This window comes from Populus trichocarpa, chromosome 1, assembly GCF_000002775.5.
Source record: "Populus trichocarpa isolate Nisqually-1 chromosome 1, P.trichocarpa_v4.1, whole genome shotgun sequence".
Lineage (NCBI taxonomy): Eukaryota > Viridiplantae > Streptophyta > Magnoliopsida > Malpighiales > Salicaceae > Populus > Populus trichocarpa.
Genome location: NC_037285.2, coordinates 48623690 through 48744678, shown reverse-complemented (window position 1 = coordinate 48744678; position 120989 = coordinate 48623690). Strand labels below are relative to the sequence as shown.

At 36.6% G+C, this 120989-nt stretch overlaps 8 protein-coding genes, 3 long non-coding RNA genes and 1 pseudogene across 16 annotated transcripts; 5 read left to right on the top strand and 7 right to left on the bottom strand.

Moving 5' to 3' along the window:
- Window positions 1–5219: 5219 nt before the first annotated feature.
- On the top strand, window positions 5220–6188 carry LOC112326481 (uncharacterized). The gene is made up of 2 exons (XR_002980070.2): window positions 5220–5455; window positions 5804–6188. It is a non-coding gene; the product is annotated as an uncharacterized LOC112326481 (long non-coding RNA).
- Window positions 6189–6506: 318 nt separating this feature from the next.
- LOC127905486 (uncharacterized) lies at window positions 6507–7350 on the bottom strand. 2 transcript variants are annotated; one of them, XR_008059560.1, is made up of 4 exons: window positions 7252–7350; window positions 7069–7159; window positions 6794–6854; window positions 6507–6732 (listed from the first exon to the last, which is right to left on the bottom strand). It is a non-coding gene; the product is annotated as an uncharacterized LOC127905486 (long non-coding RNA). The 2 variants fall into 2 exon arrangements; XR_008059562.1 differs by having other exon boundaries at window positions 7069–7129; window positions 7191–7341.
- Window positions 7351–9793: 2443 nt separating this feature from the next.
- Window positions 9794–19157, bottom strand: LOC112326450 (uncharacterized). The gene is given in 5 exon segments (XM_052449948.1): window positions 9794–10109; window positions 10111–13224; window positions 13463–14949; window positions 15038–16881; window positions 17252–19157. Coding segments are annotated over 5 exon segments (8667 nt in total).
- Window positions 19158–20867: 1710 nt separating this feature from the next.
- Window positions 20868–21836, top strand: LOC112326484 (uncharacterized). The gene is made up of 2 exons (XR_002980076.2): window positions 20868–21103; window positions 21452–21836. It is a non-coding gene; the product is annotated as an uncharacterized LOC112326484 (long non-coding RNA).
- Window positions 21837–22734: 898 nt separating this feature from the next.
- LOC7480394 (tetrahydroberberine oxidase) lies at window positions 22735–24568 on the bottom strand. Its single transcript, XM_052454091.1, has one exon. The coding sequence runs from the start codon at window positions 24543–24545 to the stop codon at window positions 22950–22952; it is 1596 nt and encodes a 531-aa protein (XP_052310051.1). The 5' UTR covers window positions 24546–24568; the 3' UTR covers window positions 22735–22949.
- A 7327-nt stretch (window positions 24569–31895) lies between these two features.
- Window positions 31896–33605, bottom strand: LOC7471680 (tetrahydroberberine oxidase). The gene has a single exon (XM_002298984.4). The coding sequence runs from the start codon at window positions 33594–33596 to the stop codon at window positions 31995–31997; it is 1602 nt and encodes a 533-aa protein (XP_002299020.4). The 5' UTR covers window positions 33597–33605; the 3' UTR covers window positions 31896–31994.
- Window positions 33606–50556: 16951 nt separating this feature from the next.
- Window positions 50557–52419, top strand: LOC7480393 (tetrahydroberberine oxidase-like; annotated as a pseudogene).
- A 6485-nt stretch (window positions 52420–58904) lies between these two features.
- On the bottom strand, window positions 58905–61428 carry LOC7480392 (patellin-4). The gene is made up of 5 exons (XM_002298983.4): window positions 61263–61428; window positions 60082–61165; window positions 59759–59883; window positions 59522–59666; window positions 58905–59384 (listed from the first exon to the last, which is right to left on the bottom strand). Exons 2-5 carry the CDS (start codon window positions 61129–61131, stop codon window positions 59127–59129), a joined length of 1578 nt encoding a protein of 525 aa, XP_002299019.1. The 5' UTR covers window positions 61132–61165; window positions 61263–61428; the 3' UTR covers window positions 58905–59126.
- Window positions 61429–63674: 2246 nt separating this feature from the next.
- LOC7480391 (twinkle homolog protein, chloroplastic/mitochondrial) lies at window positions 63675–74815 on the bottom strand. The gene is made up of 21 exons (XM_024594674.2): window positions 74382–74815; window positions 74048–74172; window positions 72775–72830; window positions 72636–72693; window positions 72432–72542; window positions 72023–72112; window positions 71522–71602; window positions 70932–70997; window positions 70737–70853; window positions 69724–69771; window positions 69559–69644; window positions 69391–69451; window positions 68828–69010; window positions 67638–67769; window positions 67176–67237; window positions 66781–66864; window positions 65861–65992; window positions 64952–65048; window positions 64742–64876; window positions 64443–64510; window positions 63675–63909 (listed from the first exon to the last, which is right to left on the bottom strand). Exons 1-21 carry the CDS (start codon window positions 74659–74661, stop codon window positions 63834–63836), a joined length of 2148 nt encoding a protein of 715 aa, XP_024450442.1. The 5' UTR covers window positions 74662–74815; the 3' UTR covers window positions 63675–63833.
- Window positions 74816–75457: 642 nt separating this feature from the next.
- LOC7490760 (primase homolog protein) lies at window positions 75458–80509 on the bottom strand. Of its 3 annotated transcripts, XM_024600123.2 has the most exons (14): window positions 80242–80508; window positions 79977–80128; window positions 79731–79786; window positions 79569–79620; window positions 79372–79482; window positions 79171–79251; window positions 78298–78378; window positions 78070–78135; window positions 77867–77983; window positions 77512–77559; window positions 77317–77402; window positions 76711–76771; window positions 76243–76332; window positions 75458–75986 (listed from the first exon to the last, which is right to left on the bottom strand). In XM_024600123.2, exons 1-13 carry the CDS (start codon window positions 80402–80404, stop codon window positions 76243–76245), a joined length of 1164 nt encoding a protein of 387 aa, XP_024455891.1. In that variant the 5' UTR covers window positions 80405–80508; the 3' UTR covers window positions 75458–75986. The 3 variants fall into 3 exon arrangements, 2 of the variants coding, with proteins under 2 accessions (XP_024455891.1, XP_024455895.1); XM_024600127.2 differs by lacking the exon at window positions 79171–79251 and having other exon boundaries at window positions 80242–80509; XR_002981567.2 differs by lacking the exons at window positions 75458–75986; window positions 76243–76332 and having other exon boundaries at window positions 77512–77593; window positions 80242–80509.
- Window positions 80510–80977: 468 nt separating this feature from the next.
- LOC7490759 (protein BCCIP homolog) lies at window positions 80978–84019 on the top strand. Of its 3 annotated transcripts, none has more exons than XM_052446277.1 (10): window positions 80978–81149; window positions 81448–81616; window positions 81725–81789; window positions 81881–82105; window positions 82491–82700; window positions 82798–82863; window positions 82960–83049; window positions 83125–83181; window positions 83565–83677; window positions 83783–84019. In XM_052446277.1, exons 2-9 carry the CDS (start codon window positions 81460–81462, stop codon window positions 83661–83663), a joined length of 969 nt encoding a protein of 322 aa, XP_052302237.1. In that variant the 5' UTR covers window positions 80978–81149; window positions 81448–81459; the 3' UTR covers window positions 83664–83677; window positions 83783–84019. The 3 variants fall into 3 exon arrangements, with proteins under 3 accessions (XP_052302237.1, XP_024462666.1, XP_024462662.1); XM_024606898.2 differs by having other exon boundaries at window positions 80979–81149; window positions 81432–81616; window positions 81716–81789; window positions 83565–83672; XM_024606894.2 differs by having other exon boundaries at window positions 80981–81149; window positions 81716–81789.
- Window positions 84020–89577: 5558 nt separating this feature from the next.
- On the top strand, window positions 89578–91346 carry LOC7490758 (transcription factor bHLH52). Its single transcript, XM_024596237.1, has 3 exons — window positions 89578–89710; window positions 90110–90811; window positions 90904–91346. Exons 1-3 carry the CDS (start codon window positions 89708–89710, stop codon window positions 91108–91110), a joined length of 912 nt encoding a protein of 303 aa, XP_024452005.1. The 5' UTR covers window positions 89578–89707; the 3' UTR covers window positions 91111–91346.
- Window positions 91347–120989: the final 29643 nt, after the last annotated feature.

Sequence of the window (120989 nt, the reverse complement as noted above, 5' to 3'; positions counted from 1 at the left end):
CATGGGCAATGACAATCCAGCCATTGAATTTTCAATGAACTATTTTTTGTTTATTCAAACGATTGAAATAATAATCGGATTGATAGCTTGTACGTTCTAGTAATCTTTCTGCTCGTTATGCATGCCTGCAACTAATAGATGATCCTATGCTTCAGTATCCATGTTGATCAAATTTTGTGTTTGGTAGGATCATGATGACGTTGTCATATATTGCACTCCATTAACATAACCTTCTTTCTTTGAGGGAAGTTTTTTATTGGTCAAAATTGTACTTTTTTTTTGGATAATTATCGAGAGAGTCCATAATCAACTGTTAATTTTCAAAGGTTAAACGTTGAATAAACCAAGTTGAAAGGATTGGACGTGGTTGAAAGGATTGGACGTCGTTGGAACAAGTAATTATTTTTTGGATAAACCAAGTTGAGATGAGTTAATAAATAAATTTCCTTGCAAACAATTAATATACCATTAATTAATTCAATCAGATTTCCAGAATTATCGTTGGAAGGATTGGACGTAGTGAATAATCTCAGTATAAGATACACTTTGCGGCACTATATGTTTTTTTTTTTAAATTAATTTTTTATTTTATTTTAAATTAATCTTTTTTATATTTTAAACTTATTTTATGTGTTAATGTAAAAAATAAATTTAAAAAAATATAAAAACATTATTTTAATATATTTTCAAATTAAAAATATTTTAAACAATAAAAACTACAATAACATCAAATTATATCTGAAAATCTAAGGCAGTCTATAGCTAGGTTGATAAGATATATTCAGCAAAAAGTCAAGCCAGCCAATGAGATTTCTAGCACGAGAATTTACACACTTGCATGATTTTTGTGACTTGTTGCATGGATGTCAAGATCATCTTATAAGTTTATGTGGCATTCATAGTTGACCTTTGAACTAGAGGATAAATTATTCTAGTGTATGAATTTTATTAGCGGCGCGCACTTGCCGAACAATTGACTATAACCTTTAATTTATCCATTTTTCTTTATCTTTATTTGATATCATTTTTATCAATTTAATGCTCACGTACTTGCATAGCTTTTAATTGATTTTAGTAACCTTTCAAGAGTACCTTTGGGTAGTTTTTTTATATCGCATTTCAAAAAGAGTCTCATTGATGTACTAGGATAGTAATTTCTCCAGGTCATTTATCATGTGGTTTATCTTAGTAATGCATGTCAATCCTCTAGCATCGATTCTTGGACAGTTTCCCTCAGCTACTCATGTCATTTCAGATTCTTGCCCAAATTCTTGAAAAAATGGATACTTTACGAAAGTCATGATTTCAGTTCAGAACCATGCAATATAGGATTAACATCATCAGGTTTGCCTTGATGCAAATTACAGGTAGCATATACAACTAAGGACAAGTTCTACTTATCAAGTGATCATGGGTAGGTTTTCTATCTGGTCTCAAAAGGGTCTCAGATGTGCCTAGTAATAGTCTTTGTAAAGATAATATGAAGGCGTTGCAAGGAATGATTAAGGCATGTATGCCCACCATTACCAAGCAGACACTTAGATATGTGTTGGGTGTTTTACATATCTGAACCCTGACTAATAGTCATAGGGCAAATTGTTAATCCCCCACCTAACCTAGAAGTTCGTGTGTGCTTTTGAAAATTAAAGCAGGTGATACATGAGACATTAATCCATAATCAATATACAAATGCATGTGCGATATATATTAAAGCATGAAAGGAATGCATGTTGGTAATAAGACATGGATAAAAAACATTAAAAAATAAAGAATAAAATGTACAAAACAAGAAAAATAAAAAACAACAATCCGACAAACAAAACAAAGCTTAATCCATGGGTTCCTAAAACTTAATCATTCTAATGCCAATAAAAATAAATTGTCTTTTCATTTAATACTAGAAATGTTTTTCGTATAAGTTCATAATCCCGCATATTAAAAGAAACAAATTTTTTTTGGTATTTCTAAAATGTAGGCCAAAAGCCTTTGGGTATTTGCAAAATTATTGTAAAATCCATGCAATATTTTTTTAAAAAAAACATGTCAAAGTATTTTAGATTTAAAAAAAAATGCTTAAATGACTCTAGGATTTTTAGCCATATGCAAGAAAGTTGGGTCTGGTATATATATATATATATATATATATATATACACACACACACACATGCATACTAGGTTAACCTGAAATCATTCAAGGATCAAGAATTAAGGGTTCATTCACTTCAATTTTCATTAAATCATCACGATTTAGCCAAAATGGGTTTCGGTTCAAAACGGAAACCCCATGATTAAAAATCATTATAAACATGTTATATGTGCGAATAAACACTAGATTATTGGTTAGTCATGCATAAGAAAGAGTTTTGTGCAAAGAAATAGACCAAACATGGTCTGAATCTAGGAGCTAGGGCAATGTTCTTTCCAAGAACACAATGAACATGCCTAGAAGGCCCAGAAAATTTCCAAAACAGTCTACATGTTCATGAAATATGGATTTAAAATTGGTTTTTTCAACCAATTTTTATTCATAAACAGGCTCAATAAGCTTATCATAAACACCTTTGCATTAACATGCATAACTTAAACTAAACCAAAGCTAAAAAAATATTTATATATCGAAAGAAAAACTTAAACAGAAACTTTAATACATTGAAAACATAAAAACAAACATTAAAATAACTTCATTAAACAGAAATCAAGGCAATAAAGAGATGAATGTAACATTGATTGTTAAGCATTCAAATTTTTTTTATACTTGTAAACATAGACATAAACAAAAACAAATATAAAAAACAACAAAGCAGGTCACAAAGAACCTACTTTTGGGTTTGCAATGTATACCTAGAATAACTATTCTCTCTTAGCTTTTCTTTGAAAAGTTTTGCCTCTCACAAGCTTACGAAGCTTAAGAACACTTGATTTTTTTTTCTTGGATCTGTAGCCTTATATTTTTACTATTATTATACTCCTTTTTCTTATCTTTTCATAAATTTTTCTTTTTTTTTCTTTTCCTCTTTTCTGTTCCAGCCCCTAAGCATGATTTATAGGGTTTTGAAAGTCTAGAATCCATTCCTAACCTCTTGATCTTGAGATGAGTTTTGTGAACCCTTGATATGGACTTATTGAGGAGCCTTTGTGTGTGAACACATGAAAACCAAATCGTTTTTTCTAAGATAGTTGCACTGTCGGGGTTGACTGATTTGTCCACTTTCGATGCTTCGTTAGTGCACTTTTAACGTTATCTTCGGCTAAGACAACCTGAATCTAATAGAGGGGGTGTACACCTTTCATTTGGATCCATCCTTACTTAATTTGAAGGTTTGTAACTCCACATTCATTCATTTAAAGGTGTCAACCTGATCAACCTCAAATCTGAAAATTGAGAGATGAATGATTAAGGACAAGATGTTAGGGACTTTCATGGAAAAATTAGGATGTAAACATCTAATTTCATGAAAATAGGGTTATAAAGAGGATGTTAGCGTTTTTAATTTTTAATTTGGCAAAGTTTTAATTTAGTCCTTGTTCTTTCAATTGTGGCATATGCACCCTTAATTAACACAAAAGCTTTTTAATTGCATGCAATTTAACCCCCGTCAAACTCAAATATCAGCCCTTAAGTTTGCCGCCTTTTTTATTTTGGTCCTTGGTTTTGAATTTGTGCATTTTGACCCTTAATTGACCAACAAACTTCTAATTTCTTCAATTGGACCCTGAATTTGGTCAATTCCAGCTTGCATATTCACGCGTCTTTCCCAGTTTGATCCTTAATTTTGGATTTCTTCATTATTTATCCAATTAAGCCCCTAATTTGATGAAATTAACTTTTAAAAATTGCAATTCAACCTTCAGACTTTAATTTATTCTAATTAAACTTTAAATTGACTTTTAAAAATCAATTTCTCTTGCAATTAAGTCCTTAATAAATTTGATCTTCCTCAACCAGTCTTCGGTAATTTTCTAGGCGTTCTGATATACTCTTCTCACTAATATATCTTTTTATTATTATTTTCTTTCAACAATTTTTTATTTTTTTATTTTCTCTTTTCTTTTTTTTTTCTCTTTTCTGTTTATGTGGGGTTTGTCGCACCCGACATCGCGGCGGCCTTAAAAATCTATTAAATCTTTGAAAAGAACGGATTTCTGGCATCCTGTTCTTTTATGGGGATATTCTTTGTTTAAGGAGTCGCCACCTAGTATTATGGTTACTAGGAACCCTAACTGGTCAACAGAGATTCTATGGTCCGAGACTGGTTACGTAAAAGGGAAGATATTATCACCCCTTAAACGTCCTGCCTAAGGCAGGCTGCATTGCTTACATTTGTCATTAATTGCTAACATTTTTGTTGGTTTATACTATGATTGTTTGCGTGCAATATTCCTGACTCTGGCGCCAGTGAATATTCAGCTACGGATATTTCCAACTCTGGCGTTGGTAAATATTACGTAGGTATGAAAATAAATAAATTTAAATCATCATTTTTTTTTATTCCTGACTCTGGCGTCAGTGAATAAACAAATAAAATCAATTTTTTTTTTTACGCATACGCATTATTTTTATTTTTATGTAGCTAAAAAAACAAAACAAAGTAAAATAAAATAAATTTACTTAGTATCTTTATTCCTGACTCTGGCGTCAGTGAATAAACCAATAAATTTATTTTATTTTATTTTATTTTATTTTTGCATGCATATTTTTTATTTTTAAAGAAAACACAAGGAAATAAATTTGAATCAATAGTTGTATTCTGACTCTGGCGTCAATGAATAAAAATAATAAATTCATATTTATTTTTTTATTTACATACACACATTTTTTATTATGTAGCAAAAAAAACAAAAAACAAAATAAAATAAAATAAATTTGCATTAGTATTTTTTATTCCTGACTCTGGCGTCAGTGAATATACCAAATAAATTTATTTTTTTTTATCTTATGTTATTTTTTTTTTGCATGCACATTTTTTATTTTTATATAACTAAATAATAAAATACAATGAAATTTTTATTCTGACTCTGGCGTCAATGAATAAATAAAAAATGAAATTTATTTACATACACAATTTGTATTATATTTTTTTATTTTTTATCTTTTTATTTTTTATTTTTGGGCTGGGCTGGGCTAAATCCAGCCCAGCATATATATTGGTGGCTGGGCTGAGCTCAGCCCCACAGGGGCTGGGCTAGGCCCAGCCAGCCCGGCCCGGTCACTGGCCCAAGCCAGTGACCAGCTGGGCAAACAGCTGATGCACGCGTGAAGCACTTTCACGCGTGCATCAACAGTGCGAAGGTAATTAAATTACCTTCGCACTGTTCAAATGCAATTTGAACACAGAAGAGCAAAAACAAAGGGAAACGGGCGCACCTGTTTCTGGAGATTGCGAAGAAGGCTGCAACGCTGGTGGGGTTCGACTGCTTTCCGTTTCTGGCGATGGTGAAGAAAGCTGCAACGCCGGTGTGGGTTCACTGCTTTCTGTCAATAACTGATGGTTCGGTGATCAATTGTTTTCTTGCAGGGACGAAAACAGGGCTGATCCGTGACTCCCCTCTGCCTTTCTCTCCTTTTCTGTGTATATATTTTTTGGTTTATGCTCTGTTTTTTTTTTGGTTTTTTTGCTCTGTTTTGGGTTGATGTTTCCGTTCTTGACTCTGTATTTTCTTTGGGTTGTGTTTTGTGTGCTCTGCTTTTCTAGGTTGATTGCTCTGTTTTTTTCTGGGTTTTCTCCTTTTCCTGGTTCTAGGTTTTCTTCTCCCTTTTATAGACTTCCCAGCTGATTGCCTCTAACCAGTCCTGCCTTTGCAGGACTGTTATCTTCCACGAACGAGATCGTGGGCGAGAGACGTGGTCCTCGATTGGATCGAATCCGTTGCAGATTTTCAGCCTGTTGAATCGGGATGGAGAAGACGAACACGGCTGTTCTACCAGCAGCGACGACGTTTCGGCAGGAATGGATTCCACCAGCAACGGCGACGTTTCAAGCAGCAATGGACATTTTCATTTTGACCCCTGAACTTTGGAAATTCGGCAATTGGACCTCTAAGAAATTAAAAATTCCTTTTAATTTTGTCCCTTTGGATTAATTTCAATTAAATCCTTAAATTATAACACTGTTTACAAAACAGTCCTTAATTCCTGGATTGTTCAATTTAACCCTTAATTAAATCTTTAACTTTTAATTCTTTCAAAATTGATCAATTAACTCTCAAATTACATCCTCAAACTTCAAATTTTGTTATCTTAACCCCATTGGCAACTATATTTAATTTTTTTATTATTTGTTCAAAAATTGGGTTATGACAGTTGCCCCCTCTTTATAATATTTACAATACAAAGATATTGAAAATTTTCATTTTTCCTTAGCTTTGTGTAGTAAATTTATAAAGAAAAGTAGATACAAAAAAAAGTCTTGAAAACTTTGAAAACAGTAGATTGACATATGACTTTTACAGAGAGAACAAGTTATTTGGAAGACGACCCATTTTTTGTTGTTGTTGTTGTTTTTTTTTTTTTTTTTTTTTGAAATGGATCAAATTGTTTTGGGCAACCTGCCCAATGATAAAAGAAACGCGAAGAATTTCGCGAGTGGTCTAATTGTTCCAGGCGACCTACCCAATGATTGAAAAATACGAGGATTTTTTTTTTTTTATGATGGTATATTGTAATGGGTTACCGGCCCAGATGGTCACATTGTAATGGGTTACCTGCCCAGATGGTATATTGTAATGGGTTACCTACCCAGTTGGTCACATTGTAATGGGTTACCTGCCCAGTTGGTATATTGTAATGGGTTACCGGCCCAGATGGTCACATTGTAATGGGTTACCTGCCCAGATGGTATATTGTAATGGGTTACCTACCCAGTTGGTCACATTGTAATGGGTTACCTGCCCAGATGGTATATTGTAATGGGTTACCTGCCCAGTTGGTCACATTGTAATGGGTTACCTGCCCAGAAGGTATATTGTAATGGGTTACCTACCCAGATGGTCACATTGTAATGGGTTACCTGCCCAGATGGTATATTGTAATGGGTTACCTACCCAGTTGGTCACATTGTAATGGTTTACCTGCCCAGATGGTATATTGTAATGGGTTACCTACCCAGATGGTCACATTGTAATGGGTTACCTGCCCAGATGGTATATTGTAATGGGTTACCTACCCAGTTGGTCACATTGTAATGGGTTACCTGCCCAGTTGGTATATTGTAATGGGTTACCTACCCAGATGGTCACATTGTAATGGGTTACCTGCCCAGATGGTATATTGTAATGGGTTACCTACCCAGATGGTCACATTGTAATGGGTTACCTGCCCAGATGGTATATTGTAATGGGTTACCTGCCCAGTGGAAAAATATGAATTTTTTTTTTTTTTTTAATAAGACATGATAGGGCTCGAAGGCGCATTATTTAATAGATGGAAGCTCGAAGGAAATGAGGGCTTGAAGGCGCACTCAAAAGAAGGTAGGATAGGAAATGCACTACCTTTGATGGTCGAGGGCTCGAAGGCACGCTCGAAAAGAAATAAGACGAGGGCTCGAAGGCGCGCTTGAATTGAGGTAGGATAGGAAATGCACTACCTTTGATGGTCGAGGGCTCAAAGGCGCGCTCGAAAAGAAATAAGACGAGGGCTCGAAGGTGTGCTCGAAAAGAACTCAAAATGAGGTAGGATAGAAAATGCACTACCTCAGGAGTGGAAACTGAAAGGTGGTGGAAAAATAAAAAGATTTTTCAGGTGGCCTAATTCTCATGGGCGACCTGCCCAGATTGAAGAATTCTCAAAAGTGAAAATTTTTCAAAAGCAATTTCAATGTTCGCCATTTCAAGTTGGCCTTCCGCTTGATGGATTCCGTTAGAATTTTCTCTAATAAAATTTGCAAAACTCATTGTCCAATGTCTCAAAGTTTAAATGATATGCATGCATCTTTACCTGATTTGAAATATAGGCCCCCAATTTCTTCTTAGTCTTCTCGTTGCTTGGTTGGTGAGATCTTGCTATCTGATTTGAGTCATCTTTGTCGCTTGGCTTTTTAGCCCACTCGAGTTAGCCCATATAAGACTTTTTCCAGATTTGTTTGCACAACTCAGCCTTGGTGGTGCCCATCATGACCCACTTGCTTGCTAGAGATTTTCTGTCTCGTCAAATAGTTTGAGGGGATCATTCATTACTCCTCGTCTCACTGATAAAAATATTTGGTGTCACTTGATGAAAGGATCAAACTGTCTTTCGTAAACCATAATGCCCCCTTGTCTTGTTGTAGGAAATGTTCCCTTTTTTTTTTTAGAACATATAGATTTTTCTTAAGCACAATATTGCCCCCTTGTACTGGTCATTGCCCCCAAGTGTGCCCTGTCAGCGACTTAGACAAATAATGGTTTTAAGAGACCATTCTCTCATTTCTCTCCTTTTCAGTTTGGTGAAGAAGTATGGGTCTAGAATGAATCTTGAAATCTTGATCTTGCATTTTGAAAACAAAAATTATTTCGATGCGAGTCTAAAACAATTTGTTTTTGAAATCTTGCAACTCCTTGGTTATTTTCTTTCTTGAAAAAGAGATTATTTGCTCTTGTGTTTGGCAATGAGGTCTTCGGTGAAAATATGTTATGAGATGACCTTTTGTTTCGAAGTGAAGGGCTCGAGAAAAAGCTCGAGGTTTTGTATGAGAAAAAACTTGTCTTTTTTTTTTTGAACATTTATTTTTATCAGCATGAATAATAATGAGTAGTTTATTCTTGATATCATGAATCTTATGAAAAAATATTCTTTGCATTTTGAGAGCATTATTTATTGTTCTAGATTGCTTGCTTGCTTGATTAGAAAGGACTTCTACAGGCACGTAACATAGGCTGTGGTTTTTGGCTATGAAAGAAAAGGATTCATAAGGCTCAAAGAGTGTTTTCAGGGTTTCAAAGACTGAAGATCACAGTCAACAGTTTGACTCTTGACGTCATTCATCTTTTCTTTTGCCGCTCTTATTTTACTTGCCCTTTTTCTGTTTTTCTCTTTCATTGCTTCGCTAGAGCATACTCACTTTATCTTGGTTATCACTTTTTCTTGTGATTTGGTCATGCCCCCTAGCATTTGAGTTTCTTGGGCTCTTTTGCCTTTCGGCTTTCTCACGGCTTTATCATCTTTCTTGATCATTGAAATTTCACTTGCCCCAGTGTAGGGTGTGATCTTAGTCGGGATGTTTTTATGAAAGAAAAATTATTCAGGCTCAAAAAGGGATCGCAAGGGATGTACTTATTTCAGAACGTGAAAGGAATAACAAAGATGGCCTTTCCTCATTTCAAGCGCAAGCAGCTATGATCAATAAACTTTGACCTCATCTAGTATGATGGTTTAGTCTTTGCAAAGATGCATTTCATGAGTTATGAGCAACAAGTTCACTACATACCGTTATTCATACATTTAAAAACACATTATTCAAGAGTCATGGGGTAAGGGTATTTATTCATTTCTTTTTTCTTTTTCTTTTTAGATTTTGGTCACCTCTATGAAGGAGTTGCTTGATTCACTTGTCATTCTACAAGTAGAATGTCAAAAATATCATTTTTGAATAAACATCAAATTATTTTTGAAATCAAAATGCCAGATCAAATTTTTTGAAACTCAAATAGGGAAACTGATTTTGGTAAAAGTAATGAATTGAATCTATGAGATCATGCAAGGCTTCAAGAGTGTATTTACTGATTCTTTGATATCAATAAACATTTATGAGAGATAGAAAAGATATGCAAAGTGAATTTCTTGGCAAAACTTTTATTGATTTGATGAGAACTTATACAATCATGGATAATATTTCTTCACGGCATCGGAATTCACTGGCCTACTCAAATCTTCTCCATCCATTCCTGTCAATATCAATGCTCCTCCAGAGAATGCCTTCTTTACTACATAGGGACCTTCATAATTGGGTGCCCACTTGCTATGATTCTCACTAGGTAGTAATAGGATTTTTCTCAATACAAGATCTCCTTCTTTAAACTCTCTTGGTCGAACTTTTCTGTCATATGCTCTTGCTATCCTGTTTTGATACAGTTGGTGGTGACAAATTGCAGCTAATCTCTTCTCACTGGTCGTATCGGATCTGCCCCTTCTCAGCCCATTTAGCCTCTTCTAGCTCAGATTCCATGAGGACCCTTAGAGAAGGAATCTCTACTTCCAAGGGCATCACTGCCTCCATTCCGTAAACTAATGAATAAGGTGTAGCCCCCGTTGACGTCCTTATTGCTGTTCGATAGGCATGTAGAGCATAAGGAAGCCATTCCTGCCAATCTTTATATGTGACCACCATTTTCTGGACAATCTTCTTTATGTTCTTGTTAGCAGCTTCAACAGCACCATTCATTTTTGGTCTGTAAGGGGATGAATTGGAATGCTTGATTTTCCATTTAGTGCATAATTCCACGATCATCTTCCCATTGAAGTTCTTGGCGTTATCGGTTACTATCCTTTCTGGCAAACCATACCTACAAATTAGATCTCTCTCAATGAATCGCTTGACCACCTTCTGAGTCACATGAGCATATGAGCAGGCCTCTACCCACTTTGTAAAATAATCAATTGCGACCAAGATAAACCGATGACCATTGCTGGCTTTTGGATTAATAGGCCCAATCACATCAATTCCCCACATCGCGAATGGCCAAGGTGACACCATATTGAATAAGGGCACTGGGGGTGCATTGATTTTGTCACTATACACCTGACATTTATGACATTTTCGGACAAATTATATACAATCCTTTTCCATGGTCAACCAAAAATACCCAGCTCTTTGTATTTGTCTTGCCATCATATGCCCATTTGCATGGGTGGTGCAAATTCCTTCATGCACTTCACACAAGGCTTTATTGGCTTCTGATCTGTCCAGACATCTTAATAAAGTCCCATCAAATGACCTTTTGTATAAGATTTCTCCATCTATAAAGTACTCCATTACCATTCTTCTCAGAGTCTTCTTATCTGTTTTTGAAACTTCAGAAGGATATTCTCGATATTGGATGAATCTTTTTATATCTGTATACCAAGGACTGCCATCTACTTCTTCTTCTACTAAACAACAATGAGTAGGAGAACTTCTGATATCAATGCCTATAGGATGTACTCTGATACCACAATCGATTGTGGCCATGGAGGCCAAGGTTGCTAAGGCATCCGCAAACTGATTCTTATCCCTTCCTAAATGATTGAACTCTATCTCTTTAAAGTTTTCAGCCAATTTGGAGAGATATTCTTGATATGGTTTCAATTTCTCATCTTTCGTCTGCCATTCCCCCTTCGTCTGGCAAATTATCAACATAGAGTCTCCATATACCCCTAATTTCCTTATCTTCAGTTCCAATGCAGCTTCTAATCCATGAATGCAAGCCTCATATTCAGCTGTGTTGTTTGTGCAACTAAACTGTAGCTTAATGGAAATGGGATATTGTTTTCCTTCTGGAGAAATTATTACAGCACCAGCTCCATTACCAGACACATTCACCGCACCATCAAAGTACATGGTCCACCAATCACTTTCTATTACCAGCACATCTTCATCAGGGAAGTCAAAATTTAACGGCTCATAGTCTTCAACGGCGTTATCAGCTAAATGATCTGCGATTGCACTTCCTTTCACAGATTTTCTTGTTTTGTAGATGATATCGTATTCAGCCAACAACACTTGCCATCTGGCCAGCCTATTTGACATGTATGGTTTTTCAAAAATATATTTTAGAGGATCTATCTTTGAAATTAACCAAGTGGTATAGTATAACATATACTGTCGGAGCCTTTTTGCACTCCATACCAAACCACAACACAGCTTCTCAATCATACTGTAACGAGATTCACACTCAGTGAATTTCTTACTAAGGTAGTAGATGGCTTGCTCCTTTCTCCCAGACTCATCATGTTGGCCAAGCACATAGCCCATTGCTGATTCAGTCACTGTTAAATACAAAATGAGAGGCTTCCTAGGCACAGGTGGCACCAATAGAGGTGGTTTCTGCAGATATTGTTTGATCTTATCAAAGGCTTCTTGACAGTCTTCATCCCATACTCCAGGGTTTTTCTTTCAAAGTAATCGAAAGATTGGTTCACAAGTGACTGTAAGTTGTGAAATAAATCGAGCAATGTAATTTAAACGCCCCAAAAAGCTTCGAACTTCTTTCTCAGTCTTAGGAGCTGACATAGCTTGTATGGCCTTCACTTTATCAGGGTCTACCTCTATACCATTATTGCTTACCACGAATCCCAATAACTTCCCAGACTTCACTCCAAATGTGCATTTTGCAGGGTTCAACTTTAATTGATATTTTCTCAGCCTTTCAAATAATTTCTTTAGAGCTGGGATATGGTTTCCCTCATCTTTAGACTTAGCGATCATATCATCCACATAGACTTCAATTTCTTTATGCATCATATCATGAAATAGTGTCACCATTGCTCTTTGATAAGTTGCTCCAGCATTTTTGAGTCCGAATGGCATAACTCTATAGCAATACGTTCCCCACGGGGTAACAAATGTTGTTTTCTTCTTGTCTTGCTCGGCCATTTTAATCTGATTATACCCAGAGAAACCATCCATAAAAGAGTAAGTAGAACTCTTAGCAGCATTATCCACCAGTACATCTATGTGGGGTAAAGGAAAATTATCCTTCGGGCTTGCCCTATTCAAATCTCGAAAATCCACACATACCCTGATTTTGTTGTCTTTCTTGGGTACTACTACAATATTGGACACCCATTGAGAATAATCAACTACTTCCAAGAATCCAGCATCCCACTGTTTTGTTATCTCCTCCTTCACTTTGATTAGTATATCTGGCCTTGTCCTCCTCAACTTTTGCTTAATCGGCTTACATCCTTCTATCAAAGGTAGTTTATGTACCACAATATCAGTATCCAGACCAGGCATATCAGCGTATGACCAGGCAAACACATCAACATATTCTCGTAAAAGAGCGACCAATTCACTTCTTACGCCAGCAGAGATTAGCTTCCCTATTTTCAACTCTCTTTTATTATGTTCGGTGCCCATATCTATCAGTTCTAGTTCTTCTTTTGCAGGCTTCCATGTGCGATCAGATTGTTCCCCTAACCTTGTGAACTCATGGATATCTTCCTCCCCAAACTCTTCTTCATCCATGGCAATTATAGTTTCATCAAAGTTAAGCCAATTATCCACAGTGCAATGAGTTTGTGAGGTATACGACGATCCGCTTTCAGATTTCCTGAAAGCGGAAAGTGTTTCGATTGTGAGTGTATGGTTATGGGAAAGTAAATAAATGAACAGAGAAAAAGAAAAACACGATTGAAAGAAAATTTGCATGATCTCATTGAAATTTAAAGGATAGAAGGGCTCAACCACAAAACCTTATTGCCAATCTCTTGAAGCATGATGATTTGGCAAGGCACAATTATTCAAACAATACAAATAATGAAAACAACGAACAAGCAAACAAACATTACTTTTTGAAAACAATTGGGACTTCATGAATTTCCCAATTTGCTAAATCTTCTCCCTCAGCCAGTTTTCTCACGAATTCTGATGAGCCATCTTCCAAAACGCCAATAGTCAGCTGGGGCAATTGTTCATGAGTACTATCCTCTTCCTTTAAATCTTGTTCACCAACTTTTTCAAGATAATTAATAGTAACACTATTGAATTCTTTTCTTAGTCCCCCCTCATAATCCTCAGTTTTTATCACATATGCGGATCTTGGAAATGTTACATGGATTGGTGGGATCTCTATTCGATCTTCATCTGGTTCTCTCCTTTCAATCCGGGCTATTCTTTTTTTTCTTCTAATTTCAGCTGCTCTTTTGAAATCTGCTTTCCCAGGCTTAAACCCTAAGCCAAACCTTTGATCCGCACACTTCATTTTTATCACATTAACCCTCTCAGGCATTCCGGTAGTGTGGTCATATTGAAATGGCAGTTCATGCTTTAAGAAGTATTTAGCAGCCATTTTTGCTGCTTCGGAAATTTCTGGCTTTCTTCGTACCGTATTTTCTGGTACCCATTCAGCATTTACAACTTCGAATGCATGCAGATTTCCATCCTTACTTTCTTCAGTTTCTATGTAAGGGATCGACACATTTTTTATCATTGACAAAGTTTCCTCAGCTCTCACAGTCACCAAATTCCCATTGATGATAAACTTGACCCGTTGATGTAAAGAAGATGCGACAGCTCGGGCTGCATGGATCCAAGGTCTCCCCAGTAAAATGCTATATGATGGATGAATGTCCATTACTTGTAATGTGACTTGGAATGGTTGTGGGCCAATGATTAGTTCAACATCAATACTCCCAATGATTGGTCTAGGTGACCCATCATATGCCCTAGCAGTCATGGTACTTGGCTTCATGTGAGAGGCATCAACTGGCATTTTATCAAGTACATGTCTCGGCAATACATTGAGAGCAGAACCATTATCTATAAGCACCTTAGCAATCACACAATCCTTGCATTTTACCGTGATATGCAATGGTTTATTATGACCGGTCCCTTCATGATCCAGCTCATCATCGGTAAAATAGAGGTAATTGGTGGCTTGTATCCTACCCACCAAATGTTCTATGGAGTCTTGTGTGATATCCTGAGGAACATATGCTTCATTAAGAACCTTCTGAAGTGCGTTCCTATGCAATTCTGAACTCAACATTAATGACAACAAAGAAATCCTAGCGGGTGTTTTCTTTAGCTGATCAACCACACTATATTCGCTATGCTTCATCAATTTCAGGAATTCATTAGCCTCTTCATCACTTACTGGCTTGTTAACCTCATCTGTCTTTGTCAATTCCACCATATCCTTTCCTTTGGCTTTTCTATGGTTTTCCAACTCTTCAGGAGTAAAACATCTCCCACTCCGAGTGAGTCCTCCTATTTCAGCATGGAAAACAGGGGCAGGATTTGTGCTGTGAAAGGAATAACCATAGAGTGAGTCCTCCTATTTCAGCATGGAAAACAGGGGCAGGATTTGTGCTGTGAAAGGAATAACCATAATTATAGGGTTGGGCATTATAGCTTCCGCTAACAGTATTCATAGGCTTGGCTAGGATCATTCTTGGTGGACCCTTTTCGGTTGGTATATATCTACAAACTTCCACTTTCTGGTTACAACCAGTCATTGTTCCTACTAACTCATCTTCTTTGAGTTTCATCAATCTTAACATTCCCAACGTCATTATATTTTCTACCTCCAAATGAAACTCCTCGCACGAGTCAATATCATGCCCAAGCTGCTGATGATATTTACAATATTCATTCGCACTCCTTACAGCTTGTATTTTGACTGGTGTCTTTAGATAATCTGTTTGCCTCAACATCCCATACAATCTATCCATAGTCACCCTTAAAGTTGTTGTACTTCCCCTTCCTATCTCCAAGCTATTAACTCCCCCACCTCCAGAAGCATGATTTGGTAGAGGGTTAGAATTCACATTTGGAGATTCATCAAAAGAAATCCACCCAGCTTTGATGAGCTGAAGGATTTTTCTTTTGAATGCGACACATCCATCAATATGATGACCAACAGCACCAGCATGGTATTCACATTTTTGATCGGGTTTATACCAAAAAGGAAATGGTGGTTGTAAAGGTTCTAAGGGAACAGGTGCTACCTGGCCAATACCAAGCAATCTTTGGTGCATTTCAGTAAGAGACATGGGTAATGGTGGAAGTTGCACTTGATCTATTGGAAAATTTCTTCTTGGGCGGTAGGCATTATTGGTTTGGTTGCTTATCGGGTTATTTTGGGTGTTTGTAGGTGAAGAGAATTTTATATTGGATATAGAGGGGGTAGGTGTAATACTTTTGAAGCTGTAAATGTCTTGGTAAGTGTTCTTCCCTCTACTTTCCCTTTCAACATTGTGAACTTCCGTTTCTTTCCTTTTTCCAATAAAACCTCTTTTTTCAGTAGGATCCACGATCCTACCCGTCCGAACAGCTTGTTCGATCCTTTCAGCTATGACAACCAAATCAGAGAAATTTTGTGCAGCACTACCTACCAAGTATTCAAAGTACGGGGCTTTGAAAGTGTTGGAAAATAAACCAGTCATCTCCCTTTCCGACAATGGAGGATTTACTTGCGCGGCTGATTCGCGCCACCTTTGTGCATATTCTCTTACAGACTCCTTATTGCCTTTTTCCATGGCTTGCAGACTTGATCTATCTGGGGCAATATCCATGTTGAACTTATACTGTCTAATAAAAGCTTTAACCAAATCCTTCCATCCTTTAATCTTGGTATTATCCAAACGCATATACCAAGCAAGAGCCGCATCACTTAAACTGTCTTGAAAAAAATGGATCAATAACTTCTCATCATAGACTACTTCAGCCATCTTATTACAATATGCTTTAAGATGGGTGATTGGGCATTGAGTTCCAGTATATTTAACAAATTCTGGAACTCTGAATTTTCTGGGAATAACCACGTTAGGCACTAGACACATTTCAACGGCCTTCACCGGATCATACAAACTATTCCCTTCTATTGCCTTCATTCTTTCTTCTAAAGCAGCTAGTTTTTCATGACCATTTTCCTCTATTATCTTGTTCCTTTGAGGTTCTTCCTCTATCAACACAGAATGGGGGACCCTCATTGGATGTGCTGATTGAGTAGGTACGAAATGAGCAGCATGCTGAGGTTCAGATGGCGGAATAAATGGAGGCGGAGGCTGAGGTGTAAATGTTTGTTGAGAAGATGTCCCTTCTCCAGCTCTAGGCCTCAAAGCCTGTTCAAGCAGGCTGGTAAGCCTTGCTACATCCTCTTTCAGGCTTTCCAACTCTCTTTGGTGTTGAATTTCTAACTGATTTCTCTCTTCATTTTCCATTTTCTTCCGTGAACGAGTGTTATGGATACGTTTCGGTTGGGGACCTATATTTCACCTGTTATATGCAGAATATGACAATCTATAAGCAAATGTATGAGATGCATGAATGTGAATGCAACATATTGGATATAGATTTGCTCTTTGTTGGTGACATATGGCCGTCATTCTTTAGATATGTGGGTTGAGCTTGAACTTGATATCATTGTTGTGATGCCGAGAAGAGATCTGCTTAGCTTTTTGACATTTGGGCTTTCCGTCATATACATATATTTTTGCATTGAAAAATGTGGGTCTCAAACCCTTTTATTACTCATTCAGAAGCTTACAATGAAAAATTAATCTAATCTATTACAGGAGAAAAAACACTGCCTCTAGTAGCTATTGCTTTTAAAAAAAGATCGGTATTATCCGTACTTCTTCGATATTTCATTATATCTCCTCCCACTTGACGAGCTTCCACTCGTAATAAATGGGCTTCTGCAGCTGCTCGATCAATCTGATCTTGTAGTTCCCTTATCCTCTCAGTATGAATCAAGTTGTTTCTAGACAAAAAGTTATTGGCATCATCCAATGTTTGATTATGTTGCTTTAACATTTTTTGGTTTCCTATAAGTTGTACGGTCTTTAATTTTTCTTTGTCCAGCTTAGATCTCAATGCTTCTGCTTCAGCCTTATGACTGTTCAACTCTGTTTTTCGCTCTTCCTGAATTTTAGTTAAAGCCTCAGCTTTTCCCAATTGGTCTTTAAACTTAACAATGTCCGCCCGACGCATTTTCAATATAGCTTGTGTCTTGATAGCTAACTCTTCCCAATGCTTAGCTTTTGCCATATAATACGTCATGTCCTGATTAATTATTTTTTGTGTTTCCAAGTCAGCCTTTGCCTTTATCAAGTCTTGACCCACAGAGTCCCTTTCTTCTTCAGCTATTTTCCTTACACCCTTTTCTTTGGCTAGCTGCCGCTCTAAAGACACTCTCTGTTCTTCCTTTGCTTTAAGCTCAGCTTGTAACGATTTTACTTGTTTTCTTAATTCTTCTTCACAGTTTACTCTTTTCCTTCGAATGCCCACAGATTCAGAAACTTCTGCCATATAAGAGACTCCTCCATTACGCCATTCGGGATACTTTTCACTAACTGTAGGATTCCTTAATCCGGTCTCCTTTTTCACCAGTACCAAAGATTTCCAATCCTGCCTAATGCTCTCCAACATCTCCATGGTAGCTCCTTTGTATACTCCAATAAATTGAGCTAAATCAACCGTTCTTGGGATGCTTTGTATGCCCCCAAACTGTCTTGCAACTAAAGCAGGCGCATAGCTAATATATCCAGTCACTCCAATCAAAGGTACCCAAGGCTTCTTCCCACAACCCATTAAATACGTTACATTTCTCATCCAAGGAGCTCTCCAATTAAAATTGCTTCGTGGAATTCCTTGTAGTTTTACCCTCCAGTCATCTTCAGAAAAAAAATTCCATTCATTTGATACAAATAACTCGAGTGGCCTTTGATCAAACCACCAAAAATTCCGGAATATTGGTGTCTCGGATTCTATGTGACTTACCATCCAAATGAACAATAATGGAACACAACATCTCATAAAACCTTTCCCGGACTTTTTGCAATGATTGAGGGACAAAAAAGTTTCAGCCAAGATCGCAGCAGAAGGATTAATTTTGGTCTTCTCATACTCAACAAACAAATTGGCCGCCTCTACACTGATAATTCCAGCAGTTGAAGGACACAAAATCAACCCAAATATTCCCAAAGCCAATATTCTGTATACCTCTAATTTAGCACATGGATTAGACTTTTTAGTAATCAACAACTCCTCTAGTCGTTTCCATCTCAAACCCCCAGAATCACTTTTCTCTCTATATAAGCTCATTTGCTGGATTCCCAATAGCTTAGCAAGCTCCTCTATAGTATCCTCAATCCTTTGATGAAAGTACACCTTATGTATATCCTCAGGAAATTCTGTCAAAACACCGTATTCTTCAAGGGTAGGAACCATATCGACATCCCTAAATGTAAAACATCGATAATCCGGATCCCAGAAATGAATCAGGGCTTTTATGGCTAATGGCAGTACTGGAACATTTAGAAGATGCAAAATTCTCCCATATATCTTAGTAAATTCTGTCTCATCAGCCAAGTATTTGGTGAGTGGAAGCAAACGAATGGCATCATTTATTACACATCTCACATCTTTTAGCAGCGGTATCCCACTGTCATCCAGTCTAGGGCAGTCTCCCTCAGTCATATGCAATGATTCAGATTCAAGCCCATACTCAACAGTGGTGACTTCTCGATTAACTGCCATTATGTCACCCAAAAAATAATCCTGTAATGAAAATGATATATGTTAAGCTTGCCTTAGTGAAACTTACATAGGGAACAACCTAAAGGGTAAGTTCTAGTCATTAAATGCTCAGGGTAGGTTGCTAACTAGTCTTTGAAAGGTCTCTCGCATGCTCAGTGATCTTCCTCGAAAGGTTGATGTGAGGCTTACAAGTAGCGTGAAGATAGAGGCCCTGAATGATATCAGTTTAGGCATACCAACCACTATCGAGTAAACAATCAAGCGAAAGTTGGATGGTTTCACGAGTCTTACCCAGGCTAAAGCCATTGGGGTACCGCTACTCTCCCACTTAACATAAAGTCGATATAGCAGATATTTATTATGAAATGCGTGGTGTGTGAAGGCATAAATCCATATCCGATATATGTATGATGACATGAATAAATATGGATGCTAAAGCTGTAACAATAAATAAAATAAAATAATAAAATAATAATAATAAAAAAAAAAACCAAACAACACAACAAGCATTTGTAGCAATTTTAACAAATAAAGACAAAGCTTAGTCTTAGGTCCCCAGTGGAGTCGCCATTCTGTCGCACCCGACATCGCGGCGGCCTTAAAAATCTATTAAATCTTTGAAAAGAACGGATTTCTGGCATCCTGTTCTTTTATGGGGATATTCTTTGTTTAAGGAGTCGCCACCTAGTATTATGGTTACTAGGAACCCTAACTGGTCAACAGAGATTCTATGGTCCGAGACTGGTTACGTAAAAGGGAAGATATTATCACCCCTTAAACGTCCTGCCTAAGGCAGGCTGCATTGCTTACATTTGTCATTAATTGCTAACATTTTTGTTGGTTTATACTATGATTGTTTGCGTGCAATATTCCTGACTCTGGCGCCAGTGAATATTCAGCTACGGATATTTCCAACTCTGGCGTTGGTAAATATTACGTAGGTATGAAAATAAATAAATTTAAATCATCATTTTTTTTTATTCCTGACTCAGGCGTCAGTGAATAAACAAATAAAATCAATTTTTTTTTTTACGCATACGCATTATTTTTATTTTTATGTAGCTAAAAAAACAAAACAAAGTAAAATAAAATAAATTTACTTAGTATCTTTATTCCTGACTCTGGCGTCAGTGAATAAACCAATAAATTTATTTTATTTTATTTTATTTTATTTTTGCATGCATATTTTTTATTTTTAAAGAAAACACAAGGAAATAAATTTGAATCAATAGTTGTATTCTGACTCTGGCGTCAATGAATAAAAATAATAAATTCATATTTATTTTTTTATTTACATACACACATTTTTTATTATGTAGCAAAAAAAACAAAAAACAAAATAAAATAAAATAAATTTGCATTAGTATTTTTTATTCCTGACTCTGGCGTCAGTGAATATACCAAATAAATTTATTTATTTTTATCTTATGTTATTTTTTTTTTGCATGCACATTTTTTATTTTTATATAACTAAATAATAAAATACAATGAAATTTTTATTCTGACTCTGGCGTCAATGAATAAATAAAAAATGAAATTTATTTACATACACAATTTGTATTATATTTTTTTATTTTTTATCTTTTTATTTTTTATTTTTGGGCTGGGCTGGGCTAAATCCAGCCCAGCATATATATTGGTGGCTGGGCTGAGCTCAGCCCCACAGGGGCTGGGCTAGGCCCAGCCAGCCCGGCCCGGTCACTGGCCCAAGCCAGTGACCAGCTGGGCAAACAGCTGATGCACGCGTGAAGCACTTTCACGCGTGCATCAACAGTGCGAAGGTAATTAAATTACCTTCGCACTGTTCAAATGCAATTTGAACACAGAAGAGCAAAAACAAAGGGAAACGGGCGCACCTGTTTCTGGAGATTGCGAAGAAGGCTGCAACGCTGGTGGGGTTCGACTGCTTTCCGTTTCTGGCGATGGTGAAGAAAGCTGCAACGCCGGTGTGGGTTCACTGCTTTCTGTCAATAACTGATGGTTCGGTGATCAATTGTTTTCTTGCAGGGACGAAAACAGGGCTGATCCGTGACTCCCCTCTGCCTTTCTCTCCTTTTCTGTGTATATATTTTTTGGTTTATGCTCTGTTTTTTTTTTGGTTTTTTTGCTCTGTTTTGGGTTGATGTTTCCGTTCTTGACTCTGTATTTTCTTTGGGTTGTGTTTTGTGTGCTCTGCTTTTCTAGGTTGATTGCTCTGTTTTTTTCTGGGTTTTCTCCTTTTCCTGGTTCTAGGTTTTCTTCTCCCTTTTATAGACTTCCCAGCTGATTGCCTCTAACCAGTCCTGCCTTTGCAGGACTGTTATCTTCCACGAACGAGATCGTGGGCGAGAGACGTGGTCCTCGATTGGATCGAATCCGTTGCAGATTTTCAGCCTGTTGAATCGGGATGGAGAAGACGAACACGGCTGTTCTACCAGCAGCGACGACGTTTCGGCAGGAATGGATTCCACCAGCAACGGCGACGTTTCAAGCAGCAATGGACATTTTCATTTTGACCCCTGAACTTTGGAAATTCGGCAATTGGACCTCTAAGAAATTAAAAATTCCTTTTAATTTTGTCCCTTTGGATTAATTTCAATTAAATCCTTAAATTATAACACTGTTTACAAAACAGTCCTTAATTCCTGGATTGTTCAATTTAACCCTTAATTAAATCTTTAACTTTTAATTCTTTCAAAATTGATCAATTAACTCTCAAATTACATCCTCAAACTTCAAATTTTGTTATCTTAACCCCATTGGCAACTATATTTAATTTTTTTATTATTTGTTCAAAAATTGGGTTATGACAGGGTTCAAAAAATAAGTAACAATAGGCAAGACTAATCAGGTTTGAGTAGATCAACACCCACCTAATTCGACAAAAAACCCGGTGTAAACCAAGTCTCGGGTTGTAGCTAGGTTACGTTATTGACCTACTAGAAAAGGAGAGTTTAATAACACTAAGTTTAACAATAGATTTTCATCTTATTAGTTCATTAAGAAAGAGCTTGCCTCCTTGACTATATATAAGGCCCTCAAGTTTGGCTTTCTTTATTTTACTTGGCTTTTAATAAGCACTATATATTAGCCCATCACTTTAAACGTTCATCTTTTAATATCTATTTTTATTTTTTTAGCTTAACAAGATTTTTAATGAATTTTATAGTACACAATATATAGATGGTAGCCCTCCCTCATTTTTAAATCAAGTCCCACCATTCTCTAATGTTCAAGTAGGAATGCCAAGTCTTTCAAACAACTGAATTTTAAATTAAAAAATAGGAATTAATTAATTACCATTTGTACTATAACAATACTTGTTAGTGTTCAACATAATCTTTGCTTGTCATAAATTTCTTGATTAGAACTTTCAACATCTTCATCAGGGAAAGAAAGAAATTAACAAGTGGAGACACGCAAGCCAAGGCAAAACAGAAAAAAATTCCTAATCCGTGTAAGGTCTAAGCTGTGCAAAGAAAAAATGTTCCTAATTTACACAAGGAATGCAAAAAAGCTTTTTCCTTTTCTTTTTTCTTACAGCGAAGGAAAGAAAAGAATTGTAAATGAAAGCATGCAAACCAAGACAAGAGACAAAAAGAGGGAAATTTGTTTTTTCATGTGCCATAATTCATCAACTATTATAAATCAAACATTTATACACCTTTATTTATTAATTACTAACTAGGCAAATCAATACAACGTGAAATTCTATCCATGTCTAGTCAGACATGAAGAAGACCACCATATCTTTTATTATCTTTCATTTTTAATTTATTCAACAATAATATGTATTATTTTTCTGATATACTATCACCAAGATGAGAGAGGAGGGATGCTTTGTTCATTTCTAAAGAAATTAGCTGGATCAACTTTTGTCTTCACATGCACCAACCGGTCAAAGTTGTTCTTGAAATATTTGGTACCCCAAATTCTTGCTTGTTTGTAACTTGTGTTGCCTAGGGTGTTCATTCCCAGGTCAAGATCTCTGTAATTGATATATGCTTGTCGTGGATTTTTCGTAACATAAGGAGTCATATAGCTGTAAAGTTTTCTGATCCAGCTTGTATATATTTGAGATCTCTCACTGTCTTGATCGCCCCAAAAGACTGCATAATGAATTTGGAATAGATTTCCAGCTCTATGTGGAAATGGAATGCTGGTCTCGGAAATTTCGTCCATTTTGCCCCCATAGGCTGTGAATTGCAATTGAGCTACTAGGGCATCCAGTTGGTTAAGCCTTTCCCATATTCCTTCCAAAGCGATTTCAGGTATAGGCTCTTTCACATAGTCTGTTTTTCCCTTGAAAGATACTGTGGATCCTGGACTCCTATCAAGCAAAACATCCAAGGATGTATTGCGTGGAAATTGCGCGAAGTAGACAGTAGACTCGATCCAACTCATCTCGATGCAGTCTTCTTTAACCAAACCGAGCTGGGGAAAGCTCTGTTGCATCATTGATAGGAGTCTATCGACTCCACCAAGAAACAAGGAAGTGTATACGGCGAGTATTGTTGTCTTTCCTTCCTGAGAAGTGTTAACTCTCGAAAGGAAAATTCTGGAAAATAGATCTTCGTCAAACTTTCCTATTGCCGACTGCCACTGATGAACGAGTTTTGTTGCATTTTGTTCCAAAGTTCTAGTGACATTGAACACTGTCACAGTTGGTGGAACTGTGACCAATTCCAGTTTCCACGCAACAACAACTCCAAAGGTGTTGCCTCCACCTCCTCGAATGGCCCAAAACAGATCCTCTCCCATCGATGCTCGGTCAAGGATTCTACCTTTAACATCGATTAATTTGACATCAATAATGTGGTCTGCAGCGAGGCCATATTTACGCATCATCATCCCATGTCCTCCTCCACTAATGTGCCCACCGGATCCCACAGTTGGGCAAACACCTGCTGGGAAGGCAAGAGTTCTACTTTTCTCAGCAATTCTGTAGTAAACTTCTCCTAGTGTAGCACCAGCTTGAACCCATGCAATTTTGTTTCCTACATCAACTGTAACTGTTCGCATATTGATCAGATCAGCAACCACAAAGGGTAGAACCGAAACATAAGAGAGGCCCTCATAGTCATGGCCACCACTTCGAACTCTAATTTGCAGGCCATGTTTCTGGGAACAAGCAATGACAGCTTGAATGTGGGCTACATTTAGAGGTGTAACAATAACTAGTGGTTTCGGGGTGGCACTTGTGTTGAACCTGCCGTTTCGTATAGAAAACTGCAAGACAGATGAATATGAGGAGTTGATTGGGGTGTAAATGACCTTAGAAATGGAGTTTGAGTTTTGAGAATGAAAGCATTGAAGAAAATCCTCATGATGATCAGCTGAAGCTACCCATAAAAATGTCAAGAAAGGAAGAAGCAAGAATTGCAACTTTGAAATGCTTAGAGATCTCATGACTATTGTGATTTTTCTGTACAAGAGGTTTAAGAGGCTTTATAGAACTGATTTACCCCAACCATTGTTCAACCATTGTTCAATTCCACTATTTGTTTACTAATTTACCCCAACCATTGTTCATATCATAGATTAATTCTTGGTGTAAGAGGATATCCTCCTTGTTAATCAATTTGACCAAATTATATTGATTAGTAAATGTGATTCACCCTGTTGAAAATTATTATGCATTGATGTAATCAAAATCTTATCTTGATCTTGGTATAGATTAATTTATTGTAGGAAAAATCCTATACCAGTACCTATTTAAACATCAGTTTTCAGTTGAATTCTTTTGGTCTTCAAACTTTTATTTTGCGTAATTTAACCTTTTTAAATCCAAATTAGTATCTAATTGCATCTTTTTTTAGAAGAGAGGGTTGAATTGAAAGATAAAAGACTGAAGTGAAAGAGGCAGGTTGAATAGATGATGGATTAAAAATTTGTTTTAAAAGTTCATTTTAGTCTTCTATTTTTTTGCTATAATTTTCAAAAATTTAATTTTGATACTTAACTCTATTTTTCTCATTTTCAGTTTTTTTTATATGGAAGGAAAGAGAGGGAGTCGTTAGATTTCGGTGTAAAAAGAGAAAGTTGATGTTAGTTTAGATTATGTTGTTTTCTTTTACCTTAAAAATGTCTAAAATAGATCTGAAATCGGGGAGATTTTGTTTTTCAGGTTGATTTTTAGCATTTTTTAGGGCCACAGATTGGTTTAATAAGGTTTCTAGGGTGTTTTCTAAAAAAAATCTAATATCTTGTTTTTTCAGCCTATATGGTTGAGATGGATAACATGTCGTTGTTTGCCCCATTAATGTTTTTTAAAAATAAAGGTTCATGCGGAGGCCATTTCTTGATGGGCCAGGTGTTAGGTTTAGCTTACCAAGTCCAGCAACGTTTAACTTAATTCTTTTAAAAAAAAATTTAATTAATGCCTTATTTTATATGTATTTTTTAAAATAATTTCTTGGTATATAATTTAATTAATACCCCTTCTCAGTAATTTTTTTTCACTTATTTAGCTTCTTTTATATTGCAATTATTTTTTAATGATATTGAGTATATTTAATTGTTAAAGAAGCTGGTATGATTCATCTATGATGTTTTTAAAATTTTATATAAATTAATTTTTTTAATATTGATTTTTTATAAGATTTTTAAGAAACATTAGATTAGATTAAAAGAAAGAAGGAATGTGGGTTTTAATGTGTAATTAAAAGAACTATGTCTCAAGAGTGTAATTAAAGAAAATTGGTGAATTATAAAAGGAATGAATAGTGTTTTTTTATGGTCATAAGTGGCCGGCCAAGTGATTAGAACAAGCTCCTCTTCATTGAAGATTCAAATCCTTCGTCCATTCCTCGGAAGCTTGGTTTAGATTTCGCTTTTAGGATAGGTGGCGTGCGTGATGCTACTAGGGAAAAAATAGCTGAGGAGACATTTATGTTTTAAAAAATATAAGAGAAATTCATTAAATCAAATTAAATTTTGATTAATATGATAAAAGTATGAGGAAACAAAATAAAAATAAAAAACAATGTCGAACGGACAATATTAAAAAAAAAAAAGAATTTTAATCCACGTTAACTTTTTAAACCGTGACGTGAATTATCAACGTAAAAAACAAAACATAACCGAGATAAAAATAAGGATCAAATCTGAAACATCAAAATATTAATTAAAAAAATTGAACATGCATAATTTGTCAACGTCTTTTTTACACAAAAAAGTTAATAGATGTAAATTGAAAAACTTGGCATTAATTAAAAAATATTTTTTAAAAAATCAAATCAAATGCTGCTAAGTTTGTTAAGTTAGACCTAACGCCTAACCTATTAAGCAACGGCCTGCATGTGGGCCTTTATTTTTAAAAAAACATTAATAGGGTGAATGACATGCAATCTACCTCAACCATATATATATAGGAAACGTTGTTTGGGAAGCTCTATAATCTGGTCACTGTGGTGGTTGGAAAAACAGGGTACTGAAGATTTTTAGAAATAAACTCATTTCAACCTATTTTTTACCAAAAATACTTAGAAAACACTCTAGAAACCTTGTTAAACCAGTCCATAGCCCTCAAAAATGCTAAAAATCAACCCTAAACCAATCTAGTTTTTTATTTTTATTTTGTTGCCTCATATTTTTATCATATTATTAAATTAATCACAATTTAATTTGATTACTAAATTTCTCTTACTTTTTTAAAAACATAAAAGTCCACTTGACTATTTTTTCCCTAGTTAAAAAAATATTAATTCAGCTCGTAATGTCACGCAGGCCACCAATCTAGTCGATGCTAAAAGCGAAATCTAAACTAAGCCATCAACCAAGCTTCCGAGGAATGGACGAAGGATTTGAAATCTTCAATGAAGAGGAGCTTGTGGGCTCACATTATTTTAAGTAGTGAAATCTGAGGATGAAGATTAGGATCTCATGATTTGAACTTTGAAGTAATGAAATAGTACTGGATAATGATAGTGTAAAGGGGCTAAATGAAGATAGTAGTTTTTCTTTTCTTTCCCCACTAAATAAAATAATTATTTTATTTGGAAGCTTAGCATGGGACTAAGTAGGTTCATTACCCATGTTATTAATTTTGAGATTAGTATACATAAAAATTTATTAATTCTTTTCTGAATTAACTAGACCGATAGAAGAAGTCCGCTTTTAAAATTTCTTGTACAAGTACTTGTTCTCAATTGACTTGTAAGCTAACTAGATGATATTCTTATAATGAAAAACAAAATTAGTATTTCTTTATCATATAAAAAAATCAATGGAACTCTAAGTAGAGCTAGAAAATGAAATTCCATGATTGTGGTAGGTCATGGAGCGTGGATTGTGTTAGTTTTCATGCAAGTGGGGAGGAAGAGAATGTTGGGTTTGTTGCCATTAATATGCAGCAACCATTAATGGACGGCACCGTCTATTGACAAATGCAGCAGCTGCAGCTGCAGCTGCACCAACCATGTGCACCCATCCCAAATGTCAAAGGTTGGCAGCCATCATTGTTGAAAAAGAGCTGGAGCTGGTGGCACCATTCTTGCTTATAAATAGGCACCAAGAGAGCAGCACAAATTGATGAAGAGGAGAGAGCAAAGCAGTAGAGAACAAGAGAGAAAAAGGGGTTGTCAAGGGCAGCAGCCCTGCTGCCATGTGCAGTAGTGTGTCAGAGCAATGGGAGTAGAGTTTGAGTGAAGTGATCCTCCTCCTCCATGTATTTGTATTGTATCCTTTCTTTATCTCTAATAATATGGACTTCTCCCGTGGATGTAGGCGGTTTTGCCGAACCACGTTAAATATTATGTGTCAGTGTGCTTAGCCTCCAATGGGCAGCTATCAGAACACCACCGGTCCGCACATAGGGGAGCCAGAATCCCCAACAATTGGTATCAGAGCTTATAGTTTAAAGTGGTGTTTGATTTTTTGCTCAAAAATGAAAGTTGTCAAAATGGTGTTTTCACCATACCACTGTGTAGAGGAGGAAGAGACGAAGCCACTGGTGAAAACGGCGTCGAAATCAGACGTCGGACATGCCCCCACGCGCCGCTGAGGTGGCTGTCCCCGCGCGCAGACGCGCCTTTCGCGTGGCACGCGTCTTCTTTGCCCGGATGGGATGACCCGACCCGAATACCAGTTGACCCGACCCATGTGGCTGACCCGGATAATGATGGCGTCAGCATGATGTAATAGTGACGTCAGTATACATAGTAGGCATGCCAAGGATGATGTCAGCCTGATGTAATTGTGACATCATCATACACAGTACGCATGCCATATCAGCGACCAGTCATCTGACACGTCATCACAGTGGGACCCACCTACCACGTCATTAGCCGCGAGCTGAGCCGAGCCGAGATGGCGCCGAGCCGCAAACCGAGGGATAGGATCCAGTGTAGCTGATCTTACGTGCAACCGGATCTGAGATTGAATCTGGGCCGTTTATCAGGCCAGAATTGTTTTGATCAAATCGTAGCTATCTGAAATGCGATTAGGATGATTTCAGACTTGTTTCCAACTAATTTGATCATTCTGGATACAATGGTATGGTCCGATCGTTGAGATTGGAGACCAAAAATGGTGGTGGTGAATTAACAAAAGAGATTGCCCGATTATGAGGCATCTGAAAGTCATCGTGGTGGTCGATGGAGATGAAGAAGAAGAAGACTCAAATGTTTACCCAATTACATGTTTTGAACTGCTAAGTGGGGGAATGATACTTGCCTTGAGGGAAGGCAAAATTGGAACACTCTGGACACCCAGCCATGTGGACAATTTGAGGTGGAGAGTGGAAATTGACGAAGACCAATCTTGACGAATCTAAGCACTGATAGTCTCGCCAAATGTTGAGAAATCATGTATTAAACCAGTATATTCCAGATCACTTGTAAAGGAAAGCCGCAACAAAGCTAGCAAATGGTTGTATATACGGAAAGACAGTACGATGGATAGATATGGCCTAAGAAGTTCTGTCTAGGAGATAGGATTTTAAGCGGGACCGGTGTGACCCCTCCAATCTTTACTGGGAACTTTCTTAATGGAAGGATTATCCATAGAGTACTATTTTCTTATATATAGCAATTTGAAATGAAACGGTTGAAGACTAGCAAGATAAAGACACAAAGGAACAGTTGAGTTCCATATATTCAAGGATCTGATGGAGTGGTGATTTCTCCAAAGAAGTTAGATTCGGTGACTGTGATTTCTTGAATGGAGAATTGATGAAGACCTTGATAATGGAAGAGAAATACAGCAAGGAGATAAAGATTGGCACCCTATTTTTTACTTGGACAAGTGTTGTGACAGGATGAGCTGCTGTCAAACATAAGCAAGGAATAGGGAGAAATCTGGAGAACAGAAATTGCATGAGGGCACACGGAGATTGTGCAGGAGCACCCGTAGGATCCAATGAGGTACTGTAATGAGACAACAGGTGCAAGGAGAAGAAGAGTTCCCAAATGAAGCTCAGAGCAGAGACTGTTAGAAGTTGTACAGCAGAAAGTCTCTTGTGCTCTTGATGAAGACAACAGGCGAAGATCTTTCCAATACATGCAAGGATGGAAAGATGAGCTGTTGTAGAGGCACCTAATTGAGGGGGTGCAATCACCTGTGATAAAAGGCGATCGTCTATGTTGAAAGGCGAAGACACCAAAGAGAGTTGGTGTAGGTGGAGCTGTCAATCAAAAAAGCACAGAAGCTCCAAACATAGAAATCGAGATGGAGGATTGCGAGGAGTGTACCGCAGCTTTCTCTTTCTATGTAATCAGTGGCAGTAATCTCTCTCAAGTCCACATGGTGGTAGAGAATTTTGAAGCCACTTTGAAGCATCTCAGCTGAAAGAGGATGCGACCGCCTATGAAAAGCGAAGACACCTTAGAGAGAAGGTGTGAGGGCCATGATAGGAGCCCTAGTTCAGACCGTCTTATGACAATAGGTGAAGACACCTTATAAAGAAGGTGTGAGGGCCGTGATAGGAGCCCCAGTTCAGACCGCCTTATGACTACGGGCGAAGACACCTTAGAGAAGGTGTGTGGGCCACGATATAAGCCCAGTTCAGAATGCCCTAAAGCCAATGTGATGGATGGATATGAGTGGACAGGTGTATGGATAGCCAATGGAGTGGCTATGATGAGTATGGAGACAAATACAGGATTGACTTTCATGGATATTGCCTCTATGCTAAAGATCAATGAGCTGGAAGACATTTGCCTTGGACAATAAGTGGGTGACTTGTGGAGCATTAAGATGCGACTGCTAGGAATGAGCAGAAGGCATGCACAGGTTCTTGGAACAAGTTGACTCTTGTCAAGGTGGTGAGCTCGGTGATGGCATTGTAATACTCAGAGTATCAAGACATATATAGATCAACCTTTAATGGGCTGCCCACATGGTTAAAGATGGAGAGCTACCTGAACTCTTAGGACTAAGAGCGAGAGACTCACGGAGAAGTAAGGCGTGGTTCCTAGGGTGGAACAGAGGGCAGACACAACTCCTAGATGAGTAGACTCTTGGAAGAGTGGTGAGCTCGTGATCATATTGAGATACTCAGATAATGACTGTCGCACTTGGAAATGGAAATTTCCATTTGAGGGGGTATTGTAAGCCTTGATGTGAGGCTTGATAAATCATTCTGGACCAAGCATGGTTGATACACTTGAAGGGGAATGTTGTCCCAGAGACAAGCGATAACACTCTTCAGATGTGAAGTGGCAAACCATCTAGTTGAAGTGATCCTTTTGTGTGAGAAAACGTGTGCTTTGGTAACTCTGGTGAATGAAAGGTGTGGCAAGTACCATGTAAGCTTGGCCGAAGATGCTCTCAGAATGGAAAGCTTGGAAGAGCTGCAGGATGCAAGCTTGTGCTGAAGAAGCAAGAGGACAGTTGCCCCACATTAATGGCAAAGGGGGTTATTGTTGGGTTTGTTGCCATTAATGTGCAGTAACCATTAACGGACGGCACCGTCCATTGACAAATACAGCAGCTGCAGCTGGAGCTGTACCAACCATGTGCACCCATCCCAAATGTCAAAGGTTGGCAACCACCATTGTTGAAGAAGAGCTGGAGCTGGTGGCACCATTCTTGCTTATAAATAGGCATCAAGAGAGCAGCACAAATTGATGAAGAGGAGAGAGCAAAGCAATAGAGAACAAGAGAGAAAGAGGGGCTGCCAAGGGCAGCAGCCCTGCTGCCATGTGCAGCCGTGTGTCAGAGCAATGGGAGTAGAGTTTGAGTGAAGTGATCATCCTCCTCCATGTATTTGTATTGTATCCTTTCTCTATCTCTAATAATATGGACTTCTCCCGTAGATGTAGGCGGTTTTGCCGAACCACGTTAAATATTGTGTGCCAGTGTGCTTAGCCTCCAATAGGCAGCTATCAGAACACCACTGGTCCACACATTGGGAAGCTGGAATCCCCAACAGAGAAAAGGCGGCAAAAAATAGAATAAAAAAATCTTCTTCTTCCCTGCCTCTATGTTAGTAGGGGAAGAAGAAGCAGTACAATGTCGTTTAAAATGGCACTGTGTCGTGTTCCATTATTTTCTTCCTCCTTTTCTTTTTTTTTTTTTTAGATTGAAAAAAAATGAATTTGGTGAATAATCCAAAAATAAGTTATGAAAGACATAGAAAATGAAATCCTAGGTTATATATAGGCAAGACAAGTACAAAGTAATCTTAATCTATATATATATATATATATATATATATATATATATATATATATATATATATATATATATATATATTAATTGATTTATCTTTATTAGGGTATGCTGTAATCTTATAAGACAAGCACGTCACATGGCACGTACAACCCAATACAACATTAAATTTTATACATAAAATAACCAAATATTTAATTTATTACCAATCATATTTTCTATATAACTATACTCAGTAATCTTCTATCACCAAGATGATAAAGGAGGAATGCTTTGTTCATTTCTAAAGAAATTAGCTGGATCAACTGCGGTCTTGACTCGCACCAACCTGTCGAAGTTGTTCTTGAAATATTTGGTACCCCAAATGCTAGCTTGTCTGTAACTTGTGTTGCCTAGGTTGTTCACTCCTAGGTCAAGATCTCTATAGTTGACATATGCTTGTCTGGGATTTTTTGAAACATAAGACGCCATGTAGCTGTAAAGCCTTCTGATCCAACTTATATATTTTGCATATGCCTCAATGCCTTCTTCATCCCAAGAGATTGCATAATGAATTTGGTATAGAGTTCCGGCTCTATGAGGAAATGGAGTGCTGGATTCTGCAATTTCGTTCATCTTTCCTCCATAGGCAGTGAATTGCAATTCAGCCGATTCAGCATCGACTTGGTCAAGCCTTTCCCATATTCCTTCCAATGCAGTTTTAGGTATAGGTTCCTTAACAAAGTCAGTTTTTCCTTTGAAAAAGATTGTGGATCGAGGACCCCTATTAAGCAACACTTCCAAGGATGTATTACGAGGAAATTGAGCAAAGTAGACTGTAGACTCGATCCAACTCATTTCAATGCAATCCTCTCTCACCAAACCAAGCTCGGGAAAGCTCTCTTGCATATAAGAAAGAAGCCTATCTACCCCGCCAAGAAACAAAGAAGTGAATGCAGCTTGTATCATTGGCTTTCCTTCTTGAGTAGAGTTAGCTGATCTCCATATGAAAATTCTTGAGAATAAATCTTCGTCGAACTTTTCTATTGCGTATTGCCATTGATGAATGAGTTTTGTTGCATCTTCTTTCATTAATATTCTTGTGACATTGAAGACAGTTACAGAAGCTGGAATTGGAACCAATTCTAGTTTCCAAGCAACAACTACTCCAAAGGTATTTCCTCCACCGCCTCGAATAGCCCAAAAGAGATCTTCTCCCATTGATGCTCTATCAAGGATTCTACCCTTGACATCGATTAATTGTGCATCAATAATATGATCTACAGCGAGGCCATATTTACGCATGATCATGCCAGTTCCTCCTCCGCTAATGTGACCACCAACTCCCACTGTAGGGCAAACACCCGCTGGGAAGGCAAGAGTTCTACTTTTCTCGGCAATTCTATAGTAAACTTCGCCTAAAGTAGCCCCACCTTGAACCCATGCAGTTTTATTTGCTACATCAACAGTAACTGTTCGCATATTGATTAGATCAACAACCACGAAGGGTATAACAGCAACATAAGAGAGACCCTCGTAGTCATGGCCACCACTGCGGACTCTAATTTGCAGGCCATGTTTCTGGGAACAAGTAATGGCAGCTTGAATGTGGGCTACATTTAGAGGTGTAACAATAACTAGTGGTTTCGGGGTGGCACTTGTGTTGAACCTGCCGTTTCGTATAGAAAACTGCAAGACAGATGAATATGAGGAGTTGATTGGGGTGTAAATGACCTTAGAAATGGCGTTAGAGTTTTGATATTGAAGGCATTGAAGAAAATCCTCATGACGATCAGCTGAAGCTACCCATGAGAATGAAAACAGAAAGAGAAACAGGAATGGGAACATTAAAGAGCTTAGAGAGTTCATGATTCTTAATGTTTTGTGCATATAGAAAGATGCAAGAGACTCCCTTATTTATATAGTTCTGAAGGGTGCTTGTTTATGAACATTTTGTGCCCTATTAATCTAGAAGATGATGATAATTCAACCATGATCTGTATTACAGCTGAGGAACACCGACAAATGGGAACGTCAAAATTTCCAAACAAGGATCGTAGCCAACTTGTTCTACAAGGCAAGAAGTTGACAATTTATGGTAGCAATTCCTGGGGTGTTAGCTTTGTTCATATTTTCTTGTTCTGTTACATGGGCAATGACAATCCAGCCATTGAATTTTCAATGAACTATTTTTTGTTTATTCAAACGATTGAAATAATAATCGGATTGATAGCTTGTACGTTCTAGTAATCTTTCTGCTCGTTATGCATGCCTGCAACTAATAGATGATCCTATGCTTCAGTATCCATGTTGATCAAATTTTGTGTTTGGTAGGATCATGATGACGTTGTCATATATTGCACTCCATTAACATAACCTTCTTTCTTTGAGGGAAGTTTTTTATTGGTCAAAATTGTACTTTTTCAGAAACAAAATAAATTTCTCATTACAATTATTTTTTTTTTTTAATTCGATCTGAAAAGCGCACTTTGTGAGCCTAGATAAGCGAGTAAAATCCCGGCTATTCCAAGCTCTTACAAGAAATATACATCCTGACTTGAACTCGAGACTTACTATGCGGATCTCAAATTCTTTATCATCATACTACGTCATTTGAGTACTTTTTTTTACAATTATCCTTTAAACCACCGGCAAGATTGTCCATAATCAACTGTTTTTTTTGGATAATCATCGAGAGAGTCCATAATCAACTGTTAATTTTCAAAGGTTAAACGTACAAGATAAACCAAGTTGAGATGAGTTAATAAATAAATTTCCTTACAAACAATTAATATACCATTAATTAATTCAATCAGATTCCAGAATTATCGTTGAAAGGATTGGACGTAGTGAATAATCTCAGTATAAGATACACTTTGCGGCACTATATGTTTTTTTTTTAAAAAATTAATTTCTTATTTTATTTTAAATTAATCTTTTTTATATTTTTAACTTTTTTTATGTGTTAATGTAAAAAATAAATATAAAAAAATATAAAAACATAATTTTAATATATTTTCAAATTAAAAATATTTTAAAAAATAAAAACTACAATAACATCAAATTATATCTGAAAATCTAAGGCAGTCTATAGCTAGGTTGATAAGATATATTCAGCAAAAAGTCAATACAGCCAATGAGATTTCCTAGCACGAGAATGCTACACACTTGCATGATTTTTGTGACTTGTTGCATGGATGTCAAGATCATCTTATAATAAGTTTATGTCGTATTCATAGTTGACCTTTGGATAAATTACTCTAGCGTATGAATTTTATTAGCGGCACGTGCCGAGCAATTGACTATAACCTTTAATTTATCCATTTTTCTTTATCTTTAATTATTTGATATCATTTTTATCAATTTAATGCTCACGTACTTGCATCGCGCTTGTGTAGAGCTTTGAATTGATTTTAATGACCTTTCAAGAGTCTCTTTGGGTAGGTTTTTTATATCGCATTTTAAAAAAGTCTCATTGATGTACTAGGGTAGCAATTTCTCCGGGTTATTTACCATGTGGTTTATCTTAATAATGCATGTTAATTCACTAACATCGATTCTTGGATAATTTCCCTCAGCTACTCATGTCATTTCAGATTTTTACCCAAATTCTTGAAAAAATAGATACTTTACGAAAGTTTTCTAGCACGAGAATTTACACACTTGCATGATTTTTGTGACTTGTTGCATGGATGTCAAGATAAGTTTATGTGGCCTTCATAGTTGACCTTTGGATAAATTATTCTAGTGTATTAATTTTATTAGCGGCACGTGCCGAACAATTGACTATGGTATATTAAAAAAAACAACTATAACCTTTAATTTATCCATTTTTCTTTATCTTTATTTGATATCATTTTTATCAATTTAATGCTCACGTACTTGCATCGCGCATGTGTAGAGCTTTGAATTGATTTTAGTGACCTTTCAAGAGTACCTTTGGGTAGTTTTTTTATAGTCCTTTGACAAATGCATGTAAACATTGTTTCTGGGCTAATGAATACTTTCAGAATAAGCGTTATTTGGCAAAGTTTTATTTTAGTCCTTATTCTTTCAATTGTACCACATGCACCCTTAATTAACACAAAAGCTTTTTAATTGCATGCAATTTAACCTCCGTCAAACTCAAATATCAGCCCTTAAGTTTGCCGCCTTTTTTATTTTAGTTCTTGGTTCTGAATTTGTGCATTTTGATCCTCAATTGACTAATAAACTTCTAATTTCTTCAATTTAACCCCGAATTTGGTCAATTTTAGCCTGCATATTGACGCTCCTTTCCTAGTTTGATCCTTGGTTTTGGATTTCTTCATTATTTATGCAATTAAGCCCCTAATTTGATGAAATTAACTCTTAAAAATTGCAATTCAACCTCCAGACTTTAATTTCTTCTAATTAAACTCTAAATTGACTTTTAAAAATCAATTTGTCTTGCAATTAAGTCTTTAATAAATTTGATCTTCCTCAACCAGTCTTCGGCAATTTCCTAGACGTTCTGATATACTCTTCTCACTGATATATTTTTCTTTTTTTTCTTTCAACAATTTTTTATTTTCTCTCCTCTTTTTATTTTCTCTTTTCTATTTATTTGAGGTTCAAAAAATAAGTAACAATAAGCAACACTAATCAGGTTTGACTAAATCAACACCCACCTAGTTCGACAAAAAACCCGGTGTAAACCAAGTCTCGGGTTGTAGGTTACCTTATTTACCTACTAGAAAAGGAGAGTTTAATAACACTAAGTTTAACAATAGATTGTCATCTTATTAGTTCATTAAGAAAGAGCTTGCCTCCTTGACTATATATAAGGCCCTCAAGTTTGGCTTTCTTTATTTTACTTGGCTTTTAATAAGCACTATATATTAGCCCATCACTTTAAACGTTCATCTTTTAATATCTATTTTTATTTTTTTATCTTAACAAGATTTTTAATTAATTTTATAGTACACAATATATAGATGGTAGCCCTCCCGCATTTTTAAATCAAGTCCCGCCATTCTCTAATGTTCAAGTAGGAATGCCAAGTCTTTCAAACAACTGCATTTTAAAAAATAGGAATTAATTACCATTTGTACTATAACAATACTTGTTAGTGTTCAACATAATCTTTGCTTGTCATAAATTTCTTGATTAGAACTTTCACATCTTGAGCTCCCCACCTAATCCTTGAAAAATGCTAGTTAGTTTTTAATCAAAGGTTGGTGTTGATTCTTGGTGGTGCCGGTTTGAGCAAGGCTTCTGGTAAATTTTTTTAGTCTTAAATAGATAGATATGGAATATTCAAGAAACGGTCTATCATAAGCTTTATTAAATAAATATTTAATTGTTTTAACTCTAAGGTATTTTTAGATTAGTTTTTGTGTGTTCTTAATTCAGCTTTTCATCTACTCAAACTATGTTCCCCTTTCGTCAGATTTTAAATAGGCAATCCATATTGGTTTTGGACATTCATGAGGAATTATTTATATGGGATCTCACATAGGATTTGAATCCTCGATGGTCATTACATATGCTATATTTGAGTCAAGATCCTAACCTAATCGAGCGACTATGTGCAAATGAGCTTACCGTTCCTCTATACATCAATCCTAACATTGTTCGGTGCTTTTTTTTGGTTAATTAAGTTAATCGATAGAGATAATCTTCCTCCACATAATTATATTATTAAATTGAAAAATAATTAATATGGACCCGGAATTTTGTATTAAAGTATGCAAAAATATATGTAGAAAAACTAGGTAGAATGAAAATCAATCTAGCAAAAAAGTAGGTAGAATGATTAGATTGTTTTTACTACATGAGGGAAAGAACGAAAATTATTACAAGGCAAAACTTTATTAATTTGTTTAGCTAAATGCTAAAACATCATTACACTGAGAGTGCAATATATATTACAGTACAATGACAAATCAATACAAGAAACATGTTCTTCAATATATATCATAATACTGTTTGTAATGATTTTCTCTCCTGTATATCACCACGAAGAGAGAGAAGGAATGCTTTGTTCATGTCTAAAGAAATTAACAGGATCAACCGCAGTCTTCACGCGAACCAACCTATCAAAGTTGTTCTTAAAATATTTCCTACCCCAAATGCTTGCTTGTTTATAACTTGTATTGCCTGCAAGTTTATTGATTCTAATGTCAAGATCTCTATAATTCACGTATGCTTCTCTAGGGTTTTTTGAAACATAAGGAGTCATGTAACTGTGTAACCTTCTTATCCAACTTATATTTCGTTCGGATGTCTGACTGTTTTCATCAGACCAAATCACCAAGTATTCAATTTGATATAAATTCCCAGCTCTATGAGGAAATGGAAGGCTAGACTCTGATACCTCATTCATTCTTCCTCCATATGCACTGAATTGCAATTCAGCTATCTCAACCTCTAATTGATTCATCCTTTCTCAAATACCTTCCAAAGCGATTTCTGGTATAGGTTTCTTCACGTAGTCAGATTTTCCTTTGATTAATGCATTAAATATAGTGAAAAGATACAATCTGTCAACCATGATCCTATCTCCATGACTTCCTCTCATATTTAATTCCTTACTATGTTTTGTATACGTGATTACTTTCCGTGTACAGCATAATAGACAGTGATTATATTTCCATGTATAGCACAATAGACAGTCATGATGTTAGCTATATATAGATAACCGTTACTCACACTTGTAATTTCTATTTAAGATGAATACAATACTACAGAAAGGCACGTTAGTTTTCATACATGGTATCAAAGATTCTAGAGGTATCACCAGCGATGAAGTCTTCTACTTCTTTGATCCCACCGGTGTCAAATTCTCTTTCTCTTGAATTCGCACCTTCTTCTCCTCATTTACCTAATATCTCTATTAAGCTAGCCTCCACCAATTATCTTTTGTGGAAAGCCCAAGTCATTCCCATTCTGCATGGCAATGGTCTTCTTGGTTATGTGTAAAATTAGGTTCCTTGCCCGTCGCAAACCATCATTGGTGAAGATGGTGTGTCTCGAACCAACCCAGCGGCAGCCATTTGGCTGCACACTGATCAATTGATCCTTGGGTGGATCAATAGCTCCATGTCCGACGGTCCCCTGTTCCCAAGTCATCAGTAGTAAATCCTCTCATGATGCTTGGCATGTTTTGGAGACTCTTTATGGTAGTTATACTCGGGATCGTCTTCAACAAATGAAGGGCGAGATGCAGTCGCTCAACAAAGGCAGTTTTTCTTTAAAAGATTATTTGCACATAACCAAACCACTTCTCAATCTCATCAGAAAGATGCTCGTTTTTCACGCTCAACTAGAGGTAATTCTGGAACTTTCACTCAAGCATTCACAAATCGTGGTTGGCGCAGCGCTGGTCGCGGACGTGAAGGCATAACTTGTTTTCGATGTGGAGGCCCGAATCATAAAACAGATGGATGCTTTGCCTTTTAGGAGGAAGCAAAACAATTCAAAGCTTTTGATGCACTCCAAGTTGTCGATACAGAGGAAACTTGGTACCCCGACACTGGAGCAAATCATCATATAACATCTAATACAAGTGAAGTACAATGTATTCATTCTTATTTTGGAAGTGATTCTGTTATGGTTGGAAATGGAAATGGATTACAAATATCTGGTATTGGACAAGTCTCACTACCTGCTACTGATATCAAACTAAATAATGTTCTTCTCGTCCCTGATATTAAAAGAAATTGTTATCTATCTCTCAACTTATAAAGGAACATAATTGTTATTTTATATTTTATCCTTGGGGCTTTCTTTTTAAGGACATGAGGACGAAGCAGGTGCTACTTAAGGGCTTCATGGTTGATGGCTTGTATCCAATCTAGTTACGACAGCATTTAGATTCTCTAGTTGGTCTGCTATTAACTAAAGTACCTAGCAACTTGTGGCATGCTCGGCTTGGACATCCTTAATCTTGCATTCTTTAAGTTTTATGTTTATCATCACTGAATAACACTGTTGGTTTTTGTGAAAGTTTTGTTTTGGGTAAATCAACAAAGTGACCATTTAGCTCTCGAGAGACATATGTTACTACCTTTTTACATACTCTTCATAACGATGTGTGGGGACCTGCCTCAATCCCCTTCTATGATGGGTTTCAATTTTATTTAATTATTGTCGATGAATATTCTCGATACATATGGCACTTTCCTATGGCTCATAAATCTGATGTTGCCACTATATTTCCTGCATTTCTATAGCGAATGGTTAACAGTTCAATACTTGTGTAAAAATAATTCAAAGTGATGGTGGCGGAGAATTTGTAAACCAAAGTTTACAAGATTGTTTTGTATCCAATGGCATTATTCACAGATTATCGTGTCCCGGTACACCAGAGCAAAATGAATTGGCCAAACATCAGCATCGGCATATTGTGGACACTGGTTTAACATTAATGGCACATGCCTCCATTCCGCCATGATTTTGGATAGCTGCATTCACAACTGCAGTATTTCTTATCAATCGGCTTCCAACTTCTATTCTTGGTAACAAGTCTCCTTATAAGCTTGTTTTTGGATCGCCACCATCCTATACTCTTCTACGAGTTTTTGGCTGTGTATGTTACCCATTACTTACTCGTTTTGAAAGGTCCAAATTGGACTATAAATCTGTTCATTGTGTGTTCCTGGGATACTCTACACATCACAAAGGGTATCAATGTTTAAACATGCAAACAAGTCGCATATATATCTCTCGGCATGTAAAATTTGATGAATTAATGTTTCCCTTCAGGTCTACACAAGGGTCCACTAAATTTGATTTTCATGCTTTCAAAGTTCGTGCTCTTCCCAGGCCTCTTCAAATTGTTGTTTTGTAATCTATTCCATCAGATTCTTTACCTGCAACTGCCAATCATGTTGACTATGTGCATTCTTCATATCCTCATGTTCAACACTTTGCATTAATGCCTCAGTCCGCACCATGCTAGGAGCCTCCTACTAACACTGTCATTCAGGATGCTTCAGAATTGTCTTCTTTGCCAATTAAGGTCATCTCACACTCTGCTCCACGTCGAAGTCATCATATGATCACACGGGCTCAAACAGGTTCATTAAAGGCTAAGGTTTTCTTTTCTTCAAGATATCCAATACCTGCATGCTTTCTAGCTAATTTTGCAAACCAAACACAAGAGCCTCGAACATATAAGCAAGCTCTCATTGATCTAAAATGGCAGCAAGCCATGCAAGCTGAAATTACTACTCATTCCAACAACAACACGTGGACTTTGGTTCCTCGAAGACCAGACATGAACCTCGTTAGCAGTAAATGGGTGTTTCAAATTAAAACACGATCTGATGGCTCAATTGAACGGTATAAGGCCCGACTAGTGGCTCGTGGTTTCACACAACTTCCTGACCTGGATTATGATGAAACCTTTAGTCCAATGGTTAAACATGGTACCATCCGATTAATTCTCACACTTGGTTTGTCTCACGACTGGTCAATTAAACAACTTGATGTAAGTAATGCTTTTCTTTATGGTGATTTACAAGAGTGTGTCTATTTATCTCAACCACCTGGCTTTGAAGACTCATCTCGTCCTCATCATGTTTGCCAACTACATAAAGCTCTCTACGGTTAAAAACAGGCTCCAATAGCGTGGTACATGAAGTTCAGTACTTATATTCAGCACATGGGTTTCCATCGATGTCCCTATGATCAATCCTTGTTTTCTCACCGTCAAGGTTCAGATATAATTGTGCTCTTAATTTATGTCGATGACATACTTATAACAGGGAGCTCTCCTTAAAAAATTAGGAGCTTTATTTCTTATCTCTCTGTTGCTTTTAACATGAAGGATCTTAGAGATGTTTATTTTTTTTTAGGACTACAAATCACACGAGATGAGTCGACCATTACTATCACTCAGACTCGCTATCTACTTTCTCTACTTTAAAATTTTGGTCTGGACAGTGCGAAACCAGTGTCCACTCCTATGGCCTCTGGTACATCATTGACTGTTAATGAGGGAGCTCTCCAATCTTATCCAACCTATTATCGGTGCCTTGTTGGTTCGCTATAATAACTCACTTTAACACACCCCAATATCTCCTATGCAGTCAACAACATTTGTCAGTTTATGCAACATCCTTGAGACACTCATCTCATTGCTGTTAAGTGTATATTTTGATACCTTAAAGGTACTCCTAATATTGGTCTTAATTTTGAAAAAGCTCCTCTCATTGCACTTCATGGTTTTTGTGATGCGAATTGGGCAGGCTTCAGGGATGATTGCCATTCTACGACTGAATTTGCTATCTATATGAGCGATAACTTGTTATCCTGGGGAGCTAAAAAGCAAGCTACAGTGTCTCGTTCCTCAGTGAAAGCTAAATATCGTGCTTTAGCCTCAACCACTACTAAACTTATGTGGTTTATACACCTTCTAAAAGCATCGGCTATTTAATTCCTGCTCCCACACTAGTGTTATAATCTCTAACTTTACTATTGTATAGCCCGACACATATAAATAAGAAATGTTGACTAACTAATAGATTAAGCCTCCTACTTCTTCTCAACTTGGTATGAGAGTCTCAACACATCAAAACTCCTCTCTCTCTCTTCCTAATGGACTCTGTTGCTGCCAACTTCTCCCTCCACCAAACTGGTGGTGTAGCCTAACCGGCCAGCCACTCATAAGTTGTTGTCGATGGTGTTTTCCCACACCAGCAGCCTCCTCCACTTACACAATAGAAAAATGGTTCTTCTTCCCATATTTCAATTGTCCCCCTACATATCATAGGGACATCAACTCCAGCTATAGTTGCTTTGTCCAACACTTAGCAAGTTGTTTCGTTGAAGCTTATGAATACCAATCATTTCTATTAGAGAATGCAGATGGAGTCATATCTTCTTGGTCAGGGTGTCTTTCACTTTGTTAATGGCTTAGTACCGTGTCCTCCCTCTCATGTTTCTGATAGTTCTGTCAATTCTTATTCAGCAATCAACCCCTCTTTTCTTCGTTGGAAGCAACAAGATCAACTTATTTTGAGTGTGTTACTCTCTTCTCTTTCTATGGATGTACTACACCTTGTGGTGGATTTTCATACCTCTCATTGTGTTTGGCGCACTCTTGAGAAACATCTTGTCTCTCCGTCTAATTCTCGCATTATGCAACTCCGTGGGTCCTTTCATGATCTTCGGCAAGGTAATGCATCGATTGTTATGTACATTCAGCAAGCAAAGTCATTATTTGATGAATTGACTGTTGTTGGCCGGCCTATCTCCCTTGAAGACTTCAACCTCTATGTATTTCATGGCTTTCATGGTGAGTTTAAAGACTTGGTAACTAGTCTTGTGATCAAGACAGATCCACTGTCATATGCTGACCTTCATAGCCATCTCCTTACCCATGAGTTTCTACACAAGACCTCCTTTAATCCATGTGTGGAAACCCACCTCTGCTGCCCACACCATCTCTGCTACCCTCTGCTCATCTTGCCCAATATCAGCACAGCCCCAGAGTAGGTCTTACCAGCCAACTGCCCCTACAATCATCATGGCGCCACCCCAAAGTAGTCAACCCGACAAGCCTTTAGCAGCCAATTTTCATAGTCCATGATTGCACCTTTAAACCAACAATTAGGATCCTTCCCATTTGAATTAAGGACCAAGATTTGTCCCAAAGATAAAATGTCCCTCTTTCACTCCTTAGAAATAGGGATGGATTCCAGGCATTGAGGAATAAGAAATTAGAGGCCAAAATTAGGGAAGAATCAGCTTTTTTCCCCAGTTTTTTTATCCTCTCTCTGGTAGCCTTCTCTCTCTCCCCCCGTCGTGCCTTCACCACCATCATCGCCACTAGCTACACACTGGACTTCCCTACACCACTAGGAACACCACCACCAGCTCTTCTCCTCCGCCCAAGCAAGCCTTATTCTTCCTTTTCTTCTTGAAACCCCCTCGGTGTCCATTGCATGCATAATTATACATGCAATGGCTAAATAATTAACATGGTCATTAGGGTGGGCCAGTGACCATGTGGGCCTGGGTTGGATCTATTTTAGCCTAACCTAGATGGTTGGGTAAGGTCCAACCCAAAGAAAATAAAAGAGATGTTGGGCCTTCGAGTCGAGCTAGACTTATTTTAGCCCAGCCCAATATATTAAAAAAATAATATAACACTATTAAAATATTAAAAAAATATTTTAAAAAAAATCAAATGTTTCAAAGGGCATTTTAAAAGTATTTATGGGTCCCTTGCATATTTTTCTAATAATTTTGCATGATATTGAACTATAGACTTACACTGTAAGATACACACCCGATATTAAAAATATCTGGTTTTATCCAAAGCTTAAAAAAACACAAAAATAAAAAAAATCTAAAAATTGAAAATAAACTTTCATTTCAAAAACATAAATGTGTTTGGTTTTCATGCATATGGCTTGTCGAGTTGACTACTTTATGAGGAAATGGAAGGCTAGACTCTGATACTTCATTCATTCTTCCTCCATATGCACTGAATTGCAATTCAGCTATCTCAACCTCTAATTGATTCATCCTTTCTCAAATACCTTCCAAAAGCGATTTCTGGTATAGGTTTCTTCACGTAGTCAGATTTTCCTTTGATTAATGCATTAAATATAGTGAAAAGATACAATCTGTCAACCATGATCCTATCTCCATGACTTCCTCTCATATTTAATTCCTTACTATGTTTTGTATATGTGATTGCTTTCCATGTACGGCATAATAGGCAGTGATTATGTTTCCATGTATAGCACAATAAATAGCCATCATGGTAGAACCAGTACAAACTTTCATGGAACTCATGGTTCTCGTGGTCACAATATTGCACATAACCAGACCATTTCTCAATCCCACCAGAACTCATGGTTCTTGATATATAGCTTGGTACATGAAGTTCAGTACTTATATTCAGCATATGGGTTTCCATCGATGTCCCTCTGATCAATCCTTGTTTTCTCACCATCAAGGTTCAGATATAATTATGCTCTTAATTTATGTCGATGACATACTTATAACAAGGAGCTCTCCTTAAAAAATCAGGAGCTTTATTTCTCATCTCTCTATTGCTTTTCACATGAATGATCTCGGAGATGTTCATTTCTTTTTAGGACTACAATTCACACAAGATGAGTTGACCATCACTGTCATTCAGACTCACTATCTACTTTCTCTGCTTCAAAATTTTGGTCTGGATGGTGCGAAACTAGTGTCCATTCCTATGGCCTCTGGTATGTCATTGACTGTTAATGAGGTAGCTCTCCTATCTGATCCAACCTATTATCGGTGCCTTGTTGGTTCGCTATAATAACTCACTTTAACACACCCCAATATCTCCTATGCAGTCAACAACATTTGTCAGTTTATGCAACATCCTTGAGACACTCATCTCATTGCTGTTAAGTGTATATTTTGATACCTTAAAGGTACTCCTAATATTGGTCTTAATTTTGAAAAAGCTCCTCTCATTGCACTTCATGGTTTTTGTGATGCGAATTGGGCAGGCTTCAGGGATGATTGCCATTCTACGACTGAATTTGCTATCTATATGAGCGATAACTTGTTATCCTGGGGAGCTAAAAAGCAAGCTACAATGTCTCGTTCCTCAGTGAAAGCTAAATATCGTGCTTTAGCCTCAACCACTACTAAACTTATGTGGTTTCTACACCTTCTAAAAGCATCGGCTATTTAATTCCTGCTCCCACACTAGTGTTATAATCTCTAACTTTACTATTGTATAGCCCGACACATATAAATAAGAAATGTTGACTAACTAATAGATTAAGCCTCCTACTTCTTCTCAACTTGGTATGAGAGTCTCAACACATCAAAACTCCTCTCTCTCTCTTCCTAATGGACTCTGTTGCTGCCAACTTCTCCCTCCACCAAACTGGTGGTGTAGCCTAACCGGCCAGCCACTCATAAGTTGTTGTCGATGGTGCTTTCCCACACCAGCAGCCTCCTCCACTTACACAATAGAAAAATGGTTCTTCTTCCCATATTTCAATTGTCCCCCTACATATCATAGGGACATCAACTCCAGCTATAGTTGCTTTGTCCAACACTTAGCAAGTTGTTTCGTTGAAGCTTACGAATACCAATTATCTCTATTAGAGAATGCAGATGAAGTCATATCTTCTTGGTCAGGGTGTCTTCCACTTTGTTAATGGCTAAGTACCGTGTCCTCCCTCTCATGTTTCTGATAGTTCTGTTGATTCTTCTTCAACAATTAACCCCTCTTTTCTTCATTGGAAGCAACAGGATCAACTTATTTTGAGTGTGTTACTCTTTTCTATTTCCATGGATGTACTACACCTTGTGGTAGATTGTTAGACCTCTCATTGTGTTTGGCACACTCTTGAGATAGCTCTGCCTCTCCGTCTAATTCTCGCATTATGCAACTCCATGGGTCCTTTCATGATCTTCGGCAAGGTGATGCATCGATTGCTATGTACATGCAGCAAGCAAAGTCATTATTTGATGAATTGACTGTTGTTGGCCGGCCTATCTCCCTTGAAGACTTCAACCTCTATGTATTTCATGGCTTTCATGGTGATTTCAAAGACTTGGTAACTAGCCTCGTGATCAAGATAGATCCACTGTCATATGTTGACCTTCATAGCCATCTCCTTACCCATGAGTTTCTACACAAGACCTTCTTCAATCCACCTCTGTTGCCCACGCCATTTCTGCTACCCTCTGCTCATCTTGCCCAATATCAGCACAGCCCCAGAGTAGGTCTTACCAGCCAACTACCCCTACAATCATCGCAACGCCACCCCAAAGTAGTCAACTCGACAAGCCTTTAGCAACCAATTTTCATAGTCCATGATCGCACCTTTGAGCCAACGATTAGGATCTTTCCCATTTGAATCAAGGACCAAGATTTGTCCCAAAGATAAAATATCCCTCTTTCACTCCTTATAAATAGGGATGGATTCCAAGCATTGAGGAATAAGAAATTAGAGGCCAAAATTGGGGAAGAATCAGCTCTTTTCCCCCAATTTGTTTATCCTCTCTCTGTTAGCCTTCTCTCTCTCCCCCCGCCGTGCCTTCACCACCATCATCGCCACTAGCTACACACTGGACTACCCTACACCACTAGGAACACCACCATTAGCTCTTCTCATCCGCCCAAGCAAGCCTTATTCTTCTTTTTCTTCTTGAAACCCCCTCAGTGTCCATTGCATGCATAATTATACATGCAATGGCCAAATAATTAACATGGTCATTAGGGTGGGCCAGTGACCATGTGGGCCTGGGTTGGATCTATTTCAACCTAACCCAGATGGTTGGGCCGGGTTCAACCCAAAGAAAATAAAAGAGAGATGTTGGGCCTTCTGTCGGCCCAACCCGATCGGATTGGGATTGGGCTCCAGGCCCGACCTAACATTAAAAAAAGAGATGTTGGGCCTTCGAGTCGAGCTAGACTTATTTTAGCCCAGCCCCTAAAATATTAAAAAAATAATATAATACTATTAAAATATTAAAAAAAATATTTTAAAAAAATCAAATATTTCAAAGGGAATTTTAAAAGTATTTATGGGTCCCTCGCATGTTTTTCTGATAATTTTGCATGATATCACACTATAGACTTACACTGTAAGATACGAACCCGATATTAAAAATATTTGGTTTTATCCAAAGCTTAAAAAAACACAAAAATAAAAAAAAATCTAAAAATTGAAAATAAACTTTCATTTCAAAAACATAAATATGTTTGGTTTTCATGCATACGGCTAAATTCTAAAAGTTTTTCATGCATATTTCTAAAAAGAGATAAAATCATTTTTATCATATTTTAAAAAACGCAAAATGAATATCGTAACCAGTTTATTATTATCCGTTAGGGTTTGGCTAAAATATCAACTAAAAAATATCAGCAACAATTATTTTGTTTAATTAATAATTAGAGTGTTAGGATTTAGCTATAGACTTACAATAAAATTCTTGTGCTGCATACATCAAATAAATTAATGTCTTTTATGTTGAATTAGAAGTGGATGATGAGGGAAAAAAAATTGAGTTAATTTGACTGGTGGGTGTCTAGCAACTCTTTAATTTGTTTATGCCATATATTCAAAGATATATAGGATTTTATTGTTTGTTGATGCTACATTAATGGATTGAAAAATTAGGGTTTTACTTTTCAAAATTAATATTATCAATATGTCATGTATTTTTTTTAGTAATTGAAAGAGAATATTAATAAGATTTAGTCGGTGCCATTAAGAAAATGGTAAACTGACTAAAAGAAAAACTTGCAAAGAAAAAAGCAAAGAAATGTTAATCTTAAGCATTGGATCACCTCATCACACAATCTGAACATGTAGCTAGATCCAATACCTGTATAAATAAAATTCTGAAATCTAACTCGAAACCATTGAGCTAAACAATGAAAAGTTAAATCATAAATTTTATCCCAATTAGGATCAGTTGCATTAAAAATTAGTAATTAATTTGTTACGGGTAATCTAAATAGACCACAAGATACCACAACAAAGCGTATAAACGGCTTTACGCTAAAATTTCTCGTGTAACAAATGATTTCATTCCTGCATTTTTCTCTGTGCACTCCAGGAGGAATTAATTTTAAACTCGTTTTAGTATTTACCATGAAGACATGGATTCATATCAAGATTTTGTTGATTAACCTAACATCCTGAATTTGCAAATCGGATGACAGAATTTTTTATATATTAATAAAAAATCAAACATGCTTGAAGAATTCAAGATTGAAAGTTTTCTCCTATTTTTGGGTGATGGATCTACGATTTTGTTGATGGGGAACGTAAATTTGGACCATTCTTGAAATTAACAGAATTACTAATGTTGAGGGACGAAATAATAATGCTATTAAACCCTAAAATATTTTATAACAACGCATTCAGACAAATTTCCCTGTTCGCTACAACTTTTTCAATATATATTTGAGCCTTGTTTGATAAAATTACTTGAGTTTTTCACGTGCTGAAAACCGCAATTTCAACAAAAATCATGCAAGTGTGACATTCTCGTGATAGAAACCTCATTGGCTGTCTTCATGACATTTTGTTTTTGTTGATTATTTTATCAACCTAGCTATATATCAAGTTGCTTGCCTTAGACTTTGAGACGTGATATACTTCTATAGGCAGCAGTGTTCAATGAATCCTGATTTTCATACGTTTCTTTACAAGAATTAAGGTAAAACTCAACTGGGACCAAATTATATGTATTTTATTCCTGAAATTGTTAGAAAATAATATAAATTATATCTTGAAAACTCACCTAAAAGTTTAAGTTTTTAGGTTGAATTAGTTCTTTAGCATGATATCAAAGCCTTAATGACCAAGCGGTCACAAGTTCGAATCTCATCATTCATATTTATTTAATAAAAATTAAGTATAAGATAATATGGGTCTTTACAAGACTCAAAATTAAGCATATTTATTTAATGGGTCATTTAAAAGAGTGTGTTAAATAATAATATAAATTATATCTTGAAATCTTATTAAATAGCCTAAGATTTTAGATTAAATTGATTATTTAATAGAGATTATCCACTATTCCAATCCTTTCAATCGATAATTAATAGTAGCTAATCGGTTGCAACGAAATTTATTTATTAACTCATCTCAACTGGGTTTCTCTTGCACGTTTTAAATTTGAAAATTACCAGTTGGATCATTTTGAAGGAAAATCCCATCGGTGGTTTATAGGATTTATTGTAATGAGAAAACATTCAAAATTCCGTAGAAAACTGCAGGACAGATGGATATGAGGAGTTCGTTGGGGTGTAAATTACCTTAGAAATGGAGTTGGCGTTTTCGTTATAATCCGAAAGGCATTGAAGAAAATCTTCATGAGTATGAGCTGAAGTTGCCCATGAGAAAGAAAGCAGAATGATGGCCAAAAATGGCAAAATTGAAGGGATTAAGGAATTCATCTCTGTTATAATCTTTTGTCCCTACAGAAGTGGGCTTGAGGCTCCCTCTCATTTATAGCATTGAGTACAAGTGCCTAGTTTTCTGAACAATGTGCCTCTTTCTAGAGTAGGGAGACAATTCAACTATCATCTAGAACTAATCTCTAGTATATATACTATAAAATTTCAAGATGACATTCAAAGTATTAATACAAATCCTAGCATATATTAGTTGGTGTATGCCGAAAAGCATAGATCAAGCTGTGCTATAGTGGAGTATAATGGTTAAAGACAAATTTCAGCGAGTAGCTTTTACAATATCATCCTATGGTATTTTATGGGGGATTTGGAATGTTAGGAATGATTTGGTTTTCGAGGATAAGAAACCAAATTGGAATAAGTTGTTTGATATTGTTCTACATCGTCTAGCCCTATGGTTTAACTTGCACGTTTTAAATTTGAAAATTATCAGTTGGATCATTTTCTCCCATCGGTGGTTTATAGGATTATTGTAATGAGAAAACATTCAAAATTCCGTAGAATTTTGACCATAGGGTCATCATCTGTAGGAGTAATTACGTTACAAGTTTAGCTTATCGTTGATTCAAGATATTGATAGCGAGAATACTCAGTCTATTAATCCTTTGATGTGATTATTATTTCAATCGTCTGAATAAATTCAAAATATTGAAAATTAAATGGCTGGATTGTCAATGCCCATGTAATAGAACAAGAAAATAAGAAGAAAGCTCACTCACCAAGAAATGCTGCCATAAATTGTCAACTTCGCGTCTTGTGAACAAGTTGGCTACGATCCTTGTTTGGAAATTTTCACGTTCCCTTTTTCGATGTTCTCAGCTGTAATCCAGATCATGGTTAACTTGTCATCATCTTCTAGATTAATACGGCACAAAATCTTCATAAACAAGCACCCTTCAGAACTATATAAATAAGGGAGTCTCTTGCATCTTTCTATATGCCCAAAACATTAAGAATCATGAACTCTCTAAGCTCTTCAATGTTCCCATTCCTGTTTCTCTTTCTGTTTTCATTCTCATGGGTAGCTTCAGCTGATCGTCATGAGGATTTTCTTCAATGCCTTCATTATCAAAACTCTAACGCCATTTCTAAGGTCGTTTACACCCCAATCAACTCCTCATATTCATCTGTCTTGCAGTTTTCTATACGAAACGGCAGGTTCAACACAAGTGCCACCCCGAAACCACTAGTTATTGTTACACCTCTAAATGTAGCCCACATTCAAGCTACCGTTGCTTGTTCCCAGAAACATGGCCTGCAAATTAGAGTCCGAAGTGGTGGCCATGACTATGAGGGTCTCTCTTATGTTGCTGTTATACCCTTCGTGGTTGTTGATCTAATCAATATGCGAACAGTTACTGTTGATGTAGGAAACAAAATTGCATGGGTTCAAGCTGGTGCTACACTAGGAGAAGTTTACTACAGAATTGCCGAGAAAAGTAGAACTCTTGCCTTCCCAGCGGGTGTTTGCCCAACTGTGGGATCCGGTGGGCACATCAGTGGAGGAGGACATGGGATGATGATGCGTAAATATGGCCTTGCTGCAGACCACATTATTGATGCCAAATTAATCGATGTTAAAGGTAGAATCCTTGACCGAGCATCGATGGGAGAAGATCTGTTTTGGGCCATTCGAGGAGGTGGAGGCAACACCTTTGGAGTTGTTGTTGAGTGGAAACTGGAATTGGTCACAGTTCCACCAACTGTGACAGTGTTCAATGTCACTAGAACTTTGGAACAAAATGCAACAAAACTCGTTCATCAGTGGCAGTCTGCAATAGGAAAGTTTGACGAAGATCTATTTTCCAGAATTTTCCTTTCGAGAGTTAACACTTCTCTGGAAGGTAAGACAACAATACTCGCTGTATACACTTCCTTGTTTCTTGGTGGAGTCGATAGACTCCTATCAATGATGCAACAGAGCTTTCCCCAGCTCGGTTTGGTTAAAGAAGACTGCATCGAGATGAGTTGGATCGAGTCTACTGTCTACTTCGCGCAATTTCCACGCAATACATCCTTGGATGTTTTGCTTGATAGGAGTCCAGGATACACAGTATCTTTCAAGGCAAAAACAGACTATGTGAAAGAGCCTTTACCTGAAATCGCTTTGGAAGGAATATGGGAAAGGCTTAACCAACTGGATGCCGAAGTAGCTCAATTGCAATTCACAGCCTATGGGGGCAAAATGGACGAAATTTCCGAGACCAGCATTCCATTTCCACATAGAGCTGGAAATCTATTCCAAATTCATTATGGAGTCTTTTGGGGCGATCAAGACAGTGAGAGATCTCAAATATATACAAGCTGGATCAGAAAACTTTACAGCTATATGACTCCTTATGTTACAAAAAATCCACGACAAGCATATATCAATTATAGAGATCTTGATCTGGGAATGAACAGCCTAGGCAACACAAGTTACAAACAAGCAAGAATTTGGGGTACCAAATATTTCAAGAACAACTTTGACCGGTTGGTGCATGTGAAGACCAAAGTTGATCCGGCTAATTTCTTTAGAAATGAACAAAGCATCCCTCCTCTCACATCTTGGTGATAGTATATCAGAAATATTATATATATTGATAGACGAAAAAAAAATGAAAGATAGTAGAAGATATGGTGGTCTTCTTCATGTAGCTAGGATTAGACTTCCATTTTGTATATATTGAGTTGTGTCTTGGTGGTCTTCTTCATGTAGGATTAGACATGAATAGAATTCCACTTTGTATATATTGAGTTGTGTTTTAGTAATTAATAAATAAAGGTTTGCTATGTAATTAAGATCTAGAGAGCTTACATAAGTTTTTCTTCGTAAAAATCTTAATTAAAATCACACTCCACACTTGGAGCAAAAAACAATGTGAGCAAACTTCCGAAATGTATACTTGGATATATGAAAATTAGAAAATTAGAACCCAAAACTAGAAGGCATTATCATAAAAAGGGAAGGACAAGAAAGAGGAAGCAAAAGTAATAATAAAAAAAGGAAGAAAATGAAGAGGTAAAAGAAAGGAAGAGAAAAAGAATATGATGGTTTGATGAAGCTCTTAGATTGAGGTAAAATTCCTGAAGCAAGACTCTTCATTAAAAAATAGAGTATATCCGAACAAAGTTCATGAAATGACTTCACGAGAGAAAAGAGATAAAAGAAAAGTGATCCTAAATATTTAAAATCCTCAAATATATGTTGAGCCTTAAAAGCATATTCTTTAAAAGTATATCTGCATTGACGCACACAACCTGTGCCTCAGACCTAAGCTGATTTTGAGAAAAAAGATTCTCATGAATTTATTAATGGTACGCTAGTTCTAGCCCGAAAACACCACCTCGCTACAAAACCAAAAAGAAAAATAGAGATGCTTGCATCAATCCATGAGCTTGGAGAGAAAAAATATAGAGAGAAACATTTTAACATACCAAACATCAAACACTTGCCAAGCATTATATCCAAAATAAGCGAGCAAACATTACATCCTTAGCTACCTTAGATAATTGAATATTATTTACACTATAAAATGTGGAATTTTATTGATGTTTAAAAGAGAAGAAAACATATTCTTTAATTACCAAATGTAATGAATGATTGTTTTTCAGTAATTCTACGTCCATGTACATGTTCATGTTCTATAATCCAAGTATAAATATCTAGAATTATCCATATATATATATATATATGTGTGTGTGTGTGTGTGTGTGTGTGTTAAAAGTATTATAATCTAAGTTCAAGTTTGTCATAATCTAATTTTTGAATTTTAAAAAAAAATTAATTAAAAAAATGAATAAATAAAAAATAATTTGAGAATTGGATCAAGACAACACAAATTGAAAGTTTAAGGACTAATAAGGATGAATTATAAATTTGAGAGTCAATTTGATCAAAATTGAAAGAAATGATAAATTTGAGGACGAAATTAAACTTTGATTTAATCAATTAATGCAATCAAGGACTTAATTGAATAAATATCAAAGTTTAGGGCTGATTTGGGTTAAAATTGCAAGAAATTAAAAATACAAGGACCAAAATGAATAGGTGGTATTACTATAGGGGGTTAATTGATTTTTTCATGGGGTAATTTTGAAAGAATTAAAAGTTGAAGAGCCAATTAAGGACTGAATTGATTAAATTGAAAACCAAGAACTATTTTGTAAATGACGCTGAAATCTAGGGGTTTAGTTGCAATTGAACCAGGAGCAAAATTGAAAAACAAAAAGAAAGATTTTCCATGAATAAGGCACAATTGCTAAATGTCAGAACTTAGCTGGCAAATTAAAAATAGCCATTTCAGTTAAAAAATGGCATCCTTTCAAAGAAAACTATTCATCTTCTTCATCTCACCAGGCCGAGAAGAAAAAAAAGGGACGCCTGCCAGCTGCCCCACGATGCATGCCGTTACCAAGGCATGAACGCATGGCATTCTCCGGCTTTATAAAAGCCAGACAAAGGCCACAAGGAAAGGGGGAGAGAAAACACAGGGACAAGGAGAGAAAACTAAAGGACGAACAAAAACAAGAACAGGGGATAGACATGAAGTGGACACACAGAAACAGAAAGAGAAGCATTGGCCAACCAACGCACGAGCACCAGCTTCGTCTCCAGTTACACCCCCCCCCCTGAACAGACAGAAACGAAAAGGAAGAAGACAGACGCGAAGGAGAAGAAGAGGACGAAGACAGAAAGAAAAACAGAGGAACCAACCAAACGAAAACAGAGGAGATAGAACAGAGAAAAACATAGAGAAAACCAGGGGGGAGAACACAGAGACGAAGGAGAAGAAGAGGATAGACACGAAGCGAACAGAAGGCAGAACTAGAAACAAGAACAAGAACAACGAACCAAAAAAAAATTATTAAAAAAATATATAAAAAAAAAGGATATCTAATTATGAAAAAAAAATATTTTTTTAAAAAATAGTTTTATCAGATCACCGGGTCACGAGTCAAATATATTTTACTAAGTCTTTGCTCATTTTGATTTTTTACACCGGTCCAGCTACCAAGTTAACTGGATTACTGATTAACCTCCCAGACTTATACAGATTTAATAACTATAATTTTATAATTTTAATAGGAGGTCGCAGGTTTGGATCCAACGGCACCATTATTTTCAACAAATAACATGAATCACCTTAATAAATTTTAAAAGTCCATTACAACAATTAAGTACCTTAGCTTAGTTGGAAAAATGCAAGATCAACCACGTGGTCGTGGGTTTAAAAGAACAAGAACCAGGATTAACATAAAGAAAAGAGCCATTTTTTTCATTTTTAATTATTATTCAAAACCCATTAAAAAAATCAATTTGATCCCTCAAGTTTTTAATTTTGCATTATTTTGCATTACAAGATAGTGATGCATTGGTACAAGTTCTAAGCTTAAAGTACATAATATTAATAAAATAACTTATATAATTCAGGTTTTCTTCTTGTTATTTTCTTAATCTTAAGCCTTCTCTTTACAAGTCATTCAATTTGGTCAAAGTACAAAAAAATGTTACTAAATTTTTTACGTTCGTATTTCCATTCCTACAGGAATAAGTTTAGAAGGAGAAACATAGTTCAGAGTAATTCTTAAAGCAACTTACCTCTACATCGTCAACGTCTAGGATTTATGGTGGGGTATAGTGTGATGGCAAAGAGCTTGAAATCTACACAGTAGGTCTTGAATTCGAGTCAGGGCATGCATCTCTTGTAAGAGCCTGGAACAGCCGGGGTTTTACTCGCTCACCTAGACTTATAAAGTGCGCTTTCCGGAGGGTGGGGTTTCCTCAAATCCAAAAAAAAAAATCTAAGATTTATGTTTACAAATCCTAGTAATATATTTTTGGCGGTTGTCATAAAAAGATTTAATGTTGATGTGCCAAACTTTAACCCAAACATAATTTTTATGTGCAAAAGAAGAAAAAACAAACAAGAATAAGAGCTGTATAGATTTAGTAATTGGGTGTATTTATAAGGTTCATTAGGCATAATTAATTTAGAATAACTTTGGACCCTTTTTTATATGTATTGGCCAAATTTAAAGCATGTTTGGAAATGCAGTTAAAATCACGTTCCTTCAAATTTTAAAAAATAAATTGCTAAAAAATATTTTTTTATGTTTTCAGATCGTTTTGATATGCTGATATCAAAAATAATTTTTAAAATATAAAAAAACTTCTAAAAAGAATATTGTAAACCATTACCACTACCACAATATGAAACACATTCTTAATCTTACCTCACCAAACTCTCTATATCCTCCTCCTTGATTTCACTAGTCAACAATTATATTATATTACTAAAAAAAATTGTGGTTTGTTATGGTTTTTTAATACAGGTCACGGGGGGTTTGGACCCCACTCGCACCATTATTTTCAACAAATAACATGAATCACCTTAATAAATTTTAAAAGTCAATTATTACAACACCTTGGCTTAGCTGGAAAAATTGTAATATGTCATGAGTTCGAATCTTGCTGGCATCATTTTTTTCAATAGATAGCGAATGATATGTCATTTGTTTATTTTTGTTTAAGCTTTTTTCAATTTCTTTTTTTTTCCTCCTTTCTAAAAATCTCCCTTATATATAGTCAAAATCCTTTCATTTTCTCCTCATTTCTTAGGGAGCAACTAACTTATTTTCACTTTGGTCCCTTATCTTCTCCTCAATTATTGTTATGCTCATTAAACTGTTTTTGGTTAATTTTCTTTTTATGATTTTTTTAGAAGTTTCTCAATTTTGAAAATTCATCAACATGCACACGATAAGAGAAAAGGTCAAAACATACAAAATGACCAAAAATTGACTGAATTGCATCGAAAATGTAAGAGGAAAGAGGAAAGAGAATATGTTTGAAGGGCCACACTCTAGCCATAAAAAAATGTCAATATTGGTGTCAATGAATTCTTCTTGGAGATGAGAGTTCAATGGAGGTAGTTTTGCTCTTTATCCAAGTCGAAAAATATAGATTGGAGCCTTAAAAAAAATTATTCAATTTTGAAAATTCATCAACATGCAAACAGGGAGGTTTTTATATTTTAGTCTTAAACTTTATTTTTTTCACATTTCAATTCCTAGATGATGAGATGAGAAAAGGTCACTAGAGAAATAAGAGGAAAGAGAAAATGTTTGAAGGGCCACACTCTAGCCATAAAAAAACATCAATATCGGTGTCAATGAATTCTTCTTGGAGATGAGAGTTTAATGGAGGTAGTTTTGCTCTTTATCCATGTCGAAAAATATAGATTGGAGCCTTAAAAAAAAATTATTCAATTTGTTTTCAGTTTCTTGACTAACTAAAAGGTGTTTTAAGATTGAAATGAGTTTATTAAAGTTTTTTGTGATGTTTTTGGGGATTCTTTAGATGAAAGTTGTTAAAATTTAGGTTTTGAAATCCAAATACTTGGATCCTGATTTTTTTAATCTCCGAAGGTGACAGAAAAATATTTCTATAGATGACACGTTCTATTTAAAAAATAAAAGATTGAGAAAATGACTCATTCGCTTGTTTAAAAATAAAAATAAAAATCAGGTTCAACTAGGCTTTTTTTCCTTTTTGGCTATGCGTGCATGTTAACCTTCCATGTTTTAAAAAAAAAGGATTGAGATTGTATACAACGAGTATGGCTGAACTTCATGAACAATTTAGGAGGGAAGCACAAGAATTTGTAATGTAGGGAATCTAAAAACTAAAAAAAAAAGGGAAACCATTTCCCAATATAATAGAGAGAGAGAGAGAGAGAGAGAGGGTATGATTATTAAAGAAAAAGAACAAAGACAAGAACTTGAACTTATATTCTCTGTGAAAAAAAAACTCATAGCCTCCAGAGTATCACTGTAAGAAGAGAGTGATGCGATTGTATGAAATTCTTTTAAATGAGAGAAACACTCATAAAAAAAATTAAAAAGAACCATAAAGATTTCAAGAACTAATTCAAGAGAAGCAAGAAGAAGCAAAGGGATTGTGGACGAGAGGAATGATCAATCAAGGTTGAATTGACATAAAACTAATTGCTAAGGCTCTCTAAACATCAAATCTTTATATTACTATAGAAAATAGTGTAAGCCCCTCAAATTCTTGAAATTAGGTTTTATGTTGAATTGAAAAATTGAAGGATATTTTAACATAATTGGTTGTGTTGGTTTGTAGAAAACTTAAGTTAGAGGGATTGCAAGGGATTGTAAGATGAATAACAAGATGAATTGAAGGAAAATCTTAGGAATTTTAGGGGTAGATAATTCAGCTAAGACAAGGATTACTTGGTGTGTGTTCTTTGTTGAAATTCACTCATGATGAATTTTAAGGGAACATCTTTCATGAAATATATGTAGTTATTTGCATGAAAACTAAATTGAATGATAAGTTTCTTGAATTCTAGGGTTTTGAGTAATATTAGAAAAAATCATGATTCTTAATGAGGTTATATGAATACGGAATGGAATTAAATGTAATTTTTTGTAAAATTTGAAAAGAAACCTTTAAGGATAAAGATGGGTCTGGATAAAGATGGGGCTGTGAGTTTTGTGGGGAAAAAAAAGGATTTGTAGTGTTTAAGTGTGTCCTTAAAAAATTCATCATTTGGTGTGTTAAGAATGAAATTTATATGAACATGAATTGATCTTGAAAGGAAAGGAAAACTCAAGATTTCAAAGATGAAGGTTTCAACCTGAGAAAAAGAGGAGGGAAATTTTTTCAGTAACAAAAACAAGCAGTCATTTTGAGAAATAACTAGACTGATTCAAGAAACAATCACATCGTTTATCAAAATAGTGAGATCATTTTAGCTATTGTTTTATGGTAGCCAATTATATTGATAATTGCGACACAAAGTTTCATGCCTCTCTCTTCTTCTTTTTTTTTAAGAGAGAGAGAGAGATTATGCATTTCTCATAAATAATTATTTCAATTTAAAAAGTAAAAATAATTTAATCTAAAAAATCAACAACAAAGTAAGACTATATTAAGGTTGTTCGTTATAAAATAATTCCAATTTAATACTTTATGGTGTTTGTTTTTGAGCTCATGGTTTTTATATATATATTTCTTTCAACCCATGATTTGTTGCTGAAGTATTGGAAATATTGCTATGACAAGATCCTATTTACGCATTATGGCCATGGACACCCTCACAAGTGTTGTCCATGTTTTTTCCAGTTAGCAATTGCCTGGATGTTGACTTGCCTGCACACACTTTCTTCTTCTTGTTGTTTTTTCATATGGAAACCAGAGACCTAGGTTTGTCTTCATGCATACAAGGAGAAAAAGTAACTGGATCAAGATACGGAAATGGTCATCAATCTTAATTTATTGCATTTTCCACAAAATAATCTTTCTTTCTCACAAAATTTTAACAAAGAAACTGAAAAAGGAACCCCAGAAATAACAAATCAAATCACACGATCAGATATAGATATAGATATCAATCCTGAAAAGAATCAATGTTTTCTATCTAGAAAAGAATTGTCACGGCAAATAAAAGACTGATAATATAAAAGAATGGAGTCTTGTCTCAATAGGAAGCATTCTTCTTGGTCTTGTATCGGTATAGGACCCTCTTCTTCTTGCTTGACCAATTCTGAATGGTCAGAACTACCTTTCCAGGTTCATTGTTCCTGAAAGTGTTGCGAGTTGGCTCTTCATTTGAGCTCATTTTCTTGCCCTTTTGGATGATGATGGTGTAGGAAGCTTCATCACTTGGCACAAATTCCTCCTTGTAATTCACTTCCCATCCCACAACTGTCAGGTCCCAAAGCAATGTGGCTCCAACCTGTCACCAAAAACCAGTTTTAGTCAGGCATTCTGTTCCTTGTTCCTGTCAACAATTATACAGGAAAAACAGGCATCTCCGTGGAAGGAAAAAAGGGCAGGAAAAACGAATCATTAAGGATCATTGCTAATTAGTACCTCTGCTGCAGGGATCTCAATGGTTTCAGTTGATCCAGCTTTGATTACAAGTTCTGAAACTTCACCATCTTCGCTGGAGAACTCGAAATCATTCTCCCTCTTGAAGCCACCATATTGGACAGGGATTTCCTCGGCCTGAACATACCTGTAGTTGCCATTAATTAAATTCAAGTTGTCAGATTCTAATGAACACTTCGATATTTATTTCAAGAAAGGGGAAAAAAGGAGATTATTTACTTGAGCAATGTCTCGGTGGTCTTGGCAGGGCGAACAACGACAAATTTGCTCTTGGTTCTTTGAGCCAAGAAAGGAGATAGCAGGGCGTTGAAAGCATAATACCAAAATGGAACATTTATGAATATCTGCAATGTTCAAAAACATAGAAGAAAATCAAAGACTATACAAGTCATAGTCACATTGGCTTCTAATTTCTGTCTAAATCTACCATGATGTGCGTTGGCAATGTAATTTCTTTCCAAATCTACCGTCATGGGTGAATCAAAACAAGATCAACATCAAAACAAGAAACAACTTTGGCCAATCAAATTTAGACCACTCACATTTTTTGCAACAAATTCTGGATAATTGTCCTGCAAAAGGGTGACAGCTTTGCTCATGGCAGTCCTGAGCTCTTTCTTTGATGGGGAAGGAGAATTCTTGAGATCACTGATTTGAAGCAAAGAAGCAATACCACCAGGCCTCAAATCAAGCTTTTGAATACCTTTCTCCATTAATTGAAATCTCCATCTCAAGAACTGCTTGCGCTTCTCTTCATCTCCAAATGCCTTTGCATAAAGCTCCTCATTCTCAAACACCCCATAGATGTTGTAACACACAGGGTGGCCTTCGCGATCGATGCCATTCATGTAGAATGCCGAGCTTAGATCCACTCCTATTTCTTCATCCAAGAGTGAATCAATGCTGGATTCTTTCCTCCATTGAAGGGTCTTCTTGAGCATCTCCAGTGCATCGTTAACTTTGAAATCTCTAGCCCTTAAGAACTTCAATAAGACCACATCAGTTCCTTCTGATCCCTTGCTAGGGAAAAGAGGGACTCCCCAAATGGAAATATCCCTGTCAATTTCTTCACTTTTTTCTTCAATAACAACCTCACTTTTCTCTTCTTCACATTCCAGGACTGTTTTTTCCTTCACATTATCTCCTTCTGGTTTCACATCTTCTTTCTTTTCACCTTCTTGTTCCCCACTCTCTTCTCCTTCCTTGGTTTCTTTTTCCTTCTCTTTCTCTTCTTCCACTGGCTTCTCCACCTCCTTCTCCTTCTCCACCTCCTTCTCCTTCTTCTTTGCCCCTTCTTTCTTGAACAAACTGTTTCCAAGAATTGCCTCTTCCAGTTTCAATTTCAGCTCACTCAAGGCCTTCCTCTCAAACTCCTTAAGATCAGAAAGAAAATTGCTTTCTTCCTTGTAAGAAGAACTCTTTTGAACTGTTTTAGGCCCATCATTATCAGCAGCATCCACTTCCTTCACCTCCACATCTCCATTAACATCATTCTTTCTCTCTTCAACAACAACCACCTTCTCGGGTTCTTCTTGAGGAACCACAACAACCTCAGCCACCTTAGTTTCTTCAACCTTAACCTCAACAGTCATGGTTTCAACTTTCAAATCACCTTCTAACACCAAGCTGAAACATCAAAAAGAACAACAAGACAGCATATATAAGAAAGTTTTGTACTTTAAAAAACGAAACAGCATAAACAACAAAATGAAAGAAAACCCACCTCAAATCTTGAAATTTAATTTTAGATCTCTTCAAAAAAATTAGGTTGAGTTTGAGCTGTAGTGTCTATTTTGTTTGCTGAGATAAAAGTGGAGGGCTTTGTAACGGTTATATATTTTGGAAGAGTTTAAAGGAAGGCCCCACAAACGGTCACTTATCTGGAGCCACCGCATGGGAGCCGTTGAAGGATTCTCTTTCCCTAGAGTTTTGCTACCCTGGAGGCCAGCAATATTTTGGCATGAAAGAATCCTTTTGGGTCCACATTGCAACAAAAGCTTGGATTTATTCGGTAAAGCCATTTGAAATGATGCTAAATTTAATCATTGTGTTAACATGACAACATAAGAAATTTAATCATTGTCATTAACATGACAGTTGTTTTCTTATAATTGTTTAATTTATCGAGTTGAGTTTTCTATAATCAACATTTGCCTGAACACTTTTAGCATGCCAGAGGCACAGAAAATCTTTGTGCACTGCCTTCCTGTTTTGAAGGGTACTGACAAGAATCACCACCCACCTTCCAAAACTTGGCCGCTTCAAGCACCGTTTTAAAACTCTGACCGAATTGTGGTTTAGATGACCCGGGATCTAGATCGGGCTAGATTTGATAAAAATAAATGAGATTTACATGAGTTAAAATAGATTAACTTATCTAATTTATAACTTAAAACTTATTTCGAATTAATTTTTTATGTCCCCATTTTCTAAGAAATTTTAACCATATAGTCCTTAATTTGGTAGGTTTTCTTCGATCCAAGTTGTTAATAATCTCCTTAAATTTCTAGACTACTTTGCTTTCCATCAAGAACATTTTCATGCATGGTTGGACTATTATTCTTATTAAAGGGACAGCTAGCTAGCCAACTGTAATGGCAAGAAAAGAAATAAAAAATAGAAAAAGGTGGTAACAAATTGTCATGGTAGCAGCACTTCACCTCCCCTTTTAAAAGGTTGATGAAATTTAATGGGAAAGCATGTTGTTATGTGCTTGCCCTTGACCCACTCCATTGCAGCAAAGCACCCGTCTGCACTCTAACAGATGGTCACATGGCACTATAACATTGGAGAGAAACTTTGACCACTTTTTTGGCATTGTTCTGTGGCATCATTGCTCTTTGTTAGGTGGCCAAGTCACAGCAGCATGTGGTAGATTTGCTACTTGAATGAATAATGCCTTGTAAAATACTGGAGGCTTCATGCAGCTCTCTTTTTTTTTCTTTTTCTTTTTTTTCTTTTTATTATTAATGTGGGTATACGGGTCAGCCTATGTGTACATCGATTAATCTCACATGTCTTGAAGTTAACGATTATATAAGTCTCTTGACCCTAAAAAAGCTCAAACTCATGATCATTAGAAAGCAAACCCAAATCTTAATCAGATGAGCTGCCCCCTCAGGATTCTTCATTCTTCATGCAGCTCTCTTGATGCTTAATGAGTTGTGCATTCACAACAAAATAAAACTTCAAAGACTACCGACCAAACATTTCATCTTCAACCTTCAAACCCCAATGAGCAGCTATGAAAAGGTTCATAATCTCTTCAAATTCGCTTCAGACATCGTCAAATGTGATAACCTAAACGTCACCAAAAGCAACAAGGTTGAGGTGTATTTTGTTCTTGTGGTTGAAAGAAGAACTTGCACGCACAAAATTGCTGAGATTAGAAAAGTGAGGGGATATATCGATGTCCCAACCCAATACTTATATAATGGACAACAAAAACATCTAACAATTTTTTGGTGAATCACATATTGTTTCTGATAAAACAGTGTCTGCAGAATGATATTTTGCTCTACAACGTAAGTATTGTGCTTCTTAATAAAGTTGTCTTACATAAATAGGTTGTTCCTCTTTTGTTCTGTTTTCGGTTTACTTTTTCTTCTCAGAGAACCATGTGTGAATATATATATATATTAACTTCTCTTTTAGTATTCTAGCAAAACTAAATTCCTTTTATGGTTTAAAAATTGTCATTCTTTCTAATCTCTTGTGGTTTTATAGTTATAAAACCAACCCAAGATCGATCAAGACAAGGTATGATCACAAGTTCAGAGGATAAACATCAAGATTAACCCTTGAATTTTTTTTAAAAGAAAAAAAAAACCAAAACAATATTGTTATAGACAAAAAAATCAATAAAAAAAAACAAATAGAAGACCAGGTCACATGTCAACCCTGGTTTTTACCCTGTCACTGCCTTGACCTATTTTTTCTTCAACCTAGATTAGTCGAGGCCTACTACCCGCCAGACCAGTCTGGATTTAGGGTCTATGAGATCAACCCCAAGTTAGATATTAAATTCACACTTAAAATACTGCACTTGGACAAAAACATGCACACCAGCATGAAGGCTGGGAGAAACTACAGAATAAAGAAATAAGAAAAGAAAAGAAAACTGTGCAGACATGGCTTGTTAAATCAAAGCATCAAAACCTGATATATGAAGCCCTAGTTTACAAGATTAGATCATTAAAGTACATCATCATACAAAAAATAACTGTGATGTATATATTAACTCACAAGTGAAAATGTACAAGTCTTTTTATCTTCATGTTAGTTACATAATTTGCTATCTTCTAAGTGGTTTAAAGCCTTGATTGTCGCTTCCAGTAGATTTATCAACATTCATGAATTCACCAGTTACTCTGCCAAAGTGCACGCAACAGATTCATTAACACTTGTTTCATGTAAAGAAACAAAACATCCAAATCTAAACATGGTGAAAACAAGTACACGAAGTAGATAGAGCTGGGGGAAAGGGTGAGAAGATGGTGGATATTAGGGAAGACATCTGGGGACACAAATGAGCAACAAAACAATCAGATTAAACTGCACTCTAGACCAAAAACAGAACTATTTGTTACCCTAAATATGGTTAAATCTTCTTCGGTTTTGGCGGAAGAAAGAAACCAATACCGCGCAAATAGTTTCCCTGCTATTGCCATGTAGATAGGACTATTTTCTACTGAAACAAAAATCTTAGTTTATTTACATTCCATGGTGATGATATACATATTATGCTAGAATTGGAATTCTAAGAAACCATATTAAAACCTGTTGTATTTGACAGAATCAAGTCAAGCCAAAATAATTTCGGTAGCCAAGAGAAGTTACTCGTAATCATTGCTAAGGCTAAGGTTGTGATGTGACACCATAACAACAATTTTGAGTCTCATACCTGTTATATGACAGGAAGGCATCTCCTATGGTCCCAGCTACCTTATTTCTAACCTTCCTGACCAAAACCTGCAGGTCATAAAACTTATTAATAGACTTGTGTCCAGGAATAATGACGGTGATAAGTACATGAAAAGAAAACTTTTTGGTTTAAAGGGAGAAAGAAAAGAAAACAAAGAGTATGCCATGTGTCTCTGTGCAATACAAGATTATCATGTAGATTCCATTGTCTACTAATGATGTTGAAAAATTAGCTATATAAACACAAGCATATGCAGGAGACCATACAAATGTTCTCACCTGTACTTGATCAATAGGTCCAGCATTTGGATTCCTATTACGATGAATGACAATGCCGTTGTCACATTTGTTAACAAAGTGTGCACTGCCACTGATATCATATAGATTAGGAGGTTGGCCGGTCCAATTTTGCAACTGTTAGACAGAACACATGTTAGTAACGGAGGTCCTTAAGAAGACAGGTAAAAACCTGAGATTACAAATGCCAACCTGTCTCGGATGCGCCACTAACCAAACATGACAAGCATGATGTTGAGCAAACCTTTTGATCAGTGTAAGCATCTGACTAACATACTCAGTCTCGGTCCTGTCATAAGCAAATTTCATATCAAGCATCGAATTACAAATTTATGGCACATATACATAATTCAAAAAGAAATCGTACAAAAAGAATATGGTTTTCTTCTAACATTTCAAGGGATTATGTTTCCTGCATTTAGTTTCTGCTAAACAAGATGCATTTTTAATAAGCAATTAAGCTAAGACAACAAAATAGATAATCAAGAGAATGTTTATTGTCCTCTAATACATCTGTGAAATAAACTATATGGAAGAACACATCTGTGAAAAGCTGAGATAGCACCTTGCCATAAGCTGCTGTACAAATTTAACAAAAGTTGAATCAGTCTTACATTTCAGTGATTAGTGCTTGACACAAGCCTTATACTCATAATACTCAACATAAACAAATGAGTAGTAAGAAAAGAGGGGGGATGGATTAGTCTAAACAACAAGCGTGAATTATGAGAATAATACATATTTACCGGACTGGAAGGAGAGATATAGTAAAACCCTGTTGTGCTGCTTTGATAAAAAGAAAAGAAAGTAACCAACAATTCAAAGGTTTATGGATTAAAAAAAATCAGGGTGACAGAATATTTCAGCTTAATGATGCTATTATCATTAACAACAATTTAACACGTAAAAGAGAAGAGCCGAAATTAACAGAAACTAGGCAAGTGAACAAATTTTAATCATTCAAAAGCCATGAGTTCTACACTGCAATCTCTCATTAGCAGATAAAGAATGAAGAAATAACAAATAACTAGAGAATTTAGAGCATGTGTTAGTTCCCATCACAAACTCAACATTTACAAGCAAAAGGGATGGACATCTCACATGTTAGGAGGGCGTTGATGGTCGAGCTCATTGTAAGGATCAATTACTAGTCCACGGACCCCATGTCTCAGAACTGCAGCTCTTGCAAGGTCAAGAACCCATTTTATATTTGGAAGCGCATCATCTTCACATCTATTCCATGAACCACAGGAAAAGCCCACATAATAAGACATCAAAAGCAATGCCGACAGGTTACATCATGAACTTGATTAGAATGACAACAATTAGATCAAAAGCAAGTGTTTGGAAACATCAGAGGCTTCACAGTGAGGACTACTCTTCCAGAAGTTATTATTAATTAAGGTTCTGGGATCATTCAAACATTTGTTCTTCAAAGTGCAAAGGAAGTTCAACAGCTAGTAAATAGAATATTTATTAACCATTCCCTACATGTAATTATTCATCAACCTACTTTGGTTTGGGAACAGAACAGCAAATAGTCAAAATATTTTAAAAGTTCTATGCCAGACATGAAAGTTCATAAACCAGAATAAAAGGCTGTACTATCTTTTCTAAAAAATAAATTAAAAAAAAAAGCACTTATGAACCGAGATAGCTTTAGAAAATAAACTCTGACAGGTTGTGGTCTCAGCAGATTTCTGGACATCAACGTAACCACCATGTAATTTTTCTTTTTTAGACATCAGTTACTGCAACTTGTAACTAAAAAACTACTAATTTATAGCTATAGAAGCTGAGGACCTTCCAATCAGTATAGCCAGTTGCCCTATTTCAGGATAGACTTGACTTATAAATGCATGAACATTAAGAATCAGTGAGAAATCAACAAGCAGAAATATAAAAGTCCAGATTAACTAGAAAGGAAACATGAAACAGGTTGTCACTCCAAGTCAAAATTATAATAACTAGATGTACTTATATCACCTGAACTGTAGTGGAAACTATAAAGTGTAACTTACCTTATGAGATAAAAAGTATCGCTCAACCACTGCTTCCCTTCTTCTAACTCCTTGGCACTCATACGTTCAGCAGATTCTCCATAACTATGGTTAGCAAAGAAATCAAACAATAAAGTTAAAAGAATTCATGTGAGATGAAAAGTAGAAAGGAAATCAGCACAAGTGACAAAAAACCAAATGAATTATCACAACTAATCTGGCAATCTAAAGTAAATATTACATATTATTATAGATAAGAATCAATCGATTTACAATTAGAAAGGTAAGAGTTTTAGAGTACATTTTCAAGAAAAGATTTCAATTGCTGTATTACTCATCAAGAATTACAATATAGGAAGTTGAAAATCATGACAAGGACATCATAGAGCAATGATGGAGAAATAGACCATACTGACCGTGCATCAAAAAAGGGCTTCTTCATGTGTTTCTCCAAAAGTTTCCTAGCATGTTGCCGGACCTATAGTGAAGAAAAAGACAACCAGTTGAGAAAAATATTAGTAAAAGGAACATACATAATAAACATAATATTGATAAAGGATGAAAAAATATATTAAACAAAGCCTTTTTGCATGTGAAGAACACTCACATGAATATGATTAAGAATTTTAAAATATGTGAAGTTAACTACATTTCTAAAACCATGTAGCTCAATCAATGAATATGACAACTTGCATGGCTTGATTCTACAAAACCCAAATCGTATGCTTTAAATGCATCTAAACTGTATCCAGAGACTGCTATTTCAATTTCATCACAATTAATCCATGTTTAAATGAACATGCACAAAGAAGGGTGATAACCACCACTAACATCAAGATTGTGCATGTCAAAACACAACCAAAAAGGAACTAGCTTACATTGTTCTCCATGGAGCAAAGTGCGAATTTCCAGCCAACACTTTCATTAAGATTGCATAATAGAGCATCGATCCACTCACTCTTGCCTGAATTGGGAACCCCGGTTACCAAAGTCAACTCTCCTGGCATAACCTGATCAAAATACATGCAATTAAAACCAGTCTGTCTGCCATTATTCAGAGACACACATATAAGTAATTTACTAGTAATTTAAAGAGTTCAGCTGCAACATTAACTCCCTTCCCAGAGATGATAAAAACACCATGTTTATTAGTTACTTCTCAATTCCCTTTTTTCCCTCTTTGTTAAGAAGATTATAATATTCATGAAAAGAGCATGAATCATTGCAGCTGGGAGAATATGGCATCCTTCTATACAGAGAAATGGAGAAGAAAATTAAGACGATATGAATTTCCAACCACAATGAATATCACTCCTTTCAAAACCCTGGAAATTCAGTTCTCTCACTGCATATCTTCCTAATTTAAAAGAACGAATGATTAACTTCCTCTTGCCCTCTCTCACTGTCCCTCTCCCTAACATTCACATACACAGATTTCTCTAATTTACTGATACGTAGTAATTTAAAAGAATATAACAGCAGCATTACCCCCCTTCCAACAGATGATAAGAGAAACACCTGTTTATTGGTTACTTTTCTCAGTTCACATTCTTCTCCTCTTCATAAAGAAGATTTTAATTTCAATATTCAAAAAGAGATCGAATGATTATAACCGAAATAATGAGAAATCCTTCTACATAAAGCAATGGAGAAGAAAATTAAGACAACATGAATATTTCCACACTACTGAATATCAGACAAACCACAGATTACAGAAGTTCAGCTCCCTCCCACTGTACCCCCTTCCCTTCTTTGCAATCCATTCCCTCATTTCAATATTTTCCTTTAATTCTTCTTCTTTTTTTCAATTGAATTAGAATTAGGAAAACTGGATCAGCTATCTCCAGACATATTATTGAAAGCATCTGATTAGATTATCAATATATTAAGATGATAAATACAACTTCATATTTTGAAAACCATAACAATTTTCTACAAATACAGTTTTTCAAAGGATATTCTCATGCGACATAATATTTCATTACCTGAAATTAAATAAATACTCCATGATGAAAGATAAAAAATGCAGGTTTAAAGGAGAAGGAAAGAAAGAACAATCAGGACTTACATTATATATTTCATTTAGAGCTGTCCACCCAGTTGAGGCACCAAATTCATACCCAAGAGTGCGATTATAATACGCATCAATCTCAGGGAAGTAATCGCTAAATTGGAACAATCCACGTATAGGGTATAGCTCAGCATTTTCAATTATATCCCTCAGCGCAAGTGGCCCCGAAAACATGAGAACCTGAAGATATTTTCTACCAGTGTTGTTAAATATCAAGAAGGAAATGTCCAACGTAAGTAAGCTTCAAGAGCTTTCAAAAATCGTTCTCTGTGGATTCATCTAGTGAAGGACAATTATCTATAAAAATGCATGAACTGCATACGACCAACAACATGGTTTAATGTTAATAAACTAAATCATAAATCATTCCAAAATAAATAGTTCAGAGGAAAGGAAAAATAGCATATAGCATATGAACTCAGTTTCCTTTTTGTTGAATCAGAGCCATATGAATCATCATTTGCCAAATGATGTACAAGTTTATCACTGAAAAAAATTAGAACAAGGTGAAACAAAATCAACTTGTACTTTAAACATAGTCATGGCTATTCATATCTGACCTCATTTGCATCCTTGAAATGTTCATCTGTATTTTTCTTTGGCCATTTGACTCGCCAGCATCTATATCCACCAAAAAAAAAGAAGAATGATGGCTTTTCTTAACAAATTTGCAAAAATCATTCTCATGTAACAAAGGAAACAGTATTATCAGCAGACAAGCTATGCACCTTTCCCTTCCAAGGCGGCGCGCCAGCTCTTCAGCCAATGCTTGACCCGGTGGATCTCCATCAGTGGCAAGTATTATGCGAGATACCTATAAAAGTAAATGTCAAAACTTGCATCTTTAAATTGACAGGTTGCACCCACTAGCAGTGCAAGTTATTTTTACCAACCTTGTCCAAGTACTCTTTGCAATTCCAGAGATACTGATATTTTGTGTCCTAGCTTCACAGATACATATAAGCAAATCAGATGCAGATTTCCAGTACAGAAGGAACCAAATATTATTAACATGGACAATGAGAAAATTACTGGTTTAATTTGGCAAGGTCTCTGAATACCCGTTTGAGAAATTAACAGTACTTTGTTAATAAGGTTACAGAAGAACAGAAAAAAAAAAAATAGCAACTAGCATTCAAATGGTTTTTAATCACAAAGGTGAGGATTGCATTTTTATTCAGTCTGTGTAGAAGTGTTTTCACACTAATGCTATTTCTCCCTACATAAATAAGCCTCATGGGGTCACATGCATGGATCCTTTTCCTCCATTTTGTTTTCCAATGGACATGACTAGATTCAATAATGATGTCGGACAAATTTAGATTAGTGTCCTATGGAGGATTTGTTGATAGAGTTGGAGAGATAGGAATTTAAGAGATGAATCAGGGTTTAAGTTGCAGGTATGCAGAATTGTGATTGATTAAGGATGTGTTTTAGGTGGAATTGGGATTTTAACTGTAATGTGAATAGCAATCCGAGATTACTATAGCAATCAGAAATACTTCAGGAGGAAGAAGAAAAGAGTGCGTTGGAGAAAAGAGAGGAAGGAAAAAAAAAACAAGGCCACAACCCTTAAACTATATCAAATACTCATAATTCAATTATTCAAAGTCCTCCCACTGCATAAATATATAAGCACCAAATATAGTCCTAAACTAATAGGAAAACATAATTACAAACTCCTAACTAATATTCTAGTTTCTAAATAAACTAAGATGTCTAAATAGCACTAATAATCCTAAGAAAAATACCTAAATATAGACTAGTTTTACCGGAATTATCAAAATATACATAATCACAGATTAAATAACTATAATTTCTCAACTTCTCTATCATTGACTGCATTAAATAATAAATAGTAATAAACACTGCTGACAAAACTCTGAATTTTAAAGTTGACACAGACCTCCTGGTTAGGTGGTAATTCCTTTGGAGAAACTGATGGAGGAGCACCATCAGGGACACTCACACAATTACGAAATCCAGCTTCTTCCATTGCAAGCTTGTCCATTTCACCTTCAACCTACAATCAGAATAAATTAATAAGCATCACACGAAGTAACTAAGGAATTTCTCACAAAATGAAAGGCAGACACAATACAATGATGATTTCATCTGCTCCCTTTATATCATCTAGCCCGTAAAATACTTTTTTTGTATCCTTTTCCTGAAATAAAGCAGAATAGTAAAGGATCAGAAACACATTACTTCAAATTAAATATCAAATAAATACTCTTTGTGCCTTTCACCTGAAATAAATGCAAATTAGTATAGGATCAAATAAGCACTACTAAAAAATTCCTAGGAGAAATTGAATGTGACAAGGATACCATCATAAGAATTTACTGAAAAGCTGAATGAAACAACCCAAGCAGTAAAACATGAAGTTCAAGTTTAAATAAGGATAAAAAAGGTTCAAGCACAAACATAGAGGAAGCACATCTTAAAATGAAGAAAAACATAGATTATGAAGTTCTCAAAAAAAGTCTCCCTTGTCAGAGAAAGTTCAATGATCCCTCTAGGAGTCATTCAAGAGAGATTTCCCAGTAGGAATTCATCCACTGGAGATTAAAAATACAAGGTCTAAGGATTTTAAAATGATGGTAATGATTGATCGGAACTAAATATAGAAGTTCAACAATACAAGCCTAGGCATTTTTTTTATAGAAAAGTAACATTTATGACAAGAACCTGCCAAAATCTCTTGTTGATGTCCCGATACTTGCAGCTTACAAGCACTCCATTCCGCCGATAAGTGAAAGCAATAGCAACCTGCCAATGAAATGTCTAGAATTATTAGAAAGGGCAGAAGTAATTCACATTTAAACTGAAATGACAAGAACATATTGTCCAAACAAATTAATCAATATTTGAAATAGGCAACAGAAAATACCCCCACCCCTCTTTTTCTTACACATATGAATGAAGGAACAACTTTAAAATCTCTTCTTGTACTGATCATAAAAGGGAGATATAACTTTGTTTCCATTCATAAAGGTGAAAGTAGCAAATTTTTTGCATTTTATGTATCCAAAAAAAAAGAAAAGATAAATCCAACCAAAATTCCATTTAGTTTATCCGTGATTATGGTTCATTTGAATTTACAACTATTAGAGGTTCATAGGAATCTTCACACTACAATTAATGATTAAACATAAGAAGTATTCTTGTTGTTTCAGTAGTGTCGTGAACCTGGCCACGGTCGCCATAACCTTTCTGCATAACTTGATTTCTCGCCAGCGTCTCTGCTGATATTAACCGCTCCTTGAAATAACAAACAAGCTGAAACGATGCCAAAAATAGTTATATGGCTTGCATTGCAATAAGAAAAAGGCAAATAGATTGGCTGAGAACGTAAAGAATGTAGCTAAACTGACTCTCATTTCCCATCCCACTGAAAATTAGATATGCTAAAAACATTTCCCAGAGATGTTCCTGAAAATCAATATGAAGAAAGTGCTCCCAAATGCTCTCGACCACAGGCACATCAAGAGATTGAACTGGCCAGCACCTTTAAAAGTGGACTAACCATCACCCAAATCAGCATCATACAAGACAAGATTAGTATTAAAACACAAAGGTAAAAAGATAACGCAACAACCTCATCGCATAGCGGTTCCAATTCCAGACTCTGCTCTGTGATTTCTCTTATCTCCTTAACTTTGGAAAGTTTGAGTGAGGTTCCATATGTAGATTTGCTACCTGCAAAGGGCTGCAACCAAAGGAGGAGTTTTCAGGCAAATGCTTTTCACTACTATATGACCAACAAATAGTTTTACATGTAACATAGACAAGAAATTCTTACTTTTGTTCCACCATTCCACCCACATTTTGCTCGAAAGCAATTCCAGGATGCATTTCCCCTAGACATCAAAGATGCCCCAAGTTGACAATTTTATAATCACCACAAATAAAAATGATTCACGAAAAGTGCAAGAGCATACCCATCTGCACTGATGAAAAGAGAAAAGGATTTCTCTTTTGAACCACCGCCTTTGCACTAACACCAAAAACAGCAACCACAAATAAGTACAATTTCTAAACATTGCAATCAAACTTAATAAAAGGAGTTCCTGATAGCACAGAAACTGAGACTTTACACCAAATTTAGCAGATTGTTCCCATGTCCAAATTTTTTTGCAAGGAAAAATTATTTCAAAGCTCAAACATTTTATTAATGTTCCTTTGTTTCAAAACAAACAAATATCTTTCGCTAGCTGAAGCAATCAGCTATTGTGACTGCATTAACTACTTAAATCAATTTCAAGCAATATAAACCTCATCAAATTTTTTACTACTTAAGCCCCGTTTGTTTGCTGGAAAGTAGTTTTCTTTTAGAAAGTGATTTCCTTGGAAAGTGGATTCCTGAAAAGTGAATTATTTTCCGATGTTTGGTAGTGTCATAGAAAATAAGTTAAAAAACATTTTCCAATGTTTGGTTATGTCATGGAAAATAAGTTAGAAAATAACTTATTAATATTTTTTTCAAGTTTATTAAAATAATGAGGAACAAATCTTACGAATTAAAATGTTGAATTAGAATGAAATTGAAAAATAATCTAATTTCATAAATTATCTCAAATAAAATAAATAACAATCAAAATAATGAAAATCAAATCTAAAGATAAAAAAATTGAAAGACGATGAAATTAAAATCATAATAATTACAATTTCATAAATTATTTCAAATAAAATAAGTAACAATTAAAAGAATGAGGATCGAATTTGATAAATAAAAAATTTCAATTAAAAAAATAATAAGAGAAAAACAAATAACAATTATAAAAATAAGGACCAAAGTTAATATAAAAATCAAATTCTAAGGGGTCAAACTGAAGGAAAAAAAAAGATTCAAAACAAAATATATAGTAATTAAAAGTTTGAGGACAAAATTTGTTATAATCAGCAAATAATATGATATTTTTAAATTTTTCATAACTTCTGAAAAGTATTTTCCATCCAAAAAAAAAAAAACACTTTCCTGAAAACCAAATCAAATTTGTTTTTGACTGGAAAGTATTTTCGGATTACTTTCAAGAAACAACTTTTCCTCAAACAAAACAAAGGAGTCCTTAGTTCTTTTCTAATACCAACTGTCAATATCTAAGTTTAAAATTTGCTTTCGCATGATAAGCACACAATCAAATCTTATAGACAACTCCTTGACAAAGCTAAACTTTAGCATTGCAACAAAAAGTAACATGCAAAGATCTTTACCATTGGACAAGTTAAGGCATTGTACTGTCCAGGAGCAAAGTGATCTAGTTCAATCCCCACCTCTGCTAATTTAAACCTTAAAATCTCCAACTTTGATTTCTTCACTTCTGGGTCCAAACCATAAACTGAAAACCAGACCAAAAAACACACAAAAATACCACATCAACCCTCTAAACCACGCATTTATCTTCACATGAACATACAAATTCATATACACTAACCTTTCTAAAAAAACAAAACAAAACTTTCACCCTTATCCAACAAAATCCAAGAACCCCACGTAACAGAAACAAAAACCCATCTCAAAAAACACGAAAAAACATAAGATAAATACCTGGGGCAGGAAGAGGAGAAAAAGGGAGGCCATTAGTTTGAGTAAGCAAAGAACGGTTAAACTTAGAGGTGGGTTTTGAAGAACAAAAAACAGGTGACAATCTTTTAAAGGTACGATATTGTTGTTTATTTGAAGAAGGTAACAGAGGCAAAGGAGTAGGAATAGTACTAGTGGTGGGTTTAAGCAAGAATTTAGAGCCCATGTAGTTGTGAAAAGAAGATAAAAAAGCAAGCTTTTTGTTCAAATTGACGTGAGGTTTGTGAATGGCAAAAGCAAGCATCTTTCTCTCTCTCTCTCTTTTGGATTTTCTATGGTTCTTGTTGTTGGTGTTTCAGCAGGACTGTTCTTCCATGGGTGAGAGTGGAAGATAGAGGAGGGAAAGGGCAGAAAACAGGGTTTAAGGGTTTGTGGGTTCTGTCTGTTGTTGTCTTACTTGTTTTATTTTATTTTTATTTTATCTTTTACACTTCACCTTTTTAATAAAGTTATTAAACCCGTTAACCCGGTTCAAAAACAATATTATTTTAAAATATATATATATAAACATCAATTTAAAAAAGAAAATGAAAATGAGTTTCATTTTCACCAAATTTAATTAACTTTGATTAATTTCTACATGAACAAGTTATTGAATTAATTAAAAAACTAAGTATATTTAATATTATTATTTTTCAAAATGAAAGAAAATGATTAATTAATTTTAAAAAATTGATAAGTAGAACTTCATGTGACTGTCAGTGTAGTAATTTTTCAAAATGAAGAAAAAACAAACACATACTTAATTCTCTTTCAGGTTGAAACCCGCCCGAATAACTAACCGGGTTTTCATTTCTTTGTTGGCTCTTTTGCCACTTGTATTTTAAAAAATCTCATTCACACCCTTCTCTTCCCCAACCATTTTCTTTTTTATATATAGTTTTTTTTTTTTTTGCAATTAACTCAATTTATATTTATCCATAATTTTTATTTGTTAAAAAACTATTTTTCTCAATGAAAAATATATAAAAAAAAGAGGAAAATAAAATTAAAATGTAAAATATAATTTTGAAAGTGTTTACGTGTTAGTCTACAAACACTAGTGGAAGGAGCTAATTTCAAATAAAACATAGTTCAGAGCAATAAAACATAATTAAGTTGAAGTGTGGAGGCTGCAAAAGGAGTTTTTTTTGTCAAATATCTAATTGGTTTTATCGATTTTGTCTTCAAGAGAAAATATATGCAAGCCCCAAAAGGACATGCTCTCCAAAGTGGAAATCAACCACATTGCCAGCAGCTAAACCAGATCTAGTTAGAGTGAAAATCTTCAAGTTACATATAAATTTCCACATGTGGCATCTCATCACAGGTGACCTTGTATCTGCATCATGATGCCTCAGGGCTTTCTTCTTCCTGGTGTTTAGCACCAGACACAGAGCTTCAGGACTCGTAGCATGACACTTTGTGCTGGTGCAAAGAAAACTGCATTTTCCAAGTAAAGAAGAAGAAATTGTGCAAAGGGATTCCGTCTTCTTGTCTGCAGATGGTTTTCTTTCGGCAGGTAGGCTTTGGAGAACACCAACTTTAAGATTTGAAACTATTTGTGTTTGATCCTCAACCATTTCCAAGCTGTAAGAAATTTCAATAAAAATAACCACCACATGTCAGTCTTAGACATGAAAGATCAGTAACTTGGAGCGTTAGTATATTACTATACACCAGAAATGTTGTGGCATCATCAATCTACGAATTGCAACAAAAAGAGAAATCTCGACTAAAAGTTATGAAACAAAATCTGTACTTGAACTTCACATGTTTGTGGTACAAATTGCGCAAACATCATAAAGAAGTTTTGTTTTCAATCTAAATATAATCCTGAAGTTACCTAATTCAGACGATGTAGCTGACAAGCCTCATATTTTTCTGCGGTTTGAATTACTCCCTTCAAAGCAGCTGGTCCCAAACACTTCAGAACCTGTAACCATAAACAGAACAAAGACAACATGCAGATGCTAATATTCAGTTTATTCTGCAACATCATAAGGACATAATTCATATGTTTACTGTTACATTACCAATACTATCATCTCTGCTATAAATGGTTAAAAAGCATAGAAAGATCCAAGTTTTATAGATGATAGTAGCATCATCAGCAGGCATAGTTCTCAGCCCTCAGGCTTAATCTCTACTCCCAAGGATTGAGAGTTTTGTCTTGTTTATCATCATTTGAACATTAGCCCTAGCATCCTTTTACCACAAAAAGTCGAAATAGTTGTCCATGATCTTTTTTTAACATAACCTAAATTTCAAAACCAAATGAACTTTCCAGAGCATTTAATGAAAATGCACAAACCTCATTTGCATCTTTGAAGCACCGTGAGTCATCTTTCTCCGGCCAACGTACCACCCAACATCTGGTGAAGTCCAGGACAAAGAAAGGCATAACAGGAATGAGTTTGAAGTAAAGCCTATTTTGGTGGCAAGATCAAACTGCTTTGTTGTGTGACATGGCAGGACATGGCAGTATAATTTCAAAGGTCCTATTTAGCTAACCATTACTTTTCCATTACAGATCGCAACCCATGTGTGCTACATAAAATAAAAGTATGGAGCTCCAATGATGAAACATAAAGAACAGACGAAAAGCTAGCCATAAAAGAAAATGAAACCCTTCTTAGCAAGACAAAATATGAGATATAAAGAAGAAACCAGTAAAAGCTACGAAACCTAGATCGCTCTCAAAATCTGAACTGCTTATTGCATATCTATTGTATGTGCTCTTTATATGGTAGCATATACAAGTTTCGGAAATACCCCCACTTGAGCTAATAAAACATAATAAGCCTTGTCACCTGATCAACCAGCATAAATCTAATAGTTTCACCAAACTGGCCCTATTTCTGTGTGAAAGATAATTTCTGACCATATCATTCAGGTTTCATCATGGGATAGTTATCACCTTTCTTTTCCCAGCCGGCGTGCTAACTCTTCAGCCAACGATCGCCCACTTGTGTCGCCATCAGTTGCCAGGACAATGCGAGATAGCTAAGAGGTTTATATGGAAAAAGAAAAGGAGTAATTAAGAAATTAACACAGGAAGAAAGTCTGAAGGATCACTTCATGTCCAACTCAAGTTCTGCCCAAAGATGCTTACTTTATCCAAGTACTCTTTGCTGTTCCATAGATACTGATACGCTCTGTCCTAGCTTCACACATGCATTGATACACAAAACAAACTAAAGTAAATTAATGATAGAATAGACATCAAAATCTGTGAGAAAAGGAAAGATAGCACAAGAACCATAATGTAAAATGTACAAGCTGGAAAGAGAGAATATTGTGTACTTAGCAATAAATAAGAGATACATTTTGAAGAAAAAACAGTAAGCTTTATGGCCTAATTCGATTCTCAGTTCAGTTAGAAGAAAGACAGTTGTTTCACCTTCTGTATGGATGGTAAATCTTACAACAAAAACATGCCCAAGAAATTTATCAGTCTCAATTCAAACCTTCTGTATGGATGGTAAATCTTTCGCAGAAACTATTTGTGGTGCGCCACCAGGAACACTAACACAATTACGGAAGCCAGCTTCCTCCACTGAAAGCTTATCTATTTCCCCTTCAACCTTAGACAACCAAGGTAATAACAATCAGGACAGAGAGAAATTTCACTATCCAGTTACAAGAGGGCAAATAAGGTGAGAGCATTTACAATAATAATTTCGGTGGCTTCATTTATGTCATCTAGTCCATATAACCATTTTCTTGTGTCCTTCTCCTGAAAAGGAGTTACACAAATATGATAAGTCAAAAAAACAAAAACAGAATAAATCTAGGGTTTATTTTAATAATATCTCAAACATCAACCCCATCTTGAGCTTGCCAAAACATCACCACTGCATGTCAATTATAAAATGCAGGGTAAGCTTAGCATATTTACCTGCCAAAACCTTTTCTCCATGGTTCGGTATTTGCAACCAACAATCGCCCCATTTTGTCTGTATGTAAAAGCAATAATATACTGCAACCAACAGTAATTAGAAAAGATCACATTCTTAGAGTTGAAGTTCATGAGACAGATCATTAAGCTGAACATCAAATAAAAATGTTAAAGATATGATCTCATCATTCTTCCCTCTTTTACATAAAACAGCCATCGTTAATCCTAGTTTCAGTCCTTCACCCTTGTCTTAGGTGGTAGAAGTACAAGATGTGGCTAGAAATGGCCTTTACTTTAGTTCCTGCCTTAGCCTAACATATGTTCTAGAGCAAGGAATGCATTGCACAAACAGGTAGATCAAAGAACTTGTTTCACCATTTGAATTATCCTGGATAGCTGAATCCAAATTTATCGCTTCATGTTTGAGAACCAGAATAAGAGTTGAAGCTAGAAATAACATCACAAAATTAGAGAGAGGGAATATATAGCCTAGAAAACCTATATTGTTGCCTACTCAATCCAGAATCATAGGAGCAATTTGGCTACTCAATTGAGCAAAGGCTTAGGTCACAGTTGTCTCACTTATTCCCTCAAGTAAACGATTGCAAATACTAGGCTAATAGTCCCAATCAAATTTCTTGGACAATTATTAAGAGTATAACTGCCCCAAAGGATTGAAAAGTAAGTTTTGAAAATGATGAGGGGTATCTTCACATTTACCATATGAGCATGAATCCTAAGCCATTTTCCCTTCTCTTAACTATGTTTCTTCCAGCAAACTAAAGCATACGTTGAAAAGTTTTCATCTCATGGTGAAACGTTAAAGTAAAAATGGTAAGTAGTGCAATGCTCCAAATGATACACTTTAGGGACCTTATCACCGGACATCTGCATAACTGCATTTCTCCGCAGAGTTTCCTCAGAAATCATTCTTTCACTAAAGTATGCAATCAGCTGGTAAAAAAAAAAATATTATAACCAACATCAATAACATTTCACCAGTCAATTCATTAAGACTTGGCACGAAAATTTAAAAACTACACTAGAATATTCTGTGAATAATAATCAGTATACCTTGTCACCCAATGGTTCCAAAACTACGTTCTCTGGGGTTACTTGCTTGGAGGACTTAACTTTGAAAATTTTGTTCACTCCAGCGATTGGCATCCTGCTATCAGCAAAGGCCTACAATAAAAATTTGTGAATGGCTTAAGAATCTCCCACTTCCAATTACCCTAAAATTCGAATGAATTTTCACATTGCATCTTCACCTGGCCTGTCCATCCACAACTAGTCCCGAAACATCTCCACATTGCAACATCCCTACAACACCCATTATCAAAATCCTTTAAATGTTTAGGTCCAATAACTCAATAAATTATTCCAATGCAATGCATTTCCAACTATACTAGAAAGTACAAGCAGCAGCTTACACATCTTGGGTGATATTAAATGATAAGCTCCTCTCCATGGTCTTGCCACCTTTGCACTGTACAAAAAATTAACCACTCAAAATATCAAAAAAAGTTACAAAAAAGCAATAATTTTGTTTCAAACAATCATGTGTATCCAATATCCATGTCTACACAAATATAAATATCATGTTTATGGTCATAGCAATACACTACAAAGCAAGACTATGTACATCATAAAAAATTTAAAAAGTGGTTTCATCTCACCTTGGGACAAAGCAAGTGATAGTACTGTCCAGGAAAGCAAGAATCATCACATTTAATCCCAAGAACCTCTATTTTCTGCTTTAACACCCTTACTTTATCACTATCAACCATACCCTCCCCCTCTTCTATAGCCTCCTTTATATAACCATTAGCTTCAACCAAAAAAAAAAAAAACCCATAATTTATCAACTTTCAATTCTCTCAAAGGAACATAGCAACACACACTTTGAGGGGGGGAAAAAGGTTAAGGCAAAGAACTAAATACCTGAGTGTAAAGCTGGAATCCTGGTAGTTTTAGAGTAAGACCAAACATGACTAATTAATCTTGTTGATTTTGGTGTTGAGAAATTCTTGTTTATGAACAAGAAGTGTACTTCAGAAGAGAAGCGACATAACTGATTAGTGAGACTGAGAGCTGATGTTGCCATTCTTTCTTCTGTTGTTCCAGGTCTCTACAGTTTTACTTCACTAGCCACTCATCAAAGTTTTATCCCTTTTTTTTTTGGCTGGCAGACATCTTCTGAAACTTTTTTGGCAGAAGCCTATGATGGGTTTTCAAAGTCTCATATGCTGTCCTTGTTTTATATTCGATTTCTCGATTTAGTCCCTGTATAATAATTTAGTCAGCTGAAAACCCGATCCCTTTTCTGTGGCAATCAATTGAGCTCTATAAAACTCTGTTTTTATCCAATTATTCTATTAACTGAATTGAGGTGGCAATTTTTATGTCAAGTAAGATTTTGTGCTAAAAGTTATAATATGAAAAGTAAAAGGAAAAATTATAACTTCATGTGGCCCCATTTGGATACAGAGATCTCTTCCCCATGATACTTGATAAACAATTGGTTGGAAGTTGTGTGTCGAAGTAGATAACTGCAATTAGAAAAAACAGTGTTTCGTTGACCAAATTATATATAAGGGCTAAAGTGACTGATTAGGGATAAATCAGGGGTGCAAATATAGTCTAAGCCCCTAATTGTTTTCTTGTCAGCAGCTGAGCCCAAGTAACCATTCTGTCTCTGGCCCAGTATAGTAAACAAAATAAAGATTGAAACTTTGAGAGAGGGAGAAGACAAGAGAACCTCTCATAAACCCTAAGTACAATACTCAATAAAGATTGAAGCTTTAGCATATTGTAACGTCCTGTCTCTTGACAAACTTGTCTTTGATAAGGTTAGTTACGCAAATCTTGTTATTTTGTTAGAGAAGGATTTGACAGTATGGGTTAGGACTTAACTTGCAAAGATTTCATCTATTATTTGTGTGTCTGAGTTGTTAATTCAATTGGCATGAAATAAGAACATTTTTTGTTCGGTTGTTGCTATTTTGTCTGTTGTCATGGAACTTATAGCAGATAGCTCTAGCTTAGTGCTCTGTTTTCTCATTGTTGTTGAATGGTTTTACTTATGTTGTTTTGGTCATTTCTAATCTAATTTTAATCTTAATGGCTTTCAGATTATTTTTTGTTTAGTTTTAGGTACCAATGCCAAGAAAGCCAACAAGGCGTCGTAGATCATTGATAGCTAGGCCCTTGACCTTTGCTCCGTTTTCGCGTTCACTTGCTCATCTTCATTCTACATTCATGCCAAAGCATCAAATGCTTGGCAGTAAAGTCCCTGGGTCTCCCTCCCACAATGAAGGTATTATCTCTTTGGAACATCGTTCTACTTTAATTTCAAATGTATTAAACTACCCTGTTTAAGGTGTTCCTGATTCGATTAGCTTGACATTGTATCAAGGTGGTGCAGTGGTTAAGAAGACTTCAAAAGAAAAGATTGAGCAGTCTGAGTCTTCCGAGGAAGAAGAGTTTGGGGTTTGTTATTTATTTTGGTGATGCTGCCTTCTTTTGTGTTAGTTTGGCTTTTTTTATTATCTTAATGTGGTTCGATGTGTATCTTTTGAAGGGAGAGGTCCAAGCAGACTTTGCATTCTTTGATCCAAAACCTGACGACTTTCATGGAGTGAAGATCTTGCTGCAATCATACCTTGATAATACGGAATGGGATTTGAGTGGTTTTGTAGACTTGATATTGGAACAGACCACAGTAGGGACGGTTGTTAAAATTGAGGATGATGAAGATAATGGACTTTTCTCTGTTGTTTCTGCCCTTAACTTGGGGAGATATAAGGTAAGTAGCTTGCACTTTTGTTTATCCTGCACACAATGTCAATGGCTAATGTCATGTCAATTAAAATGCGGTATATCATTATGGGAAGTTTTCTCTCATTATTTAGTGAGATATGAGGCATCATGCCTCTTCTTTTTTGTAAAGATCCCTAAACCTGAATCCTACTATGGCCGATGCTTAGCTACAACATCGGATCATCTTAATTTGAAACCCAACATGCATAGGTGTGTGGGAAATTACCCTCTTACCGATTTTGTTAATGTTGCCCACTCTGGTGTAAATAGTGTTTTAGGTGGTTGTCGCCTGTTTATTAGCCAACAATTAACATCCCTTCAAATCTGTTACATTTCAACTGCGCTGGCTAAGGAATGTCTTGCTCTTACAGGATCATAAATGTATTGCAGATCTCAAGGAGTACCTGCTAAAACTATGCCTGGAGAAAAGCATAAAAGGAGATCTGAGAGTTCTTTTGGGAGAACAAGCACATAATGTGGGTCTTTTGGTCTCTCGGCGAGTTGTTAATCTTCCACCCCAGCTTTTGCCACCTCTTTATGATTCCCTGTTTGATGAAATCTCTTGGGCTACAGAAGATGAGGTTAGATAAGATATGAGATGGGTGAGCTTAATAAATATATTTCTTTACATGTTGGAGAGAACTCTGTCTAGCTAACTTCTTGTTTCTTTATTTGAAGCCAACAGAGGAGCTCCGGAATTCCTTCTGTTTTAATTCCTATGTACTAGTTAGCAAAATGTACAAGGTATGTCTGTCCTGGATTCTTCCTCCTACTGTTTGTACTTCCATTATTTGTTCCTTCATGATCAAATCAACACTCTCTTCTCTCGCTACATTGCAGCACAAGAATGCAGACAAGAAAAACAGGCTAAGTAGTGATAGTGAGGAAGCAATTATATATGTGAATCCTGAAGATGAAATTTTTCACAAGGTACATATTCTTTGACTTTTATTGATAGTATTTTGCATCTCGGTCTTTCATTGATTGTTGCCAGTTACATTTCAGCTCAGCTTGTGGTCCTTCAACTTTCCTTTTCATGCCGAGCAGGTTACAGCTCGTGAGGTTAGTAGTAATTGTGCTATTATCTTGAAGAGGTTACATCGTTGATTGCATTTTGGAGTCAACTTCAAACTAAATGCTAGTGATTTTGAACTTAATGATAGAACCGGTGGTACTCTTATTTGTAAAACATTTGTGACTTTTACTGTTTTGTTGTTAATTCCTAGCATAGCTGTCTACAGTATTCTTTTTCTCAACTTCCCTAGATGAAGAACCTCTAAATGTCAGTGAGCTACTGTAGTCAAACCTCAATTGGTTTTTGTTGTGCTGTTTTGGTGACCAAGTCTTTTGGCACTACATTATTGCTTCCCGTGGACATTTACTTTTATCATTGATGGCTTGAATAATAGAACTGTTTGCTAATTATTGGTTTTGTTAATTTACAGCTAAAAAACTACCGGCCAATGGGATTAGTAATGGCTGTTGAGGCAGATAAAATTTCTACATTCCGAGAGCAGCTTCGTTCATTGATTGATGAGCCATAAATTCCTATTGTAAGGTGCATCAAATTTCAATTCACAAGTCCTTAATTATTATTTTTTTCATCTGTCATTTGTGAAAAAACAAAATCAATTCTAGTGGTTGATCTTAATTGTGTCTATAGGTGTCTCTGGTGCCAAGTTTTGATTTCTTCCCAGATGGAAGCAATTTTGCAGTAACCTGGTTTACAAGACAAGTTTATGGAAACTGTTAGATAGGCAGGATGACATTTGTTGTTGTGTTTTCTACACATTGTGTTATTTTCTCTCCTTTTTTATACAATTTCTCCCATTTTTCTTGATGGTACCTGGCCAGAAACTGAACAGCATAAGCATTTATACGAATGACTTCATTTCTTTAATATTGTTATATAGAACGAAGGCATGTTTGAACATCACAAGATTAATGAACTCCAATGTTAAAACAAATAGTGAAGTGGTGATTTTGTTCTTCACTCAGGATCATCAAGCCTTGCATGGAATAGAATGGTCTGGTCTTTTTCTATTGGTCAAAAAGTCATTTACAAATTGAATAGAGGGCAAGAAGGTTTTTAACATTATTAAGCATAGTAAAATTACTTAATCACCCTTAAAATTAAAATTTTCTAAACTTGGTTCTAGGGCTTTATAAACCTTTTCTTTTTTTAAGAAGTAGTGAAATACTATTTTAACCTTGGTAATGGGCTTCTTGAGGTACTTTAGTCTTTTAAATTTGGTTATTTTGTAATTCTCAAGTTTCATTAGGGGTGATAGGGTCAATTGCTAAATAAAAAAGTTAAAAAAAAAAAACAAGAGATGTGTGAACGATGGCTGCATGCTTTGGACGGTGTGTACGGTGTCGTTCGGTGGTCAAAATCTAGCTTTGGGACAATAATCGAAGCGTCTCGGCGGCCCCTCCATGTATAGGTGGTGAGCATGCTATAATTGTCTCAAGTATGGCGAGTGTGGCTTTTTTTTTTCTTTTTCCTCTCTTATCGCAGGCATGTTTGAACACCACAAGGTTAATGAACTCCATGTTAAAACAAATAGTTAAGTGGTGATTTTGTTCTTTACTCCCGGATCATCAAGCCTTGTATGGAGTAAAATGATCTTTCTCTATTGGTTAAAAAGTTATTTTCAAATTTAATAGAGGGTAAGAAGGTTTTTAATATTTATTCAGCATAGTAAAATTACTTAATCACCTTTAAAATTAAAATTTTCTAAACTTGGTTCTAAGGCTTTATAAACCTTTTCTTTTTTTAAAAAAAAGTAGTAAAATACTAATGTAACCTTGGTAATGGAATTCATAAGGTACTTTAGTCTTTTAAATTTGGTTATTTTGTAATTCTCAAGTTTCATTAGGGGTGATAGGGTCAATTGCTAAATAAGAAAGTTAAAAAAAAAAAAAAAAACTAAAGGTGTGTGAACAGTGGCTACATGCTTTGGACGGTGTGTGCGGTGTCGTTTGGTAGTCAAAATCTAACTTTGGGGGCAATCACCGAAGCGTTTCGGCGGCCCTTCCATGTCTAAGTGGCGAGCATGATATAATTGTCTCTAGTCTGGCGAGTGTGGTTTTTTTTTTCTTTTTTCCTTTCTTATTGCAAGCATGTTTAAACACCACAGGGTTAATGAACTCCATGTTAGAAAAAATAGTGAAGTGATGATTTTTTTTTCTTCTTTCCAAGATCATTAAGTCTTGCATCAGGTAGAATGGTCATTTTCTAATGGTCAAAAAGTCATTTAGAAATTGAATGAAAGGCAAGTTGGTTTTTAACATTTATTCAGCATAGTAAAATTACTTAATCACTCTTAAAATTAAAATTTTCTAAACTTGGTTATAGGGTTTTATAAACCTTTTCTTTTTTAAAAAAAGTAGTAAATTACTTGTTTAACCTTGGTCATGGGCTTTTTGGGATACTTTAGTCTTTTAAATTTGGTTAATTTGTAATTCTCAAGTTTTATTAGGGGTGATATGGTCAATTGCTAAATAAGAAAGTTAAAAACAACTGGAGGTGCGTTAACAGTGGTTGCAGGCTTTAGACGGTGTGTGCGATGTTGTTTGGTGGTCGAAATCTAGCTTCAGGGGCAGTGACCAAAGCATATCGCCGACCCCTCCATACCTAGGTGGCGAGCATGATATCATTGTCTCCAGTTTGGCGAGTGTTGTTTTTTTTTTCTTTTTCCCTCTCTCATTGCAGGCATGTTTGAACACCACAAGGTTAATGAACTCCATGTTAAAATAAATAGTGAAGTGGTGATTTTGTTCTTCACTCCAGGGTCATCAAGCCTTGCATGGAGTATAATGGTCCTTTTTCTAATGGTCAAAAAGTCATTTACAAATTGAATGGAGGGCAAAAAGGTTTTTACATTTATTCAGCATAGTAAAATTACTTAATCACTCTTGAAATTAAAATTTTCTAAACTTGGTTCTAGGGCTTTATAAACCTTTCTTAAAAAAAAAAACAGTAAAATACTATTTTAACCTTTGTCATGGGATTTTTGGTCTTTTACAACGAGCCCGTTTGTTTCCGTGGTTGCTTCTGTTTTTGAAGCAAACCACATGAAATAATCGTTTGGTAACAATTAAAACGTCATTTACTGTTCATGGACCCCACTGTTTTGAAACGCAGGGGGGAGGAAAGCAACTCTTCGTTGCTTCTCGCGTGGAGAGTGACTCTACTATTCCGGCCGGACTGGGTCCGATCCAAAACTAAATGCATTGAACCGAATCCGACCTAGTAAAATAAAAAAAAATAAATTTTATTTTTTATTTTTAATTGTGTTTTATTCGAAAAACTAGTGTTTAACATTATTCAATGACACTACATAAATTAGACGAAGATCGCTTGATGACGTGACATTTGCAGAATTTGATCACAATCCCAATTCTGTTCTTGATTATATTTTACCTGATGTTGTTGCGCGCTTAAGAAACCAAGAAAACTGTAGTCTTTGTCGGATGTATTTTATTCGTGATGGAATTGTAGATAGTTTAATGGAACAATAAAAAATATTTTATATAAAGTATTATTTATTTCATAATGTAATAGCAATAGTTAAATCTACAATATTTAAATTAAAAACCATCAATATTAATATATATTTTTTAAAATTATTTTATAACCTCAATTTCAAAAGCATTTTTAACCAAACACATTAAACTACTTTTTGTTCAACCTTAATTTTAACCACAGTTTTAACCAAACATACATAAATACCAAACCAACCTCAACCAAAAATACTTTTTATAAAAACAACTTTTTTCAAAACATAACCACAAAAGTTACCACAATACCAAACACATAACACAATTAAATTACTTCATTGCCTTTTGAATTTAAAAAGAACTTATCATTTGTTTTAGGGGTGCTTTAGTCTTTTAAATTTGGTTATTTTGCGATTCTCAAGTTTCATTAGGGGTGATAGGGTAATTGCTAAATAGGTAGGTTAGTAAAAAAATAGAGGTGTTTGAACAATGGTTGCAAGCTTTAGGCGATGTGTGTAGCATCGTTTGGCAGTCGAAATCCATCTTTGGGGGTAGTGATCGAAGCGTCTTGGCAGCCCCTTCACACCTAGGTGATGAGTATGATATAATTGTCTCCGGTTTGGCGAGTGTGGCCTTTTTTTTTCCTTTTCCCTTTCTTATTGAATTTTATGTTGGCCTTTTAAATTTTCAAAGCAACCCTTTAATTTTAATATTTTTTTTAAATTTGATCTTTGTTCTTTTGATTACTATTTGTTTTATTTGGAATAATTTATGAAGTTAGATTTTTTTTCAATTTCATCTCCCATGGATATTTTTTATTTGTCAAATTTAGTCCTCATTCTTTTGATTGTTATTATTTTTTTTAAATGGTTTTTAAAATTGGGTTTTTTTTTTTACAATTTCATCCTTCAATTTTTTTCCTATCAAATATAATCTTCTTTTTTCTTATTGCTATTTTTTTACCTTGAAAATTTTTAAAATTATTTTTTTTTATGATTTCATCCTTTAATATTTAATTGGTCTGGTGTTTAACTTCTTGATTGAGCATGTGTCTAGAATTTAATGGGTTGCAGGTTTAAGAGATTAACTCAAGTTTACAAGGTTCAGTTGAGTTTGCTCTCCTTCAGTTGAGTTTGCTCTACCCCCCCTAAGCTTATTTTTTTCAGTTTCATCCTCCAATATTTTTTTCCACTTTCAATGAGATTTTTCAATCGTTTTGAAAATAACACAGGTTATTGCAGTTTTTTTTTTCAGTCTTTGTTAAATTTATCTTTTTTAATAGGAATTTTATTTTTTAATTTAATTTAATTAATTGATTTCATCATTCAACATTAAATTAGTCAGGTATTGAGCTTTTTTATTAAGTCTGAGTTTAGAATTTAAAAGGTTCACTCATGCTTACTTGGCTTTTTTTTTTTTGCTTTTTCTAAGCTCATTTTTTTCCGATTTGATTCCCTATGGGAGTTTTTAGTTGATTTGAAAATAACATAGATTACTTTAGATTTCTTGTTTTTGGTCTTTTGTTGAATTTATCTTTTTTAAAATAATTTTTATTTTTGAATTAAATTAAATTAATTGATTAAGTATGAGCATAAAATGTTCACTTCATGGTATTTTATTTTGTTCGCTTTCTATATAGTTGTTCTAACAACAAGTGTGACCTCTTTCAATTACTTAATTAAATCTTAGATTTTTCTTTCTTTTTTAAAATGTTGATGTTGCATGAACTTTTTTTTTTAAGTTGAAAAAAATTAATATGAATTCCTGCGTAATGCGTACCATTTAACTAATATTAACTAAATGCTAAAATTGAAATTAGAAAATTAAAACTGGTATTATAAAAACCAATACAATTTTACTAACATAAAACCGGACTTGGATCGAGTTTCTGTATTTATAAACACTAAACCAATGGATGCTTGTGAATTTTGATAATTTTCTCCTGGTAAGTAACATCCACTTTCACACCTTCAATAAGACATTAATATACCCTCAATTTGCAATTTTTTTTACTATTTTGCTAATTATATTTAAATTAATATTTATTCATATTATCCAATTTAGGTTTAACATGAAAAATGTTCATAAAAAAAAGAAAAAAAAATTATCAACCACTACTAAAAAAAAAAACTCATTCAACAATTAAAAAAATTATTATGGCGACACGAAAACAAAGAATTAAAAATAACTTGACAATTTTTTCATCAAAATCAAGAGAAAAACACCTAATATTAACATTAATCAATCTTAGCAATAAAAAATGGAAAATAATTTGTTAAAACAAAGCAAAATTAAAGCAAGAGTAACTGCAAGGTTAATTAATTATGAAGCAGTAATATAGTAGCCGCCATGCAACGTAACGGTTTATAGAGAATTAATGGGAAATCCTAGCTGCCAAATAAACAAGAAAAAACCACCTGAAGTATAGTTTTGAGCGGGTAATACGTGAGATTCGTCCCTATATTCTTGTTAATATTTTAATATTGTCCTTGTACCAAATTATTTCTTAATTTAACCCCTACACACCATCCTCTGTCAATAATATAGTCTCTGATCATGACCCCGTTAGAAATTCAGTCCACATTTCCGAATAAGTTCTTGTCAATGGTCGACCCAGTCGCAAATCGACATCTTTTAGTGTTAATAATTACGGGTTGCATTTCTTGATATTTATACTCTACTCGTTGTTCATAAGGTAAAGGCTAACCCAATTGCGAAGCGACGTGGTTTGGTGTTACTGATGGAGAATGGTGTATAGGGATGATATTTCTTAATAATTGAGCGCAAGGATGATATTGACAAAGAGACAAGAATACAGGGACAAATCTAATGTATTTCCCAAATTAAGGCTCCCCAATTATTAGGAGTTGGTTACTCTATCTTTAAGCCCATAATCCCCTCATTAATCTCCTACAAAAACTCTAACTCCCCACTTCCCCACCTCTCCCCCTCTCTGTCACATAACCATAATATTTAGCGAAGTCTTTTCTCTTTCAAGCTGTTAGTCTGTGTTAAGTGGGATTAGTTTGATAAGGTTGGTTAGTGAGTGACTTCAGGTCTTCTTGAATTCAAAGGGACAATATCTATGGTATCTCTCTTTCTTTACCTCTCAATGTCTTATGGATTTCTTTTCATAGTATCTTGCATTTGTCTTGTCTCATGATTGTATAATATTCACTTTGGTCCTTTTAGTTGTCCTTCTTGCCTAACTCTTCAGCTTCTGTTCTTCTGTTTTCTTGCTCAAAATGGGACATGAACTCGAGACCTCCGAAGCAGAGGGGGGCATAGATCGATGTGCTAGTCGAGCTATAGGCTCATTGGCCTATTTGTCTTCATCTCCGAGCTATTTGTTGGATTGTTGTTTTATTGCTTGCAATAGCTAGCAGTACTTGAACTTAATGTTTGTGTTGATTGATGAAGTTAATGACAATTAGTACATATAATGATCAAATTTTGATGGAAGTTTCTGATCTTTTTTCTTTTCTAGATTCTATCCTCCATGGCTCTGAGCTTCTGTTCAAACCTGGGATCATCACTTCAGCATCACAGCCTTCCAGAGTTAACCGCCTATCCACAAGGCAGCGTAGAGATAGGAAATCATGAGCTCTTTGGTTGTAATGACAACCTGATGTTGTCAGATTCTTTCATCAACCCTTTGTATGACGTTGAGGATCAGCTATTTTACTCAGATAGCTACACCAATCTCCTCCCATTCTTCTCTTCTCCTTCAGATAACACAAGCTCTCTCTCCCCCGAAACCTCTCCTCTTGAAGATTTCGAGTCCTACGCATGCCCGAAACGCCAAAAACTCTACACAGACCATTTCAACACAAAATTTGCAACAAGTTTCTTTGAAGGATATGTGCCGAATCCCAATCCAGGACCCCCAGAATTCTTGCCAGAAATCCCAGTTCTAGATCCTAAGTTTCAGGTTCCAACAAACTTCAATGTTGGGAGGACTGAGAGTCTGATGGATTCAAAGAAACCAAGCACAGGAGTCAGCTTGTCTGCGCAGAGCATCGCTGCGCGTGAGAGGAGAAGGAAGATTACTGAGAAGACACAGCAGCTTGGAAAGCTGATTCCTGGTGGAAATAAGATGAATACTGCTGAAATGTTCCAAGCTGCTTCCAAGTATGTCAAGTTCTTGCAGGCTCAAATTGGAATTCTTGAACTCACGGGGACTACTCAGGTAATTAAAACTTTCGTGTTCCTCATAAATTTTTGGTGGCTAAAATGTTCTGTCTTTTCATAACCTATGTGTTCATTCAACAAATGTTACAGGAAAACAGAGAGGCAATGCATACTCAAGAACTTCAAACTCTTGTAACGTCTCCAACAATTCAAGAGAAGTTGTACTTAGAGCAAAAGTGCTTGGTTCCAAGAGATTTTGTTCAAACCATTGCCAATGATTGTGAGATCCAAGCAAAACCTTTGAATATCGTAGAGGAGATCGATCAAGAGTTTCTGGGGGAGCAATTTCTTGGATAGTTAGTAGCAGAAATATGTTTATGTCCAAGTAGAGTCTGTTGTTGTTTACCTTGTTTTTTTAAAAAATATGGCCTAATTATCCTCAATTTACTTGCTAATTAACAACTTTCCTTCTTGTAATGTTAGCAATAGGAGCTGATTGTCCATCTTCATTTTAGTTTTAGGTGGTCCTAATTTCTTGTAAATTTCTTGCTTTCAAGAAAATAATTAATTGATTTCCTTCTTTTATTTTATGAGTTTTCCTTTTGATTGCAAGATGTTGATAAAATATTGAGGTTAACGATAGATCACAATTATAAATAAACAAGTTGTGTGTATATGATAAATGTGTAGAAAAAAAAATGGAAATCCCAGCTAGGAAGCAATGAAGTTATTCAAGGAAATGAAGTTTCTTTATGTACAACCTAATCAGACTAATTTGAGTCATTATTTTAAAACTTAGAACAGCCTCACTCAGTTGACTTGGGATAAAATCTAATTGAGATCTAAATTAATTCGAATTAAAAAAAAAAACTTGGTTGATTTTATTGTATCCAACTTTGTAAATTTTTTTTTAATTGATTTTTTTTTAATTTCATCTTTCAATATTAAATTGATTGGAAATTGAGTTTCATATTTTTTTTATTTGCTTTCTATAGAGTTATCTCGATCTTATAACATAGGTTACGAGTTTAGCAGGTTAATATTTGTTGATCTGGGTAAGTTTTTTTTTTTCTCTTTTAATTTAATATCTTTATTTTCTTTTCAATTGTGTCTTTCAACATTGAGTTGATTAAAAATTGACTTTTATAATTTATTTTGATTTGTTTACTATAAGGTCATAACTTGGATCGTATCAATAATTTAAAAAAATATCCAATAACCATTACATTTTCAGTTTATGATTAAAAAAATCTTATTAGAAAATATATTAAAAAATAAAAACACTTGGATAATTATTTTTTATATTAAAAAAATTGATCCAACTCCTAGGATAACACAAAGCAATATTCTAATTACAACTAATTAAATTATATAGAGAAATCAGATTTAATAAACTCTATATATGTAAATAATGTCAATATCATACAAAACATTCGATAATGACTCAGATTCGAAAGGAATGTTATGCTACAAATATCCTCCTCAAGTCTTGTTTTTTTGGTAAGCGGACTGTTTCTCTTGGAAGCTTGGATTTCAAGATAGAAGAGTGGACAACAGGTTCTGAGGTCTTCAGGATTCAACAGGTTTTGGAACCTGACACCCATTTTGGAGTTTTCATATCTTTTTTAATATGGTATTTTTTTGCCATTAATAAGTGTTTTATTCAGCTAAATTGTCCATGGAATTACTTGTAATAAGAAAAACTAAATTGTCTACAAAATATCCATCTATGCAATGAACACCCGTTTCTAAGTTAAAGTTCTATTTCACGGTTTAAGCAGGGCAATCTAGTTGACTAGCTTAATTCCGGTTTAGTTTAAAATAATTTTATTTTAATTTTTTTTAAATATTAAAATACATTTTTTAAAAATATAAAAATTAAAAATTAAATTAAGTTTTATCTAAGTTTTGACCTGATCGCTTGAGTTTAACCAAGTCAATTCCCATTAAGTTTAATATAATACCTGACTTAGACTAGGTTCTATTCCAATAGATTATTGGGTTGATTCGTCCTGGTTCGATGGATTTAATAACACTGCAATTATATACATAATTACTATTACATCTTTAAAAAATGGATTAATTAACAAATATTTGTATATATAAACTGAAAAATAAAAGCTACTCCTAGTTCATATCATGAAAGTATGTAGCTGCAATTATAGAAAGCCCTGCCCATAAAACAGAGAAAATGATAGTAAAAACAAAGAAAAGATATAAGGCCATGTTTGTTTCCCGGAAAATAGTTTCTGGAAAATCACTTTCCAAACTTTCTCGTGTTTGTTTGCTATTAGAAAAGTTGGTCAACAGAAAACACTTTCCGATCAACGAAAAACATTTTTCAGTCAAAGAAAAATTTAGCTTGGTTTTCAGGAAAGTGTTTTTCTTTTTGGCTGTCTTTGTTTTCCGGAAAGTGGTTTCTGGGAAATCACTTTCCAAACTTTCCTATGTTTGTTTGCCGTTAAGAAAGTTGGTCAACTGAAAACACTTTCCAGTCAAAGGAAAATTTGGTTTGGTTTTCAGGAAAGTGTTTTCCTGAAAAATTTGGGTGGAAAACATTCCCGAAGTTGTGGAAAATTTAGAAATGTCATTATTTGCTTATTATATCAAATTTGATCCTTAAACTTTTGATTGATATATATATTTTGTTTTGAATATTTATTTTTCAATTTCATCTCTTAAAATTTAATTTTTATATTAACTTTGGTCCTTATTTTTATAATTGCTATTTGCTTTTTCCTTATTATTTTTTTATTGAAATTTTTTATCTATCAAATTTGGTTCTCATTCTTTTGATTGTTACTTATTTTATTTGAAATAATTTATGAAATGTTGATTATTATTATTTTAATTTCTTCATCTTTCATCTTTTTTAATTTTTTAGATTTGATCTCTATTATTTTGATTATTATTTATTTTATTTGAGATAATTTATGAAATTATATTTTTTTTCAATTTCATTCTCATTCAACTATTTAATTTGTAAGATTTGTTCTTTATTATTTTAATAAACTTAAAAAAAATAAAATATTAATAAGTTATTTTCCAGCTCATTTTCCATAACATAACCAAACACTGGAAACTGTTTTCCAACTTATTTTCCATTACACTACCAAACATCAGAAAGTAATTCACTTTCCCGGAATTCACTTTCCAAAAGAAAACTACTTTCCAGCAAACAAACAGGGCCTAAGAGGGATAACCATTTCCGAACCAAGAAAGATGCTTAAATTACAGTTTCGTAGACAGCAGGGCTATCCTAATCCTAGAATGTTGTCTCAATTTTTTGCAAGGAAATCACCTGTTGCTATCAACCTGAATGAAGAAGCTATCCACAAAGTTGCCTATCATTTCTTCATTGGGAACCCAAAAATCAATTGATGATAAAGTCCCGAATGCCTTCAGTCTTTCTCTGTGTAAACTTATCACCTCCCCAAGCACTCTTCACCACCCTACATTGCCTCTACATAGCAAGGTTAGGCAGGAGTCAAATAGCCATGAAGAACCTCTTCTTCTCCATGCTTTTCCTACTTTCTTTCCTCTTCTGCCTGTTAAATAATATTTATGTAGTCTTATTTAGTAAGGGTAGAATAGTACTTTCAGTTTAACCTATATATACTTTATTTGTATTTAGGTTAAGACTAAGCACTCATAATATACAGATCATTCAGAATTCTAACCTCCTTTTTATGTTTCATCTTAATTATTTTAACATGGTATCAGAGCTGGTTTTATGGAACGAGGCTTAATCCCGAACACAACTCCGCGGATCCAACTTCTGCAAAAAAATTTATTTCATCTTTCCTTCAGCTTCTGCAATTTGATATTTGTATTCAGTTTCTGCAATTATTTTGGTATTTTGTCTTCCCTTCAGTTTCTACAATTCGGTATTTGCATTCAGTTTCTGCAATTATTTCGGTATTTCATCAAGAAGATATTTGTTTAGTTTCTGCAATCTCTGTTTAGTTTCTACTATTTGGTATTTTGTTTTCCGCTGCTTTTGCATTCTGGTTCTCTGTGACTGTTGATTATGGCTACTAAAAAAGATGATTCGCTTCAGTCTGTGAGTGTGAGGTTAGATGGGAAGAACTATTCGTATTGGAGTTATGTAATGAGAAATTTCCTTAAGGGTAAGAAGATGTGGGGGTATGTTAGTGGAACTTATATGATACCTAAGAATATTGAGGAGGGGGATGTTGTTTTTGTTGTAACCCATTTTTGGGTCCCCACAAAATATATATAAAAATATATAGCCAAAGGAGGTTAGGAAAATAACAGGAGGCAGAAGCGCTCAGAAAATGGTTGGAAAATTGGTCAAGGAGGGTAAAAATACAAAGATTGAATTTTTGACAGTATATTCTTGAAGGAGGAGAGCCCTGTTGAGAAGGGAAATTTGAAATTTGAGGAGAAAAGCCCAAATTTGGATGTTTATGGACTTAATTGGATTTTTAAATGAATTTATAGGAGATTTGATTGTAAGAAAAATTGATTTTTAAGTCAATTTGGGCTTTAATTAGAAGAAATTTAAGTTCTGGGGCCAAAATATATTTTTTAGGAATTTATTAGTTCAAATCAGGGGCTTAATTGCATAATTATTGAAGTTTAAGGGCCAATTAGGGACTTAATTGAAGAAATCTGAAACCAAGGACCAAATTGGAAAAGGCGCGCAAGTATAGGGGCTGCAATTAACAAAATCCGGGGGCCAAATTGAAGAAATTGAAAGTTTAATGGCCAATTAGGGATGAAATTGCATAAATCCGAGACCAAGGACCATATTGCAAAAGGCGCGAAACTTTGGGGCCGAAGGTGAAGTTATGTCGGGACTAAATTGCATCAAATCAGAAGTTTTAGGGTCAATTAGGGAATAATATTGAACGAAATTGAAAGTCGGAGGACTAAATTGAAAATTGGCAAAGAAATCCCTATTTTTATCAAAACGGCACCGTTTTGCACTTAAAAAAAAAAAAAAAGAGAAGAGGCAGGAACCAGGCGACGCGTCGCCCGGTACTGTTCACTGTCTTCCCCGCCGAGCTGCCCGAGTGGCCGACTTCCAGGCGTGTTTGCTGCCTCGTTTGGCCCCCAAATCCGACAAAGCATGCACCGACATGTCCACCTGGAACCCATTTATCCTGGGGAGTGGTCCGGTCGGGTCAAAAAGGTTTGGAACAGCTCCGTTTTGTGGCCCAAATCGTGCACCTCGGGCAGTCTGCAAATTTGGCAGTTCGAGGTGCACACTTTGAACCAACGGTTTGAATTACTCAAGGCGAATCAAGGGCTGGGATGTTTTTCCAATTGAAGACGAGATTACCCTCTGTCCGGCCCTATAAATAGGATCAATTTTCATGCTCAAACGGTTGGCAAAGGAGAGCTCAAAATTGGCACAAAAATAAGCTTTTTCCTACCCGGTTTTCCTGCAAACAGCCTTCCCTCTCTTTTTTTTCTCTCCACCGTAGTCCAGCCCCCCACAGACCCACACACCCGAACAGCCCTCACACACCTCTCCCCTCCCCTTGATTTTCTTCTTCCCCTCAGCAGCCAGCAAAAAGGGACAACCCCCTCTCTTGCAAAGCCAAACCGGGGCAGCCCCCTTCCTTTCCTCTCATTCTCTTCCAGCAGTCCCAAAGAAACACTGTCCCCTCTCCCTCCCATCAACACAACGCCAGCAACAGATCTTCACCTCAGCTTCTCCTTCACCGCAGCTTCAACAGCCCCAGCAACGCCTCCCGCGGCCTCCTCAGCAGTGACAGCCTCCACAGGAGCAAGCCTCCGCCTTCCAGCTTCTTCACCGGCCAACAGCAGTCCTCCTTCCTCCAGTGACACCCAGCAGCAACCGGAGTAGCAGCTCCTTCCTCAGTCACACCAACAGCTCCAGCCGAGAGCTTTCCTTCTCCTCTGCAGGAATCGACCCCTTCTTCTTCCAGCCGGGACCAGTGCACGCCAGTGAAACCACCAGCCTCCACCGCAGCACCGCCGACATACCAGCAACGCACCGCCGCCTCCACGCCAGGTGCTCTTCTCCCCCCTCTTTGCACATTGTTTGGGTTCTTCTCCTGCATGCAGAACGAGCAGCGTTCTGCATGCAGGAAGGGGGGAAAATAATTCCCCCCGTTTGTTTTTAATTATGCTGGGCCAGATTGGTTCTGGCCCAGCAATGTGGTTTTCTCCTGTGGGCCGGACTGATCCTAGCCCAGCCCTACTGGCTGGGCTGGTTCCGGCCCATGATAAAATAGATTTTGTTTGGGCCGAGATCGACCCAATACCCCTTGGCCCGAGATCGGCCCAGCCCAGCCCAATTATGTATTATATACTATGTATATTGTATTGTGTTTTGTATTATTTATATCTAGATATATACATAGAAAAATTAATTAATTTCTTCGAAAATTATTCCAAAAAATATGTGATTTTCTGCAAGTTTATTACTGTATTTTGATCAATATCGGTTTGTATTTTTATACTGTAAAGATACAAATCCGGTATTCAAATACCCGGTTTTCGTCAAGACACAAAAAAAAAAAAAAAATATTTTAAAAAATGTTTTGTTTTCATGCATACGGCCTAGTCTCTCCAATATATATATATAAATATTATAACATCATATTTTTCACACAACAAAGAAAATTTCAAAACAATATATGTATTAGCATGCATTTTGGCTTTAATAACCAGTTTATTCAAGCCATGAGAACTAGGCCAATATTTCAAAAATTCTAAAAAAATCTTTTTGTCTTCTTTTAGTATTTGGGATTACGAATTTATACGTAAAACGTATTCCTGATATTAAAAATATGGTTTTTTTTTTTTTTTTTACATAGACATTAGAACGGTTAGGTTTTACCCGATAAGATAAGGACCTCCTTATTGAGGAGGACTTTTCTTGAACCATAGACGGACCAACAAAGGAAACACAACGAGACCTTGAATTTTATCAGACAACTAAACAATGCAGCTTACCTTAGGTAGGGCGTATTTGGGGTGCTAATACCTTCCCTTTACGCAACCAGTCCCCGTACCCAATCTCTGAGACCAGTTAGGGTTCCTAGTGACCAAAATACTAGGTGGCGACTCCCATTCCATTTTCCTACCAACAAAAGACAATATTTTCTTGTCTCTCCACATTTGCCAGATAGATACCATACACACTTCCTAGATTTAAAAAGTGGAAAACTCGCCGCGACGCCGCGCACCCGCGACAGAATGGCGACTCCGCTGGGGACCTTGTGGACTAAGCTTTGTTTTTGTCTGAATTGTTTTTGTTTTTGTGTGTTTTTAATATACCTTTCCTTTTGTTATCTGCTTATATGTTTTAAATATTTTTTACACATATTGTTCATGCATTTGTATAGAACTGTCTCATGCATCTTATAGAACTGTCACATGCATCACATACTTTGATTTTGAGAAGCACACACAAGCTTTAAGTTAGGTGGGGGATTAGCGATTTGCCCTATGACTATCGGTCAGGGTTCAGATGCGTGAAACACCCAACTCATATCTGAGTGCCTGCTTGGTAATGGTGGGTATACTTACCTTAACCGTTCCTTGCGACGCCCCCATACTGTCTTTACGAAGAACGTCACTGGGCAGATATGAGACCCTTTTAAAGACCAGATAGAAAACCTACCCATTCTCACCTAATAATTAGAACTTGTCCTTAGGATATCTATCTTATGTTCATTTGCATCATGATTAATAATGTTAAATTCATCAATCCAGGTTTTGAACCAAATCATGACTAAGTACCTATCTTTCCAAGAGTTTGGGCAAGAATCTGAGTTGACTCAAGTAGCTGAAGGAAAATGCCCAAGAATCGATGCTAGTAGGTTGCCTTGCATTACTAAGATAAATCACATGGTAAATGACTTGGGGAAGTTAGTGTCTATTATGGAATACATTGATGAGACTATTTTTGAAAGGCGATATGGGAGAATTGCACAACTAATGAGGTTACCCGTACAAGCAGCAGCAATCAAAGCCCTACTGAATTTTTGGGATCCTAGTTATCGGAGTTTTACCTTTGGGAACATTGATATGACACCGACTTTGGAGGAATATGAAAGGATTCTAGATTTTCCAAACAACAGCCACAGGATCTATTTAAGGCAAAGATTTGAAGACACAGCTTCGGAGGTAGTCAGTTTATTAGGCTTGGGAAAGATCAGTCAATGTAGAGTCGCCGAGGGGGGTTTCAAATGGAAGGTCATAGAAGCCCGAATGAAGAAAAATGCTGAAGAAGGCAAGTTAGGAGAGGAACGATACAGGTTGGTGGCCTTCGCCATTTTTGGGCTAGTATTGTTCCCTTCCGAAATCGGAGTCATCAGTTTGGAAGCAGCAAGTGTCTTCATAGAATACGAGCGTGACCAGATCAATCCTTCATCAGCTATTTTGGGAGAAACCATGTTATCACTCAATCACTGCAGAATGCATGGAAAAGGAGCCATGAGATGTTGCACCCCTATGTTGTATTTATGGATTATCAGTCATATCGAAACACCAAGGGACATTTTTAATAACTTTTGGTGGTTTGACCTACGACCGTTAAAGGTTACCATGGATGAGACTTGGAAGAATTGGGATGAGAAAGCATGGATAGATAAATATGCAGCATTGCCAAGGAGCAACTTCAAATGGAAAGCACCATGGATGAACAATGCCATCTGCACAATGAGCTGTGGAAATAAGATATGGGTTCCCTTGATTGGTATAACCGGGTACATCAGTTACGCGCCCGCCCTAGTAACAAGACAGTTGGGTGGAATGCAGTACGCGCCAAGAACTCTGGGTTTAGCTGATTTCATTGGTTTATTCAAGCACCAACCCTTCCTCGAAGAAATGAAGCTTATCCGACAAGATTGGGAAAGACCCCTGATGGTAAAAAGGGAAGAAGGGAGCACATTTGAAACATCATTCAGCCAGAATTATGCAGTTTGGAGGAATGAAGAGCTTTCTGAAGAAAGGGGTTTCTCCATACCAAAACATCCAGAATCCGTAATAGAGCAACCAAAAAGGAAAAGGACTGATATTGAGGAAGAGCTGAGAAAGCAGCTAGAACAATGTAGAATTGATCTCAGCAAGAGCAAAGGGCAGCTGCGACTGTTAGAAAATCAATTAGAGGAAGAAAACACGATGAGGGTTTACTTGAACCAGCAGTTGGAAAAACAGGATAAACAATTGACATCTTTAAAGGAATGGCAGAAAAGGGCCGAGGTAGCTGAAGAAATAGCAAAAGCGGTCCAGGCTGAGTTAAGGAATCGAATAACTGAGTATGATGAGCTGTCTAACAAAAACGGGCTCACACAAAAAGAGTTGGCTAAGGTTAAGAGATCTACCAAAGGCAAGATGAGTGCCGATAAAGAGATGGTGGATTCCTTGAAAAAAGGAAGGAGCATTCTTTTAAAGAAAGTAGAAGTTGAAAAAGAGAAAAATCGATTAGCCCATCTCGACATAGAAGAGGAAAGAAGGATCAGAGCTCAATATATGATGCAACTGGAGGAAGAGAGAAGTTCAAGAAAGGCTGCAGAGTCTGATATGAGAGATTACCAGAAAAGAGCCGAGTCTTCAAAAGGAAGGATGATGGCTTTACAATCGGAGATCGAGATACGAGAAGAAAAGTTAAAAGAGATAAGAAGCCATTACTTCGAGATGGAAGAGGAGCTCGGTAAGGCTAAGCAAGAGCGTCAAGAATGTCAAGACTACATGAACAACTTTACAGTCCAAATTAACTCCAAAATAGCCGAACTGGATCTCGAAAAGGAAGAACTACAGAGGGTAAGGGATAAGTTGGCCCGGTCGGAGGATATGGTTCGAGTATTGGAAAGAAGTAATGAAGCCCTAGGAGCCAGCAACGAAGTGATAATTGCAGATAACACTGTGTTCCATGATAAGATAAGGCATATAACGAAGCAGGTCGAGCAAGTAGCCCGTTATGCGGAAAGGTTGCAACGACAAGCTACCCAAGTTGGAAATGATGCTTCAAAGTATCGGGAATACATGGCAGCCATCACATGTTTTATTGGGGACTTAGCTAATAGGGGAAACGCCTTTTAAAGGGTAACAATGTATAACGCCCTGTTTTGTAATCATTGTATGAATGACTTCTATTTATAAGAAGGCCATGACCTATCTTTCTTTCTAAAAATGTGTTGGTAAGCTACAATGATAAGAACTTGGCAAACCCTCCTTTACAGTAATCGGGTCAACTCAGAAATCTTGCCTAAAGGATTACGAAAGTCATGAATCAACTTTAAAATATACATTTGCACGAGCATCATATTTTCATCACGCATTTGTTTTTAATTTATCATATGCATGCCAGATCGTGAAACATAGGTCCCACATCCAAAGTCCACAACACCCGGTCTAGAGCGAGAATGGAGAACGAAGAGAGAGCTCATTTAGAGTCACATTATCAGACCGAGTTGGAGTCCGTAAAAAATGAAGTTTCTCGGTTAACTGACTTACTTGAGCAGCTTCTAAGAGCTAAGAATGGGGAGGGAACATCAGCACAACAGCCTGAAGGAGCGCCAGCAGCTCACATCCCTCAGGTATCCCAAAACCAGGGGGCAAACTCGGCCAATGAACAACATTTTGTGCCTATCACCCCTATCCAGCCAACTCACGCTCCAATCACTGTGGACTTAACAGCGGAGGGAGTCCCGGATAATAGGTCTCCCAGTGTGATGGACCAAGACAAGCTATTTGCTCTGGAAGAAAGGTTAAGGGCAGTTGAGGGTAATGATTGGTTTGACCCCATACGAGCAGCCGAAGTATGTTTGGTACCAAACATCGTGGTACCAAAAGATTTTCGAATACCAGAGTTCATTAAGTATACCGGTTTGGAATGCCCAAACACTCACCTTCGATCCTACTGCAACAAGATGGCGGAAGTAATCCGTGATGATAAATTGCTAATCTATTTCTTTCAAGATAGCCTAGCAGGATCCGCTTTAAGCTGGTACATGAGGTTAGACAGCATCAGGATCAAGAGCTGGAGAGACTTGGTGGAGGCTTTCCTCAAACAGTACAAGTTTAACATGGAAATCGCTCCTGATCGAACAAATCTAATGGCAATGGAGAAAAGGAGCCAGGAGTCAGTAAGGGCTTATGCGCAAAGATGGAGGGATGAAGCAATGCATGTCCAACCCCCTTTGATAGAAACGGAGATGGTGAGCTTGTTTGCCAATACCTTCAAGGCACCTTATTATGAGCACCTAATGGGTAGTTCCTCTCAACATTTCTATGATGCGGTACGCAAAGCCGAAAGAATAGAACAAGGGATTAAAGCTGGGCGAATAGCAATGCCAGTGGAAAAGAAGGGTTTTATTGGCAGAAAGAGAGAGGGCGATGTTAACAATCTGGAAGGTGGGTATAAGGGCAAGAGAGTAGATTTCCATAATCCTCAAGTACCTACCTCTCAATTCTCACGCATAAACTTTAACCAACCTTTTTCCCCTAATCGAACAAATAACCAATCGAACTACCAAAATCACTACCAAAGACCTCATACAAAATACACTTCAGAACAACTGCCACCCTTACCCATGCCTTTGAAGGACATGTACGCCAAACTTTTGAGCATTGGACAAATAGCTCCTATCCCTACACTACCACTACAACCACCATTCCCAATTTGGTACAAGCCCGAGTTGGCTTGCGAGTACCATGGGGGTAATCTCGGGCATGGGATTGAAACCTGTTACGCCTTCAAGAAGAGGTTGTTAGAGCTTATTAAGATGGGATGGGTATCCTTTGAGGACAAGCCCAATGTTAATTCAAACCCATTGCCTAAGCATGCCCCAAATAGTAGTGGAATAGGCATGATCGAAGTGGGAAATCAATGTAAGGTGTTGAAGGTGTCCATGAAGAGGTTGTACGACATGTTGGTACAATCAAGATTTCTAAAGACAAAGGTGAAGAGCCATTTGGAGGGATATGATTACTGTGAATACCATGGAAGAGATGGACATCATATTGAGGATTGCATCGAGTTTTGCGAAAAGATTGCAAAAATGCTAAAAATAGGGGAGTTGAGGATTGAACCCATAAAGAGCAGCGGTGAGGTGAGTATGATGGAAGGACAAGATGAAATGACAGGAGTATGCAGGGTCCAGCAAACAGCTTATGGGCCCCCAAGGCTAATCTTGGTTAAACCGTCCTACACAAAAGGGAATCACAATGCCATGCCATATAATTATGGTTATGCCACTAACGTTCGAGCTCCTCTTCCTTCGTTCCAGCCTGAGATAAGTGGTTTGACCAGGAGTGGTCGTTGCTTTACGCCCGAGGAGTTGAGGAAGGCAAAGGGCAAAGAAGTGGTAGATCTGGACAAAGCACTAGAAGTTAATAAGCCAGTAACGGAAGATGAGTCGAATGAATTCTTGAAGTTGATCAAGCATAGCGAATATTGCATAGTGGATCAACTAAAGAAGACTCCAGCTAGGATCTCCCTTATGTCCTTGATACTCAGCTCTGAGCCGCATCGAAACGCCTTGCAAAAGGTATTGAATGAGGCATATGTGCCCCAAGACATTGAACATAAAACCATGGAGCATCTAGTGGGAAGGATCCATGCAACTAATTACCTGTACTTCACGGCTGATGAGCTTGATGCTGAAGGTACCGGACATAACAAGCCCTTATACATTACGGTTAGGTGCAAGGACTGCCTCATAGGAAAAGTACTCATTGATAATGGCTCGGCCCTTAACGTGTTGCCAAAGCACATGCTAGAAGAAATGCCGATCGATGAATCCCATATTAAGCCAAGTACTATGATGGCCAGAGCGTATGATGGATCGCCTAGGCCAATAATTGGGACTTTAGAAGTGGAGCTATACGTGGGACCACAAATGTTCCTAGTAACACTTCAGGTTATGGATATCCACCCTTCCTATAGTATGTTGTTAGGAAGACCTTGGATTCATGCAGCGGGGGCAGTAGCTTCGTCATTGCACCAATGCTTGAAGTATATCATGAATGGGATGTTGGTAACTGTCAAGGCCGAGGAGACAATATCCATGACAAAGAATGTAGCTGTGCCTTTTATCGAAGCGGGTGATTGCAAAGGTAACAATATCCATGCCTTTGAGATTGTGAACACCGACTGGGTGCCAGAGAACACAGTGCTAAGAAGGCCCAGGATCTCAGAAGCAGCAAGGATGGCAAGTCTATGCTTCTTGAACAGCGAGATCCCATTTCAGTATAACCTTATTATCGGGATACCAGAAGGGGTTAATCTGGAAAAGATGAAAAGTGCTGCTCAAAGATTTGGGCTAGGGTACCAACCTAACCAAGAGGATTATCGGTGGGCTGCTGGTTGGAGAAGGGCAAGAAGGATGGCTAGAATCAAAGGAAGAGAGCTAGAGGAAGAAAAACTAGAAATCCCTCCCCTTAGCGTGTCATTCCCAAAAGCTGCATACATAATGCAACATGATAAAGAGGCCGAAAGCCTTGATCAAGAACTGTCAAACATGAGCATAAATACCTTGGGGGAAAACAAGATGGAAGGAGATGACATGAAGACAGTAGCAAGAAAGGGAGATGAAGCACTCCCACAACTGACGATCTACACCATAGAAGAAGTATCCGCCAAGACCTTTGTGCGCAAGTTAGCTCAAGACGAGAAGTTTCAGAACTGGGTGACCCAAGAAGCTCCAGTGGTTTTCAAAATGTAAACCAATTTTGTTTGTCTTAACATGCTTTTGTCATTGCTTATGTTTGCTTTTATTTCCTCTAGTTGACAATCAAGGCTCATGATGTCAGCTAGATTTTATGCTTTTCATGAAGCCCACCTTTTCTTTAAATAAATTGTGAGATCATGCACTTTTCACAAATTGCTTTCTTTTTATGCATTTACACCAAACACTTCCCGCTTTCAGGAATCCTGAAAGCGGATCTCCCACAACATCACATACATTTAGCATCAAGAATAAATGGCCAAACTTGAACGAGCATGTGATAGCTATGGAAGAAGAAGAGTGGGATGAAAGCAATATCAGTGAATTCACCAGGCTAGTAGAACAACAGGAACAGACTTGGAAGCCTATCGCCGAGGAACTCGAAACCATCAATGTGGGCAGTGATCAGCTTAAGAAAGAGTTGAAAATAGGTACCCTAATTACTTCTGAACAAAGGATAAAATTGATCACCCTATTACAAGAATATTCAGATGTCTTTGCTTGGTCCTATGAAGATATGCCTGGTTTGGATACAAATATTGTGGTACATAAGATACCGTTGGAAGAAGGTTGTAAGCCAGTCAAGCAGAAGCTGATGAGGGCCCACCCGGATGTTTGGATCAAGGTCAAGGCAGAACTCGAGAAGCAATGGGATGCTGGTTTTCTAGAAGTAGTTAGATATCCACAATGGGTGTCTAACATTGTTGTGGTGCCTAAGAAGGAGGGGAAGATTAGAGTGTGCGTGGATTTTCGGAATTTGAATAAGGCTAGTCCCAAGGATGATTTTCCGCTACCACACATAGATGTTTTGGTGGACAACGCTGCCCGGAGTTCCACATATTCCTTTATGGATGGTTTTTCAGGATACAACCAGATAAAAATGGCTCCGGAGGATAAGGCGAAAACAACTTTTGTCACACCTTGGGGGACGTTCTGCTACAAGGTCATGCCATTTGGATTGAAGAATGCCGAAGCAACCTATCAAAGAGCAATGGTGACTTTGTTCCACGACATGATGCACAAGGAAATTGAGGTGTATGTAGACGACATGATTGCCAAGTCTAAAAGGGGAGAGGATCATGTTGAAGTTTTGAGGAAGTTGTTTGAGAGATTGAGGAAGTATGAATTAAGGCTCAATCCTGCAAAATGTTCATTCGGAGTTAAATCGGGTAAGCTGTTAGGATTTGTGGTAAGTGATAGAGGTATAGAGGTGGATCCAGATAAAGTAAGGGCCATCCAAGCTATGTCATCCCCTAAGACGGAGAAAGAAGTAAGAGGATTCTTGGGAAGGTTAAACTACATTGCTCGGTTCATAGCTCAGTTAACAACGACGTGTGAACCTATATTCCGACTACTAAGGAAAAAGAATCCTGGAACCTGGAATGAGGAGTGTGAGGAGGCATTCAATAAAATCAAGCATTATTTACAAAATCCACCTTTACTGGTTCCTCCGGTAGCAGGAAAACCTCTAGTATTATATCTAACAGTAACTGAAGCAGCCATGGGATGTGTATTGGGTCAGCATGATGAAACCGGAAGGAAGGAAAGAGCTATTTATTACTTAAGTAAGAAATTCACTGAATGTGAGTCTAGATACACGGAAATAGAAAGGCTTTGTTGTGCGTTGATGTGGGCGGCAAAGAGGTTGCGACATTATATGTTATACTATACCACTTGGTTGATTTCAAAGGTGGATCCTCTGAGGTACATTTGTAACAAGCCCTTTCTCTCAAGTCGAATTGCAAGGTGGCAAGTTCTATTAGCAGAATATGACATAGTATACATGACAAGGAAAGCCGTAAAAGGAAGTGCAATCGCGGACCATCTGGCCGATAATGCTAGAAAGGCATTACGGGAGGTCCATGAGGGGATTTGCTCAACCCATGCTAGCGGGCGTATGATAGCAAGGAAAATCCAGAGGGCTGGTTATTTTTGGATGACACTAGAGAAAGACTGTATCGACTATGTCAAGAAATGTCATAAATGTCAAGTTTACAGTGACAAGGTCAATATGCCACCAGCTCCTCTATTTAATCTAATATCCCCTTGGCCATTTGCAATGTGGGGAATTGACGTGATCGGGTCTGTTAACCCAAAAGCTAGCAATGGTCATAGATTCATCCTCGTAGCTATTGACTATTTCACAAAATGGGTAGAAGCTAGTTCATATGCCCACGTAACACAGAACGTAGTGAAGAGGTTTATAGAGAAGGACTTGATTTGTCGATATGGTCCTCCTGAAAAGATAGTGACAGATAATGCACAGAATTTCAATGGCAAAATGATAGCGGAGCTGTGTACTAAATGGAAAATCAAGCATTCGAATTCTTCACCATACCGACCAAAGATGAATGGCGCAGTAGAAGCCGCCAATAAGAACATCAAGAAGATTATTCAGAAAATGGTAGTCACATATAGAGATTGGCATGAGATGTTGTCATTCGCACTTCACGCATACCGCACTGCAGTCAGGACCTCGACAGGGACTACCCCATATTCTTTGGTATACGGTATGGAGGCAGTGATGCCGTTGGAAGTGGAAATCCCATCGTTAAGAGTATTAATGGATTCCGAACTAGAAGAGGCTGAGTGGGCCAAAGTGAGATATGAGCAACTGAACTTGATCAGCGAAAAGAGGATAGCTGCAATATGTCATCACCAACTTTACCAGAAACGAATGGCCAAGGCATATGATAAGAAGGTTAGACCGCGGTTGTTTCAAGAAGGGGATCTAGTATTGAAGAAAATATTGTCGTTACCTGGAGACGATCAAAGCAAATGGGCACCGAATTACGAGGGTCCTTACGTAGTAAAGAAGGCATTCTCAGGAGGAGCGCTGAAGTTGGCTAGAATGGATGGAGAAGACCTAGCTCGACCTGTGAATTCTGACTCTGTAAAAAGATATTATGCTTGATGTAGGCTCCTAAATCAATAAAGCAAAGTTTGGCCATTGACTTCTTTCTCTTTTGCATTGATCTCACAACAATCATTTTTTTTTTTTTAGGGTTTAGGGTTTAGGGTTTAGGGTTTAGGGTTTAGGGTTTAGGGTTTAATCCCAACAGTGTGTCTTGTTATCGCACCTAAAAAGTTTAGCATTGGCTGAATGAATTTCTTTTTTATACAAAAGCCCAGTTTAAAATCACATCCCTACACTGGGGGCAATAAGAGATGTTTTCATGAAAAGTTTTACGAAAGCCTATAGATTTGAAAACCAAGCTAAAAGCATTTGACAAAAGCATGACAAAGAGGCAATGATAAGTCATACATTTTGGGAAAAGGACTACTTGAAGAAAGTCAGAGACTTCTTCTTCAAGGATATGATAGGAGGCAACACGAGAGATGAATCCAAAGCAAGCTTATGTTAAGAGGGAGTCTCATGAACTAGAAGAAGAGGATGGGGCCTATGTTTCAAAACCAGGTACGAATGCATGCATGGCATCTAATCATGAATCATTGCACATATGTTTTTTTGGATCGTTACAGGAGGAGACCTTGATGCATTCCAACAAGATTGGAGACGAAGAAAGAATCATAGAGGATGATAGCAAAGAATCACGGTTTTGAACCATAGTGAATTCTGGAACAACGAGAAGAACAAGAAAAAGAGAGAATGAAAAGTTTTGAACCCTGCCATCAGGAAGAACGACATCAATATCAGCTTTGGTAATAAGGAATCACCAGATAGGATTCCAAGTTGTTTGAGATCGCCAGAAGGGATCTCGTATTTTGATATTGGTCAAAGGAGGTCGCCAGACGGGACCTCGTATTTCAGCTTTTAATAAAAGGAATCGCCAGATGGGATTCCAAGTTGACGGAGATCGCCAAAAGGGGTCTCGTATTTCGCTATGTGGAGGTCGCCAGATGGGACCTCATATTTCATGTTTGTTAAAAGGAATCGCCAGATGGGATTCCAAGTTGATTAAAAGAGATCGCCAGAAGGGATCTCGTGTCTCGCTATTTAGAGGTCGTCAGATGGGACCTCGTATTACCTGTTGAACAAAAGGAATCGCCAGATGGGATTCCAAGTTGAATAAAGGAGATCGCCAGAAGGGATCTCGTGTTTCGCTATTTGGAGGTCGCCAGATGGGACCTCGTATTACCTGTTGAATAAAAGGAATCGCCAAATGAGATTCCAAGTTGATTAAAAGAGATCGCCAGAAGGGATCTCGGGTTTCGCTATTTAGAGGTCGCCAGATGGGACCTTATGTTTCATGTTTGTTAAAAGGAATCGCCAGATGGGATTCCAACTTAAGGGAGATCGCCAGAAGGGATCTCGTATTTCGCTATGTGGAGGTCGCCAGATGGGACCTCATATTTCATTTGAATAAAAGGAATCGCCAGATGGGATTCCAAGTTGATTAAAGGAGATCGCCAGAAGGGATCTCGTGTTTAGCTATTAGGAGGTCGCCAGATGGGACCTCATATTTCATGTTGGTTGAAAGGAATCGCCAGATGGGATTTCAAGTTGAGGAGGATTGCTGTAAAAGACAAGTTTCAGATCAATCAAGCTTCAACCAGATCAGTTTCGGGAGTTCCGTTTTGGGTTTATCTTTATAAAACTTACTGCGCAAAACCTCTGCTCCGTAAGCATTATAAAGAGGGGGCATCTGTTGTAACCCATTTTTGGGTCCCCACAAAATATATATAAAAATATATAGCCAAAGGAGGTTAGGAAAATAACAGGAGGCAGAAGCGCTCAGAAAATGGTTGGAAAATTGGTCAAGGAGGGTAAAAATACAAAGATTGGATTTTTGACAGTATATTCTTGAAGGAGGAGAGCCCTGTTGAGAAGGGAAATTTGAAATTTGAGGAGAAAAACCCAAATTTGGATGTTTATGGACTTAATTGGATTTTTAAATGAATTTATAGGAGATTTGATTGTAAGAAAAATTGATTTTTAAGTCAATTTGGGCTTTAATTAGAAGAAATTTAAGTTCTGGGGCCAAAATATATTTTTTAGGAATTTATTAGTTCAAATCAGGGGCTTAATTGCATAATTATTGAAGTTTAAGGGCCAATTAGGGACTTAATTGAAGAAATCTGAAACCAAGGACCAAATTGGAAAAGGCGCGCAAGTATAGGGGCTGCAATTAACAAAATCCGGGGGCCAAATTGAAGAAATTGAAAGTTTAATGGCCAATTAGGGATGAAATTGCATAAATCCGAGACCAAGGACCATATTGCAAAAGGCGCGAAACTTTGGGGCCGAAGGTGAAGTTATGTCGGGACTAAATTGCATCAAATCAGAAGTTTTAGGGTCAATTAGGGAATAATATTGAACGAAATTGAAAGTCGGAGGACTAAATTGAAAATTGGCAAAGAAATCCCTATTTTTATCAAAACGGCACCGTTTTGCACTTAAAAAAAAAAAAAAAGAGAAGAGGCAGGAACCAGGCGACGCGTCGCCCGGTACTGTTCACTGTCTTCCCCGCCGAGCTGCCCGAGTGGCCGACTTCCAGGCGTGTTTGCTGCCTCGTTTGGCCCCCAAATCCGACAAAGCATGCACCGACATGTCCACCTGGAACCCATTTATCCTGGGGAGTGGTCCGGTCGGGTCAAAAAGGTTTGGAACAGCTCCGTTTTGTGGCCCAAATCGTGCACCTCGGGCAGTCTGCAAATTTGGCAGTTCGAGGTGCACACTTTGAACCAACGGTTTGAATTACTCAAGGCGAATCAAGGGCTGGGATGTTTTTCCAATTGAAGACGAGATTACCCTCTGTCCGGCCCTATAAATAGGATCAATTTTCATGCTCAAACGGTTGGCAAAGGAGAGCTCAAAATTGGCACAAAAATAAGCTTTTTCCTACCCGGTTTTCCTGCAAACAGCCTTCCCTCTCTTTTTTTTCTCTCTACCGTAGTCCAGCCCCCCACAGACCCACACACCCGAACAGCCCTCACACACCTCTCCCCTCCCCTTGATTTTCTTCTTCCCCTCAGCAGCCAGCAAAAAGGGACAACCCCCTCTCTTGCAAAGCCAAACCGGGGCAGCCCCCTTCCTTTCCTCTCATTCTCTTCCAGCAGTCCCAAAGAAACACTGTCCCCTCTCCCTCCCATCAACACAACGCCAGCAACAGATCTTCACCTCAGCTTCTCCTTCACCGCAGCTTCAACAGCCCCAGCAACGCCTCCCGCGGCCTCCTCAGCAGTGACAGCCTCCACAGGAGCAAGCCTCCGCCTTCCAGCTTCTTCACCGGCCAACAGCAGTCCTCCTTCCTCCAGCGACACCCAGCAGCAACCGGAGTAGCAGCTCCTTCCTCAGTCACACCAACAGCTCCAGCCGAGAGCTTTCCTTCTCCTCTGCAGGAATCGACCCCTTCTTCTTCCAGCCGGGACCAGTGCACGCCAGTGAAACCACCAGCCTCCACCGCAGCACCGCCGACATACCAGCAACGCACCGCCGCCTCCACGCCAGGTGCTCTTCTCCCCCCTCTTTTGCACATTGTTTGGGTTCTTCTCCTGCATGCAGAACGAGCAGCGTTCTGCATGCAGGAAGGGGGGAAAATAATTCCCCCCGTTTGTTTTTAATTATGCTGGGCCAGATTGGTTCTGGCCCAGCAATGTGGTTTTCTCCTGTGGGCCGGACTGATCCTAGCCCAGCCCTACTGGCTGGGCTGGTTCCGGCCCATGATAAAATAGATTTTGTTTGGGCCGAGATCGACCCAATACCCCTTGGCCCGAGATCGGCCCAGCCCAGCCCAATTATGTATTATATACTATGTATATTGTATTGTGTTTTGTATTATTTATATCTAGATATATACATAGAAAAATTAATTAATTTCTTCGAAAATTATTCCAAAAAATATGTGATTTTCTGCAAGTTTATTACTGTATTTTGATCAATATCGGTTTGTATTTTTATACTGTAAAGATACAAATCCGGTATTCAAATACCCGGTTTTCGTCAAGACACAAAAAAAAAATAAATAAAATATTTTAAAAAATGTTTTGTTTTCATGCATACGGCCTAGTCTCTCCAATATATATATATAAATATTATAACATCATATTTTTCACACAACAAAGAAAATTTCAAAACAATATATGTATTAGCATGCATTTTGGCTTTAATAACCAGTTTATTCAAGCCATGAGAACTAGGCCAATATTTCAAAAATTCTAAAAAAATCTTTTTGTCTTCTTTTAGTATTTGGGATTACGAATTTATACGTAAAACGTATTCCTGATATTAAAAATATGGTTTTTTTTTTTTTTTTACATAGACATTAGAACGGTTAGGTTTTACCCGATAAGATAAGGACCTCCTTATTGAGGAGGACTTTTCTTGAACCATAGACGGACCAACAAAGGAAACACAACGAGACCTTGAATTTTATCAGACAACTAAACAATGCAGCTTACCTTAGGTAGGGCGTATTTGGGGTGCTAATACCTTCCCTTTACGCAACCAGTCCCCGTACCCAATCTCTGAGACCAGTTAGGGTTCCTAGTGACCAAAATACTAGGTGGCGACTCCCATTCCATTTTCCTACCAACAAAAGACAATATTTTCTTGTCTCTCCACATTTGCCAGATAGATACCATACACACTTCCTAGATTTAAAAATTGGAAAACTCGCCGCGACGCCGCGCACCCGCGAAAGTTTTGATAGATACATGGGAAGCAAATAATGCAAAGATCATTACTTGGATCAACAATTCTGTTGAGCATTCGATAGATACGCAGTTGGCGAAGTATGAGACAGCAAAAGAGGTTTGGGATCATCTGCAAAGGTTATTCACACAATCAAAATTTGCAAAACAGTATCAATTAGAGAATGACATACGAGCTCTTCATTAGAAGAATATGAGTATTCAAGAGTTTTATTCTGTTATGACAGATCTTTGGGATCAATTGGCTCTTACAGAATCGGCAGAATTAAAGGCATGTGGTGCCTATATTGAGCGTAGAGAGCAGCAACGATTGGTACAGTTTTTAACAGCACTTCACAGTGATTTCGAAGGACTTAGAGGTTCAATTCTACATCGTTCTCCACTGTCTTCTGTTGACTCTGTTGTCAATGAGTTATTGGCTGAAGAAATACATCTTTAGTCTTATTCTGAAAAGGGAATCCTTTCTACTTCAAATCCTTCGGTACTAGCAGTACATTCTAAGTCATTCTCTAATCATCAGAACAAGTCCTACATAAAGGTTGGCTTCGATGAGTGCAGTTTCTATAAGCAGAAAGGTCATTGGAAGGCTTAGTGTCCTAAGTTGAGACATCAGAATCAAGCTTGGAAGTCTGGCAGTCAGTCACAATCTAATGCTCATAGACCACCTCAGAGTTATAAACCACCACACCACAATAATGCAGCAGTAGCTTCCCCAGGCTCTATTACCGATCCTAATATTTTGGCTGAGCAATTTCAGAAGTTTCTCTCCTTGCAGTCACAAGCAATGTTCGCTTCTTCTTCCATAGGTCAGTTGCATCATAGTTCCTCAGGTATGTCACACTCTGAATGAGTCTTGGATTCTGGTGCTTCCCATTATATGTCTCCAGATTCTTCATCTTTTACCTCTGTGTCCTCTTTGTCCTCCATTCCTGTTATGACTGCTGATGGCACTCCTATGCCCTTAACAGGTGTTGGATCTGTTGTCACACCTCACTTGTCTCTCCCTAATGTTTATCTTATTCCAAAACTCAAATTGAATCTTGCGTCTGTTGGTCAAATACGTGATTCTGGTGATTATTTAGTCATGTTTTCTGGTTCTTTTTGTTGTGTACAGGATCTGCAGTCTCAGAAGCTGATTGGGATAGGCCGTAGGAAGAATGGACTATATATTTTGAGATGAGTTAAAAGTGTCAGTTGCTGCTACTGCCGCTGCTACTACTACTGTTGATTTGTCTTCCTTTCGTTTGAGTCTTTCATCTTCTAGTTTTTATTTATGGCATTCCCGTCTAGGTCATATTTCGTCTTCTCGTTTGAGATTTTTGGCATCCATAGGAGCTTTAGGAAATTTGAAAACTTGTGACATTTCTGATTGTAGTGGATGTAAACTGGCAAAATTTTCCGCTTTACCTTTTAATCGAAGTATTTTTGTTTCTTCTTCACCATTTAATTTGATTCATTCTGATGTATGGGGACCTTCTTCTGTTGCCACAAAAGGAGGGTCTCGATATTATGTCTTTTTTATTGATGATCATACTCGTTATTGTTGGGTTTATTTAATGAAACATCGTTCTGAATTCTTTGAGATATATGCAGCTTTTCGAGCTCTTATCAAAACTCAACATTCTACTGTGATCAAATGCTTTAGGTGTGATTTGGGTAAGGAATACACCTCTAATAAATCTTGCCAATTGCTTGCCTTAGATGGAACCATCTACCAAACTTCATGTACAGATACTCCTGAGCAAAATGGTGTTGCTGAAAGAAAACATAGGCACATTGTCGAAATTGCTCGTTCTCTCTTGTTGTCTGCTTTTGTTCCTAGTGAGTTTTGGGGAGAAACTGTTCTTACTGCTGTAAGTTTGATTAATACGATTACATCTTCTCATAGTTCAGGCCTATCTTCTTTTGAAAAGTTATATGGGTATGTCCCTGATTATTCATCATTTAGAGTCTTTGGTTGTACTTGTTTCGTTCTTTGTCCTCATGTAGAACGTAGTAAGTTATCCTCTCGATCCGCTATTTGTGTCTTTCTGGGTTATGGTGAAGGTAAAAAGGGGTATTGTTGTTTTGATCCAATAACTCAGAAACTTTATGTGTCTCGTCATGTTGTCTTCCTTGAGCATATACCTTTCTTTTCTATTCCATCCACTACTCATAGCCTGACTAAAACTGATCTTATTCATATAGATCCCTTTTTTCTGAGGATTCTGGTAATGATACCTCTCCCCATGTTAGATCAATTTGTACTCATAACTCTGCAAGTACTGGTACTTTACTCTCTGGCACACCTGAAGCTTCATCTGAGATTGTGGATCCACCTCCACGTCAGTCCATCCACATTCGTAAGTCCACAAAACTACCAGATTTTGCTTATTCTTGTTATTCTTCATCATTTACTTCCTTTTTAGCTTCTATTCATTGTCTCTTTGAGCTCTCTTCCTATAAAGAGGCAATTCTTGATCCGCTTTGGCAGCAAGCTATGGATGAAGAACTTTTTGCTTTGCATAAGACAAATACTTGGGATCTGGTTCCTCTACCTCTTGGTAAGAGTGTTGTTAGTTGTCGTTGGGTGTATAAGATCAAGACTAATTCTGATGGGTCTATTGAGTGATACAAAGCTAGGCTGGTTGCAAAAGGATACTCTCAACGGTATGGTATGGACTATGAGGAGACATTTGCCCCGGTTGCAAAAATGACTACTATTCGTACTCTTATTGTCGTAGCTTCGATTCGTTAGTGGCATATTTCTCAGCTTGATGTTAAAAATGCCTTCTTGAATGGAGATCTTCAAGAAGAAGTTTATATGGCACTCCCTCCTGGTATTTCACATGACTCTGGATATGTTTGTAAGCTTAAGAAAGCATTATATGGTCTCAAACAAGCACCCCGTGCTTGGTTTGAGAAATTCTCTATTGTGATCTCGTCTCTTGGCTTTGTTTTTAGCAGTCATGATTCTGCTCTTTTTATTAAGTGTACTGATGCAGGTCGTATCATTCTGTCTTTATATGTTGATGACATGATTATTACTGGTAATGACATTGATGGTATTTCAGTCTTGAAGACAGAGTTGGCTAGACGATTTGAAATGAAGGATTTGGGTTATTTTCGATATTTCCTGGGTATTGAGGTAGCATACTCACCTAGAGGTTACCTTCTTTCTCAGTCGAAATATGTTGCAGATATTCTTGAACGGGCTAGACTTACTGATAACAAGACTGTAAATACTCCTATTGAGGTCAACGCGAGGTACTCTTCTTCTGATGGTTTACCTTTGATAGATCCTACTTTATACCGCACTATTGTTGGGAGTTTGGTATATCTCACCATTACTCGTCCAGATATTGCATATGCTGTTCATGTTGTTAGTCAGTTTGTTACTTCTCCTACTATTGTTCACTGGGCAGCTGTTCTTCGTATTTTGCGATATCTTCAGGGTACAGTTTTTCAGAGTTTTTTACTTTCATCCACCTCTTCATTGGAGTTGCGTGCATACTCTGATACTGATCATGGTAGTGATCCCACAAATCATAAGTCTATTACCGGGTTCTGTATCTTTTTAGGTGATTCTCTTATTTCTTGGAAGAGCAAGAAACAATCTATTGTTTCTCAATCATCCACCGAAACAGAATATCGTGTCATGGCATCTACTACCAAAGAGATTGTTTGGTTACGTTGGTTACTTGCTGATATGAGAGTTTCCTTTTCTCATCCTACTCCTATGTATTGTGACAACCAGAGTTCTATTCAGATTGCTCACAACTCGGTTTTTCATGAGCGAACTAAGCACATTGAGATCGATTGCCATCTTACTCGTCATCATCTCAAGCATGGCACCATTGCTTTACCTTTTGTTCATTCTTCCTTGCAGATTGCAGATTTCTTTACCAAGGCGCATTCCATCTCTCGTTTTCGTTTTCTGGTTGGCAAACTCTCGATGCTTGTAGCTGCCGCATCGTGAGTTTGAGGTGAGATGTTAAATAATATTTATGTAGTCTTATTTAGTAAGGGTAAAATAGTACTTTCAGTTTAACCTATATATACTTTATTTGTATTTAGGTTAAGACTAAGCACTTATAATATACAGATCATTTAGAATTCTAGCCTTCTTTTTGTGTTTCGTCTTAATTATTTTATCACTGCCTTGCCAGCATAAACGGGGCAGCTGTTCCATGCAGTACTGTTGATTCAAAGGCAGCTGCCTGTCTGGGTTTTGCCACTGGCAAAGCTCCGAAGCCAACTCCTGATTGCTGCACTGGGCTGCAAGATCTTGCCAAAACTGTTAAAACAGTTGATGATAAGAAGGCTATTTGCAAATGCTTGAAAGCTGCCGGAGGCTCTTTGGGTGTGAAATAGCAGTTCGTGAGCAAGATTCATGGGGCTTGCAACATCAAAGTTGGATTCCCTGTATCTACAAGCGTCAACTGTGATGCGTAAGTATATTGTTGTTACATTATAAGGTGTTGATGTCCATTGATCTAGCCTCAAAGCTTCAAGGAAACGAGGTTAATTTGGATTTTCTTTCCTTGTGTTTTGCAGGATCCACTAAATGACCATGAGGCTGTTTCTGGTTGAGGAATTATCTTAAATTACATAATACTAAATAAGACAGTTTAGGCAACGCCATATGAGGTCCTTGTCAGACACTCTTTTGGCCTGAACAATCATGTAATTTGGTGTTGATTTTAATGGATCAGTTTAGTATTTCATCACTTCTCTGCAGTTTGAATATTTTATGAAATTGTTTTGGCAATTTCACTATCCTTTTCAGGACAACAGCGGAGGCAAAACCCTGTTTTTAATTAAAGAGTAAAGACTAAATCTTTCCCCATAAAAACCATCACCCGGACAGATATTCTCTATCAACCAAAGCTACTAGCTGCATTTGCAATACAGAACAAGAGTTAGTATATTTGTCAATATTAGAAGTTGCTTTTGAACACTACAAAACCATAAAGAACATCTTCTTCGCTGTGTTCTTCCTCCTCTCCTTCATCTTCTGCCTCGTTAACATTAACAAGGCAGCAGTTCCATACAGCAGCACGTCAACGCGGAGGCAGCTGCCCTAGTGTGGGGTTCGCCAGACCTCCTGGTTGCTGCACTTGGCTGCAGCAGCTTGCTCAAACTGTTAAACAGTTGACAATAGGAAGCCTATTTGCAAGTACTTGAACCAGCTTGAAGGCTGTGCTGGAGGCTCTTTTGGGGTGAAATATCAGTTCTTAAGCAAGATTCCTGGCCGCTCGAAACATCAAATGACTAACCAACAGTCCTGGGGCCTGATCCCTATGAAAAATAAAAATCATTAAAGTAGTGCTCTAACCTACAAGCACCGTAGATGACAGTTGAATGTAATCAGGTGCGACTTAGAAAGATTATACAGCCACGAAAGACCAACGATCAGACTACATCAAGTCAGCTTTGTAGCCTATAAAAGGCACTTGAATTCACCTCATTTTTGTATCATAACTTTGCAGCCATGTAATACTAGAAATTAAGCCTCAGCTCAAATATACTGCATCTATACTGATATGAAATGCTTTTCCCTTGTAAGAAAACTAGTGTGATTATTAATGTCTACATGGATAATACACTAAAGTGTTGATGGATTTGATTAAAATCATCACAGTGAGATGATGGGAATCTGATTCTTAATTAAGCTTTGAGTGCTTGTTATGGCTGAAAAAGTGCAATGACCACCTATCAATACAATGTCTATACGCACATGAGTGTGTAAATCTGACGAGGGATAAAATTTGAGATCCCTACAAAATTCATTGGATTGGACTCGAGGTGTTTACATGACTCAACAAAAATAATACATCCAGACTGACCTTGCATCCCTCCTCAGGGGACTGGTCAAGCATCCCCTTGGGCTCTCTCTGTGTCCCCCTAAACGAACTAGCCACGCATTCCCCGGACTCCCTTGAACTGCTTGAAGTAATATTATATATGTTTTATGCTAGCTTGAGGTATTATATATAATTCTACTAAGCTTTTTTCTGGTACTCGTGTTGTATCATTTTGCTAAACTTGTAGAGCCTTTTCACAGGGCAGAGAGAGTTGTCTTTATTTTGTTTTTCTACCTTAATATCCCACAAGGATACGTGTGATCATGTCACAAAATGTAAGTTAATGCTACCATTTTCAAGAAAGTAGTAGTTTTATGGCTTTTGATGTACTTTTCTTGGTCCTCCACAGGGCATTGACTCGAGCATCAACTGTCTATTCTCGTTATATTATAGGTTCCCCCCATTGACTCTCTTCAGAGCTTAAGCTCCCACTAGAAACAAGCAAATGACTCAAGCACCTAGTGATTTGCTTATGCTTTGATTTTGGCCTTGCAGCATTCACTAGATTTCCGACAGTGGAGTTGAGCAGTGTATTAGAGAGAACAGAAATTTACTACTAGTTGAATGGAATTGTTGAAGGCGATGCATGCGGTATTCTTCATGTTTTTCAATTGCTCTAAATCCCTCCTTTGCTACTGGCACTATCTGTACAATAATAACTCTAAGCTACCCTTATGAGGGCACCAAGAAACCCTAGCATGAGAAAACAAGTTCTAATCAGTACTCCAGTCTTGCTGCTTGGTGTAGCATGTTGTTCTCCAAGTGGATTAATTTACACACTTTGCATCATATTAAGGGAGAACAGAGAAGGAAAAATAAAGCTCTTCTAACATGTTCAAACTTCTTTTGCTACTCCATCTTGTTCATCTGATCCCGGATGTACTAAATGTTCCATGCCAGTAAAGAAATTCCTAGCCCTCTTAGGCAAAAAGAACAAAAAATTGCCGTTGTCTCTGCTCTTTGCATTATTAATGATGATTAAGAGCTTCTGTATTGAGTTCTCTGAAATGGCCTTCCTACAGAGTTATGTATCCACCGTGCTTATTTGCAAAAGGGATGGCATATTCAATGCTATAGCTCTATTTGAAATTTGAATTTAACTTGGAAGATAATCTTCGCAACATGAATTAACTAGTAAAATAATGTTTGTTTTTGTGTTAAATTTTTTTAGTTTTTTTTCTTTAAATTATTTTTTTTATGATTTTGGATTATTTTTATGTAATGATATTAAAAATAAATTTTTTAAAAAAATATAATTGTTTTAACAGATTAATAATTTTGGATTTTTTTACTATATATATAAATCCTCTGTCATCTTTTTAAGATTGTGGTCCTGGGTATATAGTAAGCAAGCATCAAGAGTGAAGCTTTAGCAGATAAAGTTTTAGGGATATGTATACATATAATTTAATTAATTAATTACTGGAATTTACATAGGAAGAGTTTTTGACGAAAATTTTGGAAAATTATTACACATGTGACTAACCTGGTCTAGAACATATACTTGTTTGTTTGATGAAAATTATGTGAAGTGTACTATTAAGGTGCTTGCATGGGTGAAACCAATATGAAGATATACAGCCCTGCCATGAAAGTCCTGCCAGGATCATCAATCCCAATGAATTTTAACCTGCAACATAATCAGAATTCATTGGAAAGCTCAAACTTTGACAAAATCCCAGCTCCCAAAGACAATATTTTTCCCTATAAATACCCATGAAGAACATTGTCCATCAACCAACACTAGTAGCTGCATTTGCAACATCCAAGAGTTTATTGGGAGTTACTTTGAACACTAGAAAACCATGAAGAACACTTTCTTTTATGTGATCTTCCTCCTCTCCTTCATCTTTTTCCTTGCCAACATGAACGAGGCAGCTGTTCCATGCAGCACTGTTGATGAAAAGGCAGCTGCCTGTGTAGGGTTTGCCACTGGAAAATCTCCTAAGCCAACTCCTGCTTGCTGCACTGGGCTGCAAGAGCTTGCCAAGACTTAAAACAGTTGATGATAAGAAGGCTATTTGCAAGTGTTTGAAGGCTGCCGGAGGCTCTTTGGGGGTGAAAGACCAGTTCTTGAGCAAGATTCCTGGAGCTTGCAACATTAAAGTTGGATTCCCCGTCTCTACAAGCGTCAACTGTGATGCGTAAGTATAATCTTGTTACATTATAGGTTCCGTTGATCATTCTTCTCACAGCTTAAGCACTAAAAGCAGGAGCACCTAATGAATTGCTCATGCTTTGAATTTGGTTTTGCAGGATTCACTAGATTTCTTACAATGAAGTTGAGCAGTGGTTGAAGAGTTTCTTAAGAGATGATGGGAATTTACTACTGGTTGAATAAAACAGTTGAAGGCAATGTATGTGGTCTTTTGCTAGACCCTACTTTGTACCTTAATAATCATGTGATTTGATACTATATTGGCTTCTAAATCCAGTTTTCACGTTTTTCATTTCTTCCTCCTCTTATCATCTTGTCATGTGCTAAACTTCGAATTTTGACGTATGGCAAGACACGCATTGCAGTGTTGTTGAAATATAGATAAACCGAACTAAAAATATGCAGGGTAGTGAAGAAAACAAGGTGAGTTGAGCCACCTGCTCTGCTTCATTTGTTCACGTTTTCTTGCAAGCACAATGTTCTGCTCTCTTCATATCCAGCTATCAGGCCCTAGGCCCTAAAGACCAAGTCCATTGACAACCAAAATTGTCCATTTATCACTGACATAGACACCCATAACAAAACGAGCTTTATGCAAACATCATGTGTAGAATAAGCATGGCCTTATGGGAGCATCAAATTATCACCAAGAATGCTGGCATGTGCAGTCCTGCCAACAATTTGATTGCTTCGAAACCATATGAAGCCTCGAATGATTAGCATTTCACAAGTGAAAAATTAAGTTACAAATAAGAAACCAAAAAATTAATCTTAGATTCTACCTTGCTCTTTGGGGTAGCATATTGTTCTTGATTAGGATTTACAAATTTGCTTCAGGGAGAACAAAAAAAGAAAAAAAAAAAGGATCACCCTACTGCATCACTCAGTCATCAATTTATAATCAAACCACTACACTAAGCGATTACCACGGTATTTCCTGGC

Coding starts and splice junctions, on each gene's coding strand:
- LOC7480394 (XM_052454091.1), bottom strand. CDS start 24,545: ATGAGATCTCTAAGCATTTCAAAGTTGCAATTCTTGCTTCTTCCTTTC.
- LOC7471680 (XM_002298984.4), bottom strand. CDS start 33,596: ATGAACTCTCTAAGCTCTTTAATGTTCCCATTCCTGTTTCTCTTTCTG.
- LOC7480392 (XM_002298983.4), bottom strand. CDS start 61,131: ATGACTGTTGAGGTTAAGGTTGAAGAAACTAAGGTGGCTGAGGTTGTT. Junction 59,884..60,081: donor CAGAATTTGTTGCAAAAAAT/GTGAGTGGTCTA, acceptor TGAACATTGCAG/ATATTCATAAATGTTCCATT. Junction 59,385..59,521: donor TTGAGATCCCTGCAGCAGAG/GTACTAATTAGC, acceptor TTTTGGTGACAG/GTTGGAGCCACATTGCTTTG.
- LOC7480391 (XM_024594674.2), bottom strand. CDS start 74,661: ATGCTTGCTTTTGCCATTCACAAACCTCACGTCAATTTGAACAAAAAG. Junction 70,854..70,931: donor GAGCAGATGAAATCATCATT/GTATTGTGTCTG, acceptor TTCTGATTGTAG/GTTGAAGGTGAAATGGACAA. Junction 69,645..69,723: donor GCAAAGAGTACTTGGACAAG/GTTGGTAAAAAT, acceptor TTACTTTTATAG/GTATCTCGCATAATACTTGC.
- LOC7490760 (XM_024600123.2), bottom strand. CDS start 80,404: ATGGCAACATCAGCTCTCAGTCTCACTAATCAGTTATGTCGCTTCTCT. Junction 79,483..79,568: donor GTTGTGGATGGACAGGCCAG/GTGAAGATGCAA, acceptor TTTTTATTGTAG/GCCTTTGCTGATAGCAGGAT. Junction 79,252..79,371: donor TGGAACCATTGGGTGACAAG/GTATACTGATTA, acceptor TTTTTTTACCAG/CTGATTGCATACTTTAGTGA.
- LOC7490759 (XM_024606898.2), top strand. CDS start 81,460: ATGCCAAGAAAGCCAACAAGGCGTCGTAGATCATTGATAGCTAGGCCC. Junction 81,617..81,715: donor GTCTCCCTCCCACAATGAAG/GTATTATCTCTT, acceptor CATTGTATCAAG/GTGGTGCAGTGGTTAAGAAG. Junction 81,790..81,880: donor CCGAGGAAGAAGAGTTTGGG/GTTTGTTATTTA, acceptor TATCTTTTGAAG/GGAGAGGTCCAAGCAGACTT.
- LOC7490758 (XM_024596237.1), top strand. Junction 90,812..90,903: donor AACTCACGGGGACTACTCAG/GTAATTAAAACT, acceptor CAAATGTTACAG/GAAAACAGAGAGGCAATGCA.